Source organism: Epinephelus fuscoguttatus, linkage group LG11, assembly GCF_011397635.1.
Source record: "Epinephelus fuscoguttatus linkage group LG11, E.fuscoguttatus.final_Chr_v1".
In the NCBI taxonomy this organism is placed as follows: Eukaryota; Metazoa; Chordata; class Actinopteri; order Perciformes; family Serranidae; genus Epinephelus; species Epinephelus fuscoguttatus.
The window spans coordinates 18,989,004-19,116,676 of record NC_064762.1 but is presented as its reverse complement, the minus strand read 5'-3'; the positions used below and the strand labels follow the sequence as shown (position 1 = coordinate 19,116,676).

General features: G+C 41.6%; 3 protein-coding genes and 1 long non-coding RNA gene across 6 annotated transcripts; 2 read left to right on the top strand and 2 right to left on the bottom strand.

The window, feature by feature from the left end:
* Positions 1–8,689: 8,689 nt before the first annotated feature.
* LOC125897039 (uncharacterized) lies at positions 8,690–24,591 on the bottom strand. Its single transcript, XR_007450376.1, has 4 exons — positions 24,537–24,591; positions 23,945–24,125; positions 9,759–9,853; positions 8,690–8,812 (listed from the first exon to the last, which is right to left on the bottom strand). It is a non-coding gene; the product is annotated as an uncharacterized LOC125897039 (long non-coding RNA).
* A 52-nt stretch (positions 24,592–24,643) lies between these two features.
* On the top strand, positions 24,644–47,444 carry armc2 (armadillo repeat containing 2). Its single transcript, XM_049589578.1, has 18 exons — positions 24,644–24,792; positions 26,551–26,857; positions 26,947–27,019; positions 27,385–27,550; positions 28,157–28,283; positions 31,032–31,099; positions 31,806–31,913; positions 32,963–33,147; positions 33,269–33,371; positions 33,760–33,974; positions 35,497–35,642; positions 38,777–38,876; positions 40,507–40,840; positions 42,772–42,894; positions 42,997–43,110; positions 43,749–43,881; positions 45,196–45,350; positions 45,604–47,444. The coding sequence occupies exons 2-18, from the start codon at positions 26,640–26,642 to the stop codon at positions 45,735–45,737; spliced, it is 2,502 nt and encodes an 833-aa protein (XP_049445535.1). The 5' UTR covers positions 24,644–24,792; positions 26,551–26,639; the 3' UTR covers positions 45,738–47,444.
* An 825-nt stretch (positions 47,445–48,269) lies between these two features.
* On the bottom strand, positions 48,270–119,316 carry sesn1 (sestrin 1). 2 transcript variants are annotated; one of them, XM_049589579.1, is made up of 10 exons: positions 119,228–119,316; positions 116,554–116,873; positions 52,715–52,780; positions 52,427–52,627; positions 52,148–52,330; positions 51,596–51,832; positions 51,150–51,404; positions 50,873–51,063; positions 50,616–50,760; positions 48,270–50,181 (listed from the first exon to the last, which is right to left on the bottom strand). In XM_049589579.1, the coding sequence occupies exons 2-10, from the start codon at positions 116,830–116,832 to the stop codon at positions 50,095–50,097; spliced, it is 1,644 nt and encodes a 547-aa protein (XP_049445536.1). In that variant the 5' UTR covers positions 116,833–116,873; positions 119,228–119,316; the 3' UTR covers positions 48,270–50,094. The 2 variants fall into 2 exon arrangements, with proteins under 2 accessions (XP_049445536.1, XP_049445537.1); XM_049589580.1 differs by lacking the exons at positions 116,554–116,873; positions 119,228–119,316 and adding an exon at positions 53,560–53,814.
* A 1,855-nt stretch (positions 119,317–121,171) lies between these two features.
* On the top strand, positions 121,172–127,162 carry cep57l1 (centrosomal protein 57, like 1). Of its 2 annotated transcripts, none has more exons than XM_049589915.1 (11): positions 121,172–121,321; positions 121,696–121,867; positions 121,977–122,165; positions 122,262–122,383; positions 122,582–122,686; positions 122,771–122,848; positions 123,141–123,230; positions 124,329–124,403; positions 124,502–124,764; positions 124,850–124,994; positions 126,598–127,162. In XM_049589915.1, the coding sequence occupies exons 1-11, from the start codon at positions 121,301–121,303 to the stop codon at positions 126,802–126,804; spliced, it is 1,467 nt and encodes a 488-aa protein (XP_049445872.1). In that variant the 5' UTR covers positions 121,172–121,300; the 3' UTR covers positions 126,805–127,162. The 2 variants fall into 2 exon arrangements, with proteins under 2 accessions (XP_049445872.1, XP_049445871.1); XM_049589914.1 differs by having other exon boundaries at positions 122,259–122,383.
* Positions 127,163–127,673: the final 511 nt, after the last annotated feature.

Below are 127,673 nucleotides of genomic sequence, written 5' to 3'. Positions count from 1 at the left end.
GCTAACATGCTTTATGACTGAGAGAGCAGGCTAACCACAACTACAAATACCAAACCCACATTTCAATAGCAGTTCCCAGTCAGCTGGTCACCTGACTGACTGCAAGTCTGGCCTGGCTGCAGTCACACCAGTCTGCATGAGGTCACTGAGGTTGCTGTTTGGCTGGAAACTTTTCTGAACTCGTCTGTGTTTTCTCAACTTATTTTAGAACAACTACATCTAGGTTCAAGATTAAGTGATTTTGAGTCTTAGCCTGGTGTAATGATGGGTGTTATTTCTAAGTTTAAGCTGACATGAAACTAAATGTGGCTTTCAAATTTACACACTGAGTTTACATTTTGTAAGGTTAGAGCATTCCAAAGCTACACGCTCATGTCATTTTATAAGCACCCGTCAGTTTCTTGTTTTTGCTGGTTGTTTCACCAGCTGCTTTCATATCATGTCACAGCTAACTGACTGTGTCTTTTTGGTTGCCCACCATCTTCGTCTCCACCCACGGTTTGTGTTTTATTCGCCTCTGCTTTGTTCCATGTCAGTTGGCCCCTATTCTCTAAATGTCAACTTTGTTTTAATACAGGAAGCAATTAACCTGTGAACTCACTGCATGTCACCAAAAATTAACTCACGGGTGAGTAAAGTGACTGGGTGTGGGGTGTACACTCAAGTACTGTACTTTAGAACAATTTGGAAATACTTAGTAGTTTACTTGAGTATTTCCATTATGTGCAACTTCATACTTCTACTCTGCTACATCTCAGAGGGAAAGATTATACTTTTTACTTCACTAAACTTATTTGAAATCTAAGATATTAATATAAAATTGGATTAAACTACGCAACAGTATATTGAATCATTAAATTGAGCTCCACCTTTACCAGCTGCAACATTAAAGTGATGAAGACATTAATGCATCAATAAATACAATCCAATAATATGATTTACATTATTCTGATAACATGATAAATACTTTACTTTTGGTACTTTAAGTATATTTTGATGCCAATAGTAAGTACAGTAAGTAAAATTTTGAATGCAGGACTCGTACTTGTAACATAGTGTTTCTATCCTGTGTTATTACTACTTTTATTTCACCCAAAAAATGAGGATTTGTGTATCAGTTACTCAGGCTGTATTACCATAAATTTATGTTTGTTTGTTTTTTTTCTCACATGCCTTCGCGGAAAACAGGCATATGTTCAGAACTTCCCAAACACATGCATTTTGTTAAAACCTTGCTATTTAAAAGTGAACTGAAAGTCAAATTTAACTGTGTTCTCTTCAAAGCCAGACTCTGGTACTGACATTTTTAGTAAAAATACATGTGTTTAGGAAGTACTGAGCATACGAGTGGAATGAGACTTTTATTATACTGTACAAGTTGTGTGAGAGTTTGTAAATGGATGTTTTGCTATAGTTTAGCTGTTGTAAAACACTGACCACAATTGCTCAATAATTCAAGGTGTTCGCTGTTTTCCATGGAGGCACGCAAGAGAAAAAAAATCTTCATATATGGTAGAGGTGGAAATCAACAGAGCATACTGCAAACTCCGCACAGAAGGGCTCCCCCACCCCCGGTTCAAATCAGGAACCCTCTTGCTGTGAGGTGACAATGCCAACCAATGCACCACTGTGCTGCCTATTAATCATTAATTATGTTTAGAATTAAAAAAACAAAACAATACTTGGCACTGTGTGACGATACAATATTGCCACACAAAAATATTGTGATACTATGCTGTTTTGATTTCTTCCCCCACCCCGAACAAATGCAAGGCAACATGGCATGACTTAATATTTCACAAATGGTCATTTTGTGGGTGAAATATTCTTTTAAGTTGAATATCACAAGTGATTTGCAGTTTACATCATATACCACCAATGTCCTCATGTCTCCACTCTGCTAACCTCTCAGGACCTAACACCACATAACATGACATCGATATGTGTGCGTTAGGTTACAGGTGTTTTCAAACCTGAGAGTATGAAGACTGTGATGTAATTCTACCTAACAGGGAGTGGTGTGGTCCTTTAAGTGCATCCTTTGAATGCCATATGAGTCTCACCATACACACATGTGTCTTTGTGTTTGTTTATTGTTCATAGAGTACAGTGTGTCGTGACTCAGCACTCCACATACATAACATGCCTGCAGCTGATTCACACTAGAAGCCTTTAAACCCTCAAAGCCACGCAGCAAGGACACGAGCAAGCTTCTGTTTGCATTCAGTACATAATAGAGTAGTTTGTGTCAAACATACATGTATGAAGTAAATCGTTGTGTTATTTCATTTGACTTCTCACCAGAGGAAAGTAATCTCATATGACTTCATTTATGCTGTCTTCTGATTGGCCAATTTTCCTCTAACCTGTGGAAACAGCCATCAACCGGCACGACACCAGGTCTATTTGAGTCACTGAACAAATATAAATAAAATATGGGCAGTGATTCAGAGGTCTGGAATCAGGCTGACGATGTCCTGAGCTACAGCTCGCCAGGTCATGCGTTACATAATGTTATCCAGGTTAGTCATAGTTTCGTCTACTCTGACAGCTACAAGACTCCAGAAGAAGACGTGCCACCACCTGACAAGAGACAATGTTGCAGCTTACAGCACCTGAGAAAGCCAGTCAAGGGAGTAATATTTTTAAAAATGCTGCTTTTCTGAGACTTTGACGCCTTTTACTCCTCACCACCACTACTGCATTACTTTACACAGAAAACTGTACGTATCAGCTCATATTAGCATATTGCAAATATCCATATTGTGGTATAAATCAGCCAATAAATTGTAATTGCAAAGTATACTGGCTGATATACTGTTATTGGATTTTTTTTTTCTTTTAACTCTAAAATACTGATATTGGTGTCAGCCTCCAGTAAATCCAGTACTGACTGGGGTCTAGTCATCAGGTGGCATTTGGCTTGTTTGGAACCTTTTGTGTGGCTCAATGGAGTAAAGTTGTTCTGCACCAATTTGCTGTTGACAAATCAAACATCATTGTGTGCAAATTAACAACGGCAAACATATTTTCAGGACAAATGTTTGTAGTCTCGTCACAGAATAGGACACAACGTTACTGTCCTCTGTGTTGATCTTTGTGTCATCTGGCAGTGCATGAGAGTGTGCACACACAGCACGTAACAGCAACACTGACAGGATAAATGATTTTATGAAAAACGTTAAAAGGTTATGGAAGAAGGGATGTCTTAGCTTTTGTACTGACATAACATGTAATATCTCCACCTCTAATCCTCTCTTAAACCTCATGACTAACTTCTGTTGTCTAATCCCAGTCCGCTCATTGATTTGAGTTTAGTCATCTATAATAGCTATGACCAACCTGAGACCAAACTTTGAACCACAACACAAGGTTTAAGCGTTAATCACTTTGTAATCTGAGCAAGAAGACGACACACTACTGTCTGACTAGACTGGAAGGTGAGGAGTCAGTGTGGCTTCCAGTGCTATTAGTCATAATGACATGTTTGGGGACAAGTCGGTCCTGACACGAAGATAAAGCAGCTAAATACAGAGTAATAAGTGACATGCAGGATGTGTGTGCACTAATGTCAGGCCTCCAGTACCCCTCAGTATGGTTGTATTTTTCCACCATCTAGCTGTCTATCTCTCTCTCTCTCTCTCTTTCTCTCTATTTGTCTATTAGGGGTGTGCCATATCATCTCGTTCATGATAACACCAATATAATTTTCAATATCATAAGAAAAATTCATATCATAATACAACAAGGATGGCTGAAAGCAAAATTATTACTGAGTCTGCAGTGGTTCCAAAAAGAGGAGCAGCTTCAGTAGTGTGGCATAAACTGTGGCGTCCTGAATGTTTTATGAACACCCGCAGACTTCTCAGAGTCTTTTAGTGAGTTACAGCTCAGAGGGAACTCACTCAGCGGCTACTCTGGCAGCAGCACAGAGTCTCTCCCTCTCCTCTCTCACTGTGCGCACTACGCACTACGTTTTTTGCACTACAAGTCACATTCACCCATTCACACACAGTTACACACTGGTGGCTGAGGCTACCATACAAGGTGCCACCTGCTACTCAGTAACCATTCACATGTGCTCACACACTGATGGAACAGCCGTCGGGAGCAATTTGGGGTCCAGTATCTTGCCCAAGGATACTTTGGCATTCGGACTGGAGGAGTCGAGGATCAAACTACTGATCTTCCAATTGGACTGACCCTAAATTAATCTGTATAGTTGCATGGTTACATGGCAGCGGTCTTGAGCCCGAGCCCAACCAATTACCTGATTTTCTACTATAAAAACTCATATACATTTTCTAATTTTCAAACACATATACAAGCTAAGGACGCACATGTTTCCTTACACTGGTTCTCCTTCTTTTCCTGCTTCTGTTATTTCAATCATCAGTCATCAACACATTTGAGTGCACACGTCGACCCATGTCTATATAGCACATAGATGATGATCACTGCTCTCTCCCACTGCTGGGGAGGAAGAAGCAAACACTACCAACCAAGTCGCCTTGCAACTTCACTCTCTCTCTTGTTTCCCGTCCCTCGTGAGCACTCTATCTCTGAACCCCAGTTCTCCACTATGTTGCTCTGTTGTTGTGTCACTTTTCCTTGCCATCTATCTTCCTTTCTTGCTGTTGATTTTTCAAATGTTTTCAAAATGTATTTTTGGTGCTCTGAGCACCACATGCCGAGTACCATTTAGTTCCATTATAAGGAGAGAAGGCAGACATCTTTACGGCCGATATCACTAACACTCAGCAACTCACACCACAACAATCTAGACTGTTCACAGCACTACAGGTAACATTTAAAATATGTAATTTTGATTTTTGGGGTGAACTGTCCCTTTAAAATCTCTTCTCTCCACACACAGACGCACACAAATGGAGACACTGGACACTGGAGACACTGACTGGCTAATTAGAAGTGAGTCATCAATATGTGGTGTGGGGTTCAAAGTGTAAACAAGATGGAGATGTGATGGATCTGTTGAGTTATGGCCATTAGTGGGCTTCTCATCCCCGAGCACTGACACTGCACCGCTGATGGATGGAAGGGCTTCTCTTCATCTCGATAGCTCGCCCGATCTCTATACCTTATCTGAACTCCTGCTGCACACACACACACAAACACACACTAATTGCTGCTGGCCACACGAGGATGAATCCAAGACAGAGGGGGGTGGGGGGACCTGAGAACTGAGCAGTCGTAAATGATACTTCAATGTGTGTGCGTTGCTGTGATAGAGTGTGTGTGTGTGCGTGTGTGTGTGTGTGTGTGTGTGTGTGTGCATGCGCGCGCTAAGTGCTGCAGTGGAATGATGTCATCTCTGTAATGGCACACCGGCACAGAGCGGTTGAGCATTGTCCCGCAGCACCTCCATTCACAGGCTGTGATCAGCGTCATCACAGCAGATTATAGCTCAGACTCACAGCCTGTGGTGGAGCGACAGATTGCTTCACATTGCACAGACCTTTTGTAATTACACATTCACACACACACACACACACACACACACACACACACACACACACACACACACCAACATGTACAAACAGACAAAACAAAAACAATCACCATCATCATGGATTTACACACTGCACTTGCTGTAATGTGGGAACTATCTCTACAGGTTAATTTATACCTACATAATCACAGGCCTTTCATTTCCCTCTCATTCGTCTCCTTTTGAGATTCACAGTATGTGCATCCATATGGGTGCATCACAAGTACCAACGTGTGAAGATGTGATGCACAGTATCAGCGTGAAAAGTGAGGTGAGGTGCAATGGAATGACGGAAATAGAGAGGAAGTGAGAAGAAATGGTCGGGTTAGCAGAGGTAACAGAGAGAGTCAGAGGTGGAAAAATGTTCAAACTGGAATATTTTATAATGATAATATCTACAGAATTAGACATGCTTTAGTCAAATATGTACTGCAACTGAGCCTCGTCTCCTACGTCTGTCTGCCCTGCGTCATCAGAGCCCTTCAGTCGCTCCAAAGAACAAAATACTCAAGACTGGTACTTCTAACAAGGACAGAAGCATCACCTTGGTCTGTGGCGTCATCCTCCTTTTCTTTCATCTTCACTAACCTCTGTGATTCTCTGACGTTTACAATCGTCTGATGATGATTTGAGGAACATTTGGTCTGCCTTTACTGCTTCTGTCGCTGTCCATACAAAAGTCTTCTTTCTTTTCTTTCCTTTGATTGTTTGTGAGGTTGTTTTATGGACTTGTATACTTTTTGCTATGTTAATTATGTGCTCTTGTGGGTACAATTTTTGTTGTCGTGGTTTAATGTTATAGAAAGTCAAAACTATTCTAGTGAACTAAACATTACATAACAGAGCTCCAATAAAAAATATATTTAACATAACAAACACATTTTTGACTTGAATAAAGAACACACACTGACAACTGAGCCATTGTCAAGACAACTGAGCATACTCCTGAGCCTACTGAGCTGGTCCCTGAAAGCAGAAGACTCAAATCATCAGACAGACACCCCTCAGCTGACTAAGACTTCAGGTTGAACAGTCGTTTTTCTAATGTCAGTCAGTGTGCAGAGAATTTCTGGGGACGTTTTGGTCCCCAAATTTAGCAGCAGAGTGAGCACTCCACATTTTCATGCTGCTCCCAAGTACAGACAGCTGCAGACCCAGATCCAGGTTGATTCGGCATAAAGTCCCAGACACACGGAATCAACTTCAGACCCCCAGCTGTATTGCCTTACATCGCTGTCTTGGCCAAAAATAACTCCACATGAACACAGTGCAAAGATTAAAGCCGAAGTTCAACTAGCATGTTCATCTGCATGAGAGGAAATAACACTGCCCACCAGCAGATGGTGGTTGTCTGTATTCATCATTCAAAAAAGGAAAACCGGAAGATAATCTTGATGCTAATTAGCCGGTTAGCACATGAACAACACAATCCAGTGTTGAAAGAACAATATTTAACGTGTGTCAGTGGACAATAGCATAAACTGTCATGAACCACTTCTGCTTAAGAGCTCAATGGCTAAAGAAAAATTATTGTACCTTATGTAAGAAGTTTGTTGTGGTCTCACTCCCTCTTGACTTCGGGTCTTTGTTTACTTTCCTCATTTCTCTTCTTGTGCGCTGAGCTGAACTGCCAATCAGAGTGATTTCACTCACAGAAGGGCTTCACCAAAAAAACAAAAAAAACAATGGTGGCTGACAAGGCGAAACAATGCAGGATACACTGCACCAACAAGGGAGGCAGACGCACAACCATGGCCCTTAAAACAGAGGCATTTGCCTGGAGGACAAAAGGCTTTGCTCGGTCAGGCTCTGAGATAAAGTTATCTTATGCTTTCTGCTTAGAAGTGGTGGATTTACAGTTTACAGCAACTTAATATGGTATAGTCTCTGGCTTTTGATATCTAATGTCAGCAAAACATGTTGTCATTAGCATTGTAAGCTCAGAGGGCTAACTTGACTTGTTTCCCATAGTACCAGAAAGTGGCTGTCACCCTGAACATCCTGCGGAATGCTGTTGGAAGAAAAAAAGGAACCAACAGTCTAATATTCATATTGAACAGCCAAATCCATGTTGGGTACAGCCTAATGGAGACCATAAGACGTGGCTAAAAGCTGATGGGTTAGCAGCAGCTAGTGGACTTGGGGAAACCACTATTTCCAAGGTAAAGTGTCAACTTTCACGCTCAAAATCTGACATACTTTTGCATTTGTCTTTTGAAAACATAAGCTCTGGTGAGTTGAGTGTTAAAGCAATTAGATTAAAAAAAACCTTGATTTAAAAATATACTGTATGATTAAACATGCTGTATAATCAAAAAGTAACCTCAGGAGATAATGGGATTTTGTTTAAGACTTTAAATTGATCTCTTTTGGTCTTTACGTTCCAGGGGGGAAAAAAAGATAATTCAAAACTAATAAGCAGCTGGGTGTTTTCAGAGCCATAAAATAATTCTTAAATATGAAATTTGTTGCTGTTCTATTGTTTCAGCTGTTACATGGTGAACAGAGAATTATCACAGGTATAAAATGGACAGAAATAAGAATTAACAATGTTAATATACTGCAGCTAGTAAACGTGATTGCTTTGTTGATGTTCACTAAGAAGAACTTGAAACTGTCTGGCATTTATTCAAAATTATTTTAAATAGCCACATGTTGCAGTAAACGGCACCCCAGTAGAGCGCTGTGAGAATATAAATGAAACCGTTTTTTCCCCCTCAGCAGGTGAAAGTCTCAGAATGACGGACATGTGTTTCCACAGTCAGTTTGACTTTCATACAGTAGTTTCGTAAAGGAAAGAGTAATTTAAGTGCAGGTGTTCTTTAATGTCTCATTATGGGATATAACATCACATACAGAGATGATTTTTCACGCCTGTGTAAGTGGATGACATCTCCGTTGTAATACAATACTCCACTCTCCTCCTATTTAATCCTTTCTTTATATTGTTTTGTTGAATCACTCGCTGATCTATCTGTAGTTTCCCACTCTCTTTCTCACACTAATATATGAAGATGAAGGGAAAAAATCCTTTCACTCCACTGAGGTGTTTGGAGAAAATAAGTGTGAATGAAACTCGGAGTGGATGGAAAAAGAAAAGAGGATGAGATGTTTAGAATTCAAAAACAAAAAAAGCAGCAGTAGAGGCTGGTGGATGTTGCCGCTCTTTCTTGTTATCTACCTTGGTGAAGCATCGCCATGGATTCCAAATGATTTCATCCTTTCCGTCTCAGTCGATGGGGGGGCTTTGACCATTGATGGGATTGAACTGGATAACCTCACGCACCAGCAGAGCAGAGTGAACTGTTAGAAGAGGGGAAATCATTGTGTTGATTGATGCTTTTCATTTGTCACATTGATTTGTTTTGGACTTGTGAGGGGAGCGTGTGATGTAATCTTGATATAATAAACATATTTTGTTTTATTGTATCTGCTGATTTATTCAGTAATATAACCAAATGCAAAATGAAAGCGAGTAGTACTACACGACACGATAAAATCTGATTACAATCTCTTTTCCCTTGCAGTCATTTCCTCTGTGTCTGCTCCCCCCTCCTGCTCTTTTTTTCTCACCTTCCCTTCATTCACTTTCACACCTTTTCCCTATATTATTCTCGTGTTTTTTTCCTCTCTCTTATATCTCCACTGTCAACCACACTTTTCCTCAATAACAGCCCCACACAGAGAAGGAGAGAGGATGATGCTGGGCTGAGTGCAGGGAGGGAGATGATGTGGAATAATCATGCAGGAAACAGAAAAGCTGCCTGTCAAACCTTCCTCTCCACCTCCTTTATATAAAGCCAGTAGATGTAGAGTTCATCTCTCTCTCTCACACACACACACACACACCTAGGCTGTGTTTTTTCCCCATGTGAGGGGGCATCGTGCTCGGCTTGCTCTCAATCCTGTTGCCATATAAGCCCACTAACCCCCATCGTGTTCCCATCCCCCACCACCCTCTGGATTGAGAGCATTACCTCGCACCGTAGCATGTGGATGCATGTGACTTTATTACATGCGTGTGCGCTGGGTCATATAGCGCAACATACAGTACTCTACCACGCTGCCTCTTTATGGTGAAAAGTCACTTCATGGAACAGCTGAAGATGAAGACAATGAGAAACGTGTCATGTGAACATCAGCTGACCAACATGGGAATGTGTTATCTTTCAGAGTTCATTACTCTGGATTAATAACCAACCCATGTTGTTTCAGTGAGTGTTTGTGTGGCGGACATTTAACACCTTACTTCTCTTCCTCGTTGGTTAGCCTCCATCGACTGCAGTGCCAGAAATGGTGTCCTCCTTAGGAAGATCCTCGAGAGCTTCATGACTTTCTGCAAGCCTACACAGAGAGAAGAATATATGGAAAATATTATATATAGACAGAGCTGTTTTAATTGAGTTGAACCTCATAAGGTGCTGGGCACAGCTTCATGTATTAGTCCAGGGGTCCGCAACCTCTACTATGACAAGAGACATTTTTAGCCAAGTTGAATTCAGCCAATCAACATTACTAACACATCTGTATGAGCATTCATTAATATGTTTTAGCACAAGGTGGCTACTCTGCAGTGGGCCATTTTTGATTATTTGCTACTTTAACTTTGCAGCATTGCCAATGAAAGCATACTAATTTGTCCATGCACTACTAAATTCTCTATTCTCCTCAGCGACTTTTCTCTTTTTGGATTTGGAATCCACAGCTACCGTAGCCACTACTGTAGCCATCGCTAGTGATATTTTTTAGAGGAGAAGGTGCCACGCCACTGATGGATGACCACATTTTAGTTGATAAAATGTAAGACTTTTTTAAATCAGTACATAAGCTACGCATTTTTACAGTTGAAGAATGTAATGTGTCACTTTAGAGCCTACAACAGTACATGAAAATGAAAATAACAGCTATTTATTTTCATATAATTTCTGTCAAAGCCAAGAGGCTAAAGTGCCACGTGTGACTCTGGAGCCACAGGTGTTAGACGCATAATATGAGGACTGGTTGTTATCTTGATATTTTGGCAATGTTCTTCCAAATGATCTCATTTTTAATTTTAGAAAAACTAAATGACCCCAGTGAAAGCTGCCACATTTCTGTCAACTGCAATGTCTTGTTTGAATCCACCACTAGCAATTTGCTAAAGACATTTAACGTACACACAAGGTGAGTCAATCGGAAACAGTCCTGGAGTCCACAGACAACACAAGAATGACATAAAAAAAACAACGCTATGTGCAGCACACATATAAAGAATATTGTTCTTGTGACAGTGAAGTCTAGCAAACACAGTACGCCGATATCTACAGGATAATGTTACATACACATATCATTCCCACGATGATGGGACCTTTCTAGGCAAGACTGACCTACTCTTTTAAGAACTTCAGCAAATTTGAAATGTCTTTTTTTAAAATGTCTTTTACCATTTTTGTTCTTGTTGTTGAAGTTATCCTAATTCAAATCGCGGTGTTCAAAAGCATGCTTCAAGCATCACTGTGTGGCCTAAATGACTGATGTCTCTCTCTCTACAAAAAAAGGGGGGGAAAAAAAAACATAAAAACCAAGTTTAAAATGCAACCAAGACAAGTGATTTACAAGGAAATTCAATAGGAAATAAAAGAATGTCAGGACAAATTATTATAGCAAATTATTGCTGAAGGAAATTGTTGGGCCAAATAGGTGCCAGTCCTGATCTGGGAGGTCCTGGATCATGTTCCAGCAGAATCCAGCACACATTAAGGGCCGGTCTTGCATGATTATGTAATCATATGGCCCTGAGATAAAGGAGGTCTCTGTGTCAAAATAAGAACTTGGCCATGACAGGTGCGTAATGACAAACTTTGCCCCAGGGATCTCAAACAGGTTAATCTGGCCATGCACACCTTTTTTTCTTGGAAATAAAGCAAGTTAAGCTTCACTGAATGTTTCATTGTGTATTTAACCTCGCCCTCAGACATTGTTATGACAAGTTACTTTAAAAAAACAGTAACACTTAAACAAAATAACACATTAACACAATTTAATGTTTGGATGTTATTGTTGATTTATTTTGAAAACTGATGAGCTGGTACACTATTAAAACGATTCAGAGATGGTGTATTGGTGCACATTCAGTGTAGACCCTCACCCACCCCCATCACACACACACACACACACACACACACACACAGAGTCAAGGTCATTGTGTTTCACACATCCATATATCTTCTCTGCACTGGCCTAAATGGAGAGTAGGACACACACAAAGACACAAAGAGAGAGTCAGAAGTATTGCTTTGGGCTTGTGTGTGTGTGTGTGTGTGTGTGAGTCTGGGTGTGTGTGTGTGTGTGTGTGTGTGTGTGTGCGCGCGCGCACGTGCACACGCGCATATGAGCGTGCATTCATTTGTACCAGTGTGCGTGTGCGTTGGAGTGAATTATGGCCTGCACTTACCATTAAAACCACCAGGGAAAGCACATACATAGCTTCATTACTCCCTTTCTCCATCGTTCCCTCCCTCCCTCTGTCTGTCCGTCCCGTTTTCTCCACACATTAAGTAATAGTGGTGATGGTGTATTGGCTGGCGAGACAAAGAGGAGCTAATCTACCGTGAAGAATGATCTAATCAGGTGAAGTCAGTGTCCAATCAAACGTAAATCTGACACAGAAGATTCTAATTTATCATTAGTATATTTACCAAATGTTTCCAAAATCAAAAGAAGCTCTCACATGAGCAGGAATGTGCAGCAACAATGCTAAAGCTAGGTAACCACTGACCACTTTACAGACCAGGCGCTGCCTGGCTTTAATCAGTCTGGTCAAATGCGGAAAAATTACCTCTAATGACTTTAATGTTGCATCGTGTGTCTCTTTTAAAGTAAGTATTGCATCCATATGTCTCATTGTCCTCATCATGTGTGTGACAGCATGCACACATGGGTTTGTGTGTGTGTTATGCTTATGTGACAGTGAATAATTTCCCCGCCCTGCTCTTTAAGGCCTCTTTCTCATCTGTGTTACATATGTGTTTATGAATGCATGTTCTGGCTTTGACGTGTACATCTGTGTGTTTATGTGTTTGTGTGTGCATGAGTCCATGTACAGTGAAAACTTGTGGCTTCGGTCTCTGACTTTGTTTATTAGGACTGCGGAGCCCCTCGCATGAGAGCAAAACATGCAGACCTGCACACATGATGATCAGTGCCACCTCCATGCTTTGTTGTTTCTGTGAGTATTTAGATTTATGAATGCATGTTGTCTTTCATTAGGAGATCTTAACAAACTGTTAACTGATTAAATGTTTGATTCTGAGGTTGTGTTTTTGTTTGTTTGTGTGTGCATGTGTGTGCAAGAGCCAACCAAGTCCAGACAGGGAAAAGTCCATCACCATTAATCACGGGGAGATCATGACAGGATTTAGGAAAGAGAGAAAAACAGCAGGAGGAAACAAAGGGAGAGAAAGAAAGGGGTTTTTATTTTAATGCTAGGAGAAGACCAGTTATGACCGTGTGGTGGTCACTCACTGGCAAATATCACCCAAGAGGGATGGATGATCCTCACGGAGGAACAAAGGAGATCCGTTCTTGGGGGAAGGGTGACAGCAGGACGAGAAGACCTCACCGATGATTGTGATACGGAGTGTGTGTGGCAGTTAATTTAGTGCAGGTTACTATAGAGCTCCATTAAATGCTCTGCAGAATGTCCTGTTAGAGACAGATGGTCGTCCTGGTGCACATGAGGTTAGTGTTTGTGTCTGTTAGATGATCTGACCATTTTAGAATTTGTTGACAGTGTTTACTGGATGTTAAAAAATGTGGTTCGGGCTCGACACATGTGGTTTACATGGGAATGCTCAGTGTGACCAACTGTGTCCTGTATTTTGTCCTTTTTTGTGTTCCACTGGGCTCAGCCTTTCTGCATGTCTGCAAGTTCAACAGGGGTCAGGGGGGATGTTTTCCCATGTGATAAGCAGGGAAACGATGTGACACCCTCCTGTCAGCGTGCAACAGTACACTTTGAAAGACAACTCTATATTGGCATTTCTCTCTCTGCTGCCCCCAGGCTTGAGCGCACCTATGTACCTGATATTTTTCCACTACATTCCAAGATCCCAGTTACAACAACCGAGTGTGCACGGTGCAGCTGAGGCCAATTTCGAAGGCATTGTGCAACCGCAACAGTTACTTCTCTTGTTTATTTAAGAGCCTGTTTACACCTGGTATTAGGTAACATGCATCTTGGGAGATCAGTGGACGGCCCTAAGGTTACATCCACACTAATAAGTTTTCAGTTAAAAATGGCTAACTATTGCTACAATTATGCCTTGTGTCCACACTACAGTGTTTTGTTGTGCATTCACACCCGTACTTAGTGCTGTCCACTAGGGCCGTAACAGTACACGTATTAGTGTCAAACCGTTCGGTACGCAACTTTCGGTTCGGCACGACCCTGTACCGAATTATTGGGCGCAGGATATTATTTTATTTTATTTTGTTTTATTTTAATTCCGTTTTTGCAAGCCGAACCATTTAAAATATCTAGTTCCCCAACGGACATAATTGAGTGACGGACCGAGTCCGACCGTAAATCTCCGCTTTCACTTTGTGCAGCGCATTCTCGCATTTTGACAACATGGCAAGTGAGCCTGATGAACCAGAAGACCCACCCGCAAACCTTAAGTCCTCCGTTTGGGAACACTTTGGTTTCAGGATAAAATACGCGGATGGAAATAAACAAGTGGACAAGACAAAAGCAGTGTGCCGACACTGCAGACCAGCGGTCGGGTATGTACTTGGAAACACGTCTAACATGCTAACGCATCTAAAGCAACACCACCCGAGTTTGAACGTTAACCGGCACGACTAGAAAAAGCAATCTGGTGCAAACTACGATGTCGTCGTTTAAAAAGAAAGAGCGTTTCCCTGACCATCGTGCTAAAGAAATAACCAATGCCACTGGAGTTGAGTAAAATTGTTTAAGCTGCACTTTAGATATAAGCATGTTTTGTTTACTGCACTTTAACAAAGTGGGAAAGCTAAGTAAGTTCCTAGTAAAACTGAATCTGAGCAGGCTTTAAAGCTGACCAGCTGCACTATACTTTTTATTTTAATTGAGTAAAACTGTTAAAGCATAAATGTATATTTATATTTTTCATTCAAAAAATGTGTTAAAAAAAACAGCAGGATTTTATTTTTTATTTTTAACTTTTATATTTCTATTTTCATTCAAACAAACAATGTGAAAAAGCAGGATTTTATATAAATTTGCTTCATTCAAAAATTGTGTAAAAAGAGTTAACTGCTGTGGTGGTATGTTTTAATAAGGTTACCAATATTTAATAGTTGTCTATTTTTTTCATTACTGTACCGAAAAAAAACGAACTGTGACTTGCGTACCGAGGTACGTACCGAACCGAGATTTTTGTGTACCGTTACACCCCTACTGTCCACTTGTGATCCAATCACCCAAGATGATTATATATCAAGTGTAAACAGCAAGTAAAAGTTTAGCCCCATTTCCAGCAAACACGTTCGGTATGGTACCTTTGGAGCCAAAAGTAACCCTTCAGACATGGTACCTAGATCCTAGGTCCGTTTAGCGTTTCCACCACAAACAGTACCCTAAAATAAGGGTGAGGTTGTTGTCACTCACTGCTCCTTCCAGTACTCACTTTATTTCCTGATCTCCAGTGACACAGAGGGAAGTCTGTGTCTCATTTATCATCCACAGAACAAGGCTGCATGCCAATATTTTCAGAGAAAATAGAAAAGGCTGCAGTGAGAGTCTGTCTCGATTGGATATTTAAAAATAGCGGGTTTGTGCATTTAGTCCTGCTAAGGCAAGCTCAGCTCGCCACAGCCCACAGGAACGACGCTCTGTGACGCTTTTTTTTTTCTCCAAATGAGGATTAGAATATACGCAGTTCACATAATCCGGTCGAAATATTTTCAAACGCTTGAAGATCCACTCCTTACTAAAAGTCTGTGTCATCATCCAAGAGAGACAATAAAGACTAAAGTAATGGTCCAAGTTGTCACACTGAAATTTGAGGTATGCTGATGGATTCACGTGGTCACATCATACATTGAGTAACATTACAAGTTAACGTTCCACCTTAAAAATTGCCGCCAGTCGGCCCAGTAAATTGAGGTTTTTTTCCTCACACTAAAGCTGCTGCAAGACTCGGCAAAACATATTCTCTTTTTATGTATGAACAGTTACAAAACCAGCCACAACTCAGCCCTGAGCAGAGTGACCATCTACTACTGACCAATCAACGGACTGCAGTGTTCACAGCTCCACCTTTTAGTACCAGATCTGTGTGCTAGGTACCCCAACAGAGGGGGGACCAAAAATGGGGACTGCATGGATCATTTCCATTGGTACCATCCACAACTTTTCACAGTGGAAACGGAAAAAATGCGTACCGAACCGTGTTGTACTGCTCGGTGGAAACAGGGTTTATGTTGCTCTTAAAATTAAGTCTCCAAATTCCAGTCCCTTTTAACAACTGTGCTTTTTTTTCTTACAAAAAAATCAAGAGTTTTTAAGAGATGCCCAAAAGATAAAACAAATGGCTTGTGTATGAAGATTCATAGTAATCCAGGTGAATCAAGGGCAACTGTGCAGCAAACACAGCTGTTGTTTAAGTCTTTCAAGAGAAAAACAGCAGCTTCAAACCAAAACAGCCTTCGATCAGTACATCTACAAAAAGTAACCCTTGTGTTTTGTTGAAATTTGCTATACTTCTTTATTGTTTAGTGTCCTACAGACTCCACTGATTTCACAGAGGCCTCTCCTGAGCTATCTATAAGAATTTCTCATTAAATAGGAAAACTACTTAAGTATCAAGGTGATAAAACAATATTAGGTAAGATTATGAAAGCTTACGCACACCACTTCTTATTTTCTCTGCTCCTGATAAAACAGCGTGATTGCACCATTGGTTGTGTAACACAAATGAGCAAATGAAATTCAAGTCAAAAGGAGAAGGTTAGTTATTGTCATTCACACTTACACAAGTGTGACCCTGATAAACACACTGAAGCCTGAAAAAGAACAGGATCTGTAAAAGAGCGAGGCGAGCACTGATGGCCTTCACCAGCCCCCGTGTGTGCTTGTTGAGAGAAGCCTATTGTGCGAGTGCCGAACACAGACCTTGATGCTCACTTTTTTTTAACATGAGGAGGGAGCAAATGTCTGCAGCAAGACAGAACACACTCTGCATTAGCATTGCAGAATCTGTTATGCTTCACAAAGAGATTAATAACAAAAAAAAAGAGGCCCGCCACGTCGGAGAGAGTCGATGGATATGCGTGTTTGAGGATGTTTATGTGTGGTCTGATGGCCTTGGTGGAAAAGTGCTGCGAACACAGACGCAGGGGAGGAACACAGTGAAACACAAAGACAGGTCAGCACCCACACCCGCATATCTATTCATAGAAACATACATAAGCCTCATCAAGATAGGGCTGAGTCGCCTGCATTTCGATTAGCATACAAAATGAGACGGACATGCTTCAGTGGGATCTGTCAGGGTGATGGCAATCTCTGGGGGAAACAAAAACCAGTTCCTCTCCGAGCCTGTATGAAATGTTACTCCTCACAAAGAGGGTTTTAATGAATTATCTTAAAAGAAACAGTTCAACATGTTGGGAAATGTGCTTACTTGCTTTTTTACCAAGAGTTAAAGACAGACACCATTCTCCTATCAGTAGAATCAATATGAGTCAGTTAGCTTAGCTTGGCATTACAGGAAACAGGGTGAAACCAGCCCAGGCACCAGAGGAAAATGTTGAGCATTTCTACAAACCATGAATGTGTTATATTTGCATGTTTTATATCACACTGATGTTTCTAAAGTGACATAATATATGAGCCTACTTCCACATCCTGAGGTGAACGGCGGGACACCGAAGCAAGATTTTCTCATCAGTCCCGTTCAACTTTTTTTTATTTTCCTTCTTTTTTTAAGATATTTTTTGGGCATTTTTGCCTTTAATCGATAGGAAAGCTGAGTGTAAAAGGGGGAGAGAGAGAGAGGGAATGACATGCAGCAAAGGGCCAAGGGCTGGAGTCGAACCCAGGCCGCTGCGGCAACAGCCTTGTACATGGGGCGCCTGCTCTATCCACTAAGCCACCGACGCCCCAGTCCTGTTCAACTTTTAGTGGTGACATGGACTTGTGTGTGCAGCTCAAGTGAAAAAGTGTTAGAGTGTGCAGTTTATTTTAAAATAATATTACATTGGAGATCACATTTACCTTCACTTGTAGCATTCCACTTGCATGAACACAGAGTTTACTTGCTCTGGACAAGTGTTAATGTTGAGCTCTGCGACAGGGAAAATACACTCTTTGGTGGACACACAACACTACCGGGTAGAGTGCACTCAGTGCACTGTGGCTTATTGAGCTTATCTAGAGATAACATGCAAATCTTTGCTCCCATAGACCAATTGATCGGTTGAAGAGTAGGGAAAATGTCAGTAAACCAATATTTTCTATTGCTGAATACAGCCCTAGAAGCAATCTGTCACTGTTTTTCCAGCAGTCTTTTAGTCACCAAATCTGGGTGTTTTGCAGAGAGTTTTTCCACCTAGGAGTGCAACAAAATGCAGCAAGATGTTGCTACTTCTCCAGCGGGGACTGTGCACCTAAAACAGTGTATTTTAAGCTTAAACATGATCTTTTTCTAACCATAACTAAGTGGTTTTTGTGCCTAAACCTAACCACACGTTAACCACAGTGTTCTTGAAATGTAAAGTATCAACATATCCACTACAAGATAACGATTGGGTTGTTGAAACTGTTGGCCTGGCTCTGTCTGAAGGTAATTAATAAGAATAATAGTCACATAACCCCCTGTTAAGCTACTAGAATTATAACTATATGTCTATAACTATAGGTCTCATGCTGTGCTGTGCTGTACGCCTGCATGCCCATATGTTCAAGTGTATGTGACTCTTGTTTATGCCTGAACAAGGCTCTTAAAAAGCTCATCTGTGCGTAACATCAGGGTGTGCGTGAGCGATAACACGGCGACTGTCTGCCCAGCATGTCTGCTTTATTGCCTGTGCACCGTGTCAGTTCACTCTTGGTCCTAATAGACAGCAGGAGACTACAGCCTTTCTGCACACGTCTGCGTCTGACTGAACAGTGTGGAAACTAAGACACTGTAATCTCATGACATCAATGTGGACAGCACAAGTAAAAAAAAAACTGTCAAGGTTAAAGTCTGCATGGATCAAATGTATCGATTGTACAAGACTAATTAATTTCTTTTTGCCTTTCCCTCTCAAATAAAACTGACAGCCAGCACTGATTAAGTAAAAAAAAATGCTTGTTGTGAAGTAAGAAAAGTTAGTGAAGCATCTTTTCATCTCTACAAAATATGCAAAATACACACTGTTCTGCCCTGTCCTTCCTGTATGAGACAGCTCCCCTTATTACTAACTTCCCCTGAAGAAACCTAATTCAGCTCAGACTTTCTGACTAAGCACAAAACTGAATCTGTAATCTTGCACAACTAACAGTGCTGAAAAGTTAGGAGTTCGATTTTTCGTGTCAGAGCACACGTCAGAAATGAGCCAGCTGCTGAACAACTTGCACTATTTTCTGTCATGTTCTGACATCAACCTGCTGGCTCATTAAAAATCTGATCTGGCGGTTACTTACATCACCGCTGGAAAGGCTGACTAAAGAGTTATAACAAGGCTACATGCTGAGAAAGAGAGAGATAAGACAAGATCTGGAGTAAGACTCAAGAACCTCTGACCCATCAGGTGTGTTACAGTCTTATGAGTGGATAAAACTGGAAGTAAGCATTTAAATTCAAAAGAAATTGCTAATATCAAAGGGAAAACTCACCATATTGAAAAGTAACTTTTCAAAGGCTAGAATATATGTGCGTTCTCAGGGAGATCTTGAAAAATCCAATAAGTGGACTTTATATTAAGATTTCTTTGTGTCCACAGAAAAGTTGTGATCTATGAAAACAGAGCTGACGGGAGAAACTTTGACCCATGCTTACAAACATTTTGGAGATGGGAAATTGGCGACACAGATTATGAGGTGGAAGCCTGATTATGCAAATTGTCAAATATTTTTGGTGCACACCATTTTGGCTTTTGTCCATATGTACATTTTTAGTATGGATCCTTCACACAAATGAGACCCCTGAGTTATAATAACAGAGCCTTCACTCAAACAGCCTCGTCCTGCAACAGGAAACTGCGCAGTTAAACAACCAAACAACTAACAGAACAATGGCCAAGCCTCAGAGAGAAGAAAACAGTGAATTGGTAAAAAAAACAAAACAAAAAAACAAAAACAAGAAAGAAGCACATTAAGTATGGATGATTGTTAACAAATAAAAAAAAATACATACTAGGGAGAATGGTATAAAAAATATTGTAAAAATATCAGAAAATCTCTGATCTCTAATGCAATATTCACAGATAATAATCTAAATCTCTCATTTAACACAAATTTACTGCAGTTATTGCGTTCACTATTTGGGTTAAGTGTACAGTTTAGCAGTTGCTCTGTAATGTTATTTTTATGTATTGAATATATCAAGAAATATCTATGAAACATTTCACTTAGTCAGGGGTTGTCAGTTCACTTAATGATAGAAAGGTGCCGTTATAGAAAAAGGTTGAAAACCACCGTCTTAAATTAAACATCAGGGTAAGTAAGTTATTGAAATATATTCAAATGAAGTATGTAATGGAGGACATGCAACAAATAACTGCTAATTATAACGTGTAATTAGTAGTACTTTGAATGAATATCTCTGGATTTTAACAATGAATCGACTAATCAAGATAATAATGGGCAGAATAACAGATGATGGAAATGACCAACAACAGCATCTCTATTAACAGATTAACATAGAGCGGAGTTTTTTAAGGATAAAAAAACGTAACGCTAAGGTAAAAAACAGGTCAAAGGAAAACAGGAATACAGGAGGACAGATGGAGCGAAGAGGAGATAGCACACTTCAGGGGTCAAACCAGGACTGAAAGGCGATCCAGGGACAGTAAAGAAGCCCCTGTCCTGTGATTCGAGTGCTCTCTGTCAGCTTCTGGCCAGAGATGGAGCTGGTTGCCAAGGAGACACACCACCTTCAAGCAGGACGATGGCTCTTACAAATCAACCCATTCATTCCTGTGACGTGAGCAGCACCGACAACAGTGACGTGAGTGTACTATGAGCCCGTGTGCTTGGGACTGTGCAGCTCCTGGTGAGAGGAGCTTCATCTTCAGACCCGCCTTTGTGCTTTTCTCCTCTTGTCAATGTCCATGGCTCCACAGGTTATCTCAGACATATACACTCTGACTATAATAGAGTCCACTGCTTAGCATGTTAGTGCCAACTGTCCTGGCAGTATGTTTCCCCCTCCCTTAGTGACAATGAAATCACAGAGACCATCTTCCTCCTCCCATTGGCTGGTAAGCTCCATGGTGATGCCCTGTGATTGGGCATGCCCAGCATGCACTCTCGGCCAATCAGGTTCACTGTATCCAAGAGACTGAAGCATGTAAGGCTATTTAAATCCAACCAGAGACTCACAAGATTGTTCAGATGTATATTTCACAGTGCAAAAAATAAAAAGCTGGGGGGAAAAGGTTTACGAGTGGACGAATGTGCAAATCCAGACAGACCTGATTGGTCTTTAAAGTGGTCGGCCCATCTAGACGGGTTAAAGAGACCCAGAGCGAAGCGTGAGTTGAATGAATGAACTTCTGCATCACATACTTCTCCTGAACCTTGAGTTTATCCATGATTATCGATCAAATTCTACTTCTCTGCACTGATGCTTGAATTGCAGTTCGTGATGCCTGAAGAGAGCATGGACAGCACGCTTAGAAGCAAATGGACAGAGGAAGTAAAAGCCGGAGGTCTTTTCTCCTGTACAACTGTGTGTCAGGGGGGTGGGCAGCCAGCTCTTGGTCTTTCATGGTGCACCTGGAGCAGGACTGTTGACCAACTTACAGTGGACCACAACGAGAGTGTGAAACTCTTACTGACGAACACAGCGTAAGTCTGCGGCCATTTTGTGTCCACTCATTTTTTGAAGCGTCATAGTTTCTGTGACGACAAAATGGCGGACAAATCCGATTGTCGGGGTGGCATCGCAAAATCCTCTGAAAAACAAAATTTAACAATTTTGCTCCAAGAATATACTTGATATTTTCATGCTGTAGTAGATCATTTTGTGTTTACTGCTGATGTGAGACAGTGTAAAAACTTTTCTCTGTATCTCTTCTGTTGAATTACATTTGTTTGTGGTAAATAATTATGTCATTTTCAACTTGACTTTTACACAGTATATTGCTTTTATTTAGCTTACACTTATTTTCCCACACATGTCGTTCTGTGTCACATGTCAATAGAACAAGCTATCTGGCTTACAGGATTATAGAGAATGACCTGTGTGTCTTTTACATGAATGAGAGGAGAGGTGAAAGTAGGTTACAGCAGCTACGACCACTGATCCCAACTACAGAACAACCCCCGGTAACAACAGAAATGCACTTAGTGGAGGTATCTGAATGGTAGTCAGAAAATGGCAGAAAAAGCAGGGTATTTTGTGAACTTAATGAATCTTGAAATGCAGGTTCACAGTAGCAAATGTACACAATATACAGTTTGATATCTCAGTCATTTGTAATCTCTATGATTCAATGTGCGGGAGATATTTTTTAAGGCAAGCACAGATGACGCATAAAGATTACACTTGGTTCTAAATTAGAGCATTTTTGTTTAACTATTTATGCTTTACTGATATCATCAGTATTAAAAGAAACATTTTTAATTGCCTTGATTTCAGTGGAGTGGAGCTGTCGATTTCCTCCTACACTGTGACACTGATTTGTGACTGTTGTTAACCAGCTTTATCAGATTATGGCTGCAGTGTTTACCACACACACCCGTCTGCTTTAGTCTATATAACACCGCTGTGGTGTTACTGTATCCTGTGAAAGTTTGTGTTATAAACTTTTAAACTGTATGACAGCATATTGCTGCTATAGGCTAACATGACAAAGAAATAAAAAAAAATATACATATAAATACATATTTTCCCAGTTTCTCAGATGTTTTTCTTTCTTTCCAATAAGATTATTTTAGAGATTGTGTTATAATTTATGTTTTTACTCATCATACCAAATTATTTTACCATCTTTTCTTGCAATGACAAGAAACTTTCTCAGTATAGAGAGATAAATTAATTTAAAAACTTTATATAAAGAGAAACATATCCAGTCAAAGCCAAAGTAGAGACACCAGATAGCCTACATAGTGCATCTCACTGATCTGTATTTCTTGTTTTAATTTTTTGTACATTATCATGACTTTAGCAGGAGGCAATTTATGATGCATAATTCACCCTTTTGTTATTTCAGTTAAAAGATGATAAACATTTGTACTCTTCCCAACTGATTTGCATTTTTAGGGGTTGTCATAGTCTTGAATTCTGGTATAATTCATGGTTTTATTGCCAAAGATTAGTGTAAAATGGAAAATATTTTATAATGCAGAATAAACTGAAGAGTATTTTCACCAGAAATTTTGTCCTATGGGAAACTTGGAAGTGTAAGCTTTATGTGCCATTCAGTTTTAGTTTGTACATAACATTTTGTTTGTGTTTGTTTGACTTGTAGGATTTTATAAATGCATGTATTTTTACCATCTTTAAGGAGCATCTTTAACAGACCTTTTTAAAGCAGACATTTTGGCCTATCATACTAGGAAAAGCACAGGTGTTATTAATGACACTACGATGCCTCTGTTCTATTCAAAAGTCCTGGAGAGTGTGACAGTGAGCTAGCATGTAGAACCCTGAAATAAAAGCAGCTAAATGGAATTCAGCCATTGTTTCATATTTAACCAGGGGTGTCATAGTGGGGAGGGATGTGGGACTGATTACCCAGGGCACCAATGAGAGGGGGGTCCGTGAAAAGCCTGGATTGGATAGCTTCGTTGTGTTTGCAATTTTTTATTTCTATGTAATTAGGGCCTCAACTAAATTAAACGCAGATCAGTTGAAAGACTGAACTTTGTATTAAAAATAAAAGCATCAGAGGCTCAATATTGTTCTTACTCCAACTTTTCAAATACCACTGCTATGTCAGTGAACCTCAGCGGCAGACACTGACACACAGAGGCACCTTTGATGAGGAATGTCACGTGAGGTTACATCATGCCAGTAACCACAGTTATTGTAAGCCACGCCATGATGTGTGCAACAGTTTTGTTGCCTAAACTTGAGCAAGTAAACCTAAAAACAAAGTGTTGTAGCTACATTTTGACACAGACTAAGCATTTGACGAGCAGAAACTGCAAATTTCCTGTGAAAACAGGAATGTATTTTGAAAGACACAATGCGTGTAACAAGCGTAAACTGACATGCCATCCCTGAACATCCAAAACTGATGCAGGGGAGTACCTACCTCACACATTATATTTTGACATGTAGGTCCACTAAGAGCAGCGGTATTTGATGAACTGGGATGGGAATGTGATGGAAGCTCTGGGTTAGTCCTCAGTTGCAGTAGGATTCGTCTCTGAATGCAGCTCAGTGAGTGACTGTTTATGCTGCAGGTCCACCAGTGTACACTGTCATGTCTTTCCCTGAGAAAGGGAAAATGAGGTTCCAAAAAAGGAAGAAGGAAAGAACGTAAAGGGAACGAAGGCAAACTGACTGTAAAAAAAAATTCAAAAGGTCTGTGAGAGAGACATTGACCAAGAGAAGAGATGTGGGGGGCCCACAGAGGCTCCTAAATTTGGTGCTACACCTCTGTTATTTACACCTGTGTCTTCCTGAAAAAGGCCCGTGGAGACAACTCTAAACTTTTTTTTGGCATTTTGTTGTTGTGTGCCCTCCATCTTAGGACCTCCACAAAGTACTTTCACCCCTAAATAAACTATCAAATCTTAAAATTAAGTTTCCTGTAACTTAGTTAGAGGGTGTATATGTATCAGGACAATTAGAAGAACGTGTGAAATCAACAAATTTGCCAGAAATAAACTCATTATACTTACAATTTTCTTAAATTTAGCATCCAACCTGTGCATACCACTGGTAAACGAGCGTCACCAAATCCCGCGAGACTACCTTTAAGTGGAGCTCGTGCATGTGTCATCCTCGGGCTAGCTTGCTGGAGGCTGGGAAACTTGATAGTTTTCAACAAATGTCAGGTGTTACGATTGTTTTGGTTTCTCTGTGGAAGCTGGATCCAGACCTTACAATGATATCTGTCTCGACTAACACCCACTGATGATTTTACCCGGGTTAACGGTAAGTTTTCTACTTTTCTTTACTCTGAGTTTAACTTACTGAATAGACTTTCATTCAAACCCCGGTTTCTTTAAACGCTTCCTTTTTTCCCCACCACCTCTCCGTGTGATCATGGAACAGTCGAGTACATTTACTACAGGACAGAAGTTATAAACTGCTCTTATGGGGAATAACGAGCAGTTTAGCTCGGCTTATTGAATGCTGAGGTTATTTTGTTTCTTGGGTTTGTTGTCCAAGTCACCGCAGCGGCTTCTGGTCACCATGGAGACGGAGCGGGAACGCGCAGTGGGACTTCTCATTCACTCACACATGAAAAGTAAAATCCGCCTAATGTAATGAGTTAAGGTCGCACTGTTTGGTTTATTATTGAAGTAAACAAACTAAAAACGGTTTTATTGGGTATTTAATTATTTTATTGCATTTTCAAACCACTCCAACACCAACAATCAGCCATATGCTGTCAAGTTTTGCTCTCTAATCCAAAATTGTTTGGACTGTTGGACTAATTTTGGCATCCAACAGGCAGTGTGTGACCAGTGGGTGACAATACTATCTTGTCATCAGTGCTGGGATCTAGCTAGGTATATATATTCTCTAATACTACAGTTAGGTACAATTGTAAGGTAGACCCACATGTACTTTCCACTTTATTTTTACTTTACAGATTAAGATTTCTCTGACTAAGAAGGATTTCAAATATCCCAACTTGTACTTCGGAAAATGGTGATGTCATTGTTCACTGTTTTCTGGCATTTTATGCACTTAAAGATTTATCAATTTATGGCAAAAAAAAAAAAAAAAAATCTGCAGATTCAAGGGGTGGGGGAAAAATCGATGCACCATAATATCCCAGTATTTTTGTGTGGGAATATCCTATCATCACACAGTGCCAAGTTTCTATTTTTTTACTATACAGATACATATTGCAAATATAAATTCAACTTTAGGTAGCCCACTAGAATAATATAATCTACGGCTTTTTCAGTCCACTAGATACAAACTTACAGTTTTTTTGCAAAAAAAACAACGGCTGAAGTGAGATGAACAGACTGAAAAATTTATATTATTAGATAAAACAGATGTTAACAAAGTTTTCCTTGAGGGACATAATTTATTGGTATTGAAAATAATTTTAATTGAAGCTCTCAGTGCCATCATGTAGTATATATATCACTGATGGGCTTACTGAAGTTAGATTGGATGCAGGCCTTTTATTTGCCGTAGTGTTGTTTTACATTGTAGATGTGTTGTGAGAAATATCGATGTATTGATACATATAGTCTCTGAATATTTGTGAAGGTTTCAATACTCATTTTCCACAGTATCGATACAGCTATACCAGCAGCTTTCTCACTCTCACCTGTCGTTAATGTTAACTGCAGTCATTTTGCTGGTACTAATCAAGAAAAGAAAAGCCATAGTTGTTATATTATAGTGTTGTGATATTTATCTTTAATAAAAAAATAATAATTTTATGCCTTTAAATGTCAAACTTCCTTGTGATAGCGAAAATGGTATTAAATATATATTTATCAAAATATTTTATCAATGTTGGAAATTTCAGTACCTTAGCAACACTACATTGTATTATTACAATTTTTACCTGCTCAAAGCATCTGGACACCTCTTTCATCACTGCTCACCATGCTTCAAATGCTATTTACTCCAACCTCAGACATATTTAACACCTGCTGCTCATTTTCTGTTTTGGCGTTATCTTTTTTTTTTCTTCTTTTCTTTCTAACTGTTGCCCACCAGTGAGACACCTTGTAACAACTCACATAAAGATGAAATCAAACCACTAAAGTCATCTGCAGACTGTCTTGGCAAATGTCACATTGACCTACATGACCTCTATGGAGAGAAAACATGAGATGTGCAGTCCCTTCATCCCACGGCGCAACTCTTTGAGGAAAACAAGTGCAGAAATAGTCAGTGAAGCCAGACAGTCCCTGAGAGTCCAGTCCACCCGGCGACCGTTCACTCCCAGAGATGAACATCGGCAGCTTTTTGGATATAGCTCTGTCCGTGCAGACCGAGACAACAGACCTCCATCTGCATTTAGGTAAGTTATAAATTTCACTTAAATCATGTTGATATTTTCAGGTTCTGAGATTGATTGTGGAGTAATGAGCCTTTTTTTTCACTTTTCAGTCTTCATGCTCAAAATTTTGATGCTCCTGACTCCAGACCAGGTTCAGGGACTCGCCTCTCTCCTCTCGACCATGTAAGTTCCCTCAAACACAGATACACCTATGTGTGGTCATTTAAATTGTATTACAGATTGAAATGAAGGTGTTATTTACTGTAAGCTCAGAGGCATGTTTGCATCTTTTAATATTGCGAGTATTACCATGAAAAGTGAAAATCAGGATAAGGAGTATACACCCCTCTCTTCGCCAACATGAAAGCTTATCTAGTTTTAATAAATTAGATTATAGTGTTAATATATGGAATCAAAAACAGGAATAAATGAGTAACACAAATAAATATAGGATCTCTTTGTGGACATAAGTAGTGTAATTTGTTGATTCAAGTTCTGGTTCATTGTTCACACCATCATATTACACTAATATGTTTGTGTGGCACCAGAAGCCAAAGTTTCCAGTCCCCTCCAATGCTGAGGATCCATTCAAGGCCTTTCCCAAACCCCCGACTGACCCACTGGAGGTGAAGAGGGGGCTACCAGGGGCGCGGGCACGCCTCCTCAGGGCTGGATCTCTCACCATGTTGTCTCCTATAGAGGGACACGTAGACGGTAAGGAAGGAAAAAAAATACTGATGCAAGTCTGGATCAAGGGGAAAAGACGGTGGATAAAAGTCATTATTATTATTATTATTATTAGATAATCATCCATGTTGTGTTTACAATAATATGCAAATAAGAGAAGATATGAGACGGTGCATTTGTTAAACAGGTAGAAAATGAAAAAAGAAAACTTCATTTATTTCACCCGCTGCATCTCCGTAAATCTTCTGCGCGGGCACTCGCGCACGAGCAGTTTTCTCAAAGGGAAATGAATGGAGCCATTCACATAGTGACATTATACCTGATTTACATTCTCTGTGGTTGGGCTGGGTGAAAAACGTGATATACTGCTGCTGAGTGGGAAATAAGCGCCCTCTCTCCCTCTTTATCTTAAACCTTGTCTCGCAAATCTGCTCTGCCATTTGCAGCAATAATAGAAGATGAGGATGTTTAAAATCATTGACTGAATTTGAAAATCTTTAACCTGAGTACACACAGTGTGTCATTGTGTACAAATTGAGACTTGTGCTTTTAGCTAACAAAGACAAAATGCTACTGCAGCATACAGCAACAACCTGTAAATAACTTCTTGCCACATTCTTTTTATGTGTTAAGTGAAAGAGAAATTAAATCCAGGCCTGGGAAGAAAGCAGCCATCAGCTAAACGACTCTCCACTTCAGACCACACCGAGGTCCGCAGTGGTTCCCACAGACCTGGCCCTCGCAGAACAGCAAGTGAAAGGTACGTTTTCTGTCCCTCTGTTTGACTTGCAAGATCTGTCCTTCTCTCTTGTCTGCCCCCCCACCCTCTCCTGCTCCCCCCTTTTTGACTAGAGTGACAGTATGACAATGAATTGAAGATTTACAGGCACACAAAGGTTGCAGTGGTGGCCATTACAAGATGGAGTTGATTGTGCCTCCTGTTTTTGCTTTTCATCAAATCCTCTTCCGCCTCCTCCTCCTTGCTTTCTTGCCTCACACTTTGCACCGAGTTCCTAATGTTTCTTGTGTTCCTGTTTTAGGCCATAACTTATGCAGACCTCTGGGAAGAGAAGTTAAAACAGGAAATACCTTCGTAAGGCTGATATAATTATAATTGTTTATGTTTTGTTTTGCGCTTACATGTCCGACCCATGATCCAAATGTTAACAAAAATAACACAGGCTTCTTTTATATCATACAGGGGCTAACATTAGGTAAACTCAAATCTAGAGTTGGTGTTTTTTACTTCACGGAGACCTGAAAATATGAAGTCAGTCAGACCACCATGGTGTCACTGACTCATAGAACAGATTCTTTAACTCGAGACACTCGAGCCCGGTTTAAACCCTCGTATACTTCACTGTACACTGTATCTTGGTCACGGTGAAATCCAGCTTCATCCCAATGAAACTGCCTCTATATGTCATTACTATCATGTGACAGCTTTTACACCTTCACAGTGCAGAAAGGCTAAAAGCTCTGCTTTTTTCTGCCGACCTCATCAGCTGCGTGTCAACACGAGGGGCATAATTCTGGGCGTGAGGTCGGGGCTGTCGTTACAATCCATCCGCCTATCGATTGGGTGGGGCAGCTGGGGCTGTAGAGGGGGGACAGACCATAAAACACTTTTACAGGAAATCTGGGCTATCGCCCGCAGCACAGGCTCCTCACCTCCTCCCTCACAAGCCAAGTTAACACGCAATGTTTGTGTAACTTGTTGCTGACAAAGAGAAGTCCCAGAGGATGAGGCTGTGGTCAAGTTATGATTCAAGAGGATCAGATTAAAGACTCCTTGATTGGTGTTAGGTCAAAGTTTTTGATGTGCTGTTCTTTGGTGTTGTAGTGAACCACATAAAAGGTGCATTAGATGGAGATAGACAAAGTGGAAATCACAGAGATTGTCAAGCCAGAAGTACACTGACTGCAAGTGGAAATAGACACAGCATGACAGATTAATATGATGAGTTGGATGAGATATAAAGATAGGGGAGATTAGACATCCACTAGGTTCTTTTTCTCCAATAAGCCGAAGCTTTATAGCTCCAAATGGCTCTCTATTAGATTTGGGTGCCCATCTGGGCAAGGCTGGCAGCAGCGTGTGTTGTGACTGCAGTGCACTGGCCAGGCCTAAGACAGGGATGAGGTCATGTCTCAGAGAATGCAGTATCACACAAAGAGGCCTTATTATCAGGCTCTTAATCCTATCATACAGAGCCAAAGCCCCCTCTCTGACATTCACTGCAACATGCCTCGGCCAACACTCCCTGCTGCATATGCCCTGTGTGCCAGCTTATACCAATCACTCAAATCTCCATCAAAGTGAAAGTGCACTCTATAGTTACACCCGCATACTGTATATTAATGCCAATGTCGAAAAGCAACCTTCTGGTGATGCTCCAATGGAATAAAAAGGAGACATTTTTACTAAAGCTAGGGTCATTTTCTGTCTCGTACCTGTCAGCAAGACCATGAAATAAAACTCACTTGAGTGTAAGACCTCAATAATATTCCATCCTGAGACTCAGCCTTTTGTGCTTATGTCACTGCAGAAGCTTCAGAGTACTGATAACATAATATTCTTTGTCTTTGAAAGGAGTGACTTCTATTTTCCATATTTTTTAAGGTTGATTCACTCATTTGTGTGGGACATGTGAAGTAAATCTTGCAGTTACAGCAGTGATAAGGATGACTCACCATGCTGTGTGTGTTCATCTCCATTTATTAATAGTTATACTCTCAGCTGGTCACGTAGTAATTAGTCATAAGACACACTACCTGTCGTTTTTTCATAGAACTTATCGTAGCATTGAGTCATTCTCTTAGTGTGTGAGCGGTAATAGTGCAGACTTTGACAGCGACATGCAGAGAGTAAGATGCAACAGTGACATGCCGAGGGCAAGCCACAACACATAGCACAGCATGACAAGGGGTGTGTTTTTGGGAGAACTTTACGGTTACTGCACAGAGGGTGGTAAGGCTGTACAGACAGCTCACAGTGACAAAGCATGAACAGCTTTAACCAGACTGCCCACAAAGCTAAGATCTTAGTTCCTGTCTGTTAGGGATTGCAGTTTGTGATGCACAACGGCACACACACGCCCGCACAGGCATAGAGATTCACACGCACACAAAAACTTAAAAGCAGTCACCCACAAACAGACAGACACACATGTATCTGCATGAGTGCAAAAGTACATACAGGGACACGCATTACAGATAACAGCACCTGCACACTAGGCTCAACCTCTGCTGCAACAGGGACACCTAGTGGCCAATGATGGAAATACATCCGTGGCTTAGTGTACAGAATATAGTGTCAGCAACTTTTCAGATGTATTCTTTGGCACAATTTACTGTTAACTATTGTGTTTTTCTTTCTTTCTATTATTATTTTAATGTCCAAATGAGCCCCCAAGTAAATAAAATGAAACTAAACAGTAGTCACATATGTCTACAAAATCTAATGTAAGAAGGCTCTTTGTGTTCTTGTGTTTCTTTGTGCCTACAGCAGAATAATGCAGCCTGGTGTTGACCCAGGCATTAGACCCACAGAGTGCAAAGCAGGACCAAGAACAGGTTTGTCCAGATACACTATATGAACTTCTTTGAACCCATTTTTTTAAAACATATTTAACATGAATGGTAAATTTGTGCAGCATGCAAAATAAAAATGTAGCTGCACCATTACCTAAAAACATTCACTGATCATACTTGATTTATTTTCTAAGATGTCTAAAACTGAACTGAAATCAGCACAAGAATGCCTAAATATAAAAGATATGAGCCCAGAAACCAGAGACACACCTCTCTCAGTAAACGAACACCCCTTCTTGAGTGTCAAACTTTGATTGGGGTGTTGTTGCTAAGGGCCTAATTTGCACCATGCGAGGCAGCCAGCCAATAGCTGAAAGAACTGTTGGTTTGGGCAACCACAGTTTCCTGCATCACACCAAGCGAGGGGGTATGCAAATGTTCAGCAAAAATGAAAAAATGAAGGTGCATGGCATGTGAGAGATTGCAGACATTTGCGTGTGCAAACACGCATTCACACGTGTTTTGATCGCACATGCACGCACTCAATTGCCCACACGCAGACTATTTCAGCACAGAAACAGAAATCAGAGGAAGTGTAGCTGTGGATGGTGACCTTTCATTGTGGCATCAAACTTCCTGCTGTTTTATTTTAAGACAGTGAACTTGTGAACCATGCTTGCCACTTGCGTTCACTGTCTGCATTTGGATGTGGTAATTGGCTAACTGCAATTCTCTCTGCACATTTCAGGGCCGGGGAACGGAGACAACAGCACAAGCACAGAGGGGGACGCAGAGTCAGTGGTGTGGAATAATATGATTGCTCCTCTTCTCCAACAACTAGAAAGAGTGGCTGCAGGTAGTGTGGGCTGTAAGGAAAGCCACTAAAAAAGTGTGAACGTGTTACATGCATTACCTTTGACCAGATTCATTCATTTGATACAAAGAGTATATAGTTTCTGTCAACACCTGAACTCACAATCACACTTTTAGATATCACATTGTTCCTTCTGGTGTGAAGAAAGTCTCTGAAGCTAATCTAAAATGTAATGTGGGTGCATTAAAGGTAAGATTCTCTGTTGCCTTACTACATTTAATTTTCAACCTGCAGGTTTTCAGCATTGGCAGATAGTCATGCACCAAGTTTCACAAAATGAAAAAAGCACTGTCATTTCAACCACCGAAGAAAGGCAAACAAAATAGTGTTATGTCTGGCATCCATGCAGAATTGTCTTAGTCTGAAACTGCAGTCTGGCAGCCATGAAATGAAATCTATGGCCGTGAATATTTTAACACTCTACAAATTTAATGGAAAATTCATTTGAAAGATAAATATTAAATATTTATTGTACCAAGTGCCTTCTGGCTCATGCATAAAACACCTTTCAGATTCAGTGGGAAATTGCAGGGAAGTGTTGAGTGTGAGACTGCAGCCGACCTTTTTTAGAAATGGCCAAACCCTGTTATTTATGCAGGGAAAACATTTATTTTACCTCAAAAACAAGGAAAAGACTCCACCCTTTCTCTTCCTCTGCGTCAAGATTGTAGCCGCCTGTTGCAGGATTGTTCCCCTGGAGTTGACCATTGAAACTCAAAGCTGCTTCTTAGAAGAGGGAGGAGAATGTTATTTTGCTGCTGAGCTGTGCATAATCGATGTTGACGATTTAACCTCAAGTTCCTCATGCAAATGATGAATGTACACCATGCAGCAGAGCCCAAGGCATACTGCACGTACATTCCACAACATACACAAAGCATCACTCATCTGTATTTATATGAAACACACTTGCCAACACACACAAGCGGGTGTTTCCATTTTGGGATGTTTGCTTTCTCTGTGAATGTTTGACACGCTGCCCTGAACTTGACATGATTTCTTTTGTAATATGTGTCTTCCTGCGATGCCAGGCAGCTCCGAGGGCTCCTTGGACCGTCTGTGTGATTTGTGCGATGGTCTCCATGGCGCCTTGGCAGAAGCGGACATGCTCGGCCGACGTTGTAAGAGGAGGTCAGGGATACTTCGAACACTGTTCCGCCTCATCGACCTTAACTCTGCCCGGCTCAACCTGCACATCGCCAAGCTCTGCCTCGCTGTGAGTCGTCTGTGTCTGTGTGTGGGTGTCAGCATGTCTACAGCAAAGTCACTATCACAAGGGCATCTGTGGTGCTTAATACAGAAGTGTGAAGTGGTTTTTTTTGCATTTCCCTTTACAGCTGTGTGTCAGTGGAAACAACCTGCTCAACATCTGTAAGCTCATCTTCCAGATCAGCCGCAGTGAAAGCAACGACATCCTCTTCCAGAGCAACTCTATCATAGGTGAACACTGTTCTAGGTCACAGTGACCTAGCTTAGGTTTCCTATTCTGTACCAAGTTATATGTTTTAAAATATAAGTGAGAGAAGAACATAAAGGTACATTACATTAGTATAAAGGAACACACTGTTAACTAGTCTTCTTTATGTGTTTGTTGGCTGATGTTCCCACTGTTGGATAAACATGTTTTGTTTATGTCTGAGGTATCTGTGCTGCTCCAGAGCATAATGTTCTCTGCTGGCCTGGAGTGATTTTTATCTCTCTGGTTTTCATCTGTCTGGTTCTACTTGGTGCAATTTTTGGAACCTCTTCCCCACATCATTACAGATTGCCAAAGTTCCACTCACTGTGCACAATATGGATGTTAACATGCAGTTTTCCTTGCATCTAGACACACTTCTGAGCATTTTAAGCAACGAGGATCTGTCCTCATCTGGAGAAGCTCTGCTGTACTGTGTCGGGACTCTGAAATTTCTCTCAGGAAACAGCGCAATCCTCAGACTCTTGCTGGACAAGAACTGCATCGGTGTGGCTCAGAAACTCATCCAGATGCTCTGCACAGCAGGAGACACCAACTTCACTATAGCAGGGCACATCCTCGTACAGGTGTGTCAAGCGATTACAGCGATTTTCAACCAGCTTTGTATCATAACAGTGTGGGTAGTGTATGTTAATAGATTATGTTAAACTTCCCTTCATCTTACCAGCGCTCATCTCTCAGCTAGGTTCCTGTCATCATGCAGATTTTTGCTGGTTCTTTTGCCCAGCCGCTATGGCCACAAACAGTACAGAAGCAGATTGAGAGAAAGACCCACCCTGTTCTTTCTCTCTCAAACTCAGACCAAATTCAGATCAAACTGAAAAAATTAGCATTAAATCAGGCCTATTTCTTGCCTGAAATGTCCTCAGAAACATATTTTAGTGCACTGTTTGACTGTAATATGAGAATTTGTAAACAGGAAGTCGGCGCTATGCTGTTTCCTGTTTTGTGAACGATAAAACTAAGTAGTGCAGATCAAACATGAACCAAAATTCTGTTAATGCGTTGCCTATTTTTCACCTAAAATGGTTTTCAAAACATATTTTAACTTTCTGTTTAGCTGTATTTTGAGATAGTTTGTCACCAGCCGGACGCTATATTGTTTCCTGTGTCAAAACAGGCAAGTTCGCATCATGTCAGCCACCAGTGGGAGTATTTATTGGTACAGTGCGGCGCAGTGCATTCTGGTAGTTTTCTACTGCTTCAGCAAAAGTAAATGGCACAGCCCCCCCTTTTTTTTTCCCTCCGGTCATACAGCACAAATGTCAGACGAATTTACATCTTTCTACGACATAGATACTTCTTTGACATGCTGAGAAAGTTTTAAAGAATATTTTAAAATGCTTTGAATAAGTCATTAGATATCTGATGTGCACCAATATTTTTATTACAACGGGGAAAACTGGAAGCATGTCCTCCTGCTCTCTAAGCAATACACATACTTTCTCAACAGTTTGGTTAAATGAGTAAAAAGCACAGAGTTGTGTGAAGTCAGAAAAAACGAACACAGTGTTAAATATTCTTCTTTATGTGTTTGTTGGCTGATGTAGATTTTCCCACTATTAGACACAAATGTTTTTGTTTATGTCTGGTATATAAACTGCTCCAAGAGCATAATGTTCTCTGCTGGTCTGGCTACTTGAGTCTGAAACACCCTGCTCCACTCTTCCGAAAATGATTGCTGCAGACCGCAGAAGTTGGCCCAAGTAAACATCTTGAGCCAGCACTTCATTTGATATCAAACACAACTCATTATGCTGTTATAAGAGGGAAATGAGCAGACTATGGCTCTCCAGAACATTCAGTGCTGCCGTGTGTTGGAAATTACTGTTTCCCTCTTGTGATAGAATGATTTATGTCCATACTGAATAGTTTCCGGTCGCTCTGCTGTATGGCGTCCTGTGCAGGCCAGCAGCCAGCCTTAATCAGCAAATGACCAACATTGTGTCCAAGCCACAGTAGGACAACGCTGACATGCAATACGGGTCTAAATATAAATGTTTAGATAAAGCTGGTACATTTGTGAACATTCCTTTTTGCAAACACTCTCACTCGTCTTTCTCCCTGTCTGACCTCTGACCCCTGTAGCTGACAGCGTCCTTGAGGAACCTTGCAGATCACCCTGATTCCCGTCCACTCTTCGTCTCTCACTCTCTACTATCAGAACTCTGTGTGGTGCTGCGTCAGCACCACAAAGACCCAGACATCTGCACCAACATTTCCAGAATATACAGGTATCACTCTTGCACTTCCATGAAGATAATTGCTTCCTCATTTCTTTGTCCTCCTCTCCCCAGCTCACTAACACACACCATCATACCTGTTGAGAGCTGAATCAGAACAGGCCATCATTTAGCTCTCAGCCTCTCAGCTGATTTCTGTTTCACCAGTTGCTGTGATGAATAGTTTTTAGCTTTTTCAGTACAGAGTTCTGAATGTGCAGAGGAGTTGAACTGTAAAGACCTACATGCAATATAAGGAAGTACATGTGCAGTTTATGGTAGAGTTAAAATTAGAAGCTTTGGTCTATAAAAACTTGTTCAAATGGTTTGTTATGTTCAAAAGCGGAACATAACAAACCATATCCAAATTAGAAGTAACAAATTAAAAAAATCACATTTCCTAGTGTGAACTTACCAAAGTTAGACACTACACAAATACACCAGTAAGCTGCTTTTAAGTTGCAGAAGGTCGGTGAAATACAGAAAAATGTGACTGTGCAGTTCACAGTTTTAAAAAGGCATCTTTAAGGTTAAACATAGACATAGTAACTTATATGACTGCATACAAAGGTAATTGAAAAGAAAATACATATAATAGTTAAAGTGAGACAACGTAACAGTAAGGAAGTAGCGACTCAGGTAATCAAACTGATTCAGTAATGTCAGTTAAACCGTGAGATCTCTCTTAAGTTTGCTAACATTAGGTAGTATCAGCCCCGTGTTCCCTCAGCATCAGAGCCAACCCTTCCATAACTGCTGCAGGGTTCGGGTTGACCATGTTAAAATCTGTGTGCAACTTTCTGAGATATTGGTGGAGGTGGTCCTAGGGAACATAGAGCTGAGGGAACATAGGGCTGAGGGAACATAGGGTTTCGGGAATATAAGGTTTAGGGGATCACAGAGCTGAGGGAACATACGGTTGAGGGAATATAGGACTGAGGGAACATACGGTTGAGGGAATATAGGACTGAGGGAACATAGTGTTGGAGGAACATAGGGCTGAGGAAATACAGGGTTGAAGGAACATAGGGCTTAGGGAACTTAGGGTTGAAGGAACATAGGGCTGAGGTAACACAGGGTCGAGGAAACATGGAGCTGAGTGAAACAGAAGGTTGAGGGAGCATAGGGCTGAGGGAACATGAGATTGAGGGAACATAGGGCTGAGGGAAAGTGGGGCTGAGAGAACATAGGGTTCAGGGAGTATAAGGATGAGGGATGAGAGGACTGAGGGAACATGGGGTGCAGGGAACATAGGGCTGGAGTAAATTAGGGCTGACGGAACATGGGATTGAGAGATCATAGGGTTGGGGGAACTTCGGGGTGATGAAACACAGAGTTTAGGGAATATAGAGCTGGGGGAACATAGAGTTGAGGAAACGTAGGGCTGATTGAAACAGATGGTTGAGGGAGCACAGGGCTGAGGGAACATAGAGTTGAGGGAATAAAGGCCTGAAAGAAACGAGGTTGAAGGAACATAAGGTTGAGGAAATAATAGGGCTCAGGAAACATAGTGTTTAGGGAACATTGGGATGAAGAAGGATAGGGTCATTCGAACATAGGGCTGAGGGAACATAGGGTTTCGGGAATATAAGGTTTAGGGGATCACAGAGCTGAGGGAACATACGGTTGAGGGAATATAGGACTGAGGGAACATAGTGTTGGAGGAACATAGGGCTGAGGAAATACAGGGTTGAAGGAACATAGGGCTTAGGGAACTTAGGGTTGAAGGAACATAGGGCTGAGGTAACACAGGGTCGAGGAAACATGGAGCTGAGTGAAACAGAAGGTTGAGGGAGCATAGGGCTGAGGGAACATGAGATTGAGGGAACATAGGGCTGAGGGAAAGTGGGGCTGAGAGAACATAGGGCTCAGGGAGTATAAGGATGAGGGATGAGAGGGCTGAGGGAACATGGGGTGCAAGGAACATAGGGCTGGAGTAAATTAGGGCTGACGGAACATGGGATTGAGAGATCATAGGGTTGGGGGAACTTCGGGGTGATGAAACACAGAGTTTAGGGAATATAGAGCTGGAGGAACATAGAGTAGAGGAAACGTAGGGCTGATTGAAACAGATGGTTGAGGGAGCACAGGGCTGAGGGAACATAGAGTTGAGGGAATAAAGGCCTGAAAAAAACAAGGTTGAAGGAACATAAGGTTGAGGAAATAATAGGGCTCAGGAAACATAGTGTTTAGGGAACATTGGGATGAAGAAGGATAGGGTCATTCGAACATAGGGCTGAGTGAACATATAGTTGAGGAAACATAGAGCTGGATGAAACATAGGGTTGAGGGAACAGGGCTGAGTGAAACATAGGGTTGAGGGAACATTGGGCGAAGGGAACATAGACACACTCCCGATTAGCTGGCCTTAGCCAACATAAGCTACTGGTCATACCAGATCAAGTAATGTTGTAGCAGCAAAACCTTTGAGTACACTGAAGTATCAATAATACATGTTATATCTTCTGAATAATTTCAACACTTAATTTTTAATTGAAAGAATGTGATATTTCTCTCTTTAAGCATTCAAAGGCAAAATATAACACACCATAATTAGAAATGGAATCAAACATTGAGGTGGACGTGTTCTGCACTTTTACTGAACCAGTCAGACACCTAACTTTAGCTCAGCTGTAACCATCGTCATCACACGACTTAGTCCACTGAGGAACGTCTTACTTTGGAATAAATGCTGTGCAACAGGTGCCAGCTACACTCTGTAGCTTTTTGGAGGATGGTTCAATGTAAACCCAGACACAGGGATCGGAGCACCAAAGTCACTGGAGGCCTTATCTTCTCTGTGACCCCGCTCTGATAGCAGGCCAGACGCAACAGCATCTGATCTCACTACCTCCACCAAACAGTGTGCCGTGACTGCAGTGATGCTCTGAGTTCCCATCCTCAGTTTTTCGCTTCAGGTCTCATAAGTACCTCATCAATGTGTGAAACACAAAACAAAACATGTAGCGCTTTAGAGGTGCTTTTACAACACAGCCGAAGATGATAAAAGTCTAAAAGGTTGATCCCAGCCAAGACCTACTCATCCATCAGCAGTGTTGATTTAATATCTCCATATTTAGTCAGCATAGCAGAGCAGTTACTGAGTGGAACAGTCACTGGTATTTGTTGTCCCCTCTCTCCCTCAGCAAACTCTCCTCTTACTCAGAGTGCCGCCTTGCTTTGGCCCAGACCCCCGACTGCTACCAACTATTTTTAGAACTGCTGAGCAAACATCACCAAAAACAGGTGAGTCCACCAGCCTCGTCTTGTGTGAGTGTGTGTGTGTGTGTGTGTGTGAGTCTGTGTGTATTAGAGAGAAGCGAAGTGCTCATGATGCAATCTGCTAAGCATGTTTACCCCCAGAGCAAGATGTCTATGTACCTCAAGTCCAAGCACATTTACGGGACATTGTGTCCATCTGCACGCAGCGCTCGTCTCTCTGTTTTGTGTGTGTTTTGACATTTAATCATCCCAGGAGGGGCTTTCTTTGAGTATGTCAAAGAAAGGGGCAGAGGAAAGGAGGAGAAAAAGACAAAAAAAAAATGAGGTGAGCTTGAGTTGGTACTACGGTAGAGGTGATACAGAGGTGGAGGGGAGGAGTGATAGACAAGAGGAGTGGGAGGACAGGGTGGGACTTTGGCAATCAGACATAACTGACATATGTTCTTAATCTCATTGGAAATAAACACACACTCATGCCTACAAATACACGCACACGCAGGACATTAATACAGTTCATGCAACTAGTACCTTGTTCAAGAACAACCCGTCCTGTCCTTATACCATGTCACTGCACGTTTATGGGAGAAAATAGTGTGTTCTCAGTTCACCTGCTCTTCATGTTATTTACTTACAAGAGTCGGGATACAAGGGTGACGCAGAGGGTGTCAGCTGTCTTCTTTTTTCTTGGAAAGTATGTAATAACTCATTAAAAAGACAGGGCGTTGTTACTCTCCAACTTGTCTGCACAGCTATGAACTCTCTGGGGGAACTGAGTGACACTGACAATAGTGCTACTTGAGCTGCAGGTGAAGTGGCTTCTAATCTTCATATTGTAGAGAAAATTTCGTAGGTGCTGGTGTCGACTGTGTTTCATTTTCTCCTGAGAAACAGTCTATTTCTCCTGGGAGATCTTATTTATTCAGAGCAGTGTTGTGTAATACACTATTTTTTAGGTACTATATTTACTGCATCAAGCAAAAAATGCCAAGCAGCTGCAGGCTCCAGCCTTTATTCTGGTGTATATGGGAGTAAATTGAATATCTTTTGGTTTTGGACTGTTGATCAGACAAAACAAGACATTTAAATAAATCACTTCATGAAACTGAGGCCTTGCTAGCCAACCTGCGTGTTAGTTAGGGTATCATCAGTGTCATTTTACCATACTGTTCATTTTGAACTAACATCAGTGTGTTTACTTTGAAAGATTAAAGTTTGGTGTGTATTTCCATTGCAAGTTTGGTTTAAGTTAGATTTGAAATGGCACTAAAAAGGTCTTAAAAAGTCTTTAAATATTTTATACCTGTGGGCTCCCTGATAGATAATGAAGTTAATGTTTAGTTGCATCCCTAAAATACACATTCACATAAGATATTTGAACCGAGGGACTAGCATAATCACACTCAAAATATATGTCCTCTATTATCTGCAGTCTGTTAATCTCTAACACAGAATAACTTGAAATGCTGTACAAGAAATTGTGTATATGTTTGAAGCCACTGAGTAAGTTTTCCTAACACAGTCTGGCCTTTCAGCCCCATTTGCAACGGAAAGAAACATCAACACACATTTTTTGTTGATTCGCTTTAATTCAGAAAGTAATTGCATAAAGATGCGTTTATTGACCACTAGAATACTCTCCACCACTCTTCCACAGGACCTTGTTGTGCGGCTCCTTTTCACCCTAGGGAACCTCACAGCCAAAAGCGACGAGGCTCGGCTGCAGCTCTTTCAGTGCAACGGCTGCATGGACACACTCCTGCAGCTGTACAACACCTACCAGTGCAGAGATGACGACTCACCACACGCACACCCACAGAAAGATCCCCCTTCCCTCAGCGAGCCTCAGATTCCTCCACTGAGTGTGCAGGAGGGTGAGGACGTGCTGGTGAAGTTGGTTAGGGTGCTGGCGAACATGTGCATCCACCCTTCTGTGGGTCCAGCTTTGGCAGCCAACACAACCTGCATTCAGCTGCTGATGGAGACACTCGGTGAGCAGAGAGCAGGGGGGACTTAAAGGGAAGGTTCAACCTTATTTCAACAATACATATTTTTCTCTTACCTGTAATGCTTTTTATCAGTCTAGATTGTTTTGGTGAGTGTCTTTTTTTGGGGGCTGAACTGTCCCTTTAGGTTAAAAAATAGAGGATATAGTCAGTAGCAGATAGACAGTTGTAACATTTTTAGATTTGTCCTTTTCACCCATGTTATATTTGTGTCATACAAAGGGAGCAGTGTGTGAAAATCTGGAGTTCTGATTAAGTTTAAAAATAGCTGTTTAGTACATTGTACGTACAGTATCTGCTAAGCACCCAACCACTTCCCTTGTGCTGGGAACAAGACATGACTTTGGTCGAAAACACACTCCTCATTTGTCTGTTCATTCCATCGCTCGCTTTCCTTTCAGCGCTCTCTGTTCGATACGCAGCACATCCTCTTTTGGTTTACCTGGGGTTTTTTGTTGTTTTCTTTTTTTTATTTCAAAATCTGACAGAGCGAAGCGCTTCTGTGCTTGAGCAGGATGTTCTGTCACATCTCACAGCCGACTTGGTTTGTGTGTGTGAAATTCTCCCATGTGGTTAGATGGTTTCAGGACAGGTTGAACTGATACACAGATGGGTGTGAAACTTGATTTTACTGCTGCCTGCCTCCTACACACACAGCTTCACGGCAGTTGGGAGAGCAAATTAAATAAACACGGCAGAGGTTGAACTGGTGAAAAAAAATGTCAAATCTCAAAGTTTAGAGGGGTGTGTGATAGATGCCAGAGAGTAAGAGGGGAAGTAAATTAGATAACCGAAGACAGAAACATAAAAATGAACGAATGACAGAGAATATGGAGTTGGCGTGACAGCTGGAAACAGAAACAAAAATCTCAGTAGAGGATGAAAGAGTGAGGTTGGCTGATCCATGTCCTGTTTTGATCATGACAGGCAGCACTGCTTTACATTACAGAGCTTTGAGTGGGGGTGGGGGAGGGGGGGGGGGGGGGGGGGGCACAACAAAGGAGCATTTCCAGTCAGAAACAGAAACAAAATTTAGTGTGACACAGCCGCTGGTTGACACCAACCGCAATATCTGCGATTTATGACCAAGCACACGACATCTGCTGCTATATCAGGAACAGACTCAGTTTCCATGCCGTTCTCGGTGTCATGGCTGGTTGGACTGGGTCACACTGACTTTTGTATGCCAGCTCATGATCAAACCGACTATACCAAGCCGAAACCACAGAAAACAGTCTCTTTTATGATAATGTCACAGTGTCACATTAGTGTGGCTGAGCTGTAATATGCAAAAAAAAGGCATTGGGTGAGAGGCAGGGTACACCCTGGGCAGGTCACCAGACGATCACAGGGCTGAGACATAGAGACAGACAACTTCCTCAAGAATTCAAAGTAACACAGCAACACTAACTGATGTACAAATAGTCATCTTGTGGGTGAAGTATTCCTTTAATACTGACTGCAACCAAGTGTACACAATCCATGTTGCAGCTGTTTTATGGATTAATAATCTACCCTAACTTTATCTTCACCCCTTCATCAACATAACAGGAAGCACGGCTTTCACCTGGCTTCGCCTGGTTAGTTATTAAAAGGGAAGGAGCACTTCATGTTGAGTTCTTGATGAATGCATGTGTTCTCTACAAGACGATGAAAAGTTGTAATTATAATTCCTCACATTATGTTGAGATGTGTCAGCAGAATGAAGGGATAGTAGGCAGAAATATTTCTGGAGAGTGAAAGTTCCTGTTGGCCGTGCAGTGCGGATGCTCCCTCTGTTGGCTGTAGTTTATACAGGAAGGTTATTAAGGAAAAATCAGAAACATCTACTTCAAGATTTCTATCATAAATGATCATAATTCAATGTTACTCTTAGTGGTGATTAGTTTCTTTCTCCTTGTGTGTGTGTGACATAGAGCTGAGGTCTGTGCAAGAAAGCGAGGAGCTGTTAGTCAATGTGGCTGCCACCATCAACAACCTGTCCTTCTACCAGGAGCAAAGCTCTGTACTCAGACGCAGTCAACTCACCATGGCAAAGTGTAAGACTCAAAGACAAATTCATTTTACTTTTCATTTGCCATTTTCCTGCTTTTGTTCCCTCGATTTAACCCCCTCTCTTTCTCTCTTTCTTTCTACTGAAGTGGTGTTAAAGTTGGTGCTCAGCTCCAGTATGGACACCGTGCTTGAGGCCACGCGTGTGTATGGAAATTTGACACAGTCCAAGGATGTACGAGACTTCATTATGCAAAACAAAGGTATATATGTGATAGATGCAAAACAGACACAAACAAAACACCCCAACATGAGCCTGTACTCATTTCCTATTTTGTTAAGCCATACACAAGGTTCCCACGGTCATGAAATTCCTGGAGAAGTTATGAAAATAGAAAAACTGTTTTTAAGGCCTGGAAATGGTTTTGAATTAACAGAGAGTTTTGACAAAGCTTTGCATATACATTGATTTAGCTATTGTTTAAAATAAGTTCATAAAGCTGCATTGTAAGAGCCTCATTATCGCACCCTGCAATCGCTATAAAGGGCTACTCTTACCTATTTTAAGCTACTTAAGTGAAGTCATGCAACTCTGCATAAAGTATTTACTGATTCTTGCAGGAAAGGTGGTAAAGAAATGCCATGCTTGAGTTAAAAAGTGATCTCTCTTTAAACCCTGATAAGACACAGAAATAAAAAGAACTTTTATACCGAGTACCTCGACACAGAACGCCTGGTACAGAATGCCTCTCTCCACGCTGTTGTATCATGTTTATCTGCAAGGCCAGCTACAGTCAGTATAAACATGCCTGCTGACTCTGGTGATAGCTGCCCTCTTATCTTTGCCCTGCTTTGTCTTCGTCCGCTCCCCCGCATCATCATCTTTCTCCCTCTCCTTCAGTGCACCAGTTTGTAGTGACGCTGCTCGACTCAAAAAGCACTGAGATGTGCTTTTCAGCCTGCGGGGTCCTCACCAACCTGGCTCTGGACGCCCCCAGCAGGGTCAGTCTCTCAGCAGAGGGGGCTGCCACCAAGTAAGGATTGATGCACTTAGAGAGTTTGTTCATGTGTGTCTGCGTGTGTGTGTGTGTGTGTGTGTGTGTGTGTGTGTGTGTGAGACAGACAATTCACAAACTTCCCACGAAATATAGTTAAGGTTAGAGCCTGGCGATACACAGAAAATAAAATATCACAATATTTTTAATATATTATATATATAATCTCAATATCTGTATTGTGACAGTATTGTAGGTTGACTTTTGGTGGTTTCACAATATTTTTACACAGTAAGATTTTTGATAACAATAAAACATCAATAAATAACTTATACATTATTTTGAGATATCACCATAATTCCTGTACTTAATATTTTGTCCCAGTTTGTTTGCTACAGGCCTTGAAAAGTATCTTTGTAGCTAAAAAGAGCAAGAGCAGTCTGTTTGTTGAAGGAATAGTTCAACATTTTGGGAAGTGATTATTCTCTTTCTTGCTGAGCGTTAGATGAGAAGATTGACCACTCGCCTGTCCACCAAATATGAAGCTAGAGCCAGGAGACAGTTAGCTTAGCCTCGCTGAGCTAACGGCTGGAAAAAGCTAACCTGGCTCTGTCCGAAGGTTACAAAACCCAGCACAAAATGCAGCAGTAACAACATGTGGTTTGGTGGTTTGGTGGTTTGTCGGTTAATTGCAGGATGATTACCTTCGGTCAGAACCACGTTAGCCGTTTCTTCCTGTTTCCAGTCTCTGTGCTAAGCTAAGCTAACCGGCTGCCAGCCTTAGTTTCACGTTTAGCAGATGGATATGAAATTGGTCAATCTTCTCATCACAGTCTGCTAGAAAACAAAGAGTTTTTTGTTTCTTGAACTGTTCCTTTAATAACAGCAAACTGAGCTCATGGTTTCTGATTTTCTGGCAAAGCTGAGTAAACAGTTTTTTTTGAGGGGGAAATATGGTCTTCATTTTGAAAAACTTGAGCACAACAACTCCACTGACACGAACAAGATGCTTCTAATCGTCTCAGATTTGATGTTATTTGTTTTCAGTAGTTACACAAGTAAGTTTATCTACAGCTAAAGTTATAATTACTGATTTATCCACTTAGATTTTTAACACATAGCAACTCGATCTTCTAGTGCAAGCTTTGTTCAAGCTTTGTTTGAACATTTAAGTTTTTACTTCCCCTTTACACACACACACACACACACACACACACACACACAGTCATCTTTCTGATGTAGGTCCAATGAAGTGGAGCTAATGCCCACAAACCTGCCGGTCATGTGGATCCCTCTCCCTCAAGTCACACGATGTACATGTCTGTGTGTGTGTGTGCGTCCATGTGTGACCAGGCTTGTGGACTGTCTGAGAGACTTCGGACCAGGTGATTGGCAGCTGGCGGGCCAGGTTTGTCAGGCGCTGTGGAACATTATCGGCGGCGGCTCAGAGAGGCTGCTGGACACACAGGAGAGAGAGTCACTGCTGGAGATCCTGACCACATACTTAGGTCAGTGCACAGTGTTATTACTAATCCTTACATAACAGGAGACGGAGACATGCTGGAGAGAACATGCTCTTGTTCACATCAGTGGTCCTCAGTGGGTGGTGCACACATGTATTCCCACTGTCACGAACATGATACCTCCATGGTCACATCTGGGAGTTGCCCACAACCTGTCACTGAAAAGTACTCAAAACAAACCTGAAACCTCTTACTGCTCTCTCTCATACTCTGTTCACTCTCTTTGACCCTTCCTCAGATGGAGAGGAGGCTCTGAAGTGGGTAGAAAATGAAGATATGAGGGACTACCACAAGGCATGCTGGGAGTTAGAGTTCCTACCTGTAGCTCAAAAACTGATGAAGATGCTCCAGCCTGCAGACTGGACATCCTGACAAACTGGCACTTTGAGTTAAGAGTTTCATGTTGTCATAGAAAACGTAGCATTTTTTAAAAACTTTTGAACACTTAACCCAGAGTCTACATCATAATTAATAAACGCTTACCTCCTGTAGGGTTTAAAGGTGGCTGTTAAGGTTTGTAGTTTCCTTTTTCATGGAGAAAGCACGTGAGGTCAGCTTGAGTTCATGTCAATGCTGGGGAAAAAAAGTCGAAACACTGTTAAAAACATCTCAATCGCTGCTGCAGCATAATTAACTTATCCAGTATCCATCCGTATGCTCAAGTTTTATTATTTACCAGAGACTCAAGTCACATGACTGAGATTCAAGTCAGTCTGGAATCACAAATTTCATGACTTAAGACTCGACTTGCAACTGGACCTGGACTTTAACACCTATGACTCATGACTTCTCTGACTTGAGCCTTTTGACTTGAAAACACTTGATACTCTTCCCCAAACCCAAAGATTAAAAAGTATGTAATTCAAAAAGTGTGTGCCATGAATCAGCTCATTTCCCTTTTTCTGAATCAACTAATGTTAATGTCTTTATTTAATTTGGGCATAAAACATAAAACATGCAACATATAACTTTAACTTCTCACTTTAAATGGAGATTAGTCTGACTGAAAATGTCTTACAAATTTGTGAAGAGAACTTTTAAGACATCTTTCCAACATGAATTCACTTGTTTTAACAAAAATGTTATAACAAATAATTACACATTTTAAAAAGCATTTAAGATTTTTGTAAATGTTTTATCTTATTACTTATTACTCTCTATAAAATGGCATTACATTTGGTAAAGAATGCATGATGACTCGTTTAGGACTCGAAACTTATGGGCTTGGGACTTGAGTGCTAAGACTTGAGACTTTCTTCTGATTTGCAAAACAGTGACTTGGTCCCACCTCTGCTAAATACTCAATTGAAGTTGACTGTTGATGTTATTTTTCATGTACCTATGAACTTTTTATAGCCAGTTTTAAGGCCTGCAGGTGGTCAGTGTGTCATATTCAAAACAACAGATTTCAGGTGGTTGATAAAGGTGATTATGCAAAGTGTAAGAAGCAAAGTGAATCTGCTTTAAATGGTAAAATATATGTACGTGTGTGTGGATGTGAAAACTACCAGATTTCTTTCTTAATTCTGTATACTTTACAAACAAGGTCTTCATTTATTTATTTCTAAGCCTTTGGTCACTCTGTATCTCATCAGTACCAACAGCTATATGTTTTGATTATTATTTTTTTTTTTTTTCTTTAAACATGTAGCATTTTGTATGCACTTTACTTCCCTTAAAGCTCACAAAAGCCTTAAGTTCTGGGTACCTTCACATGTACAGGGATAATTTAAGCTCTTTGCACATTTATATTACAGACGTGTTGTGTTTTGTAAGCTCACCATGTTGTAAAGACTCTTCTATGATAATGTTGTCTTGAAAACTGATGACTGACCTGGAATTTACCTCATAAGTAAAACTTTTATTGCCTGTAGATCGTGTGGTGTTGTACACAATAAAAGAAAGTGGAAAACATCTTTTTAAAGCCTTTATTATTACACAGATATGGGGCCAGGCAGTGCTTACAAGTTACACCAAGTAGCCTAAAGTACAGCATTTCAAAATCACATCGTTATTACATCGAGACAAATCAGAAACGGCACTTAATGTAAAAACCCCCCAGGTGTCAGTCCCCCCAAGTTTTCACACAACAGTGACCTTAAAACAACCACAAGACAAGCCGATGTTTCAAACCTAAACGACTCATTAGCCAGAGCTAATAACAAACATTGTTCTCTACGTGAAGTTTCTCAAGTTGATATGAAAGACAGCTGGCTGATATCAAGGTTGCTTAATTAATGTTTCCTGTTCCATATATCGTCTGGGAAAGCCACCGAAATGTGAAGGCAGTTTGGTTAGTGGGGAATAACACTGAGATAACACTCTCCTGGTGATATGACAGACAGATGGGAAACACCTGAACTTCTGACACATTACAAGCCTCATCTGGGAAGTCAAAGAGTTTTCCCAGTGAGGTGTGACATGGAGGCAAACGGGAAAGAGAGGTAAAGTCTCCTATAGGAACCCCCTTTATCTTGATTGAAATGTTGGTCAGGAACAAAGAGAAACTTTGACCTTGACCGCACCACAGGAGCAGGGACTGTTAAGTTCCCACTGAGTCATTCAGTTCTCAAGCTTGTACGGTAAAAATGAAATTCACGTGAAAGTCGCCGGACCGTACTGATGACAAACTGAACTGTTCCCCTGAGCTCAGCATACTGTTGATGAAGTCAGCTTAGAGTGTACTTTGGAATATAAGGTCATGTCTTTTCATGAGTCATCTCACAGCGGGTTAGTACACTTGCTGTACTTGTGCAACTGAACAGTGGAAGTGAGCTGATGGTGAGACTGATTGTGCTGTTTGATTCCTGAATTGTATCGGCCTCTCCACATCTAGTACAATCTCAAATGATGACGCAGTGAAATCAAATTGTTTAGGAGAAAACTACGAATGATACACGACAATTTATTATCATAGTTTATTTTTTTTTCATCTTTTTCATATAGTTTCATATAAAAAAAGTGTCAGTAACTGACATCAGTCAGAAGTTTGAAAAAAAACCTCCACTTCCTCTCAAACCACTTCCAAATGTACCATTCCTTTATCATCACCTTCCTCCTCCTCCTCCTCACTCATTCGTCTGTCTGATTCTCTCAATCCACCCTCAGAAGAATGCAGTACTTTACTGGTTTTTAGTAAACAAAAAAACAAAACAGCAGAGGGTTCATACCTCTGTTCAAAATAAAAAAAAAAGCTGCTTTTGCACTGGTTAGACTTCCCCAGCAGGGAAATAAGCACAGCTACAACCTTTTGCGTTCGACAGCTAATCGACCGCAGTCGGCCTGTGTGAGCCCGCTGGGTCCCCCACAATGGGAACACGGCGGCCCGGAAAGAGTCTCTGCTCACCAAAGAGCACTTCTTATAGAGAAAACAGAAGAGGTATTCATTTACTGGTAAATTCACAATCCAAAGCTTCGAAAGTGTTAGGATGACCAGGCAGCTGGGATAAGCGGAAGACAAGATAAGGTGTGGTTAGGGCAACCGGAAGCAAATCCCTCCTGGAAAACCTGGTTTCTAACTTTCTTTTTGATTAGCTTTTTTTTTTTTTAATCTTGTTTTTTTCTCCCCATTACCAGAAAAATAAAGACATCATCATCATCAACAACAACAAATGATAAACAGTTATCTCACAATAACAGAGCTACAGCAGAAGCAAGAAGTCTTTCCTTCAAAGTGCCTCGCTTTTTTTTTTGACACATGAAATTCAAAGATGAATTTTTTTCTCTCTCTCGCTCTCTCTCTCTCCATCATTTCTGTGAAACACACACATACACACATTCACACCTCAGTCATTATCAATACAGAACTCACCCACACGTGTACAGTCAAACTCAAAAAGGGCTCAGACAGTGTTCTTTGAGTTTCTTCTCACTCCTCTCTGGTTTTCACACACTCCTTGGATTAGCTTACATTGACATTTGAGATTTGGGGGGAGGAAGGACAGGAGGAAGGGGTCGGGGGTAATGCAGTGGATTTCTAATGGATAGGGGGATTACGGGATATAATGGGGCTGGGGGTGATTTGGGGATCAATATGACCCCGCTGAATACAACATGGGAGCAGCAGCATCAGCACGTATGCACACTGTGCTGGATAGTTCAGGCACACGTTACAAAAAGAAAATTGCCCAAAGTTAATGCTTCCATCTCCAGTTACCACTAACAGCAACCACATCGACAACATCCCTTGATACAAAATGAAATAAAAAGATATTAAAGAAACTAAACAAATATAACAGTGACGACAGAATCAAAGTTTCTGGCTGCACAGCTTTCTGGGGATTTTCTGTGGGGCTTCAATCTACCAGGAGACACAAGAGATTGGCAACAGGCAGGTGCTGCATGCTGGAATACTGAAGCGTCGTCCTGAATGCGCCCAGTGTCAGCACTCAGGCCCGGCACAAACTCCCCCCCAGCAGAGCAGGAGTTTGCTCCAGGCTGCCCTCTCTTGGTCAGGTTTGGCACCGCAGGCAACACAAGCTGAGTCTGTGTGTATCCACTTTGAGTTTGAGATGACTTTCTTCAACAGTTTTTTTTTTCTTGCTTTCATTTTGTTCTGATCCTCTTCTCAACATCCATCCAACAAGCACTGTCACAACCCAGGGCTTCTCACGTCTCTTCCACATTTTTGTTGACCCCCCCCCCCGTGATTTTTTTTTTTCTTGAAGTGTCCCATAACGAGCAACAACAATGACAGTAAAAAGACAACAATAAAAACGCCAAAAGCACTTCATGTCATGTAGCGGGTGATCGCTCTCAGAGCGTATAACAGTTCTGCCTGCATTCGCGCTTCCATAAGAAGCAGATTAACGTGGACCTGCGGGAGAAAACAGAGAGAAGAGACAGCTGTTAGACACTGTACATTCATCCACCAATAGAGTGCTGCAGGGATGATGTGACTGTAGGCTGACGAGGAAGTTAGCATCGCCCTGGTTCCCTTGTCAAAAAGCCAATGAGATTTTTCCAATGGATTTTGGAAATTAACTCTGTTGTGTGGTCTCATTTAGCCACATGACATGTAAAGGCTTCAACATTTACAAGTGGGATTATTCAGTGACAAATTTTATGTCAAAGAACAAAACATGAAAATATCTTAACACTGTTACCTGCAGACCTTATTTCAGGAATCTGACCAAAAATCCATTCAGAAAAATCTCATTGATTTTGAGAAAAGGGAACCGGGACAAATGCTGACTCATTTCCTGATAAAACAGCTGGTACATATCAGGCCATGAGTAATCAGGATCTCACCTTCTCGGAGTGCTGAAACTGCCTCCAGAAACTCTCATACATTCGTTTGGTGGTCTTCTCAGGACTACACACCATAGTCTTAATATAGATCTTAAAGCTGCGGTCCAGAAGCTGGTTTATCTCTCCGTAATCGTAGTCATCATACCTAAAGAGCACAGAGAAACACAGTGTGAGGCGACAGAGCTTAACAGCACACATTCAAAAAAGTAAAGGTTACATCATACAACAAAGTTTCCTCAGTGTATCCAGCGACTGACCTGATGCCGAACATGCAGTGGATGTAGTTCCAGATGGCCCTGCGCAGCATGCTGGTGTCTACATCCTTGTGTGTTGCCATGGTGTTGTAGGTCAGATTGTAGGCCATCTGGAACTTCTCGTCCAGCATCTGACCAACATCAGGGTACAGTCTGTTGACCAGAGAGAAGCCGTGGTCCTCCCAGCTGTAGTCCTGGAGAACAGAAAGATGAGAGGTAAGTAACAGGAACATCTTTTCAGATTAGTGTCATCGATGTTCAGACTGTAGTGGATCTCTACCTGCACTCTGAATGTGGGCACATGTTCCCCCCTCCTGGAGAAGTCCTTGTAGCCATAGCTGGGGTCCTCGAAGTGTCGGGAGATGTCCCTGGAGGGGACGCCTTCCTCGTCCTCTGCTGTGACCACCAGCATGCTCTCTGTCTTCTCCCTCTCAAAGCGAGTCGCCATCTCCTCCTGGCTAGCCTCCTCATCGTCACGGCACTCCTGCAGCTGCTTCATGCGCTCCATCAGCACCTCCACCTCGCCACACATCTCCTATGAAGGGCAAGAGAGCACGCCTGTGGTTAGGAAAGAGTCCTACAAGAAATATCTTCACACAGCTGCTGCAAACGTCTTAGTATCTACAAATACAACACACCCACTGCCTGGATTTAAGTTTCACACACTAGTGAGAAGACCCTCACATGCTCTTTCTTACTACACACACACCATCCGTCACCACTCACCTGGTTGCCGAGTGGATCGTCGTGGTGAATAGCATGACCGTTGCCGTTGGCAATGTCACAGACGCAGTACTGGCTGAGGGAGGGGGGTCTGAAAGTGTGCCCGCCATCGCAGTGGATCTCGGGCGTGATGCCGCAGCCAAAGGTGAAGGAGGCGAGGGAGTGGTAGTGTGTGAGGAGGACCACGGCGTGGATCAGCTCCGCAAGGGACCAGCTGTGCTCCTCTGCCTTCAGAAGGCGCTGGAAAAAATAAAAGGAAAAATAAAGTGAGAGCTGGCAACTGGAGCCAAATAATGACTTCAATATCACTGACCTTTGAGGAAGTGGGAAAATATGTCTTCACCCTTCCAAACCAATTTATTGTCTCTTCATTTTCCAGCCTCACCCCCTCCATCCCTCTGATCCCTCTGTCACTATACCTCTGCTGCTACAACTCCCAAACACTTCCAAGTTATACAGCTGCAGCTATACTCTAGCCTCCACCCATGATCTCAGCCCGTTACGCAACACTCCTCATGTCCACATCCACCCTCCAGACCGTGCCCGTCCTCTCACCTCGATGTGTTCCTTGGTGAGAAGCCAAGGTCGGTGGGCCAGGATTTTGTTGAGCTCTCCGAGCTGCTGCAACTTCTGCGGGGCTTCGTCCAGGCCGTTCAGCCACTTGGGATCGCCCCCGACCTGGAGGAAGTCGTTCACGTGGAGGTTGACCAAGTAGGAACACTGGTGTCTAGCTGCCGCCTGCAGGATCAGGATTGACCACAAGATGTTTAACCACCTGACACAAACAGTTAACTGAGGCGTTGATTTGACATCAGAGGACAAACATGACTGTACCATGATGCCGATGTAGTGTCGGTAGTGCAAAGACAGGGGTCCATCCATCTGCAGCAGGTAGTGCTGCGTCCGGAGAAAGCTCTCCAGGTACTGCGGGTGGAAGCCCATCACCAGAGAAATGTTGTCGAGACGACCGAGGGCTGCAAACGCATCCTCAAATATCGACTGTGTCCTGGCGTCCACTTTACTGACTTGAAGAATCTAACAGAAAAAACAGCAATACTTAAACTTCTTGCATTTAGATTTGTACCAAAGTTAAAAGCTTCTGGTGAGAATGACTGTCTGTACCTCTTTTTCTGGGATAAATCTGCTTGGTCCGTTTCCTAAGGGTCTTGGGATCCTTACTCCCAAGTCCTGCAAGACAAGAAAAAGGAGAAAAACATGCTTTGAATACCACAGGAAAGCAGAGGAGTTTGCCTGCGATCATCACTTCTCATTTTTACAGTCACTGTATTGCTTCACCCAAAGTGAGAAATCAGAGCTGTTAGTTTAATACTAGTAAACATGTCGGATCCTTACTGGTTTAAATGGAAAAATTTAATTAATTATTTAAATAAATGGGATTTAATGTTTAATGGTAGAAGCGACATCACAACTCACAGCTGTCACAATGAGCTGAAAATCATGATTTAACTCTTTATAATAGATGAAAAGTCCGAACACAAAATTATAACCCAATAAAAACCCTCTTCATTGCTTCTATTATGTCCTGTAACTTTCCGCTGCTTGTCGAGACATGTCTCCTAGCGGACACCGTCCCGCAGCGCACAATGAGGCAGATGAATATGAACGGGATGAATGAATGACCAGCCAAATGCGTTTAATTCAGAAATGACACTGGCTGAAAAACAACCCTTGAAACCTGACATGCACGCGACTTCTTCATCTGAACTGAAATCAGCAAAGACAATAAACCCAGAGAGGATTTATTGACCGAGGACCACAAACTCTTCGTAAACAGGCTGCACAAAGACTGCACTGCAGCTTGTTTGTTCAGAGGAAGGAAAAAACAACGTCGCTTGAAATTATAATGTGACACAATATTTTAAATAATCCAGATGTTAGAATGATGCAACTAAAGGAGCAGAGCGTTTTTGAATGGTGTTATTCGCTTCTGAAGCCTTTCTCCTTACCTTTTTGCTGAGCCGTTCACAATGGGTACATATCTTTAACAGGTCTGTCACTGCAAAAGAATTATTTTCCACGGTTTCTGCCGGTGTGACCGCGTGCCTCATCGCGTGTCCTCGTTGCACTTTGATTATCTGAAGAGAATACGGTTTTAAACACCGTATTCCGGATGGCTGTTTCCTCCTCTCTTTGTTCCTTGAGGCACTGGGCAAAGTGCTCGGCAGTCAGCTGTTGCAGCCCTACAGCAGAATACCGTCCTCCGCTGCTCATACATTCGGTAAATAAGTCGAGGCTCGTGCGATTGACGTGCGCGGCGGCCAATCGGGTGGCGAAAACAGCCTCGGCGCGGCCAATGGCAGTGGGGAGGAGAAAAAGAGGGCGGAGCGAAGCGTTGAGGAGAAAGAGGGGGGGTCCTAAACGTGAGCAGAGAGAGAACAATCCCCCCTTCTCTAAGAAAACATCATCACTTCTCTCTCCTTCTTTTGTTCCCTGCTGCCATTGATCATGATTGAATTCACTGTGATGCAGTTACACTGTGTGGCCTAAATAATGGAGGCAATCAATTCAAGGTGATTGCATGCTTGATTTTTCCTCTCTGATCAATCAATCAATAAATAATCAAGGTATGGAGAAAACATCCTGCAGGATTGCTAGAAACAGTTTTCTGCCAAACACAGATATCATGTTTGTGGTATCTCTGTGTGTTGATCTGTGTTATGTGCATTCAATGAAAACAACTAGCCAGCTCCAGCATGCAGCAGCAAGTCCCCCTATTGGCTTCTTGCTGCACCAGGGGGGTAAACCAAGCCCCCACCTGTCCTTGGTGAGCAGCAGAAGAAGGTAGAGAGTTCTGCCGTGCAAAGATCAGCATCAGCACGCAGCGAGATGGATGGCTGCAGGACCTGCTGCTGCTGCAACAACAACAGCCCTTCAGTTAGTGGTTTCGCACCACAGCCTATCAGACCACAGATAATGCGATCCACCTATCAGCCCCCAGCTGAAGGACTCCTTTAAAAGCTAGGAGGAAGCAGAGACAAGGAAAGGCAGCTCTTATGGCTTTGTTTATCCCAGCCTGACAATAACACGTTCACTAGAAACAGTGTATAACTGGTTTATCACATCGGAGTGGTTAGAAAGTCAATAATTACTCAGAGCGATATCAGATGGGATCTGTCGAAAACAACACTGTGAACCACACATTTTATATTACAGTGTAAGATCTACCTTGCTTCACACAAACAGGTCTGAATGTGGAAACGACTGGCACACTTGTCTTTGAAAATTCCTGGTAAACAACAGATAAATTTCATCTCAAAGCACATGCGAGTCAAGTGTTGTTTCCACTGCGGATTGCCAGCGGCCACATTACAAAAGCATCCACATATTGGGCAGTGTGCACATCTGTGCGTCATGTTTCTGTGTGAGATTTCTAAATAACATGTTTCCCAAGCATAACAAAATACACTTTTCAGAGGTTTCACAAAGACTTGTTTCACTGGAAGAAAACTACACAATCGTTTGGCTTGTTTGGAAGAAGTCATACATTTTGTGAGATACTATGTTTCAGTTCATCCTTTGGGCAACGACCCTGGCTACATAAGTGTTTGGGATAACAGTGAAGAGATACACAATAAAACAAACAAGTTAAATTTGGAAACTGTGAGGAGATGGTGAGTGAAAGACAAGAAACGGCACGTCTGCCCTGTGCACTCTGATCAAGAGCCTGCCAGGCCAGTTTGGCAACCGGCTGCAAGTCCCCAGCACTGACAGTTAGATAGCACAGTATTCAGCAGGTTCATTGTGTGGATCGAGCTAACTGCCCCCAGTCCCCCCCCCCCCCCTCCCTGGTTCCTCTCCTGATGCCACAGGGTGGGGTGCGGGGCAGTGGTAAACATGTTCCCAGGGCTGGAGTCAGCACTCCCAGGGCTGCTGGGAGCCCCATGGCTCAGCAAAGCTGCAGAAGAGGCTGGTCAGCGTTAGGGCTTACGACACACCAAACCTTTTCACATAAAAGCGCTTAGGCTCGGGGGGTCCGGCCTCGCGGACGGGGCCAAACACTATTGTCAGAGTGCACGCACTGACTCCTCTGTAGGCTTTACTGTAATAACATCAGGAGTATCTGTGTGTGTGCAGTGATCCAGGCATATCTGCTCCTTCCAACATCAAGGCTGTTATTACTCCTCCTGTTCACTGTCTTTGGTCCAAATGATAAAACGCTGCATGTTTGCAGTTGGTACACACACATGAATTATGCAAACCAGAGCGTGTAAACAAGTTACACAGAATTATAAGAAGCATGTGTAATGACAGACTCAAAACACTTAACATCCGTATAATATTATATATGTTTTGGAACGATTTGGAAAGCTCCAGACAAGGCTCATAAGTGACTTGAGTTCAGGTGTTTTTGTCCTACCCATAGAAATAAAACAAGTGGAGAGGACTTTGAACTGTTTCCATGGTCATTTGACTAGTGCAAAAGAAAATAGTGATTGTTAGTTGTTATGGTGACATCACACGTCAGTCGGGCCGTGAGGAGCATCACACTCACTAGTCTGATAATTCCGTTTTGGCCTATTTTTACACAGATCTTTCTTATTACATCTAAAAATACAACTGTGCACTAATCCAAGTTTCTGTCTTTCACAGAACAAAGACTAACATTATCTTAATTGCCTTGTTCACTCATTGTAAAACACAAACTCCACAGAAACAAAATAGAACTAAAAAAAGTCTTGTTTGCCATCTAATTAGTTAGTCCAACAACTATCAGCCCATCAACCCTTTTTAATATCAAGTTAGATGTAAAAAATATGCTGCCTCTACATGCCGTTATGCTCACAGTCTTTCTAACGATATGTAAAATAACTTTAAGTTGCTGGCTGGTTCTCACTCTTTCTTGTTAGCATTGTCACCTTACAGCAAGAGGGTTCCTGGTTCAAACCTGGGGTGGGGAGCCCTTTTGTGCGGAGTTTGCATGTTCTCCAGGTACTCCGGCTTCCTCCCACAGTCAAAAGACATGCAGGTTAATGAGTGACTCTAAATTCCCCGTAGGTGTGAATGTGAGTGTGAATGGTTGTCTGTCTCTATGTGTCAGCCCTCTGATAGTCTGGTGACCTGTCCAGGGTGTACCCTGCCTCTCGCCCAGTGTCAGCTGGGATAGGGGTCGCAGGGAGCTGGGGTCTAACAGGATAAGCTATTACGGAAAATAAATGAATGAATGAATGAATGAATGAATGCAAAAACTCACCTTAGTGAGTTTGCAACTTGAGGTGGTACACATAAAAATGGAGGCCGCTCAAACTGTCCTGCTACGCTGATTTGAATGTCCGTTCTACTGTCATTTTATTTCTGTGGTTGAACTCGTCTCCTCACTTGAATATTGTCTATAGCATACACAATCTAAGAAAACATGACTTCACACTTCAGTACATTGTGCCTGACTTGTCACCTGTAACACTTTGTGGTGTCCTCTGAGGTTGGTTGAGAACACGGTGTGACATGTGAAAACCACACTGCAGGTGTCTCACTGGAGTCTGGAGACCTACATCTTTAGGTGTCTCAGTTATTTGATGTCTCCTACAGTGATGTTCTTAAACGCCTGATCGCTATAAACACAGTAAGGAAATTATCTGAACCACTCCAGACATGCTTTTTATGATCATGTTTCCATGAATGAGCTTGTAAACACTTTGTTACTTGTTTGTTGTTTACAAGATAACACAGTGGCTGAAAGACTCATTAGCTGCTGTGAGGGATAAACCAGTGACCTTTTAGCTACAGGATTGGCCACTAAGCCACCGTGACACCCTGGATCTGTAACAGTGTGAGCATATGTGTGTGAGTGTGTGTGTATGATGGGTGTTTGCAGCACAGGGGTTAGGACAACATCGGAAAGATTAGTTATACTGAAGGTTCCTGGAAACAACAGGAATCACTTCAGATTTGTTTTAACAGTGTGTCTATCATCAGATAGTGATCTATTGGAGGAAAGGCCTGAACAATGGATACATTTCCACTTGTCTTAAACAAATACTAATCATAAAAAACATTCCCATTAAGAGTAATAGCCAGGAATATTATTTAGATCAAAGGTTATTTATATAAACACTTTAATGTCGACTATAAGAAGCTGTTGTCTGCTCAGTTATTAGCTACTTTAACACCATTTTAACACAACTGAAGCATCTTTACACAAGAAATAGCACAAATTTAAAGGTAAATTAATGAGAAATAACCCACAGTTTCCTGACTTTGTGACAGCTAGTGCTATTCTTACACTACATTTTAACTTTAACCATTATCCCATGTGCTCCACAGACGCTGGAGTTCAGAAAAAGTTACACCGGCTTGCTTTAATGCATTAACCAGTGGACACAGAAACTTAATGCACATGAGAGCACCAGCTCGTACAGATTTCATGGAGGAAGAAGCAGATGCTGACAATTTAGAAACTGTGTATTCTGCCACATTTTGGTGGAAAACAAAATATGATTGCACATTGTGCTCCAGGAGTGAAAATGACTGCTTTTGTTAATGGCTTCTGGCTTCAGTTCTCCATCTGAATGGGCTGTCTAATGGCAAACTAAGGCAGTGAAAATATTCTACATAAAGCATAAACTTAAACTGTTACTGATCTTTTTTTAGGTAAGATTTGTTTTAGGTGGTTAAAACACATTTTGCAGCAGTATGTTGCTTAACTCTCGTTGGGGTACTTCTGCCTACTTCTCTAAACTGGGAGTGTGCCAATAGAAATCGGCTGTAGCTAATTACAGTAGACACTTTCTACACTGCCTGTTCAAGGAGGGAATGTTGTGCCGTTATTTAGCCTCAACGTTTTGTATAAAAGGCACAAATGCGGAATTGGGGGAAAGAGTTGTCTCATCTTTAAGCCATCAGTGGAAGTAGTAACAGCACCAAATCAACATCTGTTTAAAAGGGACAGGCAACAGGACAAGAACATGGGCGGGACAGGAGTGAGGTTTTGATGACATATTATATCTGTGACCCACTGCCAGGAGATCTAAAAAGCAGCTAGCAGCAGTTAGCAGCTAACTCAAAGAAGATCAGCACACAAAAATGTCTGCAAATTGGGTAAACAGTGAGGTTCAGGTGCTCCTTATCCTCCGAGCAGAGGACGAGATCATATAACATGGACTGTAAATGAGTGTTATTGCCATGTTATGCAATTCTTATTGTTTAGATAGCGCTGACCAACTTGTATGCTGTATGTCACACTAGAGACCAACGTTGTTATGTTATAGGTCAAAGCCTTCTACTTGTGGAAGGACGCCATGCTATCTAAAATCACACACTGGGGCAGCATTATGCCAGCGTTGTTTGATTCTGTGTAAACAAGCAGAGTAATCAAGGGTCTTTGTTGCAGCAGTATCACAGGATCTCTATGTAAAATGGGCTGGTGATTATGAGTAAGCACCTCATACAACCCCCACTTCAAAAAATCCGAACTATCCCTTTAAATCCAAGCTGACCACTGTCCCTATGGTTCAAACTACTAATAATTTACAGCCAACAACTTATGAGTCTACAGAGAGTGAGTGTTTTATGTACAAAACATAGTATCAGTCAACAAAGTGTGAAATATGTACCACAGAAATGTGTAGAAAGTTCAATAAGTGACTCTGCCACTGAGGAATTTAAGGTTTAGTGAAGTACTCCAGTAAACAGACATGCAACAGTTGGCATGTTGCTATAACATTTTACAGCCAAGTTATGAGGATTACTGTAGAGAGAGGTATAAAAGTGGATACTAAATCTGGAACAATCAATTAGTAGTTTTAAAGTGAAGTAGCTGTTTCATTAAGATCCAACTGTCTACTGTCAAGTTCACTAAACTTTTTATAAGTAACAAAGTATGGCAGCTACTTTCTCAAATGCTCACAAAAGCAGTTGTTTTTTTCCTTTATGAGTGTGGGGCAGAATTAACAGCAGGCTTAAACCAATAAAGAGGATGATAAAAGTTAATAAGATTAAAAAACAGAGAGAGGAAGCCATGCCAGACGCAAACTCGGCACACATGTGTGTCTCAGTGCTGCGGCTGCTGTGTTTTCTCATGCAGTAAGACGAGAGGGGAACCGCAGAAACTGTGGGGATGTTCAACAAGTGGCAGAAGTCCACCAGACCAGTTCAAACCTAACCTATCAGTGCACAGAGGAGAGGAAGCAGAAAACTCTCCAACACTGACATAAGCCTAGCAACAGGCTTCCACCAATCACAGGGCAGAACAACAGTTACAGGAACCAATCTTCTCTGCTCTCTCTCTCTCTCTCTCTCTCTCTCTCTCTCTCTCTCTCTCTCTCTCTCTCTCTCTCTCTCTCTCTCTCTCTCTCTCTCTCTCTCTCTCTCTCTCTCTCTCTCTCTCTCTGCCTCTGTTGAGAAAAAAAAAACAGAAAAGGAAAACAGAAAAAAAAGTTTTGCTGAGGTATGAAGTTCACTGAACAAACTTATCTGGTTTGTTTCATAGAAAGTAATTCAGTTTACCCATGTATTTGTCTGAGTTTCTCTGACAAAGAGTGGCAAAACAAATGTCTCCTAACTTCACAGCAAACACAAAACCACATGGTTCAACTTAGCCCAGAGGCTCGCAACGCCAACTCTCATCTGAGAAAAACAACCAGAGACTTTCTTCTCTGTGTAAACAGGTTCACTCTCAAACCTTCAGTGACCCTTTTTAGCTGTAAAGGAGTAAATCAATACTGTGACTAATAAATACGACAGACCCACAGATATGAGAATACTTTTTTTAAAACTTGTGCACAGAGAGTGAAAACTACACACTAAGAGGGTATCCCCCACCCTACTCTTCAAACACAGCTCTATGTTGAGTCTGTTCACCTATCACTGAGCATTTAACTGAGCTGACTGGAGGGTTAACCCTTAACTGTCCACCAGCCAGCCCAACCTGCAGCCTTTTCTCTCATCTTACAGAGCAGTAATCACCCTCTAAAGCTGGTGCTAAGTTGTCAAAACCTGTTGATCATAAGCTTCAAAGTGAAAACTGAAGGTTTCATTTGATGTAAGTTTCACCTGAAAGTGACACTTCACCCCAAAAATCAAAAATACATCATTGCCCTCTTATCTATAGTGCTGTTTATCAGTCTACATTGTTTTGGTGTGAGTTGCCGAGTGTTGGAGATATCAGCCGTAGAGATGTCTGCCTTCTCTCCAATATAATGGAACAAGATGGCACTCAGCTTGTGGTGCTCAAAGTGCCAACAGCAATGCCTCTCCAGAAATCATGACTCGCTTACTCAAGATACAGACAGACCTTGTTATGAGCAGTTTTGTGTTGGAACTATTTTCTTTCAACTGAAATAAACCCACAAACCGAATCATCTTGCGGCAGGAAGTGTGCATCTACTCATGGACAAGAGGCTCATGCTCGTGACAATGCGTGATGTAAATATTACTGGCTTCCCCCTTAGATGAGCTGTAACCTTAGCTAACAGTGGTGCTAGGTGAGCTAGCAGTAGTTCAGGCCCTAGAAATGTTTTTTCATAGTGGTAAAACAGTGAAATTACAAATTCTGGGTCTGCCTCGTGATGCATGGGGTTAAAAAAAACTTTTTTTCCAATAGACCTATATTATAAAAGAGATGTCTGTAAATGATTGGATACATTTTTCTGAGTGTCACAATTCCTGCTGAATGACTCGTATCACTATCAGGACGTGATCTATTTGGTTCGATAACATTTCAGAAGTCTTGAGGATTTTAATAATTTTATCCCCACTTATGAGAAAATGTTGGGCTAAACTGAAAGTTAGCCACTCGGCTCACAATAGCCTGTAGTGCGCTTGCCCTGTTGGGCAAACAATGGGTAATCTTATATATGGGAGTTGAATGTTTTTAGCTTGATGAGCAACTTTAATCACAATGAAAAAGGCACGGCCTCCAACGCTGTATCTAGTTCTCCTTATAGATCCATACAGTAGATGCACACATCCTCCTGTGCAGTGATATATTTAGAGAGTGTAGTTCAGTAGAAAGAAAATAGTGTAGTTCAGTAGAAAGAAAATAGTTCCCACATGAAACTGCTCACATCAAGGTCTGCGGATTATCTTGCATAACCAGGTAAGTAACCACACAAGCGGAGTGTCATTTTGGTTCCATTACATTTGAGAGAAGGCAGACATCTCTATGGCTGAAATTTCCAACACTCAGAAACTCACACAGAAACAATCTAGATTAATCAGTAAGAGTAAAGATGATGAAAAAGATTTTGAGGTGAACTGTTCCTTTAATTTTCATTTGATGTCAAGACTTAGGAGCCAAAGTTGAATCAATGTGGGAATTGAGTGGACCAGAGTTGCCTCTTGGCCCTCTTTGAGTGCTTGGTCCCTTTTCTTCTTTTTTCCCAGTCGCCTCTTCTCTGATCTGTGTGTTTTCTGGCAGGCTATCAGAGTGGAGCGGTCTCGCCAAGCGCCGGCTTTCCTGAGAGGAGAGGCGTGCCCCCCAGACCAGCGGGTCCTGGACCAGCGCAGACCAACACTGGGAGGAAGCAGCGTTCCCTGGATTCCATGAAACGCAGAGGAACTGAGGAGACCTCAGGGAGCACACGGAAAAGAGAAAAAAAAACCCTACAGACTGAGGGGGAAAGAGGTATCTGGGACAAAAGATAATCTCTTTCATGAATTTATAATGCCAGGGGTAAACATGTATATATGCGATTCCCTAAATAATCTATATATACAGTGGGCTACAATACAGGGGGAAAGGCGTTGGCCTGCAACCCCTGTGTGCACGTGAGGAAGAGTGAGTTCCCGGGGATGTTATTCTAACAGGGATAGGGCAGCTGTCACAATACAACAGGCTCCAGGAGAAAAGATCCCATAGAAAAACAGAAAATACCAAACCCTCCCCTGCTATCTTTAGCTTGATATGACACAGCCACTGCAAATCAATGAAAAACCCAGTCCTCTTTTCTCTCTATAGTCACTCTGTTTCTCTAATAACAACCCCAGCTGTCCTTTGACTCCCCCTCTTCATAAAGTTTACTGATGGGAAACACAGGAGATAACAGTGAGGGGCGAGTCCAGAGGTGCTGCCAAAAGTTCAAAACTTGTGCAAAGTATCTGAGCAAATGTTTCAGATACTGAAGACATGCACGGTGGAGTCTAGGGAAAACTTATCTCTACTTTTATCCAAAAACATGGGGCAAACACAGCTGACCTTACACCAGCACCGGGCCTCTAAAGAAAACAGCCCCCCTGATCTGACGCTGCTGTGTGCCTCCTGGCATGCACAGCTGTTTTTTTTTTCCCTCTCTCGCTCTTTCTCTGACAAGACCTTGGCTCTGCTGACTGAGCAAAAAAATGACTCATCTTACTGGGAACATGACCAAAAAGTTGTTGATCATCACCCTGTAATTCTTAATGGGCACTGTAAACCCAGCACAAAGGAGCCGACCCTTCACCTGTCTGTGTGGGAATACAGAACCATGTTGATTCATCCCCCAAAATACCAATAAACAACAAGTTCACAACAGCAGCTTACAGCAGACACCGCTCCAGCTGGTAATCACTGTGGCTGGTTTGTCTCATCAGACACTGAATCAAAGGCAATAAAAACCAGCACGAACCGTTGAGCCAAACAGAGTTTTATCAATTCAAACAAGTGAGTCAATGAACTCTTTATATAACAGAAGAAGTGTTGACAGCTCTGAGAGACAATAAAGCCTGATAGAATACACGTTGGAGGCTGCTGCAAAGATTAGAAACTGCATTAATCTGAATTTATATCCGCTGCAAACGCCGGTTTCACTTCTGCCCTTCTCTTCTTCCACTATCTCTCCTCTCAATTTGCAACCTTCACCAGGATGTATTTTGATTGCGAAGTTGAGAGTGGATGTGATACTGCTGCTGTACTTTGGGGAGGGAGGAAGTGATATGGCCTAATCGCTGCCCTCAGAACCATTTTGGCCGTGTCCTATTACTTCATTAATAGGCAATGAGCCCCAGCACTGAATGGCAGAACAAAATAGCTGGCAGGGCCTAATTTGAGTGCAACGTCACGGCAACTGCCCCATTAATGTTTAATCGTTTATGAAATGTCTGTTTGATTAGGTGGAAACTCGATCACCTTGGATGCTGTCCTCTTCACCCGTCGTCACCAACTCAATGTTTCCAGTAATTTTAAAGATTACATTGATTACATTATTACATGTGAATATTACATTGATGGTTTGTATGACATTGAAAAGTGGAGACAGAAGAGGTATGGTAGAGGGGGTGGAAATTTATTTATACACTTCCATTTATACACTTCCTGGTCCCTGGGTTTTGCTTTGATGCCTGAAATAATGTCTGTGGTTAACTCGCACTAATGCAGTTAACAGTGATAATGGTGTTGGATTTAACACCTGAAATTGTTGGTGATTTTTTTAAAACATTTCATCCATTTCAGATAACAACAGACAAAAGCTTCTCGTTTCTAGCTGACAACTACTGCTGGCCCCATTCAATCAGCTGTAGCTAGTTAGCTAAACAAGCTAACATTAGCTCCATGAGTTGAAAACTCAGTCTCTGGTCATCTTTTTAGTGTTTCAAGCCAACTCAATTTACAACATGAATCCAGATCTTAAATATGCACTTGATGGCTACATACTTAATGAAAGGCTATAGACTAACGCTTCTGAGTGCCATCATCTTTTTTTCAATTGTTCCCAATTAGGAGTGAGAGTGTATGTGTCCACATACAGATGCCTAGAGAAAAATCACCACACCCAGCCTCTTTTCTCAGAACACTTAGTCTTTTTCGTGCAGCCACTCGGAGTAGTTCTTATTGAAAATCTTAACATCTCAGAGAGGGTCTGGTGTCGTCACTGCCGCTTCTTTCGCTGCTCTCTATCCCAAAACTGAATGAAAAACAGAAGATCGCATTTATGGGAGAAGATCGGTCGGATGCTGAATGTTGCTGGTGAATGTTGTGCTTTTATCACTGTACACATTGCAGGCTTGTTGTTTACTGTGTAGTCAACCCACTGTTTACATAGCACTATGTTAGCCACCTAGCTAACACTAATGTCAAGATATTGTTGTCAAAGAAACATAACCCACACCTAGCTCGTCATTTTAACAAAGGACTGGGAGCTTTTTTTTATGAAGCACCCTGCCACTGCTTTTTCTACCAAAAAAGCACTATTGACACACGCCCTAAAGCTGCATGTCCCAGGTAAACAAAATCAACATCCTTACCAGTTGATGGTTTATGTTGATGACATGGAAATGAAGAAGCAGCACTGTTCTTGTATTGCAGAGTAGAGCCAGTAAGAACTAGTATTATAGTAGTGATAAGAAAAATATAAGGTTTTCCATTCTAATACAACCGTGTCTGACTGTGAAGGTTACATACTTACATAGATACTTGGAGTTTTGCTTTATTGTTTGAGTGGCTCTGCTACTGTGTTTGGCAAACTACTGCTATCTGGATAATAAGTTTGGCTGGAGTAGCTGGAGTGTAAACTTCCCCAAATCCAATTAAGAGCAGGACAAACCTGCTGACCCTACCTTACACTCTGAAATAGCATCAAGGACCAGCTTCCACATGGTGGGGAAATGTAACACAGTGGATGTGCTTTCACAAACGCAACATGTAACCCCAGAAATCAATATAGTATAAAACGCTTGCAGGTAATCTTGGGTTACAAGTGTAAGGGGTAAGTTAGATAGCCACATGCTAACAACGTTGTCTGCCATAAGAGCAGATAAACACACAGCTTAATACATTACACTTCTGTTCTTCTTAGTTCTTTTGGTTTTAAAAAGGCTAACAAAAAAAGACACCACTTTCCAAACTCTTTAACAACAAGCACGACCTGTTTCTTTTTTTACTGTCCTGGGTGAACTCTGATTCAACAAGGCCAGTGAAAGGTCAAAGGGAGAAGTCTGAATAACAGCATATGTGCCTTCTAATAAACTGAAGTGTACAGATTACAGCTGTGGACTCTTGCACCACAAGTTCAACTTCAAACAGAGGTCCAAAATGACGTACAGAAAATACACACAGTAAAGCCAGCAGACTCGATGTGTGCAAACACGAGAGCGACAAGTACCAACATACACAACTCATCATACATGTACATGCATGTTTTCCTCTTTGGACTGTACCCAGTAAGTTCCTTAAACATGAAAACACAAGCACATGACATGAGATCATGAGTTTGAACTGTCCAACACAACACTGGAAATGCTTACAGAGGCACATTATGATCTGGGCTTTAAATATGTCCATACATCCTATCGGTTAGGCAAACAGGGCATGCTGAGTCACTCACATGTCTCACAGAAAAACACTATTTAAAAACTGTAAAATAGTAAAATTACTATCATAACTACATCTGAGTAAAGCCTTAACTTTTTTTAGGGAGAAAATTACTATTTTATATTAGCATACCATACAGTATATATTTACAAATATTGTACATGTTTGCATTTTTAATGCTTACATGCTGTGTTTGCTTGATGTAAGCAAAATCAGCAGGGTTAGAAAAAGTCACAGACTGTATAAGAATAATGGACATAGCCACCGTGACATCACACCTTTGTTTGTGGACTCCCAGGAAGTGCGCCGGACTTTGAAACCAATTTGACCTACTGGTCAAACCATGTAAATACAACTTCTGGGTCTGTGACGTGATGCCGTGGGGCCCAAAAGACTTTTCCCCATAGACTTGCATCATGGAAGAGACATCTTTAAATTAGTGGATACATTTTTTTGAGCGTCACAACCCCGCAAAATGACTCATTTCACTGTCAGCGAGTGATCATTTGAGTCTGATAACATTTTGAAAAACTAGAAGAGCAGCACGTCAAGTCAAATTATTCCCATTCAAGTTCACTAAGGGCTAAACAAGAAGTAGTGGGGTTGCTCTGTGGGCCCAATGGTGGAGGATCCGAGTAATTTTACACCCGGAAGTCAAACTCTTTTGGCTTCACGCACCACTGAGCGACTTTCATAGGGATAAACAGGGCCCCGCATGCAACTCTGTATCTAGTTCTCTTTAGACATCGGTGGTTTTAAAGCACTGAGTTTGTCATTTTGGCTTTTTGGTACCAGAAATCATTACCCACATTTGGACGAGAGGGCGGAGCTGGGGAGGAGCGAGGATCTGACTGAGAGCCCAAGATGCTGCCTTGCAGACAGTCTGTCACTCAGAGTGGCCCCGCCCTTAATTATGCATACCTTTAAGCTTTAATAAAATGTAAACAGGTGAGATATATTTTTTTAAAAATCAAACCAGGACAGTTGTCACGATAGGGAAAATTAGCTACAGAGATCACCTTTTTTGCACCAGGCTGTACGCATGTTTATTTCTGCTGTAAAGTTGGGCATTTTAACATGGGGTCTATGGGGACTGATTTACTTCTGAAGTCAGCCTCAAGTGGCCGTTAGAGGAACTGCAGGTTTGAGCACTTTGCATTGGCTTCATTTTACAGCCCTGGAGGCTGATGCTTGGAAAAAAACATGTTTCTCATGAAATTTGGATACTTTAAAGAAACATATTTTGGGCGTGTATTTATCCTAACAATTAATCTATCTAAAACTTTTTTAACTCTCCCTTAAAAAAGTGCTGGGTTAATGTGTACGGTTTGTGTGTATGCTTGTTCTTCACTTTTAAAAACTCTCCATGGACCTCATAACCCTGAGTGTGCATTTGTGCACTTGTGTGTGTGTGTGTGTGTGTGGTCCTCTGGCTCATGCCACAGGTAGGCCTAGTGTTGGACATATTTGCTCTGTGGTTAATCAATAACAGGCCTGTGCGGCTGAGAAAAGAACAAACCAACAGCAGAAACTCTTCCGTATCATTCCCCTTGTGGACTGAAGTCCGATTCAAATATCTCGCTAACTTTGAAGTGTCAGATATAATTAGGAGATAAGACGGCTTCTGTCCAGTGCAGCATTCACTGCTTATATTACTGTGGTGACAAATAACATGAGTCAGTTTGTCAGTTCATGCAGCAAGTAGACGCCTCTTTAGGAGTCAGAACGTTATTATTTTATGATTGTTTATTGATTTGAATTCTTCAAATTTTTTTAGTGTAAACGAGCACATAGATTATCTGGTGCATGATGGGAGCTGAGGTGCAAATGGTCTTACATGACTCAAAAAGGTAGACGTCATTCTATTAACTGGTGATGTTTCTATTGGGGTCAAGTTTGATATAAAAAAATAAATAAATTCATGAGTACGCTGATAAGCGGAAATAAAACGCGGTTTAGCTAACTCAGCTAAATTGGCTCTGTGGCTTGAGTGAGTCAGAAGCATTGGAAAGTTATGTGTATCCACATTATTTTGAAAAGAGGAACAAAAAGGGCAAGGGCATCATGACAGAGTTAAAATTGCACCCAAGAGTGAAGAAAAGTAAAACAATCCAATGGGTATAAAAATTTGTCTCAAAAGATTTCATACTTTTTTGCTGTATATTTGAAACTAACCACAACCTAATAGACTCCCAATCTAGCAATATGCATGAATTTAATAAGTGACGTCCCTCATCGGTGATTATGTCACACATAATGGATGTGGGGGGTTACAGAGGGCATTCATAGTGAATGAAAAGATGGAGGGTGGAAAGAGTGATGAGAGGAGTGATGAAAGGTAAGAGGACAGGGGGGAGAGGATTATTTGACCAGTGTGCGGAGAGAAAGCGCCTCGTACCTTATCATGGATAAGCAAACACCCCACACCGTCTGGAGTGACATCACTGTCCCTGAGAATCAATAACCAGCCACTTCCTGTGTGGCAGAAAAATCGATGACTCTGTACACTAGATTACCTATCTGTGCCCACTCACCTGAGGAGGCACACACACACACAGACACATTACACACAGCTAATGCACACACTGTAATGCAGAGCACATACATGGGGAGCATTAACAGAAACAAACCCACTGTCACAGTTTTCACCAAGGGGAACTGTATTTGTGCAGCTCCAGTGCAGAGTCAGCCCATTATGGGATTAGTGGCAGCCACAGCGTGGTGTAGGCCTTCTGTTGAAGTCTAAAGGGGATAATGGCTCTGCCAAATCAGATTTCTGTCAGGTTTCCCACACACATACACACACCTAAATATCAAAGCAACACGGCTCAGCCACAGTCCGCAAATCTCACAGATCTGCCTGGTTCCTCAAGAGCATTTGTCAACCTCTTCTCTATTTTTTTTACTCAAGCTACAGGATATTATTTCACAATAAAGGCTGAGCTCGGGGTTAAAAGGTAATAAAAATGAATAAGTGGAGCCTAACAACATTTTGAACCACATGGAGGCATTTGGCATTGCTCAAAGAGCTCTTCGTAAATTTTGTCACCCATAAACAAGTGTCTAGTACGTGGAATGAGCCTGAAGCACCATTGACAAAACTGTAGCTGGATGTGCTCACAAGTTTCTTTCAGCGCAGCAAGCAAAAAAAAAGAAAAAAAGCATGGCTCCAGGCTTGTTTTCCTCGCTAAATGTCTGGGAGGAAAAGTTCAGCGTCATGAGCACGGCTCTCAGATTGCTGCTGTTCTCCTGCCAAGGCGAGCAGTGGAAGAGCAGGCACCTAACTGACAGCACTGGATGGGGGATAATGAGTAACTGAGCTCAGTAGAGTCCCACATCACCTGTGTGTGTGAGAGACAGACAGAGACAGAGTGTGCAACAGGAAGGAGAGAGAATTAGAGATAGAAATGGAAACAGAGGGTGAGAGAAGTATCAAACAACACTTTCATATCACACAAACTAAATACAGCCTGAGAGAAACGTGTGATCAGACAAGTTAAAAACTGACGCCTGCTCTCAATTTCAAATGCAGAAAAGAAAATACTAAGCACAGCGTGTTAACTTCCTGAGGTGATGAAGATAAAGATGCGTTTACTGAGTGGGTGTATTTTTTTATTTGTCTTGTTGGGTTAGCCACGGCAGATCTTTCAGTACTGGTTTCAGGTAGGTAAAACAAAACGTGAAAAGTGTGAGCTGACAAGACAACCTCTTCTGATCTTCACAGTGCGTGCTCACCTGGGACGCCATCTGTCTGTCTGTCCACATCCTGCAGAGACTCCAGATGCCACAGAGAGAACACTTTGTTATACCAGCATGGCTAAGATGCTTCCTAAGTAAAGATGGTCACCTATCAGTCACTAATCAGATCTTACAGATATGGCATATGTGAGTTGCTGTTCTTTTTTAACTGGTCACACGAATGATGAAGAAATTTAAAGGGACAGTTCACCCCAAAAATCAAACATACATATTTTTACACTAACCTGTAGTGTTATTTATTGATCTAGATTGTTTTGGTGTGAGTTGCAGAGTGTTGGAGATATCAGCTATAGAGATGTCTGCCCTCTCTTGAATATAGTGGAACTAGATTTCACTCAGCTTGTGGTGCTCAAAGTGCCAAAAAAAAAAAAAGTACATTTGAAAAACTCAACAGCAATGTCTCTTTCCAGAAATCATGACCAAGTTACTCAAGATTATCCACAGAGCAGTTAACCGTAACTATTTTCTGTCTACCAAACTACACCTGACAACCAGAAGGAAGAGTGCATCTACTTATAGACAAAAGGCTCGTGTTCGTGACAGCACGAGATGTAAACATTAATGGCGTCCTTCTCGGTTGAGCTGTTGCGTTAGCTAGCTCAGTGGTGCTAGGTGAGCTAGCAGTAGATGCACGCTTCCTTCTGCATGGTGATACAATCATGGGCAGACTATGAGAGAATGTGCCCCTGAACACAGACATGCAATAGGCCCCAGAACCTCTCCTAGATAGAAGCAAAACACACATACTTTGTGGTGGTTTGCCACATTTGTTGTTGTTTTGAATTTCTTTGCAGTCATTATGCATCTTTTCATGTGGTTTTGTGTCTTGATGGTAATTTTGTGTCTCCTTGTGGTAGTTTTCCTTGTCTTTGTAGACATTTATGTGTCTTTGAGGTAATTTTGTGTCTTTTTCTGGTCATTTTTCATCTCTTTGTGGTCTTTTTGTGTCTCCTTGTGGTCAGTTTGAGTCTCTTCATGGTCGATATGGGTGAAGGCAAAGGAGGGCCCCTGACACTTTGGGCCTGTAGGCCTGTGCCCAGTAGGTCCATTTAGTAAACCGTCAAAACCTACAGTTGATGAGTGTGGTTCAGTAGAAAGAAATAGTTCCTACATAAAACTGCTCACAACAAGGTCTGTGGATTATCTTGAGTAAGCCAGTCATGACTTCTGGAAAGAGACACTTCTGTTGAGTTTTTCAAATGTATTTTTGTGGCTCTTTAAGTACTACAAACCTAGGGCCATCTAGTTTTATTATATTCGAGAGAAGGCAGACATCTCTACAGCCAATATCTCCAATACTCTAACAATCTCAATAGATTAATAGCACTACAGTTTAGAGGAAAAACACATGTATTTGTTTTGAGGGTAAACTGTTCCTAAAAATATGACACATCATCGCATTAAGATGGTTATGGACTCTACGTGTAAGACACAACAGATAAGAAAGTGTTTGTTTTTCTGACTCAATAACAATAGTGTGCATGGATGTGTGTGTGTCATTGTCAGTCTCTGTGTGAAGTGTGTGATCATGCACACATGTCTGGAGAGGAAATCTATTCTCTTGATGCACCGGAGCAAAGTGTTGGCCTATAGCCTTATAAATCTCTGACCCTCCACTAACCCGACTGTAAGGCCGAGTCAGCTTGCAGAGAGGGGACCGTCCTGCTGGGTGAGGGTGCGTTCTTTACGGGACTCCCACAGGAAGGCTTCACACAATACTTGGCTCTCCTTGAGGTAGACACACACATTAAGTGCTCAGGGGCACACACACACAGACAGATTAAGACACAGTTCCTCTCACATATGTTAAATGTACTAGCACACACAAATTCACACACATATACACACACACTCAGAGTCTCAAGCAGACAATGGACAGTGGAACTGTGCCATAAGGGAAGGCTGTTGTCCAGTCACTGGGCAACTGGGGCAGCAGATGGTCATCTTCCCTTCCACTAACACCAGTCAGGAGGGAGGAGGAGGGGGGGAAGCGACGGGTGAGGCTCAGCAGAGTGGTCTCTGTCTCCGAGCGAACACCTTTCACCAAGTACATGGGAATGACTCAGCCATAACCCATAAAGCAAATGAGCTGGACACTGATTATCTGCAAGTCTGCACGGATTTACAGCGCAGAAATGGAAAGTTTACTAGACCCAGATGCGCTGAGTGAATCGCGCAGTTTGCCCATGAGAGGCCGTCGCTTTCAGCGGTGTTTGAAATGAATGCCACAGGCTGAAAAAGACAAGCGAACAAACTCTGGTAAACCAGAAACACAGGCGGAGAGAGAGGGCGAGCTTTGGTGCAGAAAAGGCAAGAAGTAGGGGAAAGGTCAATTCTGACATGTATAAGAAAAGGGGGAAAAAAGCAGAGGTTTCATATCCTGTTGACCAGTTGCTGCCTCTCAGCATGAAAGTTTTGATTGGAGAGAATGCGGCGGGGTGTGTGTGCAGAAGTGTGTGTGTGTGTGTGTGTGTGTGTGTGTGTGTGTGTGTGTGTGGAGAGAGAGAAAGGGAGGAGGAAGAGCCTGCAGCCTACTGTGTGCGCACTGTAAAACACTATTTATATTCTATGCTTGTCTCAGCCTATGTTAATGGAGGAAAAAACAACGGTCCTGCATTTTCTCCCTCTTATATTTTCTGTAGCATGTCAGGAGGCATGTTTTGGGTGGCTGGACCCATAACAAGACTCATCTTACATAAATAAAGGACTGATTGGCAGCGACTCGCCAGCAAATGCGGGAGAGACATGTGAGCTATTTGTGCTCTTGTGTAAAAAGATGTAAAGTGCAGAAAACAACGTTGTATGAATGGAGCCTCTGTGTGAGCGTCAGGGTGCGCCTCCTTTTAAGAATACATGTTTGTCAGAGGGTTACATCACAGTGGAGGCATGAGAGAGGGACAAGTCGGAGGGAAGGAGAGAGAGGTCAAAGAAAGTGACGGCGGAAACGGGGAAAGTGGGACAAGGGAGAAAAACAGCAAAGAGAAGCAGAGAAAGGTGAGGGTGGGTAGTGTAAGTGGGTCAATAGACACGGAGGAAATACTGCACATGTAAGTTTACATGTATGGAGATATGTAACTTCATTTTCTGTTTACAGTAGTTCACCAAGTACAATACCACCCTCGGGTGTTTTCTGTCAAACTGTTGACCTGTCTCCTGTCAATCGATACTCCTTTCACATTTCCCTTTTCCTCCACTCCTTTCTCAATTTGTTTCCCCATTGGCTTTCACTGCCGCCTTGAAGCAATCCCTCCCCGATCGTTGTTTTTGTCAATGGGACAGTTCAAAACAATGTGGTCAAAGAGCAGGATTCATGCACGCCTGAGGGCCGGCTGACTCATTAGCATTAGCAGCTCAGGTCATGCCCGTGTGTGTTTGTGTGAGAGTGCACGTAGCAGATTGTTAAAAAAAAAAAAAAAAAAAAATAGACAAGGAACGAGTGTTGTAGGTGCTTGACATGACATGACACATTTAGCAAGTAAGCGTCTGTGACCTGTTAGTCTGCTACAGTGCAGGAAAACAAATAACGCTGTTTATTAAACTGTTTTTATTGCTCCAAGGTGCCTGCGATGAAACCAAACCATCGAGTCCTTCCAACTCTCAATAAAGTCTTTCTAAGAACTTGCTGGTGGATTCCTGAAAAGCCGCGGGCCAAGCTGCATCTGACTGCTCAACTATTTCAACAGAGTTTTGAAAAACAACATCGGGTGCCAAGTGCCTGTATAAAGAAGTCGGTTTTTTTTAGTAGATTTAACTATAGCACTATAGGGAGTCGTTGGAATACTGCAAGCCACATCCTATCTTTCTTATTTTCACTCCTCAGCCCCCTCCCTTCTTCACTACCCCCCGTACCCCCTCCTTGCTATTCCCTTCGCACAAACACGGCTCTGAATAACATGTCTTCGGATTGAGAGAGCGAGGCAACAGAGGGTTGAGGGTAAAACAGTGAGAGACAGAGAACGAGGGAGGGAGTAGGAAGGGAGAAGGGGGGTTAACCTATATAGTATGCCATGTTTCTTTCCCTTTTGGGCTCCCAGCAGACTCCGCTTCAGTTTGATAAATAGCAGGCCCCCTCAAAGCAACAGATGCTACAGCTCAAACCCCAGCAAATTCGTCAGCTCTGTGCAAGAAAAAAAAAAGCCCTGAGCCAAGGCCCTCCACGGCTGTTCCACATACTGACAGCCTGCCTGAAGAGCAACACTGCAAGTATGAACAGCACACATGGAAAACAGGGCCCCTTCTATACCGCTCTGCAGCCCCCCTCTGCAAAGACTACTCATTCATAGTAGGCCCTCAAGTCCCCAGACTTTACAGGGGAGGCACTTCCAAAAAAGTGACTGCTGCACTCCCAGCTTTCTGGTCAATTTCAAGTTTTTTTTGCACAACTTTTTCACCCTCGTATCTGTGGTTTGACACCACAATCACTGCTATTATTCTTTATCGGCTCGTCCTGGTTACAAACATTCCCTCTCTGACGTCCAAGCATCTCACTCCTACAGCTGAAATGATTATACAGCATGGAAACAACTGTGGAGGGACAAGCAAATATGTTTTCCAAGCTGTTTTCTGTGAATTCTGAAAAACACTGGCTTCTTGAAAAGTGCTTTTCCCCTTTCAAGACAGATTGTGTTTTCTCTGAAAAAGCCAGACAGAGGCCTTTCTTTGGGGGATTGTTTGGTGTTTTGTGGACTGTGTAGTAGAACATTTGCTCTGAAGTGAGGGGGTGCAAGTTGTTTTGTTTGAGAGAAAATGAACAACACAAGCAGTGGGTGAGATATTTTGGGACAAAGTTAGGGTTGCAAGGTGTTTGATTAGGAGTGTTGATGCAATCAGCATTTTTTTGTGTGATAAGTAGGGATGGTGTCTGGGTGCAGGGGCCTGTCGTCTCATCATCTGTCCAAAAGTCAGACTGTCGGTGGGACCAGACTGACACTGTCATGGAAGGAGTGTTATTTAAAACACACATATGTATTAAAATATCTGCAGCAGCAGCCAACGGTGGTATGGGTTGTCTGCATCTTATAGGGCACATGACAGTTGTGTTTCTGTTTTTGTCTACTGCTCGCTTTCACGGGATCTGCTTTTAAAAAACGCTTCTCAAGTCTTCCTGTTTTGCTTCGCCTCTGTCTGGTTTTTATGCACTGTATTTTCCATTGTGAGACAAATAATGAGCTTTAACAGATCTACTGCTCTGGCTTTTAGGGCATCAGTCGTGCCATAAATTTACCAGCTATCTCTGTGCGAGTGTGAGTGTGTGTATCACTGAGAGTGTGCTAAAGTGCATATTTCCCAAAGTACTTTACAAGAGCTTAGGAGTGGACTCTACCGCAGGACGAGATATAAGACACGTCCTCCTATCAGATGCCGCAGTGGTTTCTATGGTGGCTACATACACACATGGAAACAGTCTCATGACCTCAGACAGGCCAGAGACGCTTCCAGAGGGTCAAGATACAGCGACACTGACCAGAGCTGATCCTGTCTGCCCATAAACTACATATAAACAAGGGCTGGGCAACATGGCCGATAATAATAATACAATATTTTTAGGCTTATTGCGATACGTGATATATTTATCTCCATATTTTGAAATCTCATCTAAACTACTACAGACTGCTAAAATACTAAACTACTAAATAAACTACTGTTACAATAGAATTTAATAAAGTATTGTTATAATAAAGTTAAAGTACAGTTATTATAATTTAATGTACAGGTATAATAAAGTTAAGCAAAGCATTGTTATAAAGTTAAATAAAGTACTATTACAATAGAGTTAAATAAAATACTTTTATAAAGTATAGTTTCAATAAAGTTAAACAAAGCATTATTAGAAAGTGAAATAAAGTACTGTTATAAAGTACAGTTATAATTAAGTTAAATAAAGCATTGTTGTAAAAAGCTAAATAAACTACTGATACAATTAAATTTTTAAAAAGTACTGTTAGGGGGTTAGAGCCGATCTCAGCTGACCATTCATATATTAATGATATCTGAAAGTCCTACTGGTGCTCCATGGTCACAAAATGTGACTAAATGGTAGCGATCTGGAGCCTGCAGATGCAAAAACACCCCAATATCTCACTGTGAGTCATTTTTTGCAGGAGCAGCAGTTTTACAATGCTGCTTGACACTATAATCAATTCTACTTTTCTTTATCGTACTGTTGTACTGCTGCCCAACACTCCTACACTCATGCAACTGAAATGATTGCACAGCATTTTAATTTTTTTTAGCTTTTATTCATGACTAAAATTATTTGCTCTGGTTTATTCAAATACCTAACTTATCAAGGTGATACTGGAAACCGGCCCTACTCTTAAAGATTGAGTTTGCAGCATTTTTGGGTCAACAACAGGCTTTCTACCTTTATCCATCTTACAAAACAGCAAAATAAGCTTTCACTGGTGTAAGCACAACAAGCAGCCAATAAGGTCTGTACGGGTCAAAACAACAGCAGCCAGACAGGAAGCAGAAACATTCCCCTGTGTTGCAAGAAAATTGCCATTTCATCAATGATGGAGAAGTGCTAACCACATAAACAAGAGCCAAGATTTCCTTTTTGTTTGCTTTTAGTGTTGCGATATCTCTAAGAGTCTGAGCCAGCAGCCCTGACCCCCTAACCTATCTGCAGGTATCAGTGACGCAGGCCAAATCTGGTCAGGTGGCAGCTATGACACTGGTGGGAGAGCAAAACAGATACAAATTCAAAGAAATCGGAGACAGGCTGGTTTGTGACAGAAATTTCACAAGCGGTGACATCACTGTGGGAAAACTACTTCATGTCTTCTCTTATCGGCCTCTGACCTCAGAGGTGTCAGGCACTGTTTGTGCACATAGAGTTTGGGTCACGTCAAAACACAGCAGAGAAGCCCTGTGTCCCATTTTCTGTGCGCACCCTCATCAGCACCTGCGTGTGTTTCGTGCACTCTTGTGTACAGAGACACAGGCCAACATACACAGGCATACACAGTAGATTTTATAAAGTTGGAAGACATGGAGGAAGCCTGACCAAGATTGTGGCAGCACAGGAAGGAAGTGGAACACACCCCTTGATCTGAACAGGAAGCAGCCAGGAAAAGAGGACTCTGGCAGGATACACACACACACACACACACACACACACACACACACACACACACACACACACATATTCAGAGAGAGAGTTGCAGGTCCATGATTATGAGGATGAACACTGACCGACATAAATTTATGAAGTGCATTAATAGAAAGGCCGCACGTGAACTTACAGCTGTATCCGTCATTAGCTTTCCAATTCATCATTCCTGTTAGTTTGTCAGTTATGATTGGCTATAAGAAAAATAATCTCAGCTAAGTCTGAAATATGAGTTGATCTAAAAAGGATCTGACACCTCGTATGCATGCTATTCACCAACAAAAAGAACATTTTGGCCCAAATATGAGACAATAGCCTTTCCTAAAAACTATGTCTGAAATGCAAACAACAAACAACAGCGTGTTATCATATTCAAGGAACAGAAAATTATCAGCTAACAACATCAGACATTCTCTTAAAGTGAAGTAGCTAACAAACCTAGCTAATTTGCTAGGTAACACTGATTGTTATCAACTCCTTGATCATACCAGAATACATTAACTTTTATCACTGCTCATTTCAAAAAGGCAACTGCGAGAAAACATGTACTTTGTTTAAATTATCAAAGGGACAATAGATCATGGATGTTTGTGTCTGGCTGCCAGCGTTAGCTAACATAGCTAGCATGCTAACGAGCCTCCATTTTTCCAGAATCTTGCCTGGTGGCAGACAAAATTGCGTAACGCAAGCGAAACTTGAAGTGAACTAATCTAACTTCCGGAGGCCAAGTTGGCCATTTACGATTTAGCACTCTGCTAACTTGACAGGGATAAAATAATTACATTTTGCAGCTCTTTTAGCATCTCCAAATGTAATCAGACCGAATGGATTCAATTGTGATAGTGGAATGAGTCATTTTGCGGGGGTTGTGACGCTCCAAAAAATGTATCCACTGATTTATAGGGGTCTGCCCATTGGTCCGACATCCCATTGTTCCGACCATATTAAACCCATTGTTCTGAAGTCCCGTTGTTCCGAAATCATCATCTGACCCAGAGCTGGTTGCGGTGCACCATCAAGGCAGAAATACGCCCCCCGGGAGCCGTTCAGCACCGCGGAAAGCTCCCCACACAACCCGGACCCCAGAGTTAATAACAGGAGGTTATGGTGTTTAATTCTCTCCTCTCTATGACACTTGTATCTCGACCAGTAGCCTACTTTTGTTGCATTGCTGATCTTCTATGGTACACAAATACAGTATAGCCTAGTATAATCACATATCGGAACAACGGGATGTCAGACTAATGAGCGGGCAGAACAATGAGAGGTCGGAACAATGCTACGGCACCGATTTATACACATCTCTTTCCCAATGTTAGTCTATAGGAAAGTCTCTTTGGGACCAACAGCATCACATGACAGACTCAGGACTTGAAAACTGGCTTCAAAGTTCCGGTGTACTTCCCGGGAGACTGGTGGGCTATTTCCTTGCAGTGGCCTTTTTAAAATGTGCAGTGGTGAAAATTACTATATTCTGCTATGATCAAGGAGTGCATTATCTAGCTAGCACTCTTGCTAGTTGAATTGTCGCCTACTTCCACTTTAAAATGAATGAGAGTAGCAGTGTAAGGGTCACAGTCACACATGAGCGAATGCAGACGAGTGACCATCACCTGCCAAAGCCATATTTGTGCTGAATGTGGGCAGTGTTAGATGTGACACACACGGAAAGCTAGCCTACTAGCTAAAAAATGAATGTTAACTAGCTTGCTTAAAAAAATACCTTGAAATATGAGGTATGGGTACATTTTCCATTTTCTTACGTTACTGCCTCCCAACTCACTGCCAGGGCGATTTGTAATTTTCATGGCCAATATTATACAATATCAACTGGTGAGACACAGCAACAGTCAGTGTCTCTTACATCTTGGTACAAGTGGAGTCAACAACACATACTTCTTTGCAACTGGCGGCACGTTTGCCAGTCAAAGTTCACCAAAGTTTAACTCCATGCAATGCAAAGATGCGAATTTGCTTTGCCACTGGAAGCAAATGTTTATTCAACCCTTTGCTGGCACTGAATGGGAGGCCAATAACAATATATTATTATTCCACAATGTTAGTTTCGCACTTGTGTGACTGTGCCCTAACACAGGCCTCTGCGGAGAGCGTTACATAATGGGTTATTTGTAACCTTAATGTTGCTAGGCTGGCGAGTCTCTTTGAGTCTGTTTTCAGTGTGTCTTAGCGTAGAGCATGTTCCTCAGTTAAGTGTTTAGTTAGTTTAGTTTGACCTACAGTTTCCGACGGCTCATGTAACTTGTTCTGCTGCCACGGACAAAATAAATTCCTGAGAAATAAAAACAAGTCAAAAGTGTCAAAGTCGACAGTTGGAAAGATGCTAAGAGCCAGAGGAAATCATTCTGATCCCTTCTCAGTCTGAGAGAAGAGTGTGTGACCGCAGCTACACAAATAGGGGATTTAGATTCTGCTTTAATGGAAGGATTTAATGTTAATGTTTAATGTTTACAGGATTTAATGACTTTACAAGAGAAATGGCTTCAAGGATAATCATCTTATCCCTGAACTAATAGTACCACCGGGAAACTCTCCAAGTGTTTTGTATTTTCAATAAGCATTTTTACAAAGACAGATGTTAAAAAAAGAGTGAGTCATCTTATACTTGCCAATGCATTACCGCTTCTCAAATACTGCATGTGCACAATAAAGAGCAGAAAATGACTATGTCTGATTTATTTTGCTTTTTCTTGTTGAAAAATTATACAAGCAGTCTTTTTATATCCGTTAGCATAGGAACCAACGTCTTACTTGTTACCATAGTCTGTTGACAGTTAAATATATCAAAGTTCAGACATACAGAGTATATCTGGCTATTTTATATTTGTCTGTATGACTAACACCATCACAGGTTGACAAAAATACAACGCACCTGTTCAGTACCAGTGGGTAGGATGATTAATAACTGCAATACATGTCAAATTGAGAATCAATAAAAAGCTCACGAGTGAGTTTTATTACAATAAGTACAGTATGTCACACACAGTATGTGTTTCTGAAGAACTCAAAGCCTGAGGACATGTACAACACACACTCAACTATATAGAGATCCTCAACAATAGCCTGCAGGCATACAATACATGTTAACAGCAAACACACAAACACACACACACACACACACACACACACCAGTTAAATAAGCAGAGTCAGAGAGGGATCGCCTGGGGTCTAGGCGGAGTGCTGTTTCTCACAGGCATGTTAATGGACATGTTACCATCACTGTTTCCAATATTCTTCTGCTGTCCTCTGACTGCAGGGTCAACAGAACATTGTGTCCCCTCAGGACAAGGCTTGCCCTGTGTGTGTCTGAGTGTGTGTGTGTGTGTGTGTGTGTGTGTGTGTGTGTGTGTGTATCACCTAGCTGTCACCTGGAGTCCCTGCTGTGCTGCAAAGTCGGTAATAATGAGCCAGTTCCATCAGACACAAACAAACAGACACCTAAACATGTGGCTCATTAATTCTAGATAGCAGCAGGCGTGTTTTACACCTTCATGTCAGATGTACTCAAGTTTCTGAGCAAAGAGACCTGGAGGTATCAGTCTGATGAATGCAGCGTGAATGATCAGGCACTCTTGGACTTACGCAACAGCTTTGAAACTTCAGGACCTTAGACTGATAGAAATCTTAGCTTGTATATAAACTGTGTCAGATTGCATCATGTCATGAGAAGGTAAATTTCAGGCTGTTTCACTGACCTTTCTGCGAATTTAATAAACATGTAGGCTACATCATTTCCACTTGCAAAGACTAAATGTGCTGTTTTTAGCTAGTGGGAGAGTCGTCATGTGCACCCCGCGGCCCTCCACGGCCCTGCCAATAGCAGACTACTGCTGCAGGAGTGTGAGCTTCCCGCCAGAGACAGTTGGTGAGAGTCCACCAGCACACACAATGACAGGGCGAGCCGTTAGCATTACATGGCTAATGTTATCTATCAGTTATTGATGGGTTTAACGACAGAGTTGAGCCATTTCAGTGTCGGTGTGAGTTTGTTGGGACCGTTTAAGAGCTGTTGCTGCTGTGTTAGCTCGTGCTAGCAGGGTAAACATTAAACTGGCCCATCACCAGGAGGAAAGCAGCTCCAGAGACGCTCCTTAAGAGCTATGTCTAACCTGTGTAACAGCAGAAACAGGAAGTTTTCTTATCCAGCGGGGCATCAGATAAGCAAGGACTTGTGCTGAGTAGGCAGTTGTTTAACATGGCCCAGCACACGGCCCAGACCACCTCCAAATGTGTCTGTGTGATGTCCGGCTTTTATCCTGCTATTCAGTGCGGACGTGGTCAAACTACACTTCATATAAACTAGTTTACTAGTTTAAAGCAAACTAGCACTTTAAACAATCTCATAATCTACTAGCACACACACATACTGAAGTGTGAAGTCATTTCAACCCATTAAATGTCTCATGTCTGACTGCTGCAAGACACAAAACAAAAACTAAAAGAAGTCTGAATCATAATGAGGGCACTTGTGTTGTGATACAACTGTTTATGTTTCCACTGAGGTCTGTTTACTCCACAGCAACTTTAATGACATCATCAAATAGTGACAGCAGGAGCCTCCCAGCTTCTAATCTAATAGTGTGATTTAAATCAGTGTCCTGCAACCACCGTGAGAGACCACAAGACAAAAACAAGCCATCAGTGCCAAAAAGTGAAGGTCTTTAAAATGACATTCATGTGTGTGTATGAGAGAGAAAGTGTGTGTCAATGTGGCTGACATTTTCCTGATCTTTGCTGCGTAGCGCCCTTGTCTAAAGCAGCTGCACGGGCTATCTGCCAAAATAACCACTCCCACTCTATCCTCTCTTTTCATTGTCTATTCAGCATCTCCAAAAGTGTTTTCTTTTCTTCTCTGATTCCCAGTATTATCTCACCTCGGTCATCTCCCAAACTCCCTGTCTGCCCATTCTCCTTCTAACCCTCCGATAATCTCTTCCTCTCTGCCTCCCTCTTCCTTATGGAGACTACAGAGAGACGAGCCACTGACATCGATAAGAAAAAAACCTGCAACAAAGCAGACTCGTCTGACTAATACGGAGTCGAGATGGCACACAGTTCCCACTGCTCAGTGCTTCTCCAGGGTGGCTCCACTCTTTGTTTTGGTTTCTGGTCCTTCCCTTTTCCTTTCTCCATGTTTTTTGGCAGTTCCCACTGCAGTATCAGTGTCCAGTGTATTTTCATGACTCTAGATTCTTAACTGTACGTGACATGTGTCATTTCCTGACCCAAATCTGTGTTAAGAGGAAATGCAAAAACATAAACTAGAGGACGTATCAGTTTAGGTTGGTGCAGAATGTCACACCGAAGCGTCAGAGTACGGAAATAAACCCCCTGTAGCTGTCACTCTTACCCCAGGGTTACATAACACTGAGGAGTTGAGATGGTGATGGTGGTGGTGGTGGTGAGGGGGGTCACATGACTCTCAGCAGGTTGCACCTCAGGTCATTTACCCTGGGAAAAGAGATTATAATGTCTGCTGGCATCCGGACCTACAACACAGGGGTAGTGTTTATATTTTTCAAAACATCCTGTTATCTGTAATCTGTATCAAACATTAACAAAGTTTTGGCTCTGGCTTCACTGCTACATATTAAAGTTTGTCTCTGGAACTGGCTGGGGTTGGACATTTTCCTCTTTCTCAGTATTTACAGCTAAAAGTCACAACAGTTTTACATAAAGACAGAGAGGTACTGATATTTCATATCGGAGAAGGAAGAGCTGGAGGTTTTCACTGTTACACTGAAACTAAAATACAGACTGGTCCAAGTCTTCACCAATACTTTGTGACTATATAATGGTCAACCTGAAAATGTTCCAAACTCTAGCTATTACACAAGTAGCCGATCATTTTCATAATCACAGCCTCATTGCCAAGATTTTGCAAAATGTCAGTTAAAACCACAAGACATATTTTGCAAAAGCCAATCTCCTCCAAAGTATGGCTCAAACCCAACTGTTGTCTGCCTCTTCAAGTGTGTTTAGGACACGATGAAAACTAAAATGATTAAATGTAATTCAACTTCATTACTTCACCATTAGGCGCCTTAAAGCAACTTAAGCCACAACTAACTGTTACTTTAATTATCGACTGAACTGCAGACCGCTTTCCTGATTAATCGACTGGTTTACAAAATAACCAGGACCAGTGAGAATGTCAACTACAATTATCCCAAGATGACATCTTTCTATTGCTTTTTATGTCCGACTAACACTCCAAAGCTCAAAGATATTCAGTTTACTTTGACATAAGACAAAGACATGTAGCAAATCCTCACAACTGGGGGGACGCAGGCTGCAGCCAGGACCCTGCCCCTGTATATTGGACACCTGCCTCACCCACTGACCACTTACCGGGCACCCCATCAACTAATCATGTTGAGCCCATACTTAAGGGGATTAAAAAACAATACTAGAATGGCACAGTGGGTCAGTGGTTATCATTGTCACCTCACAGCAAGAGGGTTCCTGGTTCAAACCTAGAGTGGGGGAGCCCTTCTGTGCAGAGTTTGCATGTTCTCCCCGTGTCAGCATGGGTTTTCTCCAGGTACTCCAGTTTTCTCCCACAGTCCAAAGACATGCAGATTAATTGATGACTCTAAATTGCCCGTAGGTGTGAATGTGAGTGTGAGTGGTTGTCTGTCTCTATGTGTCAGCCCTGTGATAGTCTGGTGACCTGTCCAGGGTGTACCCTGCCTTTCAAGGGCAGTTCAAAAAATGAATGAATTAATAAAAAACAACACTTATGCTCCATAGTCTGAACCAGGGCAGCAAACTTAGGCACTCCTTTCAACCTTGACAAAGGCAGTGCGTACCAGACCCACTCCTTCCATTCTTATCTTTCACAGTAAAAGCCCTGAACATATAGCTACACTGCATAACTGTTTACCAGAGAGAACTCAAATTCACTAAGAGCATTTTGCTAAAAGGAAACTCAATAAAATAGTTTACCCTGGCTTTGGCTACACAGTAACCTACCTGAGACAGACTGCCAGATGCTGCTCAGGGTCAACAGGAACCTGGAGGTTGTTACAAATCTGTTTGCATCAAAACTTTTCATTGAAGAACTGTCGCAAATTATCAGCGCTGCTGGCACAAAAAGTTTCTATGTGAAATATTTTCTTATTTGTGTCATTCATTAATCACGCTCCCAACATTTAAAGACCTACCACAATAACACAAAACTGCAAACAGACCAGCAGATTTGAAAACTTCACCACAGCTGTACGCTCAGACGAGCATGTACAGTACCTGACAGCAGGCTGTTGGATTCTCTGAGTGACGTGACTCATCATCTAATATTACCTGGGGCCTGATTGCATCTCTTGGCTTCTGTACAGTTTGTTTAATTATGATGAGTCAGCAGGATTAAGCCTTAAGGGCTTTGTGGAGTGGCTTTTAACTAGCTCAAATCACAAAACAGAATTATTTAACATTTCCTTTAAGTGAGTCTACATTCCTCAAAATGGATAGAGTCTTCATCCCCTGTCGACAACAGAGGGAAAGTAAGAGGATGAGGATATTTGGGAGTGACCAGAGTCACAACTCTCCCCTGACAAACTCAGCGGGTGGTGGAGAAGGTCAGGTTTGGGCTTTCAAGCTGTAAAACAACTCCAGCAAGTGCGTTATTTATGTGTCCATGCATGTGTTTTTGCACGTGGGTGTCCATCCGTACTCATGTGTGTGTGTGACTGTGAAGGTCCAGCCATATCAGCCGTTCGGGGTCAGATAGGAAGAACTTGTTGGCCTTCGCCCATCTCCCATGCCCCCCATTTCCTGCTCCACCCCCCCGGACAGCCCGAGGATTAGCTGGTGGTCACCCCACTCGGCCTATTCTCTCTCTCCTCTGTGTCTCTCTCCCTGTCCCTCACAGCTCTGCCACCTCAGCGTGTTTGGGCTGTTTGGACAGGAAAGCCCTCCGCCAGCTGCCTGCAACAACAAGCCGACCTTAGTCACTGTCAGTGTGTGTGTGTGTGTGTGTGTGTTTGTGTGTGTGTGTGTGTGTGTGTGTGTGTGTGTGTGTGTGTGTCTCAAAGTGTGTATATGTGAAGGGAAAAAAAAATGGTATCTGTGGGGGAGAGGACGAGCTGGGTGTGAAAAAGATGAAGTAAGAGTGAAAGTAATACAGTAAGAACATAAGTTTGATGTGTAGAATATCCATGATGTGAGAGGGAGAAACTGAGACATACAGACAGATATTGTACATATGGGACACCAGGCAGAGGAGAATGTTACAGCTAATATCTCGAGGAAGATGTGTGCACCAGGAAAGCAACATGTCTCCATATCATCCACCACAGGTAGACAACTAAGAGTGAAATCACACTTACAGTCACTTTTCACCACTTCTCACCACAGTAGAAAAGCAAACTTAATTGGAACATTGTTTGTGGTTCATTTGGGTCCCAGAGGCAGATATCCACTTACAAGTAAACATGTTTTGGCAGTAAAACCAGTGAAAGGCCAGTCCCTGTAGATTTACATAAGCATGGCAGATTTTGTCCTTTATATTTTTAGTGTTCTTGGATAACAAACACCTGTGATTACACAGCTCAATATGAAAGTCAGCCGAAAAAGTGTCATGCTTGATTGTCCAAGCATAAAAATGCACATCACGTTACAGGGCTTACTAAATATAAAAGTGTCTCAGTTCTATTATTGGGTGCCACTTAAAGTAATATTCCAGCTACTGAACAGTTCACTGACATTAAATGTGGGGACTTTCAAGAGATATATTTAAATATGAGTGGTAACATCAATGTACCATGCAATTTAATAGAATCACCCCTGCCTGATAAATAGCCTCTTACTATTACTAGAGACCCCCAGTTTGTAATGCAGGCTTTAATGTCAAATTTGCAGTCTCCAAGTCCGAGCCAGGATACTCAAAGATGTCACTTGAGTAATGGTGTCAATTCAGTTCCTTTTTAGATCCTCAGAACACACTATACAGCTGTTATCACAGGCTAAAGAGTAACGCTTGATGCATCCACAAGGGTTGCAAGTGTCACTCAGCCAAAGTCCCATCACATTATCAGACATACGCCTTAGCGGCGAGTGTCACCTGTCTGAGTTTTTGATTTACTGTGCCCTACAGTTTGTGAGAATATCAGCTAACCACAAGGAGAAACCTGCATAGAGAATAAAAGATCCAAACATGTCCTCATCATGATTCTGCATCAACTCATGTCGGTGCAATCATCCATGTTTAAATGCCTCAAACAACATGCCTGTCTGATCATCTAAAAGTGTCTGAAACATAGACTATAAAATTAATGGACGTGGTCATTGTGAGGTCACCCATTGGGTTGTGGAAGTTTGGCAGTTTAGCCGTTGCCATCTTGGTTTTTAGGAGCCAGAGGTAAGCATATTTGGATGAGAGAGTGAAGCTGTGGTGGAGGAGGGAGCGGTGGATCTGACATATAGACTGATGCCTCGCAGACAGCCTGTCATCTGACTCACTTCTGGAGCCAGCCTCAAGTGGCTACTCAAGGAGCTGCAGTCTTGGGCACTTCTGCATTGGCTCCATTTTTCAGTCATAGAGGTTGTCCCTTGGTCTGGAACCAGCCAGTTCTTGAAGAGTGTTCGGGGAGGTTGTGTGAAGAAGCCAGAGGAGGCTTTGATTGGAAGACTTTTTGCCCACCATTCAAGTGTGGCCATTCAGAACAGGTATTAAAAGTTCTTCGTTTTGGACATGGTTGGATGACACATCATGCAACCTTATTTGTTTGAAGCATTGCAAAGTCTGCACTCTCTGCAGCTAATGAATTGACTTTGGCACGCACACTGTTTTGATAAATCAGAGTAGATGCTCCATGGTTGGTGTAACTATATTCTTTTGCATTCAGCTAAATACCTAACATGTAAATGTTGCCTCAAGTTGATATCAAGCAGATGTTGAAACCTTGGATAAACTTCCCCTGTGGGCTCAGACGACCTCTAACCCACTCTTTGTACTTCCTGTGTGGGGCAGCGCATGCCGAGCCTCACTTCCTGTGAAAGACACACAAACTTTCCCTCGTAGGTTTTTTTTTTCATCAGTCTTCCTCTTTATATCAAGGTGTCTTCTTTTTCTCTTCTTCTCATATCTGCTAATTTGTGTTGTCTGACCACTTGTTCACGGCTCTGTTTTCACCTCCTGCCTCGCCTCCTGTGAGGCACTGACACTGGAAAGAACGGCGGTGGTGTGTTTGGCACCAAACTGGTTTGTGTAAATCTGCCTAAACACAGCACCTCACTTCATCAACCACCACCCTTCATGCAGAGCAAAAACCCCTCTGTTATTACAAGTGGCTTTGTGCGGCGAGGCCACAGCCACATACCCCACAATGACAGATGAACTAGTTTGAACCAGACTGTGGGCTCCAGCCAATAGACACCACTCACACACAGACCACAGACCTCATACAGTACACACAAATCTCCTCACACAGGCACACAAACATGCACAAACACACAAACATGCTGTCTATCACGCACCTCATGTTGTACACACTCAAACATGATTGCTGTGATTTAAATAGCTTTTTTCCACTGCAGAGCACGTTCACAGACTCACACATATGGGAGCCATTTGACCAGAAGACATTTCACACAAGTTTGCTGCACGACAGCGTCATGAATGACTTACCAGTTAGCTTATACAAGTGTACAGCTCCGTGTCTGTTTGCATACCCACTTTTATGTATGTATATCTGTGACTTATGTATGCACCCTTCTGCTAAGTGCTGTAACCTTTCAACTCAGAGTAAACTGACCCAGAGGCAGGAAGAACATCTAGTACAGGGAGCAGGAATGTCCGTGTACTTTATGCACCCACATAAAAACCAAGACTGTGTAGGTGCAATGTGTGTTCAGCAGATGATTTATGAAAATGCATCTGCAGGTACCTGGTGGCTGTATAACCAGCTTTATGGAGGGGACAGATAAGCTCCAAAGTCCTGATTTGAGGGCGATACCCCTGCACACAAGGAAACAATGCGCTCTTGCAATTATTTGTTTATATTGAATTTGTTGCTATGAGAATGTGTCCAGACAGGAACAGACAGACATATGGAGCTTAGGACACAACATGCCTGAACATGTAACTCAGCAAAACAGCCGTCAGCAGTCTGCCGTGGGGGGTGACAAGCAGTCAAATGAAATATAATATATGGAACACATGTGCGCTGCCACTCACACACACATTGTACCAGTTGTTTACTCATCTGTGGCATGTGTAATATGTCAGATCTGACCTACATGTCTTTGGCAAAACCAGGGGGGTAAACGAATCTTACATGTCAAAATTAGTGATTGATTCAAAGGAGGACACCAAAATGAAACCTGAGAACAAGGTGACATATTGATGTCTCAACATGCCAAAGCAGTGGGCATGGTGCAATAGTGAGATCAATTCCCAGTAAACAAGTTTGGAAGGTGTTTTTTCCTTAAGTGCACGAAGCTGATTAAACAGAGTGTTCATCTGCTATAATGAAAGATACAGCGGTCACCCAAAGTTGCTTCAAAGCCAATAGGAAGCATAACTTCAACTAACTGCAATTCCTTGTAACCCAACAAAACAATGTAGAGTTTAGGGTGTTGGCTCTGTCTTGCTCTTGAAGTCTACCCACTGTACAATTTCCAAAGTCATTCAATGCAGCCCCGCTAAAGAGCTCCAGGCTCAGGCCCCTCTTCTTGCCAGGACCCATGATGGAAAATTATGTCTGTTGTTGCGTGTGTTATGGTGGAAATCACATTTATTGCTCTTTGTTGTCAGTAAATAATGTTGACAAAGTATGTATTATACTGCACAGTGTACTGTTGCATCGCGCTTATTAAATACTTTTGTCTACTAAGGGTATATATAGAGCAGCATGCAAACGTTTGGGCACCCATGGTCAAAATTTCAAAACTGGTCAAAACTGTGAATAATTGAGTAGAAGATAAACTGATCTCCAGAAGACATCAAGTTAAAACAAAATGTTAAACATTTCAACATTTTTAAGCAAGATTATTGTATTATTTTTGTTTTGTAGAATTTTAGAGTTGCAAAACTTTGGGCACCCTAAGAGATTTGAGCTCTCAGACAACTTTTACCAGGGTCTCAGGCCTTAATTAGCTTGTCAGGGCTATGGCTCATTCAAAATCACTGTTTGTAAAGGCCAGGTGATGCAAATATAAAAGCTTTATAAATAGTCTGACTCCTGAGACCTTGTCCCAACAATCAGCAGCCATGGGCTACTCTAAACAGCTGCCTAGCAGTCTGAAAACCAAAATAATTAAAGGCTATAAGAAGATAGCAATGTGTTCTTAGGTTGCTGTTTCCTCAGTTCCTTGTGTTAAAATGGCAGTTAACAGGATTTGTGTAGGTCAAGTTGAGGTCTGGAAGACCAAGAAAACCTTCAGAGAGAGCTGCTCAGGATTGCTAGAAAGGCAAATCAAAACCCCAGTTTGACTGCAAAAGACCTGCAGGAAGATTTAGCAGACTATGGAGTGGTACAGCAACATCTCCACAAATATGACCTTCATGGGAGAGTCATCAGATGAAAACTTTTCCTGCATCCTCACAACAAAATTTAGTATAAAAGTTTGCAAAGGAATATCGAAACAAGCCTGATGTGTTTTGGAAACATCTCCTGTGGACTGATTAAATTAAAATAGGACTTTTTAGATGCAGTGAGCAAAGGCGTGTAAGATTAAAATAAAAACAAGTAAACTTTCTCAAAAATATTGAAGGAATATGTCATCTTTATCTTTTTGATTTTTTGAAATCAGGTCATTCTTTACTTGATAACTATTCACAGTAAACTAAATTTTGACCAGGGGTGCCCCAACTTTTGTATGCAACTGTATCACATCCATGTCACTGTATAAGTTGGCTGACTGATCACATTAGGTTTCACTTTTAGACTGCATATTCATTGTTTGTCGTGCTTTTTGATAAATAAACATCCTGTATGTTTAGAAGGCAATCGTCAGGATACCATAGCATGCATTTGCTAGTTTGAATAGGCCACAACGCTCCGCCAATTACACCGAGGTAAACAATATAACCTGATATTTCAGTGGAACTGTAACTTTTATAGCCTAGTTAGGTAACATATGGTCACAAATAACACTAACCTCCCAAATTTGCTAATGTTAGCTAGCTATGCTAATGCCATTAGCAACCTAACTTCATTTCATAAACATTATTGATAGTTTGCGAACAACATTAGCATAGCTAGCTAACATTAGCACACTCATAAGGTTAGGTATTTGCTGCTATGATGCTACTTTACCTTGCAAGTTACAGTTACACTGAAATATTACGTTGTATTGTTTAGCTTGATGTTATTGGTGGATAGCATGTGGCTTATTCAAAATAATAAATACATGCTATCATATCCTAATGATCTCTGGAAGACATAAACAGTTTCAGGCTTACTTCTCCAAGCTTGGGATCAGAAAGGAGTCTGACAGAGGAGGTGGACCCAGGCCAGGAGCTCTGTAGCTGAACCCCTCTTAACTCGTTGGTTGGACTTTACCCACAAAACCCCTTCTCTCTTATTAAAGTGAAACATATTGTTTGACAACACAATCAATAAAGCACACATCTCACATTTGTGTTGCTTGCCCATGTATGTTTTTCTACATTATAAGCCCATTCAGATATTAAAAACACGTTACAGTGTCGTGATGGAACTCATTTATTCAGCCAGGCAGTTGGCATGAATGAACACTGGAAATACATAGACAGACTGCTGGTGAGGTTATTATTGTGCAAGGGTTTTTAATGTCTTTGGCCGCCCCGCGGCCCCGCTCGCACTGTGATTGGAAATAGCTTTTATAGAGTGATGTGGTGTAAGAAGATCAATCTCCTTAACGTCTTAAAATTAGCTCTGCTACAGTGTCTTAGCAAAGCGCCCCACAGTTGCAGAGACAGATTTACTAACTTTATCCTTACCTTCTAAGAATCAGAGCAGACACACCGTTTTAGTTTTTCACTTCCAAATATGTAGCAGCATAACAAGTAATCAGTTTTATAACCAGCCCTGGTGCAAGCACACAAACACATGGTCACTTTGTTTGTGCAGAGAGCAGGTGAACAAGGAGAGCTCTGTTCAGGCAGCCTGTACATCAACATGAGAGCAGATGATAGAAACGCACCAACTCAAAGAGTGAAGACAAACAACTGTGACATAAGAAGAGGGGTGTGGTTTGATAAAGGGGAGGTCTGGTGATGCAACAATAAACATCAGTGCTGCTTATCAGCTCGGGTTCCTTCCTGGACGCCCCCCCCAACCCCCCACCCTGCTTTTGTCATATGATGCTCAGAGGAATGAATGTACACAAGTAACCCACGCATTAGTAACCCTAACCTTTTCCTCAGGCTAGCCCAGGGGTCACTAATGCCTCTAAGAACACCCAGACACTCAAACACACACACACACACACACACACACACACACACACACACACAACTTATTGCAGACTGTAGCAAGCACTGTTCAAACAAACCTGTATTGAAACTATGACATCTACAGTAGCTTTGACCTCAGACAGCCCTGGGAACTGTGGTCAAAGGACAATAATCTTCATAGCCTGCAGTGCATGACCCAGCTATGTTTATGAGGAGACACATTTTTGTTTAGAGTTTAAAACTACATGTGTGTACAAAGAATGGAAAACACCACGCATCTAAGCTAATAACAAATTCTGCCATTCACAAATACAAAATTCCTGTAAGGTATTATTTTCTAATCTTTGTAAATATACTGTGTATCATAAATATTTTGGACCCGGTCCCTAATCACTAGTGCTGATGCATTAAATTAAAGCTAATTAATCAGCATAAAAAAATTGACATCAATCCACAGAAAAGTACTGATTTGAGTAATTTACCAAACAAAATGCCAAATATTCCTGGTTTAAGCTTCTCAAATATCAGGGATTGCTGATTCAAATCTTATAAGTCGAATAGTTCTTGAGTTTTGAACTGCTGAACAGAGAATTTGAAAACTTATCTTTGGGTATAAAGTGCTTTTGGGACAAAACTATTTAATAATTAATCAAAACATGAGTGAGAGAGTAACTTTTGTTGGAATTAATGACTGCTATTTTGCCACTCTTTGGTTCGCCTATGAGCCAGCAGTGGAGGTAGTAACAGCGCCAAAAAGACATCTGTGTATATGGGACAGCCGGTAGGATGGGACCATGGATGGTACAGATGTGACAGTGTGATGAAATGTTATGTTTGCTACCTACCACCAGGAGATTTAAAAAGCAGCTAGAAGCAGGTAGCAGCTAACTTAAAAAGAACAGCAGCCGAAAATGTCAAATGCAAATTGGGAAAACAATGAGGTCCAGGAACTCCTTACGCTCCGAGCAGAGGATGAGATAAGCCGGCATAAAACAGAGATGATAAATGTTTGTTATTGCCATGTTGTGCCATTGTTATACTGTATATGTTATAAGTCACAGTGGAGGCCGACACTGTTGTGGTAAGTGTCACGCCTGTACTTTTACTTTAGTGGGGTTTTCAAACTGTAATATTTACTTTTACTTAAGTCATTTTTTATGGGAGTAATTACACATCTACTTTAGTATAGATTTTAGGTGCTCTACCCACCACTGTAAACAGCGCTGACAAAGCTAACCGTGTTAACCAGCAGTAGCCGTCATATGAGCGCAATGCAGAGCAGCTCAGTTAGCTAGCCAGTGGGATACATTCAAAGGGGCACACATGCACAAACATGCACACACAGCCTGGCCATCTACCAAAACAACAAACAGAGAAGCTTGGATTGCAACACACACAGAGGGAGCATGACTTTATCCTTTGCTCAGGACACCATTACTCCACTATATCTTTACATTCAAATAGTGGTTTGCTGATATGTTAATGTTCTGAATGTTGTATAGAGCTCCTTTGAACAGACATCTGCCCTTATGTTATAAGTTCTCTTATGTAAAGTTAACTTATACTGGTTGATATCAGTGTCTTGAGGAGAAATCAGTAAACCTGTGGGCTCACCTGATGACAAAATGTTAACCTTTCACCTCCAGAAGTGTACAGAACTTTCTGTACATTGAAACTGAGACAAAAACACCTTAAGCTCCGCCAACATCCTTGACTCTGTTATTAGAAAACATTAGCTCTCCAGGAACAGACCCGCCTCCTGTAACTGTCTGGTTTGCTTTACCTTGAGAGAGCGATACTGTCTCTGTGTCGCATAAGTATGTCACACATGATGAATGACGGGTATGCTTCACCCGTGAGACAGCGCTCATGTATGTGAAATATGAAAAACATAAGTGTCATGGCTGCTGTTGATGATAAACGGCTCTTTTGTAGCATGCAAGGGCAGGCCTGACCGCAGAAACATGTTGATGTGATTATCAGAGATAAAGATGTCGATTTTCCTGTATCAAGACGAAGCTTACATGCAGTTGCTGGTCAACTTTCTGGGAGGGGTTTGTTGGCTCATAAATGGTGCTGACTAAATTAGGTTAGCCTGGTTGTGATTTTCAGGGGGGCTCAGGACAAACACACACACACACAAAGAAAAGCAAACAAACATCCTAGTTTCCTAGAAATTTCTGAGCAAGATCCAATGGAAGTTTTCCAGAGAGTACATTTAACTCCCCCTCCTCCCAAATCCCTTCCCTTCTGTTTCTGCACATCGCAATCACACCCCAGCCCCAATATCTCCCTTCCTCCAGCCATCCCCCTCCCCTCCCTTCGTTTTCTGGCTGCACATAAACAGATTTTAGAGGTGTGTCTCCTCTCAGCCAATGGCAGCCCTCTCAAGCTGTGCATCTGGGCCAATCACAGTAGCCGGTGGGACCAGCCGTCTCTCCTTCTGTTAACGGCAGTTGTTGTTTTTCTGCTCCCCCTGTTTTCTGCGTTCAGAGTGATGGATGGAGGGAATAAAGAGGAGGTCAGGTCAGGCATTAATAGGCTTTGAGTGCTTGCCTACAATTAGGCGGGGGCTAATCCCAAATTCACAAGTGTATGTGTGTGTGTGTGTGTGTACACAGTGCACGGGCACACACATACACACACACACTTTGTTTTAACCAAAAACCTAAACAGCATTTACATGCTCTTTATCATTATCTATCTGTAGCCCTCCCTCAAACACACACAGACCAGACTTTGTTTCTTGCACATAAACATCATTCACATCCTCTCGCTCCCTCCCATATACACACACACACACACACACACACACACACACACACACAGCCCACAGTTACTGGTTATATCTGGTGAGAGGTTGTGGAGAGGTGGCAATGGGGTGGGGTGGGGGTGGGGGTGGGGGGGTGGGGGTGGGGGTGGAACTGTCTGCCCAGTACAAAAAGAGCAGTAAACAGTAAACAACAAACACAAATAATTCTGCCTTAACTGCATCAGCACAAAACAGAAGTTGAACTGAGTAAAAGTTAGTTCTTGTTTTGATAAGAATATGTGCTGACACCTTCAGTTTATAAAAAAAGTACAAGTAGAAACATTTTGCAGTGTCAAACAGCACTGATGTACTACAGGCTTCATGCAGAGAGTCAAAAACAATCTGTAGAAGAAAAACATTCATGACTTGTTTTTCTCCCTCTTCCCCTTCCCTCTTATAGTCAAATTTCTGCAATGGGGATGTGTTGCACAATGAGTGTTGTTTGCAACTCCTGTAACGTCTCAAAAGAAAAATCTTGAGCAAACACGGCTCTTATCAAGACAAGTGTAACTGCTCAGACCTCCTGAGATATCGGCAGGCAATAAAACATGCTACTGGTTTTTAAAGGTATCAGACTGTGGTGAACACATCAAATCAGACGTGAAAACAAGCTCCTGAGCTCGATTTGGCATGAACTCTCCACTATCTTTTTTTCCTCTTCTCACGTGTATGAGGAGGGAAAACTTCTAAGACAGGGGAGTGATGACAGTATGTTTGGATAAACGTCTCGGCTGGATGGTCACCTTCACACACCTGTGTTCAGAAACAAGCAGAGACACGTGGTATTTCACAGAGGTTCCTTGGTTCAACAACTGATCATTTTCCTTCTTCACCCATATATAACCGAGTCCTGCTGACCCATATTCCTATGTGAGGAAAGACAAGCTAAGTTGCTACTACAATGTGACGGTTCACTTTACAAATTACGTTTTGCAAAACATTGTCAAGCTTGAATGGACCCTCCTTCCAACGCTGATTGTACACAGCAAAGCTACTGTACTATTGTAGGAACTTTACATTTCATTTCTTTTTGGAACAAGCTTTGTCTGCTTGGCATTTCTCCTCCCTATATTTACATAGCTTTCTCTTAAATGTATGCTGCTACTACCTGGTTGCTTACATTACCTTTTTATAAAGTCACAACCTCACTTGCAAGCCGCTAATGGCTAGGGGCTTCACACCACTGCTCAAAGGCTGCAGCCCAAAAATGTCCCAGACACACTAAAATAAGAAAATAAAGGCAGAGTCTCTGTAAATAAATACACCACAAAACACTTGTAGTGGGTCATAAGTGATGATTGAGAGGGATTTTTTTTTGGCTTATTTGCCAAAGAGAGAGAGAGATGGGATCACATGCAGCAAAGGGTCACAGGCTAGAATCAAAACAACAGCCGCTGTGGCAAGGACACTGCCTTTATAAATGGGACACCCATTCTACCTGCGACCAACAAGTGCTGCGGGGAGACTACCAATAAGGCAATCAGTGCCACTGGCAGGACTAACGCTATTGTCAAGCTATTGTCAAACACTGCAAAGCTGTGCGCTGAAGCCAATGAGGAGCAATAACAACAACAAGGAAATGCTATAGACGAGACAAACGCTGCTATTGAGGCCGCTCTAAATCAACATGTCATCTCATCATCAAAGTTTGTTTTACTTTGCTCTGTACCCTGGTCAAACAGGTATGTTGGCATATTGGATTAAACTAACTGCAATCGAGGTCACCTTTTATGAATGACTCATTTGTTTTAATAAACATTACAAAACCCAAAGGTATTTAAATTACAATGCAAGAAAAGTAGCTGATTGTCACATTCAAGAAGCTCGATGTTCACCTTTATCACTTGGTAAACACATTAAACCATTAATTAATAATTACTCAACTAATCATTACCAGACTCAACCCTGTATTTCCACTTTTTAATATGACAACAGTAAATTACAGCCAAAATGTCCATTTCTTCACCAGACAGCTACACTGGTCGTCTTGTTTGGAAGCACAGCTTTTCAATAGAGTCTTAAAAAGTATTTTAGTGTTTGGCCATGCTTTAAGACTTGAGTTTTGGGAGTGATTTATTTGCTTGTGAAAACAGTTCCTATGAATAAACATCACTACGGCTGTGTATGAGTTGACTAAAAACAACACATCTGCAACACGGCTTGCGCCATCAATTTAGAAGCAGACATTAAAAATACATGCAGGTCGATGCCTACACGTGACACGAATGACCACCAGACAGAAATTGGCATGGTATATCTAGCACAGCACACAAGCTATAACAGGCAAACAAATACAGTGCTGTGGATTTCGTTGTAAGGCAACACTGCAAAGAAAAATAAGCAAAGCGTCCAGACTAAGATAAGCAAACTCACAGAGCTGACAAAGAAAATGACAGATGGGCAAGGCAGCCACTCAGAGAGGAACACTGTTGTTGTGTTGACATGACTGATTACTTGTAAAGTGCAGTAAATGATAAAGAAAAATGGGAATGAATGGGTTATCTATACACATACATTATTATCTGCATCATGATCTACATCTATCTATGAAGGCCATTTTAGAGAGACATCAAAGAGCAGCCACAGCTTTTAACCTCAATAAATCTTTGTCAGACTGATTTTAAGATAAAAATCTGACTAATGTGACAATGCCTTGGCTCACTTATGAGCTGGACATTGAGAAATGTGTTACATAAGTTACTGGACACCACTTGTTTGCCTTCTCCCCTGACATCACATCATGCCGTGTGCTATGTTGTTTATGACAAGGAGTCCTTATGGAGTTCCTTCCTTCCCTGACGTCAAGTGACGAGAAGTGAGCCGCTGACACTCCCTCAAAACAAGCCAATAAACGACTGAGAGCGTGTTGCTGATGGACATCCTGAGGGGGGCCCTTGTCCAGTTAAGCTCATGTGGGTCATGAGGAGATCTGTTGTTGCAGCAGATACGGACTCCTTCTCTCCATTTCTGAGATTAAGTTCAATGTTGAGGGAAAGCTGATATTAGTTCAGGGCTTAGGGATATTTACCAGGACATTATCCCCAGTGGTGAAAAAAGAAGGAATGACAGAAAAAGAAATGAGCTGACTGAGTGACTAAAGGGTTTGCGTATACTTTGTGTTGGTTGGTTGCCAACCTTTACATGCCTGGTTTCCTAAGGGCCTCTGAGTGTTTACTGCAACATGACTAGAAATCTACAGAGGAACGGACAAGGTGTGGCAACGTGCCAGCAAAGACTATTCAGGAACCAGATGGAGAAGTTGTTTTTTTTTGTCTCTCACCATCGATCTCCCTATGGCCTAGATACTTCTGTTCTCTCAAGAGTTTAGCCAAGCTTGGCCCCTTCTATTCTTGTACTTCTAAGCTCCCAAAAAGTCACTCAAAATCTGGGCTTTTCTTTCCTATATTTCCCTCTATTAGACCCTCCTGCTCATGTCCAAGATATCACTTTGTTTCTTTAAGATTCTTTTACACATCTCAACATTTATTTTCTTTTTACTACCCTCTGTGCCGTCTTGTCGCATGTTTCGCTCCACCTCATTCCTTTGCCCTGTTTACGGCTTCTTTTCAGCGTTCTTTCTGCTATACCTCATTGTGCCCGTTCATTCACCTACCTCCATTCCAACCTCTCATTTTCTCTCTCTTGCTCAATAAAACAATGGATTGCATTGTTTCCAAATATTTCTACTTGTTAAGATCTCTGTCTAATGCGCTCTTTGGCCCCAGAGATTACACTTGGTATTTTCAAAGAGGGGCTCATTCTTACGTCCTAATCAGCACTGGCAGAGACATGCTGCACGCTCACAGTAAGCCTACACACTCTGGATGAAATGCTCTGATGAAGGCTTTGTGCACTGTTATGCATTATCTGATGCAATAAAACCTGCAAGACCAAACTAAGGACCTGGTTTGTATCTATATTTTATTTGCTGGGCCTCCAATTAGACTTCAACAGACCCTCATAAGTTAAATATTAATCCTAAGAGAACTTCACACTGGTCCTTTTCACTGACCGGTGAGTCCAGCAGCAGTTAATTGTAATCATCCTGTAATTGGGCTAATTTCTCTTGAATTACAGTAAAGTGGTACCCTCAAGGACCCCTGGGAGTTTCTAAACTCAGTTTTGAGAGCCACTGGCATAATTTATCCATCTGCCTTGATGAATCCTACATTTTCAGCAGGTAAGAAAACACGTTATGAAATGACCTATTACATAAACATGGGACCTATATGCATATAAATATAAAAACATTCAGTGTTGACTTTGTGAAAGATACACTGATTGTGCAGCCCCCTCATATCATGACTAACTTTAGTGGATAGTAACATATAGGGTATGGAATTAGGACCAAACCTTTCAATGGATGCCAGTTTTTGAGCCATGACGAGGGTCAAAGTGTGTGCTGCAACAGACTGGTATGGTACTTACTGTTTTTAGCCAAGCTGATTTCTGGAAAACTCGTGGCTCCTACCTGTCGTTAAGGGGAGTGAGTAGTCAGTCAATGACTGTTTAAAACATAGACAGACACGCACACACACTACCAAACGCATGATCCCATCCAGGCTTATGCTTGGCGGAGATAATACAAAAAATAGAAGCCAGACAAAAAAAAATTAACCATATGAAAAAAAAAACCTATTCAACAGGAAAAAACAAGGTGAAAACCCACATTTTTCCTAATGCACGAAAATTGTATTAACATCTCTCAGACAAGACGAAGGCCTGATTAAAAGTCTTGGGAGTTATAAGGAGCTTATCCGCACCGTATGGTTCTTGTTTTAAGGAAACTGGCTGCAGAAAAGAGTCTGCAGAACAAAGCATCATTAGTCCGGCCAACTGATTTTCCAGATTTTCTGAGTCATCCGGAGGGAGAGAGACAACCTGACTTCTGCAATGTTCTTCAGGTGGTAAAATGTATTCAAGTTGCTTTTCATGTGTGTGACTCAAAGATAAATTCTCTATTAACATTTCTCCACTGAGAAAGAACAAAGTTGCGTCAGCTTCTTGGTGCTAAAACCTAAAAGTAACTTATCTCACTTCAGCTCGAAGAACCCATGAGACATCTACTTCCCCTCACTGATGTCAGTGTTGTATGTTTGTAATATCATCAAGGTGGCTAAAGCCAACATCTGGAATAATTCAAACAGAGGGGACAACCTCAATTAGTGGTGCAAACAACAAAACACCAGTATTTTCCTACAGGGCCCGTGAGTCAGCGGGGCTCAGCTTACAAAGGCCACAGCTACATGATGTGTTCAGTGACCAGCCTCCAGCTTATAGCCAACCCGATTCCTGCAAAACAAGTCAGTAAATTATGACAAAAATGCTTACATGCTACATTGGCAGAAGATGTAGATGAAGTGTGGAGTTGTTGGGCAATGTGCTATCAGAACATTCCAGGAGTGCTGTGTAGAGGGAATGTGAGTGTGTGTATCAGGGTGGGTGGCTGGCCTCACCCGGGGGTCTAATAAACCCACAAGGTGTGATGGATGACAACATGATGTAACGGTATCTCTTCCAATAACTGTGTTGGGACATGTAGTTCAAGCGTGTGAGCGTTAGGACAGTAAACAACCCGTTGTGTGCACCACATGCTTTGCACCTTCCAGATGAAGTTTCCGTTCTTTATTCAGTCATGAACTTTAAAGCCGTTGAACTGTTAAAACAAAAAAAGGGGAACAAAAGCATTTCCTCTTTGACACGTGAGTGTTCTGTTAGTTAGACACCAGACACAAGCATCTGAAGTGACCAAATCAACAGAGACAGCGACCACACTGGTCTCATAGTGAGCGTGCGCGCACACACACACACACACACACACACACACACACACACACCCCTTCGAGTTTCAATGCTCACAGAGAGGAAGGGCAGAGTGTGAAAAACATGCTAACAGGCTACAATCACCCCCCAATTATAGATTATCATCTTTAACACACAGGCCTATCTTTAGGTAATTTGTGAAGTAATACAGTTTGCATTTCTGGCAGCCCATAACTTTGTTCATATTGACTTTCACAGTATTTGGCTGCATCTACTGTAGAGAACAGCAATATTCTATAATGCTGCTAAAGACATATCATGAGGGATTCTGGTTATTGTCATATCATAAAGTATCTGAGATGTGTGTTTATTCAAGTTAACAGTTAAACCTGCAAAAGCTGATATTTTTTGGGCCATTTGAGGGCAGCGGAAAGAAGTTATAAACACAGCATTGACATGTTATTACCTTTTATGCTGATATGGTGAACTTGTTGGCAAATAGCTACTTATTTCCTCAACATTATCACTCATTTTATAGCTGCGCTTCTGGACATCTGGTGAATGTAACAGCCAAAAAACGTGGTGTTGGGATGCAAAACAATTCGTAGGTTGGATGGAGCAGGGTTTTTTACCTGCTTCACAGACTCCATCTTTGTAGCATGTGGTTGCATGCCAGCTTACTATGTGCGCATAAAGTTTTACCAAGTGATAATGCAGTTGGTTATGTAGGGTATGGAAGTTTAGACTTTATTAGTTCCGAGACACATGCTGCATGTTTTACTGCCACAAAAATGCAACATTGGGTGGTGGGTGCTGGCTTTAAATGGCGTGGACGTAGGTTGCACGTGACATTGGTAAAAAACCCTAACCAGCACTGTACCATTGCCTACTTACTAGAAATACAGAGTTTGGAGCTGACATTCTTCCAGGCATTGTTTTATAAGAGTGTATTAGGTCTAAAATGTTGTCCGTGGGACAGATGTCAAGCTCAGGGTATCCCTGCATTACAATGATCTACTAATATTACAGAAGAAAAGAAAAGAAAGATATCTGCCGGCTGTGATTGATTGCTCCTTATCAAACGACCTGCGGTGTGCCTTGCTACACTCCAAAAGATGAATTTTGTTAATCTCAGGGTGCAGCTGTTGCACCCTGAAAAATAGTTGCTTGGGAATGCTTGCACTGCTGTCGGTCTTGCTTTTGAGCACTTTCCACCCATCACTGACAAGTGAATTTGAGGCTGCAACAACGCAGCACATGTACAGGCCGTTAACTGGTACTGAACGAATTAATTAATTAGCAACTTTAGTTGATTATAATAGATACACTCTGCTGAGGCAGACACGTCGCACCAAATCCGTGCTCCACACATTTCAGCACTAAGTGCCGTCGCTCTCTTTTAGCTCCGTTTTTGGTCTCCAGCTAGTTGCTAACTTTGTCTGCTGTTTAGTGCTGAGTGGGTGGGTTTTTAGGGAGAGCGGTGAGAGTGAATCAAACCAGTAAAGTTGTGGGCCAAGCAGCTTAAACTATGAGCCAAACTCACTAAAAAAGCTTCATCAAGTCGAGGGGAACTGCAGATTCATTCAGGTGATAATTCTCTGTGAGTTTATCAATACGAGTGATACATTTCTATTACATTTCTTCTTTTTTGCTTCTTCAACTGTTGAAATGAAATGAGCAATGAATGCTTCTAACCATTTGGTGACTATGTCCACATTTATAATAACTTTCTTGAAATGCCATTTAATTTTAATATTTCCTTAATTCATCATAAAATGTGGTCAAAAATGTCCTTTCAGTATCACCCAGACACTCTTCTGTCAGCCGACAATTAACCTCTTATCCTTTAAGTGTCTGGGTGGCTGGTGTGGTAGATCAATATCATCAGAAGTATTTTGGCACAGTATCTGGTTACACTTACAAAACAAGATGCTTCGTGACAGCTGGCTGTAACCTACTATCATAAATACCATTAAGGTGAGCATGGCAAATATAGCTTATTTATGGTGGCTATCAACGTGAAGGTTAACCTTTGTTATAACATGATATGTCATTTTGAATGATTGATAATGACAATGAACAATGCATATTTATAGTAGTAATAAAGTGTATGCTATTATATCGTATACCTGTTCTAGCCAGTGTTGGGACAATGCAGCTGGACAGACATCCTGAAAACATGATACTGACTTTGGATATAATCTACATACACTTAAAAACGAGAGCTGGCACTTGAACCTCTCAGTCACAGTTGCATCTCAACCTGTCTGACTATACTGTATATATGTTTTTGTAATTATGTGTATGTGTGTGACACCAGATAACCTCCAACATGATGGTGCATGTCCAGATTTAGTGCAGACACACTGGTCAGTGTGATGGAGTGTGTTTTCCTGCCCTAAGCAAACACAGTGAAGCACTTTTAACAAACACTGCATGTCAATCACACACGCTCTCTCCCTCCAGCACTCTACCACACACACACACACACACACACACGCACAAGCACTCACACTTCGGCCTGGTTTTAGAGCAAAAGAGCTGAGGTCAGAGGTGAACGACTGTGGGAACACGGAGGTCCCGTAGTGTGAAACTGTCACCGTCCTGACAAACTGGCCTGTAACATAAACAAGCACATATACATCAGATCAGGACAATACCCCCGAGAAGAGAGCACAATACCACTCCAACACTCCACACTGAGCCTGAAACAATACCACACACGCTGAAACAACATCATAGCCAGGACTAAGCCAACATGGCACTGCGTAAACTGAAGCAACACCATTTCGGCGAGCAGCACCACACAACGCCTGTAACGGGAAACGATCCATCAGGTGCTGATCGCAGCTAAATTCATGTCTCAAAATGTGGGGTCTTTGCAGAAGTGGATGAGGTGCACAGGGGTGAGCAAGCCCTTGTGAGCACTGTGTGTGTGCTAGGGAGTTTGAACTTAGACTTGCCAAATGGAAAAAAAGTCCAAATTCAGCACAATTTAATCAAGGTCAAACATTTGTCTATACAATACTGTGTATATAAGAGCCATTTAATCACATGTTCAATAACCAAATCTGAAGTTAAATGCTGCTGAAATGTGACACCGTTTATTATAAATATTACATATTATCCTACAAAACATGATGGCAACTCACTAAATAAAAGTTAACAAACAACAATTTATTGTGTATTTAACTTTGTGACTCATCTCTATTCAAAAACACACACTCACGCAGTAGCTCTCTCATGCATAAGTGTGCATGCAAACTGACACACACGTATATATGTCCAGGCTTGTTGGGATCTACCATGTGCCCAAAGACACCTCTCTCATTTAGCCTAGCAAAAAGACATCCAGACTGTACGAGTGCATGTGAGGCTTGAGCATACCATTTGAGGCGAACCCCTGCGGAAAGCTGCGGACTTGTACCAGTCGCACAAACTCTTCTAGTTTTCCTCTGGGTATCTTAATATGTTAAACCAACTAGTAATTCTGGTACCGACTTGCGAGGGTAGCAACGTTTAATTGTCCTGTCAACGAATTGCCCACAAAAGCTGTAAGGGGCTTTTAAACTGACAGAGAAGCCAACACAATCAAATATACTGGCTGGCACAGAAAATAAGGAGAAAAATAAAAGTAAATACATCTTGATTTTTGCATTATGCCTCATTATTTCTGGTGTAACACCCATTACGACAGTCCTAGTCTCAAAACCCCTTAAATCTAAGATGTTTAGGGGTGCAACACTCAGATCTCTTAACATTTCTTGGGTTAAATTAATGAATAATTTGGTCTAAAAAATGTCAAAACAATGAAACATATCCCACAAAACTTCCCAGACCTTGAAGTGAGGCCTTCTAATTGATTATTTTGTCCAATAAATGGTCCAAAAATGAATAGAGCAAGAGAAAATTAGCTAAAATCAGTAAATGTTTCGCATTTTTGCATGATGAATGACTAAAAGTAGCTACTGATGTTCAGCAGCATCTCCTGCTCAAGTCAAAAGCAGACAGAAAACTAAATCAATAAAGAATTACTGCTTTTCACCTGGATTCTGATTTAACTAAATTTCAGTGGCTACACAATATTCCCTGATCAGCACAGGAGCGAGTGTCCCTAATATTTTGTTTGTGTATTCCAGCTGGTTAAGCCTGGTGTTGAGCCTGTGTGGTTTGTATCCTAATAGGGGCTCCCTCAGACTGAGGCCTGGACCGCAGCCACAGGGCTATTCATGCTTTGTGACCTGATCCGCAGATGCCTCTAAATCCTGCATGCTCACTGCTATAAATCTCTCAAGACCTGTAAACACACAACACACACACTCACACTCAAAGGCAGACAGATCAGCGCACACACATAGACAGACATTAGCACATAGAAAAAGTCACACACACACACAAACACACACATGCTGGATGAACGCCCAGTGACCAGGGCAAAAGGAAAAAATTAAAATCATGCGCAGCATTGCATGCATTCAGCCCGGTGCATGGAAAATTCCCATCCAGCAACTTGAGAAGAGGGTGCACAAGCAGGTGACTGGCTGGTACAGAGCGCCATCCTGTGTCCACAAGACTGAACTGCAGCAGCTTCAGCACCTCAGTGCGTTGTGTGAATGATGAAACCACTCAATGGGCGATTCTTTTTCATCAAGTAAAAAGCCAAGCATTAAAGAGTGAGAGGGTGGAGGATAAAAGGCATGTATTGATTTTTTTTCCAAATACTGCCACCACTGGACAATAACCTTCATCATTCATTTATGAATTCGATCAAATTAATCCTGAACAGATGGCATACAAGTCAATAGATGAAAGTGTCCGAGACCAGAGTGTATGAGGCAAGTGGGGCGATATGCAGCCACTTCTATATCAGCAAGATTTATTTTTGTTGGGTTTTGTGTGTGTGTGTGTGTGTGTGTGTACTCCCTCAGGATATCAGAAAGCCTACAGAAACGTACAAAGGCGTAGGTTTTGTTTCAGACATGGGGGGCACAATAACGTCAAACCAAAGATATTTATGTGTGTATTTTTAATGCATAAATCCAACAAACAATCATGTTTGTTTTACTTACTTACTTACTTCATAATAATTAGTGTTATATTTGACTTGACTTTATTTGTGTGGAGGGGAGGAGGTTTCAGACACGGGTATATCGGTTGGAGTATACTGGTGCCTTTTGAGCAAGGGCATAGGTTGCATTTGAACGCTAAAGGGGGGACATATGAAATGAGGGTTTGGGGGTCTACTGACAGAAAATTTTGAGCATCAGACACTTAATTTCCTGCATTCTGGTGATTTTTATGCACCAGTTTGTCTTTAAAATGTCTTTCATTTTGGAAAATAAAAGTCCTGTGCTATTTTCAAATACTGAGGGGAACGTGTCAACTGCATCCACCCCAAAATCTACACTTATGCCTTAAAGCTTATTTTTGAGTGCACGATAATAACTGAAGGCTATCACCTCCTCTCTTCTCTCATCTGGATTATGGAAGCTGGATAATAAAGAGCCAACCACACCAAGAACGAGAGCAATAACTATTAACGATGGTGAACGATAATGTTTCCTTAACAGTGGTGCCAAAAGATTTGCATGGATTTTGATTAGCTGTCAGTGTTTCTCTCGTCCATCAAATCGCTCTGAAAGTTATGTCAATTATATTGTTCGCCACGGTCGTTGTTGTTATAGTTGCAGTGTGGATTCCGTCTGCCACAGAGCACAATAATTAACCTTTCAGTTTCCACTTCAATGCAAATGTTCCAGAGTTGCTAATGAGCTCATTTTTGTCTGAAGTCCCTGGGCAGGTTACTAAAATTTGGTCTACTTTGACATACAATCGACATAATGCTTAAGCAAGCACTACGGCATGATACAATGCAACACGTTATGATAAAATACATTAAAATACACTAAAACAATATATTACAAAAGCAGCAGATATATGCAAAAACAATTAAAGCATGTTATCTCAGAGATGAAGTTGTGTAATTACTCATGACTGCAAGTCTTGCATTAAGCCATCTCATTAGTTTATGTTTAAATGGTAGGTGATTAGCACTTTCTCTTAATTTAATAGGAAGAATATTCCAGTAGTGGGTGGCTCTGACCCAAACTTCCTACGTCTGTACTGTACAGCACAGTCACCCTCTGGTGGTTGACCTTTGTGATCTGCTGCTAATATCCTTCTGCACTAGCAACTATCTAAGTCTGGGAGGTGCAAGCCTATATAATACCTTAAACATAAGGAAAGCACCTGCAAAATGTTATCAATTATCAGTCCATCTTCAATAGAAGCTAGTGCCTTTAAAATATACATGACATTTGGATCCAGTCTTCATGTCAATTTCCAATTAGATAATGGGCCTTTTTCACAGCAGATATTTGGACTCAATCTTCCAACACCCCTTGCCCCTATCAATTAGTCCTACCTCTTTGTTTTTTCGCATTCATATCTAAGTGTAGGGTGTCTTGATTCTTCAGATAGAGGGGTAGGGCGAAGTGTTACGGCTCCATGGCCCTCTAAAGTGGAGGTTTTTGTAGATGCATACCCCAAACAGAGTCTTGTGAGACAAGATGGTTGAACAAGCACCAAACGAAACCCACAAATGTATTTTCTTCATATAAAGATTTAGAAATTATGATTATTGCGATATTCTCTCAGTGTAATGTCCTTTCGGTGTGTTTTGGACCCTTTCTTTATTAAAGCATAACATAAAATAAAAGCTAGTTGTATGCTGATGTTTTGATGGCTAGTTAGTGAGCTAATGTTGCATTGTCAGGTCTGTTTACATAAACGCCATCGATGAAGATACTAATAACACATCAGGGTCTTGAAGGGTTGTCCCATTTTATAGTGAAAGATTTCACTCTAAAACATGGGGCTGGGGTAAAAATAAGAAGTGGGATTGGGCCTTGGACTTGTCATAACAGGAAAAGCACACATTACTACCGACATTAACAATGACTTGGTTCGATTAAAGTGTCCCAGTAAACCATGTCAAACAAGTGGAGAATTCAGCCATCAGTTCTGTTATCATTACTCCTGTCATTACTCCGTTTTTATGCTATGAGACATCTACATGTCCACTGTGAAGAGGAGCCAACGGAGCTGAAACAGTTGCCCCTGTGGATGAACCTGTTTAGGACAGGTGTTAAACTGCAAAACCAACATGATTTCTTTGACATTTAGGCGCTTGCCCAGAGTGACTTATGTGTGCTGCAGGTTCATGAGCTCCAGTTTCTACTGACAACATAAAACCAACAGAAAGAAGAGTTCTTGTGAGAGACGTGCTGGGAGAAGAAATAAAAATAGGAGCTAATGAAGCAACAGAAGGCTTTACTTTATAAATAATTTGTGAACTTTAATTCCATATGCAGGTTATAAATATCACATTATGGCAATGAAAGAGAGAGCGCGGGCGAGAGGCTTGTTTATTGAACAGCACCATGTGAGCATCCCATCTCTATTACCGAATCTCCTGATAGGAGCAACACAGTAAATCCTGCTCTACCTGAAGTTGAAACATGAATTCAGAGCAGAAAGATGCCGATTATTATTTTCACACACTGAACTGATAGCCTGGGCCTGTAACTCTTTTATCTATGTGCTTTTCCTGTGTGTGTTTCTCCCCTTCAAAGAGTTTGTTATTCCTTTCCCACCTCCTGCTGCAGGACTGTTACTGTTGTCCGCCGCCTTGCCTCCTCCTCCTCCTCCTCCTCCTCCCCCCACAGTCTTGGGGTGTGTGGTTGAGACAAGCTTTGCATTTCAATGTATGCTTGAGAAGACGGGAGACAACTGCAAGCCAGGGAGGATTGCAAGGATGTGGGCTCGAGTGACAGTGACTTGGTAATCAACTAATTTCTAGGAAAATTAGTATCTATTTGAGCTTTTCTATAGATTTATAGACATGTAAAGCTACAACAGGTGGGTTTTGGTTTTGGACCGGATAGACATTATTATTGAAATCTTTCAGGCTCTGGAGCACAGGGCTCATAGACTGGGGTGCTAGTAGTTTTCCACTGGAGGTTGTTGACCAAATACAGACTGAATCCTCCTTCGTTTTCACCCTTTTGCCTCTCTCAGAGCTACATCTATTCAACGGCTGTTACTTTTCCCTGTCCCTTGTTCAACCTCTGGTGCGAAGACATCATGTTTTGCCACATTTCCACTGTCTTCACCCACTCTTCCATTTGCCTCCCTCTCAATTCCTGAATAGCACTGCCAGAAATAATCGCAGACGAGCCAGCACCCCCCACCCCCAAGTGTCAACCAACCCACCCCATCACTGCACCTCATGCCACTGGTACCATGACGACTGCTTAGTCTCTGCAAAAGCCCATGCCCAGCACTAGCCCATCCCTTTCTCAGTGCCAGGATAACACAGCCTTTACATGTTTTAGTAGAACAGCAAAGACTGACAACGCTTACTGTACAGAACAAATTACAGATTCTTCTTTTTCTTTCTACAGAAAAAATGTTTCCAAGATTTTTTAATGCATTTGTAACAATGAGTTAAACAGAAAATGGTGCTTTTTTAAATCATTTATTCAGGCTTACAACAGGATTGACAGTGACCTAGTTGCACACTTCCCACATGCCCCCCCCTCTCACTAGTCTTCGAGAGTCTACAGCCAGCAGCAAGCTACACTGACTGGAAGGTGGGGGTCTGTCTGTGTGGTAGGATCAAAGTGGGGGCTTGTGTGTTAGTATGCTCTCCTAGCATGTTAGAAATGGTCTCTAATATCTCTGCAAAAAAGGCACTTGGAACTGGAAAGTCAAGGTATTGTATAAATCCTCAGATTCTTGGAGTTTATTTCAAAGTGCAGTGAACTAGACACACTTAATAACCAAAAGTGTATCTTTTATAGATTGTATATATTTTTAATGGCTTTAAATTTATATTCTACATTGAGAATGCCACTCACTTTGGGTTTTATTCATTTGTTCAACATTTGGGGCACAAGTCGAAAAACTATTACTTTTATTATTACTATTTTAATTTGATGACACAGTGAATTATTGTAGGCCAAGGATGGGTTACTGATCACATTTGAACCCATACTGGTAGCCCCTCGTAACTTTTTTCATTTCTGTAATGACAAAAATTACATTTTTGAACAAGCTGCAGGAGCAACGGAGTAGAGTAAAACGCCGTTCACCTCCTCTGCTCTTTCCTAATCACACAAAAAAAAATTGAAAAGCAACAAAAAGAATCTTAAATGCATCACAGAAGAGCCACATCATTGTACAGCTATCACTGCCAAAATAAGCATCACCAGGGCTGCAAAACAATCGTATTACAAGAGGCTGGAAGGAGCGTAGAGAAGACTCAAGTGGCCATAGTGTGATTGCAACATTAAGCTTCATGTAGCTTGGTTAGATTGACCATCCCGCAGACTTTATACAGACACACACTCATTGCACACACCCCAGCTCATATCACCAATGTCCCATCACTATGCCCAGCTGGCTGGCAGCTGAAAATCCACAGCTTTATTTCTCTATCACATCCTTCATATCCACAGAGCACTGTAAAGTTACTGTGCCAAAGGTCACTGCCTGCTGCTGCTGCTGCTGCTGCTGCTGCTTTCTCCCCCCCCCCCAACATGCAATTTGTCTGACCTGGTTCGAGCTGAGATTGCCCATAATCCAACAGATCTGTCCAGACCACAAGGCTTTCTCTCCATGGGTCCTCACTCTGTTTACAGAGTAAGCAGAGGAAACCCGGAGGGGACTGGAGGCATGTACACAAACACGCTGACACATGCGGTACACTCACAAAGACACAGGCGGGTACATGCACACACATAATGCACAAAAGCATAGAAATAGGAGAGAGATTCTTATCACTGTGATGGTGGGCAAACATTTTAACAACTCTGAATCAATGTTTCAGCTTTGACTGGACTCTGACTCTGCCTGCTCTGAAAAACAATGTTGTATTTTCCCACACTCCTGTCTGTCAAGGTTGACACGTCCAGTTTGTTTATACAGCCTCACCACACGCACGCCACCTTTGAGACATGCTTACAGACAACAAGCTCACCAAAACCAAACAGAATCTGCAACCAATCACAAATCATGCCACAATGTCTCGAAGAATTAAACCTCTGCACAAACTACCACACAACACTAACCTCAAACCATCAGAGAGAGGAGGGAAGACAGCATAAATATGGATGAAACATTTAAGGGCCAATGCAAATGAGGATTTCTCACCAGGATGTCTGACTGTGCAGCTGCTGCTAAAACTGCACATGAGCACCATGTTTTATGACAGTAATTGTCTGAGCATTCATATTTCAGTCTTGACACACCGATTTAAAAGCAGTGCACAGGTATCCTATGTACCTTCCATGAATGAATCGATCCTGAAAAGGCACCGTGATCAATATCTAAAGTCATCTCCGAGCCTGGAGAGACACTCCCAAGCTTTCCACATGGAGACCGAAATGTGTTCTGGGTTATTCTGGGAGGAGGCCAGATCCAGGAAGCCATTTCACTTAATTAATCACACATAAGTGTTTATTACAGGGGCTGCTGAGTCATCCTAAATATCCATAATTAGCTAAATAAGTATGTGTAAAAAATTAGGAGCGGCAGAAGCTTGGAACATCAACAGCCTGTGCTTTCATCAGAGAAAAGCAAGTTAGCTAAAATCTATACCATGACTGTCGTCTCTGAAAAATTAATCTCTCGCCTCTTTTAAGCAGTGAAAGCTGCAAGATCTGGGTCAAAACATATTCTGTCTGCTGCACAGTAGAAAAGATTTTTAACCCGTCTACCAAGTTGCATCTTCTAGCCACATTACTAAACCCAAACGAGATGGTTGCTCATTTTGTAGAAAGAGAAGCCAGAAAAATATAAATGCAGTGTTACGTATGAAACTATGAAATCATGGGAAATAAAATAAATGAGCATAACTACATCTGATAATTAAGATTTTAACTTTGGTTCACACAGGGTATCTTCAGGTATTAGGCTCTTAAATTTAATGTTTTTTAGGACCTTGTCAAGATATTTTCTACCAACTTTAATAATGATTTTTGGATAGATCTTTTTTTTTTTTTTATTCAAGCATTACACGTAAAAATAAAGGACATTCCCCAGGAGAACATGTTCAGAATCGTGTGAACTCTGAGTTATTTTATAGTACATTGTCTCCATAGCGGTGTCTCAATTCAGGGGCTGCAGCCTTCGAAGGACGCAGCCTACGTGGTCGATGTTGGCCACTTTCTTTTAAGACCACATCAGCCAAACAAAACAGTCTCCGAAATGGGACGGTCTGGTCTGCAGAGGATTTCCTGGTTGCATCATCAGTTGGTCTGGCCCCTTACCCAGCATTCCTGTTACCCTGCAACCAGCTGCACTTGACAAAAGAAGGAGTAAGCTAGTAAGTTAGTTAACCCTGAGTCATGGACCCATAAATTGTTGTTATATATGTATATATTTCTAATTTAATACTTGAGGAGAGGTTTCACTGCCTCCTGCTTGATGTATTTCAGGCTGATGGAAGACTGTTTTCAGGTAAACTTATTAAATTAAAATTGTTTAAGCTGTGGGCTTTTAGCTAATAGTAATGTTTACAACAGTTAACCATGGCTAGTTAACAACTGTTAGTTAGCTTAACTTAATATATAATCGTCTCTGGCATGCAGTGCATCTTGAGATAGGCTGGGCCACGAAGGATTCATCCGTTGCATTCTCCAAATTCTGGGAAAGAATTACTCATTGCATTACTCACTGCATTACTCAGTCACATTTGAAGGAGCCTTTGAAATGGAACAGCCTTGGTCACACCGATGTGACATAATCGGTCTTCAAATGCGGCCTTCGAAGGCTGAATTGAGACACAGCTAATGTTTCTTTTCCTAAACCTAACCTTTGTCACTTTACATTAACTGTGTAACTTTATGTTACGTTCGCCGCATTGTATGAGGTTACCTTGTACAAGCAAGCATTATATGTGGTCCCCTGCAGAGGTACAATTTATGTAGGAATGTGGTTATTAGAATGAGGTTAATCTCCATTTTGCCAAAAGGTAAGTACAAGCATAAAGTAAAAGACTGTATTAGGTTCAGTGGTAGGTTTAAAGATCTGTAACATCCAAAATGTGGACTCATTTTGAAAAAAAGAAAGAAAGAAAGAAAAGGATAGATGAATGAAAGTAGATAAAAATGTTTGTGGCAATTAGGACCTGACTATTTTAAAATCTTGACTTTTTATTGAGTTTTAAGGCCTAATATTTATAAAAAAAAAAAAAAAAGATGTTTTAAGGACCAGCAAATGGCCTGTCAAATCATACACATTAAACAAATCAGTTACCATGTTTGTTTGCATTAGGAAACATTAGAGACAACTTAAAGTCAAAGCTTGGGAAAAGGAGTAAAAATCATCTTTACTGCACAGTGAACAGATTTTCTTTTATCCTCATGGACAAAGGAATCTTTGAGGATTCTGGAAATACTTTCAAAAATGCAGTTAATGTTGTTAAACAATCTGCTGGATTATTGAAAGATTGCCAGGGATTTATCTTTCAGAAAAACAAACGCTTAGCTCTGTGAATGTTATGATAATATATGAGAGGCACAAACTGGGGGTATGCACCACTGTACGATACTTACCGGTAACTGTGCATTAGGATATTAGAATAAAAAAGGCTTGGGTGTAGAACAAGCTGCAATACCAACAAAATAAGATGCTCATTTTATTCTTAACTTTCTTCTTAAGTAATTTTATCTGTCTGAGAAATGGTGAAAGCTTCCATCTAAATTACTCTTGCTGTCTGTTTGCAAAGTGTCTGTAACTGTTACATGTTGTTTGTCTGCAACTATGTTTAATCTGCTGCTGATTTTTAATCTCAAAGGGGCTTTTCCTGGTTAGAAAATGAATAAAAAATTCTGCATTCTTGTGATGAAACTGAGATTAAGTAGTGGAAAAAAGACGTAAAATGGACTGGACAGCCTGTTCACCATATGTACTCAGAGGTGGACTGAATCAAATTTAAAGAGACACTAAGTCCATTTGGTATTTACCGTACATTCTTAGTACATAATTTCATCTCTGTCGGCTGTAGATGTGGACAAAGTCTCTGGAATCTGCCCGCATCACAAGAACAGGTTGATCTTTTGAGAGTGGCTCTTAATTCAAGTTAGGGTAGAGGGCTAACACAATGGAGTAATTACATAACACAAAGAAACCCCTCTCTGTCTCTGTCCAGCAGCCCAAGACTGGGCGCCTTTCATCCAGCAAGGGAACATGGTGACCGGAGAGAGAGAGGGACGATGGACTCTGCCCACTCCTTTCATAGACTCAGAACAAACACTTACTATTGTCTCTTTTGGCATGTGTGTGCATTTGTCTTCACCCATCGTTATCCTGTGCTCCTATATGCATTAGATCAATAAAGCTCAGCGAGGTCAACCACCTTGACGAGATCCGCGATGACCCTCTGACTGTGTCCGTGCACGTTGACCACATGCAGAATTGCCCAGGTAAGTGATTTTGACCCTCTTGCATTCACTCCAGCAGATCCTCACAGAAGGACAGCTTATGGGAACCCAACCCCTCCCTGGCAAGCGCACACAGAGCCCTATTTTGAGCTGTGACCCCGTAACCCTTACCACAGAAATATTGGGGCAACATTACACAGCAAACACTGAGGCCCATTCCTTTAACTGTGAACACAGCTTGAACTGCATATTCACAGGGTGCCTGAAAAAAAGCAATGACTCAGATAGTATGAAAGGCAAGTGAGGTAACTGCTGGGACCAGAGAGGGAGAGACGTTTCTGAATCTCTATCATATCATAATATATATAGGAGTCCTCAACTATAACTGGATCTAGAACAAGAATGATATGCCCTTGCTCCTGTGTAGAGCGAAGGATAAAATATCCAAGTCCATGCGCACGTGTTAGCACACTTGTTTTAATAGTTTGTCACAACTGTTTGACATGTTGGGAAATACACTTATTTGCTGTCTTGCCAAGAGTTAGATGAGAAGATTAAATCCACTCATATAACTGTCCATTGATATAAGGCTAAAACCAGCTGCCTGTTAGCTTAGCTTAGCACAAAGGCTTAAAAAGAAAGAAACAGCTAGCCTTGCTCTATCCAAAAGAAAACTAAAACATTTTTTAAAAAAGTAAGGTGTAAGGTGAAGTCCTGATACCTTGCTCTCACCACAAGATTTCATGGCAACCAGTAGACACTTCAGGAAGTTACTGCATCAGGCCAGGAAATAGTCTAGTACACAAAACACCCATAAAACCACTCTTGTTTTTTAAACTTTGTTTATGGATTAAACAAACTAATTTTCATGACGGATTTCTTTATATATTGTCATCTGCTCCAGGTATACTTCTGCAAGTGTTAATATTAGGTAACCTCCACTGCTAGATGTAGCTACATGCTAACGTCAAGGAAACGGGAAAGCTAATCTTTGTTGCTGAGGCTGTTATTTTCTTCCCAATTTTGAAACTTAAGTCGGGAGGAAAATGTCCAGTTTTTAAAATTTTGGTTTAAAAGCTTTTAATTGGGATTTATTTTAGGGTAAAAAGAGAACAATTCTCTGTAACAGTCATTCTCTAGCTGCAAGTACACAGCTAATGTACATGTAGCTACATGATAATGTAGGAGAAACAAGTAATCATGGTTGCCAATGTTGTTAATTTTTCCCTGACTGGTTATGAAGATTTTGATTAAGAAGCTTTTAGTGGTGAAATTTTATGGTAGAATGTGCCGCTTTTCTCTATTAAAGCTGATTTATGCTTGACACTCCACAGTTTTGACAACTGTTGCTCAACAGAAATTAAACAGTCATGCCACATTTTCAATTTAGACTTCGGCAAAAGGTTACAGTCATCACCGTGGTAACTAGAGACCCCTTTTTTTTGGGGGGTTTTTTACAGTCCAAGTCTATTTCTGTCGCTGTTTAGTACAAAGTCATCTGCACAGATAGCTGTTTAAATCACAATCATCCCACTGTGTATGTGTGTTTATCTTTTTTGATCTTTATCATTTGATCAGCTATCAGTCTGTCTGCGAGCAGCAGATTCATCTCACTCGCTACGGTGGGCAACGGTGACAGAGAGAGAGCAGATGAGACACACCTGTAAACGCTGACCAATCAGAGCAGACTGGGCATTTTCAAGGAGGGGGGGGGCTTAAAGAGACAGGTGCTAAAACAGAGCATTTCAGAAAGACGGTAAATACAGGTGTTCCAGCACAGACAGTATGAGAAAAATTAAGTGGTTTTTTTTATCATTAAATCATGTAAACATGTTCCAGTAGAAACCCGAGATACAAGTAAAACCCTGAAAATTAGCATAATAGGTCCCCTTTAATGTACTAGCCCATATTATTAAAGGCTTTTTTATAATTAACCGCCTATGAGTGTCTGGACTTTGGTGTTTTCATGCCACAACATACCCATGGATGAGGGCACTCCTACTTTATAAAAAAAAAAATAAAAATATTGGATTTGCTTTCACAGATGACAAAATAAACTGTGGGGATGCACACTAGAGCAATAAACTTGCAGAAATTTGTTCCAGGCTAAATTTTTGCAAGCCATGGGGGTATTAAGAGACATTATTCTCACCAAGCAGGAGGCCTTCCTCTTCTGAAGGAGGGGGGTTGCCATGAGGAAAGGACTGTCTGTGCTTTCAAAGATTTTCTCTTTAATCAGCGGATCTGCTGGAATTAGAGGTCTGTCTGAGTCCGAGACCCCCCTTCCTTACCCCCTTCCATTCCTGACAATGTGAGAAAGGTGTGTGTGTGTTGTTCAGTGGGGGGAGGTCTTCCATCGTGGGACCAGAGCGACATGAGCTGCCACATTGGGCTCATAAATGCACCCTTTGGCGAGCCCAAAGCAAATGCAGCTTAGCATAATTCAAAAATACCAGACGGTGTGTGTACTGTGGTGCACTGCTAAACCCGCAAAGCAGCTTTCTCCCTCTCTCATCTCTCTCTGCCCCTCTCCTCCATCTTCCAAAAAACACTTCCACACAAACAGGAATTAATGCCACTGCCAAACAGTCTATTTCCTCAGAATAACAACATGTCAGGCCATCAAAAGTTGTTGGGCTTAGTCTTGTTTGTCATTAGAGGACTCATTAAGTGGAACAGGCCGCAGCTAACACCACGCTAAAGCCGGGATAAATCTAATATTCTGTTTTCTGCAACTAAATAAGGACAATTTTTGGTGGAAAAATATAATAAATCCAAAAGGCTTTAGTGCCAACATTAAGTGAGTGTTAGTCGTGATCAGACAATCAGGTTGGTTCAGAAAGATTCGACAACAACATGAATACACAATCAGCAACATGCTGTGACCTGAATCCAAATTGCACCTCACCACATCTGCAATAACACCCAAAACTGCATGGCATACTGATAGTGCTGACATTGTGATTTTAGCTGATAGAAGGATATGACGTTTATGACAGCAGTTGGTTGAGACAGACCACTGGTCAGTGTGATGTCTTCCCTTCAGCCAGCAGCACCATTCCTTGTAATATTACACCCATATGAGTTCAATTATTTGTACAAATTCTTGCTCTTCTGTGAGGATGTGGTTGAAGGGCTGGATTTGATAAATCCTTTGCTCTTGTAGTGTTCAAGTGTTAATGAGTTCATGGTGTCTCATCGTGTCAATGAATGTAATCCACTTGACTAAACATGCACTGGGCCTCGACGACATTCTGATTCAACCACAATGTTTGCAATGCTTATGAAGAGGTGAAGAGAGGAGCAGATGGCAGCAGAACAATAAGCACCAGTATGGGAGGACATATGACAGCCTGCTGCAGCTTAATACAACCTACAACAAGGAGCTCACCAGGCTCCCATTATAAGCTGTATGAATCTCCTACCTGGACGCCCTGCAGGAGTCGAACGCACCGCTCCCTGACGTCATCAAAGGGACACCGTTTGGACAGCATGAGGAGGTGAGCCAGGGTGTTATTCAGGTCACTGTTAGGAGGGCTACCCGAGGCCGGGGGTGACGGGGCCAGCGATGGTATGGGCCTGATGACTTCCACCTTCCTCATGACGTTCTGGCAGATGTTGTCCATGGCTTCAGTTCTGGAGATGGCATCCCGGCTGCCCAGCCCATCCCATCTTCCCAGAGTCTCCTGGTCCTGCACGTCCATCTTTTGATGTAGGACTAACGTTTGTGCTGTCTTACAACAGGCTATAACACATGAAACAGTGTATTTTTACATCACAGCATAAAAAGCAATATTTAATAGTGTTTTCAATAATAATCCCAAGAAAAATCTTGGGTGGGCACGCACCTATAATATCATTCAGTGTCAAACAGCACTGCAACTGACAAATTGGTCAGCCAGTACTATTGCCTGACATTAGCTCATCACAAATATACTGGTATGTACTACATCTATCCTTCATACATACACGGATGTGAATTCAATCTGTCTAATTCAGTCTGACTACTTATTATATTTGGCTTTTTTACTTTTATATGCTTTATATTTTTTACTGTTGCTCCTCGTTTTGCACCTTCCCCTTTGATGCTGTAACAGTGCATATTTCCCTGCTCTGGGACCAATAAAGCATTATCTTATCTTATCTCTTGTCTCATGAGCATTATCAGCTGATAAGTAACAAGAAATTGCTGTGCAAAAATGCCAAAGGTGTGAAGCCAATTTCAACTACAATCTTTGTCCACTGGAGAGCAGGTTTATTTTTAAACTGTATAAAATGTTTGATCAGTAAGAGAGATGAGCAATATAGATAAATCCTCTGTCTATTGTGTATTTTTAAATAGCAATATACAATGTGATGAAGGCCATCTTCTTGAAAACACATGATAAACAGTTTACAGATAAAATAACCAGACAGGAATGTCAGTTTTTAAATAATCCAGCAAGTTAAATACCTGACTAATAAAGGTGTTTCATCACAATGATGCAAAAATCATATGAAAATTCAATATTGCTTCAGAGACTTAATGATGCATGACACTGATCACAACACTGAACACCAATATGACATTCATAACGGGCTGGATGATACGGAGAAAGTCAAATATCACAACATTTTTTAACAAATATTTTGATATCGATATTGCAACGGTACTGTGGGGCTGACAGTTGCTTTCACAAAATATTAAGACAATGAGATTTTTGATAAATAACAATCATTAAAGGCAAAGTTAAAAAAAATAAATTATTTTACTATAACGCAGCTTTTAAAACCAGGAAAAGACAAAACACTTACAATTAGGGCTGGGCAATATAAAGATATTTTATTGTTATCAAGATATGAGATGATATATCAGCTTAGATTTTGGATATCGTATCGTGATAAGGTGTAAATGGTGTTTTCCCATCATTTTAAAGGCTGAATTACAGTAAAACCATATAAATGCATCAATTTACCAGACTTTTCTGTTTGTTTAAATGCTTGCCTTAACCCACTTAGTAGTTATATATCCAGATTATTGATGGTTATTGATAAAAAATCTCACTGTATTAATATTTTCGGGGGGGGGGGGGGACGACGACGACGACGACAATAGTCAGACTCATCCCTACAACTAAGTCGCATCAGAGAGGGTATTTGATCAAAAATATTGTTATGTTCATTTTGGTTTCCCAGTCCTAGCATTGATGAAGAGCTTTTGAGGGCAAGGGCATAAGTTTTGCTTCAACATTGCAGGGACACATGAAATTGAGGGTACTCTGGCACAAAATCTGGAGCAACACACACTTCATATCTTGCATTCTGGTGAATTTTTATGCACCGATTTGTGAATTTTCTGTATTAATTTATGGTGCAAATGTCTTTATGTTTGTCAAAATAAAAGTCCTCTGCTACTTCATGATTTTATAGGAGAGTGCGGGACAAATGCACGTGCTAAACATTGAAGGGGACAGTCCCCTGCGCCCCTGACATTATCATATGTTGCCCAGCCGTACACTGATAGGGCAGATACAACAGTATAAATGGCATGACAAACTCCATATATACATGGTATATACATGGTGTCTTGCATCACATAGCCCGACCAAATATCAGACGATACATCTATCAGTTATCTGATCTCTTAAAATATTGATATCAAAGCCTGTATCTGTCAGCCCGTGGCAGGAGTGCAGAGATTTAAACCCACATCATGCTGAAAACTGTAATACTAATATTTGGTCTGTTACCAACTTCCAAGAAAAGAGCCTGGTTAAAGTACAGAGTATTTACTGATGTTACAAGCCCCCATAGTCTGGCAGTTTAAGTGTCACTGCCACATAGCGTTTCCAAACGACAATAAACCCACGCTGGTTGATGGTTAATGACTTTTAATCTACATTTTAGTCACGTCATGACTGAAAATTAACAAATACGCAACTTGTCAGTTAGTGGGTCCATTCAATCTCTCCCTGGCTTCCTTTCGTGTCAAGGCTTTTCAAGCTGCCCGTTAACAAAGACACCAGTAAAGTCTGACACAGCCGCGGCAAAAACAACATTCCCACACGCGAACCTGTCACTGTGGACCAAAAACAACGAGTGTCATTCTCAAATACTCACTTTATCCACATTCTTTGGTGCAGGTCTTCTGCTACGGGACGTCTTGCCACAGCAGTGACCAGTAACGTTAGTCCCTGGGTAGAAACGAGAGGAGGCAACAACTTCAGGGTAAACATTTGATTGGCAGCGCGAGCTGGCCAATGAGAGGGGTCCGTGGGCATTCTAGGGCGGTGGCGTGTGGATTCTGGCAGATGATTAGTTGGAGAGGAGCTGCCGAGCACGCGGGGGAAGGCTTTATGGGAGTTGCATTCCCCTCGTTCGCTCTTTGTTTTGAAGGGTAGCACTACAGACCTACATCGCCCATCATACATTTCGCGAGAAGCAGCCCCCCCCTTTCTTGTTTATCAGAAATAACAGAGATCTCTAGGAAGAGTAGGAAAAGGGGGGGATACTGTACATTTCCATTTAATTCTTGTTGTATTTAACCTAATTTATATTTAATTAAACTGCCACACTACACACTGAAACGGCCAATGCCTGTTAATGAATGTGAGCACACAACTATCAATACCAATATGTCAAATTGTCTCAAACAAGTTAACATTGGATTCTTGTATGCCATGTAATGCATGTCTGTGTTAGGGACATCAACGATTTTTGTGAAATGAGAAAACAGAAAGCCCCAAACTACATAAAAAAGCACAAATCTGCAGGCAAAGCAAATGCCATCTTAAATTCTGCAGTAAATATGTGCTTTCTCTTAATGCAGCACACCTACCACACGGCAGACATGTCGCCTTCAGCTGCAGCAGGCTATTTGCATACTGCTGTGCAAATGTTTACTGGGTGATGATTGATTTATTTGGTTACAGACACTTTACTAACCAAAAATAACTCATCGATGATCAGAAAAAATGGTTCAAACAATATATTTTTTAGTAGAAACTGGTCATGTCTCCACATAATATGACACATTCCAACTTCCTATTTCACAGACCCAGAGGGGTTCTATTTAAATCACATATGTTAATCAAAACCATAGCTACCACTGCAGATGCTGAGGTCACATCCTGTGTGTTTTGGGGGAAGTGTGTGTGGTTAATGGAAAATGGTCACATTTTCCATGTTAGTGATGAAACAAGATTAACAGTGTGAGAAAACAGTCCCCCCAAAGTTGAGGGTGACAAATATTTAACCCTCAACTTTGGGGGATTGTATTCTCCACTTTAGTACTACTTATTTTTATATATATTTTATATTTCTATATTCTAATGTTCAGATACTGCTTGATTACTTGCTACTGTAACAAAATAATTTCCCAGTTTGGGATCAATAAAGTACCATCTATCTATCTATCTATCTATCTATCTATCTATCTATCTATCTAACATTTACATTCTAAAAATAAGACCTTTAGTTACTTTTACAGCAAATTGTGTGGAAATCAAATAGGCCTAATATTAATGTTGACTAGTTAGTCATTATTCAAACCAAACCAGACAAAAATACTTCTAATCCATAAAAGCTGATTTTGGATTGGTTTGAGTATTTCTTGAAGGGTAAGTGTATCCAGAACACAGTGAACATTCACAGCACTTAAGTGACAACAAACACTTTTGTGAGCATCCTAATGGGAAGTATCCAACTTTTCAGCATGTAAGTTTGTATCAAATCCTTTTGAACATGTAATCTGAATTAATTTTGTAGGCTATATTTCAGCATTTTAATTTTATCTTTCTGAAATGTGTCCCTCAATGGTGTGTGTAGGCCCAAATTGTTTTTAGGTGAGCTCATTTTATGATCAGTTTAATTTTTTTCTTTTATTCAAATTACATCAAAGTGTCAGGTGCTGCCTCTGACAAATCCTACATCAGATATAAGTATTTGTGGTAAAGTCTGGAGTCTGGACACTGTGATTGGGGATGTGGAGGAGTAAACAGTGCGCAGGCGGAACCACTGTGATGACAGCGGCAAAGAGGAGGGAAATTTAAAAAGTCCGGACTTCCTGGTGGCGACAGAACAACTGAGTCGCACAAGAAGTCAGTTAGCTACATAAAAACATAAACAGTCTGAAAACATTACATATTAGCATATGCTTGGTTTCGAAACGAGTATTTACCTCACCGACACAAGATGGAGGCTTATCACGATCAGGTAACGTTAACGTTCGCAAATCAGCCGTTAGCTTTGAATGTGGCTAACACGTTAGCATTAGCATTGTTTACTGTTAGCTGCTAGGTTATCTCACCGAGCTTTTCTGTAGGTTTTCGTACGTTGATTTATCTTAACTTACGAGATAACGGCTGCAAATGTCGTTACTGCTTTATACTAATATGACTAGGTATGTTAACGTTATTTGTCAACAAAACGGTTCGTTTTCACTGGTGTAAGTTAACTCTTAAAGTTGGTCGGAGCATAAAGGTATAACTTTTTGGGGCATAACTTTTTAATGGGCTTTTTATTATACTGTCTTTAATTTTATAGACTGAACAGTTAATCAACTAGTTTCAACCTCCTTTTGTCTTTAGACTTTAGACTCACCCTCCAAAAACAGTTACATTGGGAGTTACTACCAGCCTCCAGACAGGATACTACCAGTAGCAAGACAGCTGGAGTTCCCTGCCCAGTCATCCGTCAGCGTGGACCCACAGATGACCAGCCCTCGGGTGTCTCAAACCAAACCTAATATTGACAGCATAGGTATGGCACATCCATTATGTCAAGCTTCTTGTCTCAGTTAGTGTTGTTTATGGCTACCTTCTACTGCAGTTACCAGGTATGTCTTTCTGTTCTTTTAACTCCTCTTCAGCTGTTGTTGATGCACTGAAGACCCTCCAGGAGAAAATCAGGCGGTTAGAGCTGGAAAGGAAGCAAGCCGAGAAGAGTTACAGTCAGTACTCTCACGATGCCCAGAGGCATCAGCAGGTCACAGCATCTTACACGGTGCCCAGTCAACCAGCAGCCAGCCTGCCTGAGACAGATAACTCTGGCAAGAAAGGTAAGTGATGTGGGTTGCAAAGGCAGAAGCCATTGCAAATGTGAGGTCTTTCCTGTAGGTGTTTTTTGATAGTTGTCGCTGTGTTTACAACAGCAGAGCTGGACTCGAAGCTGCAGTCTGCAGAGGCTCGTTGTAAGGTTCTGGAGAAGCAGCTGGACTACATGAGGAAGATGGTTGAAAACGCTAAAAAGGAGAGGAATGCCCTCATGGAGAATCAGGTACTCCAAAAGGCTGCAAACTGAAAGAAACACAAATCATTAAAAAAAACTTTATGTAAAAGTAGGTCCTATAACACTATAAAGAGAAATTATAGTCTGAAATCATTCAGTTACTTTCTAGCATACCTGAATGTACTTTAAGTGTCATAAATGCATGTTTCTTAACTGCCATATAATCTCTGTTTACCTCCTCACCAGGCTTCACTACAGCCAAGTAGCTCAAACACCCAGTCTCAGCGGGAGAAGCTGGAGAAACTTGAATCAGAGTGTCTCAAATTGAGTAGGACCCAAAGTCTAGCAGAGGTAAGTCACAGTTTTATTGGTCTGAACACTAATCATCACAAGCTTAATGGTAAGATTATTATTTCAATGCAATTTTGCTTCCAGGCAAAGCTCGCCATTCTGGAGCAAAAACTACTGAAAGAAGAGCATGAACGTAAACTTGTGCAGGAGAAAGCCGACAAGGTCAGTCTACATGCACTGCACTTTTTGGATAAGCTCAACAATGACATAAGAACCCACAATTTCACTTTGTTATTTAATGTCCTTACCCCAACACGCCAATATTTTGCAATAAATGCGGAAAAAATAAGCAGTATTTTTTAAATGACAAAATTCCGTAACTTTTACTTTCTATTAAATGATCTCTAGAGGGTTTACATGAGACTAACTTTCTAATGATGGCATAATGGCAACAAAGAATATTGAAAAGGAAAAAAAACTGACTTTAATCTTGTTGTTGTTGCCATGTCCACAGCTGCAAAAGGAGTTGGACATCAACCTTCTATTGTCTGTGCCAACTACTGAAGAAATAAAGCCAAAGAAGAAAACAAAAAAGACCACCAAGGTATTTTTCTGAGACCCTGTGTTCACCAAAGGGTGTTTTTTACCAGCTGAAAACACCAGATGCCCCTCAGAAAATGCCCAGCTGGGAGCACTTGAGAGTGCTTTGGAGGCACAGCATTTTTTAAGCAGAGATGCTTTGGTTGCTGCTATGATATGGAATAATTATGGAAGTAAACATGTTGGCACAAGGTGGTGAACTTGCTCTGGATGACAGGAACACTAAAGCATGTAGGGAGAGAGGCCAGATCTGCCAGTCTGTGTGGGTTCATGAGTGGGAACATATATTACTATGTATACAGTGTATTAACTAGGGCTGCCACTAACGATTATTTTCATTGTCGACTAATCTGTCGATTATTTCCTCGATTAGTCGACTCATCATTTCATCGAAAAATGTGTTAAAATGTTGAAAAATGTCGGTCTATCTCGCCCAAACCCCAAAATTACGTCATCTAATGTCTTGTTTCCTACTCACGCCAAAGGGTTTTAGTTCACTGTCATGGGAGAGTGTGTAAAGCTGCCAATATCTGAATGTAAGAAGCTGCAATAAGAGTATTTTGGGGTACTTTTATAGTACTTTTCTATGAAAAATGACTCAAACCGATTAGTCGACTACTACAATAGTCACCGATTATTTTAATAGTCGATTAGTCATCGATTAGTCGACTAATCGTGGCAGCCCTAGTATTAACATATTTCTCCTCCAGTGCTTTTGTTCAGCACTTGAACATGTCAGCTGTTGGTCTTTGTGGTATTTGTCCCTCCTCCACTGTGACTGATCAGCCGGGTAAAAAATGACAGTGATTAGCGCAGAGTTTAGCCAAAGTTAAACTCAACTCTTAGCAGAAAAGAAGCACCCAACGGGCTGCGCAAAGCACACAACAGATACTCAGCTCCTCGTCACGCTTCTGACGTTAATAGTGTAGCGTAAATACACTGTGCTGCCATTGCAAAAATTTTAAAAACGCACTGGCCTCAGGAAAAAACTCATTGGTGGGCACGACGTCTTATTGATAAAGTAAAATGACTGCCTGTATTGAGTTGACGAGAAAAATATTTGTTCGCACATAGCAGTGATAACAGCTTTCTTCTACCTCAGAAAACCTCCACACAGAATGAGCTGGCATCACCAAGCGGCCTAAGACACAAAAAATTCCCCTTTGTTGCAGGAACAGTAAGTCAGCACTAACTCCAGAAACCGTGTACTATCATTAACTCTATCCCTTGTTTTGATTCCTTTTGATTTACATTGTTTTTCCCTACCTATCACAGTCGACAAGCCCAAGCCATTCAGTCCACGCCAACGTGCAAAGTATACTCCACATGATGAAGCACCATCAGCCCCAGCTGTGTGAAAGAGTGAGTGCGCTGCACAAGCCTGGTTGTCCAGCCAAGAAAAGCCTCCAAAAGTGCTTGGCTCCATCTTCCACCACTTGTCACAAGCCTGACAAGGAGCCCGAAGGAGCAGATCAGTCACTGGGCTCGCTGTCTGACCTGCTCTTGGCTCTGCAGGACGAGCTAGGACAAATGAGCTTGTGAGTGAGATTGTTTTATTAATTGTTTTGTTTTACTTTTTCTGTTACACATTTAGTAATCTGTGTCCGTGTTTATTTTCCACAGTGAGCATCAGGAGTTGGTGCACCAGATAGATGCAACCCAAGATCGCGAGCAGAAGCGGGACCTGCAGAGTGAACTGGGGAGGTTGGTTGCCAGGATGGAGGAGAAGGGAGCCCAGATCACTAAGCTCCGCAAACACCAGCAGAGGGTATGTGAACCATGAGTCAGTACAATCCAGAGATACGTTTGAAAAGATGGTCACAATTTCTTGCCTCATTTACAGGCAGTAATTTAAATGGTAACTTGAGTATTTTTCATGCTGGACCCTTTGTTTCCATGTTTTTGTATCTGACAGATGGAAACATCTTTTTTTTTTCTTTTTTTTTTTTAATATCTCCAGTATTGAGCGAGAGCACTCCAGCTGGCAGCGGCCAAACCGGCTGCAGTGTAACCACTTAAAACATTTATGCACCATCAATTTACGTCCACTACAAGTGCTTGTTTTGGCCACTGGCGGGCTCAGATTATTATTCTAAGTGTCTGAAAACATTACAGAAAGGATCCTTACAGAGACAGGCCTTTTTGTTAAGTAAAAGCTTTTTTGTTCACCCAGTAACAGCCCCAAACCGCCATCGGCAAACACACCAGACTCTTTTTAAATAAACAGTCATTTTAGTGCATATAGAGCCAGCATATCTTCAGATTTAACTGGATGAAAATTTGGGGTTTATATCAACCAAACCAGAGTTGTTGATTGTTGGAACAGTAGAAAGATAAGCAAAATGATTTTTGTGTTTTATTTTGTTTCTGTCAACTTTGAACAAAGTGTGTTTTATGATGATAAAATTAATGTTTATGTGAATGAGGTCTGGTGGGTTTGGTGATAGCGATTTCAGGGCTGTTTCTGGTTAAACAAAAACGATCTTACACCAGGTTCACACTGAATGGGAAAGCGCTTCAGAGCACGGCAGGCTTCCATGGAGTGCTGCCCGCTAGCTTTTGGTGCCCATGTTAAGCAATTGGACTGTTCACACAGGACGTGGTGAGACACCAAGCACCCATGCCGGTTCATGATCTGCAAGGACGGTGTCAACGTCTGGTCTGTTTTTTCCGCAAGCAAATCGGGCAAGAATGCACACTGAAAATGTTTTGTAAATGATATCAAGTGTATATTAAATATGTTATAAATTATCTAACTATGATAAATGATAAACCATGTGTCCCATGCTTCTACATATTTGTAAGTTGTGTCTAAACAGAGAGTGAGAGAGATGTGCAGAGCCACACACATCCACACTCACACACACACTCACACACACACAAGCAGATGGAGACAGAACTCTACATGTGATTTAAACAGAGCAGAGAGCAGAAGGAGACCAGCGCTGAGAAATGCGCTTCTGGTGTGAACAGCCCGGCAACTGCTGTGCAACAAATCATTTTGCATTTTTGCATCCAGTGTGAACCCTGCGTTTGCTTTAGCAGAAAGTTCTGTCTCTCTGGGGTTCCTCTTCATTTTAGACACTTAGAATGACAATCTGAGCCTGTCAGTGGCAACAAAACTCACTTTAAGAGGATGTAAATTGACAGCACACAATTGTGCGTTAACCTAACATCGCAGCCTGTTTTGCTGCCTCAATAGTGGACCAGTTTGAAAAATTGTTGTCTCCATTAGTCACCTACACACAAAAATATGGGAGAATAGGGCCCAGGTTGAAAAAATACCAAAGCTACCCTTTAACTGTGTTGAGTACCTGTTTGTAGCATCAGCTGATCTCTGTCCTTAATGTCTGTCTTTGGCTCCTGCACAGGTCCATAAATTGACCCAGAGCCAACCATGTGACAAGGAACACACAGCCAAGAAGTTGTGTGGGATCAAGCCACCTGTTCCCTCTCCTGTTAAGGCCAAGAAGACACGTAAAAAAAGTGGGACCCCTCACAACAACCTGCAGCTTCTCAGAGAGACCCAGAAGTTCAGGAACAGTCTAAATCAAGATGACCTTTCCTGGGAAGCATGAGGTTCTCTGAAAGACCTTTCTGTGTACGGGCTTTGATGCTACAGCTGGCCTAACCACAAGACTCCCCTTGGTTCCTGGCAGCCTGTTTTTCTCTTTTCAGATGGCCTCTTGGACATTTTAGATAACAAATGAAAAGAGGGAATAAAGTGTTTTTGTGTTTTTACACAGGAAAATTGTTAATATTCATAAAACTTATTAAGCTATGGGAGACTGAGTTAAATGAAATCTTGCACATACAGGGTCCTTCACAGGTAGATGGTGTTTAGTTTATTAATCATGACCTTCACCTGTCTAATATCAAATGAAGCTGAGGAAATTTTTCTTCTATTTTTTTTTTTAAATTTTAATAAAATGTATTCTCTCTACATATTGTCATCACATCTTTGTTTATGTTTTACTTGCTAGCACCAATGTTTTTTTCTGCACTGCAGTTTGTACTTCACACAGAGAACCACTAGGTGGCAGCGCTAAGCTTATGTCTGTTTACAAATGTGATGGCTTACCTCACAGACCACATGTATATAAGACATAACTTTATAATGATGCATGGAGCATGAAGCTCCTACTGTTTTGCACAGTCTGTAGAAGAGATGGACCAAATGCTTTGTGAAAACTGTTGAAGCAGCTGGCCGGACAGCTGAGTAAATGCAGCCCTGACCACAGGACAAACGGATGTGGCTTTTATCACTGTGCACTGGTGGGAGGAACTGCTTTTCGCCACAGGATTTTGCTATTTCACACTGCCTCAATTCAGCTCAATTCTCTTAAATTCACCCTGATAGCTATTACTCTCCTTAATTGTAGACTGGTCAGATGACAGGACACATTTCTGGCATGGCTGGGGCTTTTATATTTGCTCTGTTGAGTCA

Excerpts from the sequence above, each read along its gene's own strand:
- armc2 (XM_049589578.1), top strand. The coding sequence starts at position 26,640 with ATGACCTCTATGGAGAGAAAACATGAGATGTGCAGTCCCTTCATCCCA. Across the intron at positions 28,284-31,031 it reads CGCAGAACAGCAAGTGAAAG|CAGAATAATGCAGCCTGGTG; the intron begins GTACGTTTTCTG and ends TTGTGCCTACAG. Across the intron at positions 38,877-40,506 it reads GCAAACATCACCAAAAACAG|GACCTTGTTGTGCGGCTCCT; the intron begins GTGAGTCCACCA and ends ACTCTTCCACAG.
- sesn1 (XM_049589579.1), bottom strand. The coding sequence starts at position 116,832 with ATGGACGTGCAGGACCAGGAGACTCTGGGAAGATGGGATGGGCTGGGC. Across the intron at positions 51,064-51,149 it reads TGCCCACATTCAGAGTGCAG|GACTACAGCTGGGAGGACCA; the intron begins GTAGAGATCCAC and ends TCTGTTCTCCAG. Across the intron at positions 50,761-50,872 it reads CACTGCATGTTCGGCATCAG|GTATGATGACTACGATTACG; the intron begins GTCAGTCGCTGG and ends TGTGCTCTTTAG.
- cep57l1 (XM_049589914.1), top strand. The coding sequence starts at position 121,301 with ATGGAGGCTTATCACGATCAG. Across the intron at positions 122,166-122,258 it reads AGATAACTCTGGCAAGAAAG|CAGAGCTGGACTCGAAGCTG; the intron begins GTAAGTGATGTG and ends TGTTTACAACAG. Across the intron at positions 123,231-124,328 it reads AAACAAAAAAGACCACCAAG|AAAACCTCCACACAGAATGA; the intron begins GTATTTTTCTGA and ends CTTCTACCTCAG.